The 104,747-nt window shown below is 42.4% G+C and overlaps 1 protein-coding gene and 1 pseudogene across 3 annotated transcripts; both read right to left on the bottom strand.

Moving 5' to 3' along the window:
* Nucleotides 1-13,847: 13,847 nt before the first annotated feature.
* On the bottom strand, nt 13,848-19,824 carry LOC121140828 (annotated as a pseudogene).
* A 259-nt stretch (nt 19,825-20,083) lies between these two features.
* Klhl5 (kelch like family member 5) lies at nt 20,084-88,549 on the bottom strand. Of its 3 annotated transcripts, none has more exons than XM_013116569.3 (11): nt 88,479-88,549; nt 53,349-53,531; nt 51,459-51,595; nt 50,006-50,202; nt 44,068-44,280; nt 35,744-35,930; nt 31,345-31,569; nt 27,154-27,316; nt 25,300-25,512; nt 23,200-23,371; nt 20,084-21,182 (listed from the first exon to the last, which is right to left on the bottom strand). In XM_013116569.3, the coding sequence occupies exons 2-11, from the start codon at nt 53,489-53,491 to the stop codon at nt 21,126-21,128; spliced, it is 1,707 nt and encodes a 568-aa protein (XP_012972023.1). In that variant the 5' UTR covers nt 53,492-53,531; nt 88,479-88,549; the 3' UTR covers nt 20,084-21,125. The 3 variants fall into 3 exon arrangements, with proteins under 3 accessions (XP_012972023.1, XP_005074436.1, XP_040603040.1); XM_005074379.4 differs by lacking the exon at nt 88,479-88,549 and adding an exon at nt 63,610-64,303; XM_040747106.1 differs by lacking the exon at nt 88,479-88,549 and adding an exon at nt 63,584-63,602.
* Between the last annotated feature and the right edge of the window lie 16,198 nt (nt 88,550-104,747).

The following is a 104,747-nucleotide window of genomic DNA, read 5'->3' as shown; positions in this document are numbered from 1 at the left end:
TCCAGATCAGTCCCATGCTGGCCTCCCCACTGTCAGTCTGGGGTCCAAGAGCTCTCCCCTGTTCAGATCAGCTGTCTCTGCTGGTTTTGCCAGCCCAATCTTTGCCAATTTTCTCATCACTCCTCTCTCTCTATCACTGGGTTCCTTGGGTTCAGTTCAGTGATTAATTGTGTGTTTGCCTCTGCTTCCATCAGTCACAGGATGAAGGCTCCCGGATGGTTATAGACATCGAGTTCATTATCAGGAATGGGCATTCGAGGTGGTCTCTCCACTATTGCTTAGCTTGCCAATTGGTGTTATCCCTTTAGATCACTCGAGGTCACTCTGGTGCCTGATCTGTCTTCTATCCTATGATTCCCTCTTCCCCCTATTCTACCCCCACCCACTCAACTTCCTGTTCCCCCATGACCAACTCTCTTCCTCTTCACCCCCTCTCTTCTTCCCAGCTCCCACTCCCCCCACCCCTCGCCGTGTTCCCCATCCATTCAGAGGATCTTGTCTCAATCCTCTTCTCTTGGGTACTATGCATATATGCATATCTTTTAGGTTCTTTCCTGTTTCCCAGACTCTCTATCAGTGGAAGTGCAGACTGGCACTATCCTGATCCATGTCTAAAATTCAAATATGAGTGAGTACATACCATGTTTGTCTTTTTGCGACTGGGTTACCTCACTCAGGATGGTTTCTTCCAGTGCTATCCATTTCCCTGCGAATTTCAAGATTCCATTGTTTTTTTTTCTGCTGAGTAATACTCCATTGTGTAAATGTACCACATTTTCTCTATCCACTCTTCAGTTGAGGGGCATCTAGGTTGCTTCCAGGTTCTGGCTATTACAAATAATGCTGCTATGAACATAGTGGAGCAGATGCCCTTGTTGTATGAACTTGCCTCATTTGGATATATGCCTAAGAGTGGAATTGCTGGGTCTAGTGGTAGATTAATTCCCAATTTCTTGAGGAATCTCCATACTGATTTCCAAAGAGGCTGTATGAGTCGGCATTCCCACCAGCAGTGGAGGAGTGTTCCCTTTTCTCCACGTTCTCTCCAGCATAAATTGCCTTCGGTGTTTTTGATTTTAGCCATTCTGACAGGAGTAAGATGGTATCTCAGAGTTGTTTTGATTTGCATTTCCCTGATGGTTAAGGATGTTGAGCATTTTCTTAAGTGTTTCTTGGCCATTTTAGCCTCCTCTATTGAGAATTCTCTATTTAGTTCTGTACCCCACCTTTTAATTGGATCCTTTGGTGTTTTGGAGACTTGTTTCTTGAGTTCTTTGTAAATTTTGGAGATTAGCCCTCTGTCAGATGTAGGGTTAGTGAATATCTTTTCCCATTCTGTGTCCTGCCTTTTTGTCTTTTTGACTGTGTCCTTTGCCTTACAGAAGCTTTTTAGTTTCAGAAGGTCCCATTTGTTAATTGCCTATCTCAGTGACTGTGCCACTGGTGTTATGTTTAGGAAGTGGTCTCCTGTGCCAACTCGTTGAGGAGTATCTCCCACTTTCTCTTCTAAAAGTTTCAGTGTGGCTGGATTTATGTTGAGATCTTTGATCCATTTGGACTTAAGTTTTGTACAAGGCGATAAACATGGATCTATCTGCAGTCTTCTGCATACCAGTACCCAGTTATGCCAGCACCATTTGTTGAAAATACTTTCTTTTTTCCATTGTACAGTTTTAGCTTCTTTGTCAAAAATCAAGTGTTCATAGGTGTGTGGGTTAAAATTAGGGCTTTCGATTCGGTTCCATTGGTCTACCTGCCTATTTTTGTGCCAATACCAAGCTGTTTTCATGACTATAGCTCTATAATAGAGCTTGATGTCAGGTATGGTGATGCCTCCTGAAGTTCCTTTATTGTATAGGGATGTTTTGGCTATCCTGGGCCTTTTGTTTTTCCATATAAAGTTGATTAATGTTCTTTCCAGGTCCTTGAAGAATTGTGATGGAATTTTGATAGGGATTGCATTGAATCTGTAGACTGCTTTTGGCAAGATTGCCATTTTTATTATGTTGATCCTACCAATCCAAGAGCATGGGAGATCTTTCCATTTTCTGGTATCTTCTTTGATTTCTTTCTTTAAGGACACAAAGTTCTTGATATACAGGTCTTTCACTTCCTTGGTTAACATTATCCCCAGATATTTGATGCTGTTTTTGGCTATTGTAAAGGGTGATGTTTCTCTGATTTCTTTCTCAGTCACTTCATCATCTGTATATAATAGGGCCACTGATTTTTTTGAGTTTACCTTGTATCCTGCCACATTGCTGAAGGTGTTTATCAGCTCTAGGAGTAGCCTTGCGGAGTTTTTTGGGTCACTTATGTAAACTATCATATCATCTGCAAATAGTGAAAGTTTGACTTCTTCTTTTCCTATTTGTATCCCCTTTATCTCCTTTTGTTGTCTTATTGCTGTAGCTAGAACTTCAAGTACAATATTGAAGAGATATGGAGAGAGTGGACAGCCTTGTCTTGTTCCTGATTTTAGAGGAATTGCTTTGAGTTTCTCTCCATTTAGTTTGATGTTAGCTGTTGGTTTACTGTATATTGCTTTTATTATATTCCGGTATGTTCCTGTTATCCCTGATCTCTCTAGGACCTTTATCATGAAGGGGTGCTGGATTTTGTTAAAGGCTTTTTCAGCATCTAGTGAGATGATCATGTGGTTTTTCTTTCACAGTTTGTGAATATGATGGATTACAGTGATAGATTTTCTAATGCTGAACCATCCCTGCATTCCTGGGATGAAGCCTCCTTGATCATGGTGGATGATTTTTCTGATGTGTTCTTGAATCTGGTTTGCGAGTATTTTATTGAGTATTTTTGCATCGATGTTCATGAGGGAAATTGGTCTATAGTTCTCTTTCTTAGTTGTGTCTTTGTGTGGCTTGGGTATCAAGGTAATTGTAGCCTCGTAGAAAGAGTTTGGCAGTGAGCCTCCTGCTTCTATTGTGTGGAATACTTTGAGGAGTATTGGAATTAGCTCTTTGAATTTCTGGTATAATTCTTCACTGAAGCCATCTGAGCCTGGGCTTTTTTTGTTTGGGAGACTTTTGATGACTGCTTCTATTTCATTAGGGGTTATAGGTCTGTTTAGATTGTTTATCTGTTCTTGATTTAGTTTTGGCAAGTGATATCTATCCAGGAAATTGTCCATTTCCTTTAAATTTTCAAATTTTGTGGAGTACAGATTTTCAAAGTATGCCCTGATGATTCTCTGGATTTCCTCAGAGTCCGTTGTTATGTCCCCTTTTTCATTCCTGATTTTGTTAATTAGCATGCTCTCTCTCTGTCTTTTGGTTAGTTGTTGATTTTCTCAAAGAACCAACTCTTTGTTTCATTGATTCTTCTCAGTGTTTTCTTGGTTTCTACTTGATTGATTTCAGCCCTCAATTTGATTATTTCCTGGCGTCTGCTCCTCCTGGGGGAGTTTGCTTCTTTTTGTTCTAGAACATTCAGCTGTGCTATTAATTCTCTAGTATGACTGTTCTCCAGTTTTTTCATGTGGGCACTTAGTGCTATGAACTTCCCCTGTAGCACTGCTTTCAAAGTGTCCCATAGGTTTGGGTATGTTGTGTCTTCATTCTCATTGAAATCGAGGAAGTCTTTAATTTCTTTTTTTATTTCTTCTTTGACCCAGGGATGGTGCAGTTGAGCATTATTCAATTTCCATGAGTTTGTAGGTTTTCTGCAATTTGTGTTGTTGTTGAATTCTAATTTTAAAGCATGGTGGTCAGATAAGATGCATGGAGTTATTCCAATTTTTTTGTAGCTGCTGAGGTTTGATATGTTGCCAAGTATGTGGTCGATTTTAGAGAAGGTTCCATGTGGTGCCGAGAAGAAGGTATATCCCTTTGCATTTGGGTGGAATGTTCTATAGATGTCTGTTAAACCCAGTTGGGTCATAACTTCTATTAGTTCTCTTGTTTCTTTGTTAAGTTTCTGTCTGGGGGTCCTGTCTAGCAGTGAGAGTGGAGTGTGAAGTCTCCTACTATTAGTGTGTGAGATTTTATGTGCATTTTGAGCTTTAGTAATGTTTCTTTCACGAATGTAGGTGCCTTTGTATTTGGGGCGTAGATGTTTAAAATTGAGACTTCGTCTTGATGTATTTTTCCTTTGATGAATATGAAGTGTCCTTCTTCATCTATTTTGATTGATTTTAATTTGAAGTCTAATTTGTTAGATATTAGGATTGCTACACCCGCTTGTTTCTTGGGACCGTTTGATTGGAAGATTTTTTCCCAACCCTTTACTCTGAGATAACGTCTGTCTTTGATGTTGAGATGTGTTTCTTGTATGCAGCAGAAGGAAGGGTTCTGTCTTCGTATCCATTCTGCTAGTCTGTGTCTTTTTATAGGCAAGTTGAGGCCATTGACATTGAGGGATATTAATGACCATTGATTGATGATCCTTGTTTGTGCTTGATTTATTGTTAGTGAAGTTATTTTGTGTAGTTTCTCCTCCCTTTTTCTTTTGGTGTTTTGTAAAGTGGGATTATATATTGCCTGTGTCTTTGTGAATGTATTTATCTTCCTTGGATCTAGGTTTTCCTTCTAGCATTTTCTGTAGAGCTGGATTCATGGATACGTATTGTTTAAATCTGGCTTTGTCATGGAATATTTTGTTTTCTCCATCTATGGTAATTGAGAGTTTTGCTGGATATAGTAGTCTGGATTGGCATCCTTGTTCCCTTAGCGTTTGTAGGACATCTGTCCAGGATCTTCTGGCTTTCATCGTTTCATCATTGAGAAGTCAGGTATAATTCGGATAGGTCTGCCTTTGTTTGTTACTTGGCCTTTTTCTTTAGCTGCTCTTAATATTTTCTCTTTACTCTGTAGGGTTGATGTTTTGATTATTATATGGCGAGGTGACTTCCTTTTCTGGTCGAGCCTTTTTGGTGTTCTGTAAGATTCTTGTATTTTCATAGGCATATCTTTCTTTAGGTTAGGGAAGTTTTCTTCTATGATTTTGTTGAATATGTTTTCTGTACCTTTGAGTTGTATTTCTTCGCCTTCTTCTATACCTGTTATTCTCAGGTTTGGCTTCTTCATGGTGTCCCATATTTCCTGGATATTTTGTGTTAAGGATTTGTTGGTTTTGAGATTTTCTTTGGTTGACGACTCTATATCCTCTAATGAGTCTTCAACACCTGAGATTCTCTCTTCTATCTCTTTTATTCTATTGGTGATACTTGCATCTGTAGTTCCTGATCGTTTACCCAGCTTTTGTATTTCCAGCATCCCTTCATCCTGTGTTTTCTTTATCGTTTCTATTTCAGCTTTCAATCCTTCAATTGTTTGAGATGTTTCCTTAATTTTTTTGGTTGTTTTTTCTTGGTGCTCTTTAGATTCTTTGAGAGATTTGTTTATTTCTTGAATTTTTCCCCCATTTCATGGATTTTTTTGTTTGTTTTTTCTTCTATTTCTTTAAGGGATTTCCTCGTTTCTTCTTTGAGGGTCTCCATCATCTTCATGAAATAATTTTTAAGGTCTGTCTCCTCTTCTTCGTGTATGTAGTGCTTTTCGGGTCTTGCTGGTGTTGGATCCCTAGATTCTGGTGGGGTCATGTTGGTGTTTCTATTGCTGAGTGAGCTCTTATTCTGTCTTCTTCCCATCTCTTCTTCCAGTGGGTGCTGGTGGGGTCTTTCCGTCTCCACTGGTCTCCTTCCTTCCTGCAGCTGAACCTGGGGATGCTGACATGGAGTTTGGGGTCTGGAAGGGCTGATGTCTTTCCTGAAGCTGGACTCGCTGGGGTTGGGGTCTTGGAAGGGCTGATGTCTTTCCTGTGTGGGCAGGTCTTCTGGATGCCAGGAGCGGCCCCGGAAGATCAAGGGGATGGGTGTTGGGCAGGGGGTCCTGCCGGAGACCCAATCTCACCTGAAGCTGGACTCGCTGGGGTTGGGGGCTTGAAAGGGCTGATGTCTTTCCTGTGTGGGCGGGTCTTCTGGATGCCATGAGCGGCCCTGGAAGATCAAGGGGCTGGGTGTTGGGCAGGGGGTCCTGCCGGAGACCCAATCTCACCTGAAGCTGGACTCGCTGGGGTTGGGGGCTTGAAAGGGCTGATGTCTTTCCTGTGTGGGCGAGTCTAATCCTGGCATTCTTTAGCTTCCTGGTCACATGACAACACAGTGGCTCTGTACAAGCTAACTTTTCTAAGAAAGAGAGGTCCTGACATCTCCTTCTTTTATCATCTTTCTACACCATCCTTTGTCCATCAATATAAGTCACTGTGTAGGGCAGAGGTAACTCCAGTTATCTAATTTTGTTGCTGGATATGCCATGTAATTCTCTGAGTGTATAGTGGGCAGAGACTTGTAATCTGATCTGTGGCCAACTCTTCTAGCCTACCCAATTGTGTTGTCCTTTTAAAGTTTATTTTGTTTTGATTATCTTGTTCCTGAGTAAGCATAGGGACAGATTTTTCAAGACTATCTCATGGCCTCATAAAGAGACCTCTGGCTTAATTATTTGTGTCACACCCTCTAAGGCATAAGGAAGACTTTCAAGTAGGTAAGGATATTTTTCTAAGCGTGGGAGAGGTAGTATGTTCCAGACTTCCCTGGGGGAAGCTTAGAAGCAGTACTCCTGGGAGAAGGCCCAAATGATTCATAAGAAATTCTCCATCAATCCACTATCCTCAAATTGTACAAATGTTAAAAGCCCCCAACCATGTAACATGGAGATCAAAAACAAAAGTGACACGTGGCCATCACGTGCCTCAGCTTTGCTGGGTCTTTGTCAAGCAGCTGTGCTGGCCTCATGACCATCAGATATGGTTGTGCTACACACACACACACACACACACACACACACACACACACTCACAAACACACACCTACTTACCCCAGATAGGGAGCCCAATTAAAATTAAACACCCCATTCTGACACAGAGTTTTCCCTTGTATCTTTCTTTATAAACTGACATTTGCCTATGGGCCATGTCTGTCTTCTCTCTACCCTTTGTCCATGTCACATTTAAAGTTTTACACTTCTCACTTCTTTCTCTGAATTCTTCCAACACCTAATAATTAATCTCATTTATTACTTACCTTCTTACATTGGAGTTATCCATATCTATCTATATGTCTTTTTTTCCTAAAATATTTCTCTTGTTTCTTTGTATTAAAAGTAAATCACAAATATAATAGCTGGATTTTTGTTGTATGGGGCCCTGGCTTGTTTTTTATTGTCAGCTTGATACAACCAGGGTTACCTGGAAAAGAGGGTCTTAACTGAGGGATTACCTGGGTCGGATCGGCCTGTGTCTGCGTTTGTGGGGATTGTCTTGATTGGTGATTGATATAGGAGGTCCTAGGCCATTGTGGGCAGTGCTGTCCCTGGAAGGTGATGTTGGGTTATATTAAAAACAAGCTGACCAGGAGCCAGAATTGCAAGCCAGTAAGCGGTATTACTTCACGGTCAGTGGAAATACCCCACAGATGTGTCCAGAGCTGTTTCCATAGTGATTTTAAGGCCAGTGGAGCTGAGAGTGAAGATTACTCATCGTAGTCAAGGACCATGGGTTTAGTTACTTTAGTGCAAACAATGGACTTATCTCTCTCTCACACCACACAGAGAAAGGTAGATGATGATAGACATTAGATACCAGATACTGATGTGTTAAAAAATTAGATCACTGCTTTTTCTTCTAGACTTTCAACAGTATCTCCACTCAGCTGCGCCCAGGCACTACTGACATTTTGTTGCTTCTTGTCTTCATTTCCACTCTTCATTATCTGCTGGTTGTGGATGGATATGGCCCTTTTATCCTTTGCCAGGTGGAACAGTTAGACATTGTCAACAGAGACCACTGGAGACATTGCTGGAGGAAGTGAAGATCCAGTCTGTTACAGGTCCAGCGCGTGTCCCTGACAATACTTGGGCTATTTATCAGGCATGAGCACACAGTGAGGAGCCTTGAGGACAAAGCACAGGACTGCTACCACTGTCTACAAAGGACCAGGTTTCCGAAGCACAGTGTATTTCTACCTGGGATCCTCGGCAGTGTGCCGGTGGGACTTGGAGCAAGAAGAATTGACCCACACATGATGCCCAGGCCCCTTTCTGCGTCATAGTAAACTCATCTTTCACTCACGGTGTCTTGTGCTAGCAACCATTAAACAACAGCAGGTCAATCTATCAAGTCAAGTAGGGCAAGGCAGATCTCAGACCCTGGCAACCAGCCACTGTGTTGGAGGACATCCTTCTGCGTGCCATGCAGTGTCTGTAGCAAACGCCCCCTGTTCAGCTGTGGGCTTTAGAGGCCTGATTGGCTTCCTATTGCTTCATCACGGAGGTGCAATTACTCCCACAGATAACTATACACTTTCCCTAGACTTGTGCGGCAGCAGTCCCCTTTACGTTATATTAAATTTCTAATAATAGATTCATGATTTCTTCCTTGAGTTCATCCCCTCATTTTCATTCATTACCGCTCTACTCTGCACCCCTGCTCTTTGCTCTATTAATAGCAACAATACTGCTCTCCCCCATGAAGCATGCCAGCCCTTCTAAAATGTCCTTCTTTTGTCCTTTCACTAGGGAAAGCATGTGCACGAGAGAGAGAGAGAGAGAGAGAGAGAGAGAGAGAGAGAGAGAGAGAGAGAGAGATTGTTCATGTACATAATAGGTTGAATTGTAGCCTACCCACAAAAAGTAAAAGCATGAAACATGTCCTTGTGATTAACCAAGACAGCATGAACCTACCTCCACACAGCATGCTGAAACAGCCTTTAAAACCCCCACAAATCTGGTTTGCTTTAGAATCTGGCTCTGCCATTTGCTGGAGTTTCTATATATCATCAATCTTGAATAATCCTATGCACTTCTCAGCACCATTGTGAAGATGTATGAGGTGGCACATATATGAAGTGTCACTGTGAAGGTGAAATGAGTGGCACATACATGAAATGATGGCACATACATGATCATGTCAACGCCCTGTATTACAGAAAACAAATGCCACATGCACCTATGATGATTAAATAAAACATGCATTCTAAAAATCTAATTTCTTCTAGATAAGACTCTATGCTTCAACAATACTTTATTCACAAAAAAAAACAAACACTGGACAAATTTGGCCAGAGAGCTGCTGCTTGTTATACTCAAAACCATAGTTCCCCTGAATTAAGCTTTTGAAAACTTTAATTTTAAAATATTTAATTAAAATGTAATTACATTCTTCTCCTCCCTTCAACCCCTCCCATGTGCCTCTACTTGGCTCAGATACACACACACACACACACACACACACACACACACACACACACACGTGAAGGAATATATAAAAGCATCCTGTTGAATCTGTACTTTTTAGGGGTGTTGATCACTTGGGATTGGATAACCATTTAAGGTTCTCATTTGGGGAAGATTAATAATTCTGTCTCAGGAGTTGTTAACTGCCTGCAGGGATTTCCCTCATCCACTCTGGCACGTCATCTGGTGGTGTCATTGTTCAGGTCTTGCTTAAGCTGCCATACTATTGAGATTCCACGGCTACAGCTCTCCTGTCTTATCTAGAACACACAGTCTTGCAGCTGACTTCAGATCCTCTGGTTCTTATAGCCTGTCTGTCCCTCTTTCATGATGTTCTCTGAGCCTTAGGTTGTGCTCTAGCTGCATTAGTTGTGACCGGGCACCCCACAGTCAGTTTTTTTCCTGCCCTTTGAGCAGGTGTGTCTTTCTGTGATGATTTCCACCTGATGTAAGAAGATGCTTCTTGGATGAGGGTTGGGAGCTACACTTACCTGTGGGTGTGAGGCTAAGTACTTAGAATGCAGTTAGGAATTGTGCTGGTTTAGGAAAGTGGCAGCGGTAGGTTCTCCTGGATGGTCTGTGACCTCACTAGCTACAGGAGATTGTCTAGCTTTACACTGCCAGGCTTGATTCCCCTCCTGTAGATCAGGCCTGAAATCTCACCAGACAGCTGTGGGTTACGCCCAAGATATGGTGCCACTACTACACTTTAGGGATGTGCTGCCTGGATCACTGTTGTGGTCATGGTGTCAAAGCTGGGTAGGACTTTGAACGCAACCCTCTCGTGGCAATTTGCACAGCATCTTCTGGTATTATGAAAGCGAGCCCTCAGGGAGGAGGCCTTTGGGTCAGATTAGCTCAAATCCTCTAAACGCAGTGTCTGAAGCACGTGGTGTCTTCAGTAACAGAAATTTGCCTTTAACTTCTGAGAGGCGACTGAAGGCAGCAGCAATAGCCTACACTGTTTGGGGAGCCTCTTGGACTCCCCTGACCAACATCTTGAAAGGAAGTTTTTTTCCATGCCTGGTTCTGAGTTTTAAATTTTATTTAAATGGGTCTTACAGGGAGCATTATCACCCCAACTGGCCCAGTTTCCTTTAAATTATGTACGTGTGTGTGTGTGTGTGTGTGTGTGTGTGTTATAATTTTAGGTAACTATGAAATAGTATGATCCCTTATAGACTTTTTGAGCATCATTAGTGTTATTTATCTTTCCTCCCTTCTTCTCCTTTTGTATTGGCCCTCATGATTACTTTTATACAAGGTCTCATGCAGCCCAGGCTGGCCTCCACTTCCTTTCATAGCAAAGGATAACCCTGAATTTGGGATCCTCTGCCTCTACCTCCCAAGTGCAGGAATTCCAGGGGGTGACTCACTATACTCTGTTCATGCGATGGGGTTCCAATCCAGGCCTGCATGCTTGTGAGACAAGCATTCTACCCACTGAGCTACATTGTCAGATCAAGAGTCCTGAGGTATAATCTTGTACCAGGTATTTTTATCTATCTTGAGTCTTCAAAAAGGCCTCGTGCAAATATTTTATTCACCTGAAACTTTACTATAATACAGATTTAAAATATGAATTTAAAATACATTCCAATAGCACTTGCTGCTTTTTATTATAGACCTTCACTGATAGACCACCAGACTCCCAGAAACTCTGTATTATTTCTCTGTAGTCCGGCTGGCTTTGGTTTTGATCTGTCTGTCTCTGCCTCCCATGTACTGGGATCATACGCATGTACCACCATGCCCAACTCTTTAGCTCAACTTTTAAAGCACACTGTAATTGATGGAAAAGAGAACAATGAACTAGATGGCACTAACTACACAGAATGAGGAGTCACTGTGATTTGTGAATGTCCTCACAATGGGGACCCATGTCCCCTTGCCCGACCCTCACCTTAGGGGTGGTAATTGCACTGTCATTCTGCTGTGGTCTCCTCACCTCAGGCGTGCCCTACATTCCCCCTCTCTGTCCTGTTTCCTGGGTGGCCAACCAAACCAAAGAGCCAGTTTGTGAGCTTAGCAAACAGTCTTGGGTAAAACAGTCTGGTGCCCTGCTCATTGTTCTAGGTTCTACTGACATGTAGATTTTTATCCTCCTAAGCCTCAATGTTCTGACTGCCCTTCGGTGTTCTAAAGAAAACATATTTCATATTTTTCAGATACTTTTTCTTGAGAGAGGGCTTCTCTGTGCAGCCCTGGCTGTCTTGGAACTCACTGTATAGATCAGGTTGGCCTTGAACTCAGAGATCCGCCTGCCTCTGCCTCCGGAGTGCTGGGATTAAAGGCGTTCGCCATCACTGCCCACCTACTTTGGTTATTTTAAGTAGGGCTCTTCATCTAATTATTTACCTAAGTCTTACCCCAAACCAGTGTCTGCTGTGAGTTCCTTCTATTTTTGAATTTAATTTTTTACTTTAGACTGTGACAAATACCTTCTTAAGGAGCTTTTATAAAAACTGCTGTTGTTGAAGAACCCAGTTTTGTGCAGGTAGTGTCAGATTCTGTGAATTCATGAACTGCAGTGACCATGCCATGCCTGGAAGATGGCGTTCCTCAACACCCTGCCTCTAGCTCTTACATTAATTTTTTAAACACATGTGTATGTGTTTACTGTGTGTGTGCATGCACATATGCACATACATATGCATGTCCCAGTGCACATGTAGAGGACAAATTTGGGGAGTTGGTTTCTCCGTCCACAATGTGGGTTCTGGGGATCAAACTCAGGCCCTTAGGCTTGGTGGCAAGCGCCTTTACCTGCTGAGCCAGCTCGTTATCCTCCTATCATACTCTTCCTGTCTCCTCTTCTACACTGTCCCCTGAACCTTGCAGGGGTGACGCTAATATCCTATTTAAGACTGAGCATTCAACAGCCACTTATTTTCACTTACGAATCCCTACAATAGCCACTGCCCCCTACAAAAGGAAGTTTCTCTGGCCAAAGGCCAGTGAGTACAGCACTAACTTATGGGGTAAATAAATGTGTGGAAGGCAGTATGTGACAGGCGCAATGGCCACGTAGAGAAATAACAATAGATTTCTCACTAGGTCTTATGACATCCCCAGCCGCTGGCTTTGATGAGGTTTACAGTACCAGCCATGGATTCCCTTTCCTGGATCAGCCTTTAAATTCAATGAGGGAGAAGCTGTTAGCTCTATAATAGCCACCACTATTGCTCTCACACGTACATCCTGCCTGGCCTGTTAGTAGTGTAGCATGCAGGGCCCACGGCTGGGTTAAGACTTGATGATTTTTCTCTCCCAACAGCCTGCACAGTACCTTTCAGCACCGTGGAAGCTAGCCAGCCCCTACTCCATTTTCCTATGTCCTGTAATGACTAGTTCTTATTTTGACTCTTTTGTATTCCATGTATGACATAAGGAGAATAAGTGTCCCACCACCCAATATTGAATAAAATGTTAATACGTTTGAGGTTTGAGATTTTGTGAGGAAAGAAACCAGACCTCTGTGAATATTCTTGTTGAAAGTGGTTTATTTGACTCTTTTGTTTGTTTGCTTTTGAGACAGGGTTTCTCTGTGTAGCCCTGACTTTCTGGGAACTCACTTTGTAGACCAGGCTGGCCTCAAACTCATAGAGATCCACCTGCCTCTGCCTCCACACTCCCATTTAACTCAATAGGTTGAGAGGAAGAGCTGTCGGGGGCGGGGGGGGGCGCTTGCAGATTGCATCTGGCAGTTACTGTAACCATTGGCAGAGCCTCCATGTGTTTTGAAGTCATGTAATGATTGGTGCCAGCCATGGTGGTATATACACTTTTGACTCTAGCACTCAGGAGGCAGGGCAGGCAGATCTCTGTGAGTTACACTACATGGCATCTATGTAGGAATATAGGGCTACATAGCGAGACTGTTTTGGTTTTACTTCATTTTTTTAAAGATTGCTGTCCTTAATTCTACTTTAAAAGGATATTTTTAAGTTATGCATATACGTGTGAATGTGTGTATGGGGGATTGTACATGCTTGCACATGCTTGCACATGCTTGTGAATGCAGATACCTGCAGAGGCTAAGAAGGGGGCTCAGCATCCCATGGGACTGGAGGAGGTTGTGAACTGACTGCTGTGGCTGCTGGGCCCTGAACTCAGTTCTTCTGCAAGGCAGGATGTGCTCTTAACCACTGAGTCATCTTTCCAGCTCCCTACCCTTATTTTTAAAAGTAATTCCAGATGTATTTAACAATATGATTGCTCTCTAAAATAACAAATGACTCAGGATGTAGAAGCAGGCAGATTCTGAGTTCGAGGCCAACCTGGTCTACAAAGCAAGTTCCAGAACAGCCAGGGCTACACAGAGAAACCCTGTCTTGAAAAACAAACAAACAAACAAACACCAAGCCCCTCCCCCAAACGAATGAGCTGACAGCTCTCTCCATCCCTCAGCATATGTACAATGCTGCCACCTCCCCTGACCATTCCTTACTTTCTGGTGATGTCTAGCTTCCTCACCCCCCTACACACACTTTGCAGCCATCTCCCTAGCAGGAGAAGAGTGGAACCACAGGGATTCTCTTAGTTATCCCTACTCTGACTTGGGTGTGATTCAGCCCAAACATCAAATCTCCTTCATATCTATGTTCATAGAAAGCGAGTGGGAGCTTATCGTGAGAAGGCATAACAGGCACATGCTAATTATAAATATATTTAAATATAAATATATGAATACATGCTAAATAAATATAAAACATACTCTTGTAAGCTCTGAGGGAACTAACGTGGTCCCCTCCTTTTCTTTTAGGATCTATTTGTGTGTAAGATGTTAGCCTCCTAGCTTTTTGGGCAGAGTTTGCCGTAGTTATGGTTTCTATTGCTGTGAACGAGAACACCATGACCAAAACGTAAGTTGGGGAGGACAGGGTTTATTAGGCTTACACCTCAGCATTGCTGTTCATCACTGAAAGACAGGAACTCAAACGTGGCAGGATCCTGGAGGCAGGGGCTGATGCAGAGGCCGTGGAGGATGCGGCTTACTGACTAGCTTACCATGGCTCGCTCAGCCTGCTTTCTTCCTTTGTTTCTTTGTTTCTTTCTCTTTTAAGTGGGCAACAGACAAAAGCTTGTTTTATTTTAATGACTGATCCACCTGAGGCCACAGGCAGCTCACTATGTACAGACATGAGGGAAGCTTTATTTCTTGGTCCCTTCCTCCTTGGACAGTCTTGATGATCTCCTCCTTCTTGGCTGGAGGCGCTCCTTCCGGCGCTTTCGTGCTTCCTTGGTCCTAGATCTGTGAGCCATAGCCTGGTCAGCCAGGAGCTTTTTGCGGGCCTTGTCTGCCTTCAGCTTGAGAATCCGCTTGTTTTTGAAGACATTCCCTTTGACCTTAAGGTATAGGCTGTGGTACATATGGCGTTCAATCTTCTTGGATTCACGGTATCTCCTGAGAAGTCGACGCAGGATCCGCATCCTTCGCATGCAGGTCACCTTCTCGGGCATTCTGGCTTTGGCAGTACCCTTCTGCTTCCCCATGCCCATAGCCTGCCCTTCTTCCCACGAGCTAAAGTGTTTTTCCGGCACCGGCCTGGGAATGGACAGTAACGGGCTTCCGAATGATCAACCCATTTTTGATCAGCTTCCTATCTGCTGACAGGAGTTGGCATTGGCTATTTCGTTGGTCTCATTGCGGTCCAGCCAGACCTTCTTTTTACCACAGCGGAGGATGCTAGAGGCAAGCCTCTTTGGTAGCCTGAGGAAACTCATGGCTGCGGACGCAGCAGGGAAAGGATCAGCCTGCTTTCTTAAAGAACCCAGGACCCCCACCATGGGCGGGGCCCCTCTCCCATTAGTCACTAAATGAGAACATGCCTTACAGCTGGATCTCGTGGATACATTTCCTCAACTGATGCTCCTTCCTCTGATGACTCTAGCCTGTGTCAAGTTGACACACAAAAGCAGTCCCATCGATCAGAAAGTTTCTGAGCTACAGGACTTCTCTGTTGATTAGTCCCTTCCCTCATGTCCTCTGCAGCTTTGTCGCTGAGCTTCTGATACACAGTCAAGTAAGTAGGTCAGCTTTGCCAAACCTATTACCTGGTGTTTTTCTCTCTGACATCCTCAACGCCGCAGCTGTTCTTGTGTTGCCCAGAGACAGCTCTCTGCGAGGCAGCTTCCCCCTAACCTCGTCACTCCAGCTGCCTCGGAGAAAGGATGTGGATGTCTGTAAACCCGACTCCACCCACACCTTTGCTGGGCTCAGTTTATTATATATTTACAAAAATGTGTCACTTTAAAGAGAACCATTTACACATTTTAGCTGAGGTCTTAATTTCAAACAGTCCCTTAGTTGAATTCTTTTTTCCCACCTGAGAAATGGTTTCCTTGGAACTCTGTCTGTCGACCAGGCTGGCCTTGAACTCAGAGATCCGCCTATCTCTGCCTCCGGCTCTGAGTTGAGATTTTAATGTCATCTTCTTACTATCTTAAAAAGTGGCAGTAGCACTACAGATGGCACAGTTGGTAAGTGCTGGCTATCTAGCCATAAGGACCTGGGTTCGGATCCTCAGTGCCCACAAGAAAAGCCAGGCACCGCAGTTAGCTGAGGAGGCGGAGGCAGGAGGGTCCCCAGAGCTTGCTGGCTAGACAGTCCAGACACATTGTTGAGTCCACGGCTCAGTGAGAGACTAGGATGGGGAGTAAGTGAGGAAGACATCAGCCTTCAACCTCTGGCCTCTGTGTGTGCATGGGCGCATCTGGGCGTGTGCATGCACACAGGCACACATGCACACAGGCACACACGCACACAGGCACACGGGCACACACGCACACATGCACACGGGCACACACGCACACACGCACACACATGCTACCGCTCTCTCACAATGGCAGTAGACCTCTGCAGAGTAGTTTATCATAAACTAGAAACACCAAGCCACCCGGCCTGCTTTCGAGCAGTGTACTGAGATTAACTGCTCCATGCCAGAACTGAACAGCCTGCATGTTATGTTTTGGGCACAAACTTATTGTAACAAGCAATACTACCACAATAATCTAAAAACCACTTAAAATAACACAAGTATAGTTTAGTCTCCACAAAACAAAGCAATCAGAAGTATCCAGTGTTTCCCATACTCCCCTCCAGGCTGGTCTCAAACTCACAGACCAACGTATGCCTCATTAGTCCAGAGGAAGTTATCGGCCTGGGGCAGGGGGACAGAAGGCAGGGGCCAAGTGGTCAAAGATGTCCCCAGTTAAACCTCTACCTTGTTCTCTTCTTGGACTAAAGAGATAAACAGCTAAAGAGTTTTCCTGTCAGCGTTCTAAAATTCATTTATTTAAAAACTGTATTTGAAATAATTCACTTTGGGATGCGTATATATCCATAATTTTAATCCTAGTAATGTGTACTGTTATGACAGTTCAAAAAGCGGTGTTTTAGTAAATCCATTTATTTGTTGTTTCAGACAGGGTCTCACGGTGTGGCCCTGACTGTCATAGACCTCACTGCTCACATCAGGCTGGTCTTGAATTCACAGATCCTGGGCTTCCTGAGTGCTGGGATTAATAGCATATATGCAGGCTTTCTAATAAAGCTTTTAAAAAAGAATTGTGGTAGACGTGCATACTGTTTATCACCAGTGACACTTTGTACCTTCACCATTGTGAAACTACCACCAGAAAGTAGTCCCAGAATGCTCATCCCCAAAGGAATCACCAGTGACACTTTGTACCTTCACCATTGTGAAACTACCACCAGAAAGTAGTCCCAGAACGCTCATCCCCAAAGGAAACTCCTTACTCGTCAAGCATGCATATCCCATTGTCCCACAGTGTCTGATCACACATTTGTCTTTTTCATGCGTTTGTCAATCTCAGACATCTCATCCACCGCGCAGGCTCTCCCGTCTGGCGTCTTCCACTCAGCGCGGTGCCTGGCGGTTCATCTGAGTTGTAGCGTGCATGAGCACTCCGTTTCCCTCTGGCTGGATGCCTCCCCTTGTATGTGCGCAGTGTCCAACTTGGTGGACACTTGGGCCGTCTCCACCTTTCGGTTGTTACGATCGATGTGAATATTTCTGTATGCAAGCTTTTGTTTGAACAGGTTTTCAGTTTTTTTGGTGTACAGCCAGGAGCAGGAGTGCCGGGTCACGCAGCAAGTCGCACAGCAAGCTGTCTCCGCAGCTGCACCATTTTACAGGCCCACGGTGAGCGATTTCTCCATGTCTGCTCCAACACTCATTTTCTGCCTTTAAAATTAGTCATTCTAGTGGGAGTGAAGCGATATCTCACAGCACTGCGGATTTGCATAATGACCAGTGATGATAATCGTCTTCTTATGCGCTTGTCATTTGTATCGCTTTCTTGGACCTCTACTTACATCCTTTGCACATTTCTGACTGGATCGTCTTTTTGGTATTGACTGTCTGAATTCCTTTTATAGCCTGATTCTCGTCCCTTACCCGATATGTAATTTGCAATGATTTTCTCTCATCCTGAGTTGCCTTTTCACTTTGTGTGCAATTGCGGGCGTGTCTGAGCTGGGCATCGGGTGTTTTCCTCTCTGCCCTATTCTCTTGAGACAGGGTCTCCCACTTGACTGGAAGCTTGCTTTGTGCTTGCTTGGCTCTTGGGTAGAGATGTCTTGGACTCCGCCTGTATCTGCTCTCTATTTGCTGGGGTTGCAGCCATGTCTGCTCATGAAAACGTGACTCCTGGGGACTGAAACTCAGGTCCAATTTATTTTTATTGCTTGTGGTTTTAGTGTCATATCCAGGAAACAATACCTAAGTCCAAGGTCACCAAGGGTATATGTTTCCTTCTCTGCACTATGGTTTTAATTCCTGCGTCCAGATTTTGATCTACATTGCATTAATTTTCACACAGTGCGAGGGGATGGACTCTATTCTTTTCCATATGGATGTTTTTCCCAAATGCTATGGCGTCCTTGCTGGAAATCAGCCCGTCTAGTGCACTTTCCAAAGTTACTTCTGGATGCTTTATTCCATCCTATGGTCTGAGTGTTTATTTATGTACCAGTACCACACTGTTTTGCTTAATGTAACCTTGAAAAAAAATCGGGGAATCTGAGACCTCCCCCACTTTCCCATCATTATTATTATTAGTAGTAGTAGGAGTAGGAGTAGGAGTAGTATTAGTAGTAGTATTTTGAGTTTTTCAAAACATGCTTTCTCTGTGTAGACCAGGCTGGCCTCAAACCCACAGTGATTCATCTGCCTCTGCCTCCCCAGTGCTGGGATTAAAGGTGTGCACCACCACCACCCCGCTACTCACTTTCCAATATTAAACATGCTTGTTTTATGGGTCCTTTGGGGTCTCTTACAATTCCATATGCATTTTGGGACTAACTTTCTCAATCCTGCAAAAAGTTCATTCGGGGTCTTGTAGGGAGTATGCCTGCTCTGTAGACGGTGATGGGGCTGGCATGATCTCCACACATTTTCCAACCCATGAACACAGGATACCTTTGGAGTATTTACATCTCCTCCATTTCAGCAACATACAGATAAGAGCATCTGCATATATCACCTCCTTGGTAAATGGATTTTAAGAGTTCCATTTTCCCCCATGTCATAGATGGCATCGCCTCCTTAGTCCCCTCTCACTTCCCTTCGCTAGTGTATAGAAACATAGCTCTGTGATCTTACACACAGCAACATTTCTGAAACTTTAGTTAGCTAGTGCCTTTTTGCTTTGTGGTGGATTCTTCAGTCTTTTTAAAGTGTAGGATTATGTTGTCTGTTAATATAGGTTTTCCTAAGAGCCGAATTCTCCATTTCTCTCTCTTTTTCTAATTTCTCTGGCTGGAACTCTAGTTTGGTGTTGGACAGCTCCACAGACAGCCATTTCCTTCACCACACAGGTGAAGGTCACACTCTCTCATTGTGCTGTCAGCTGTGGGTTTTCAGCCACCATGTGGTTGTTGGGAATTGAACTCAGGACCTCTGGAAGAGCAGCTGGTGCTCTTAACCACCCAGCCATCTCTCCAGCCCCATTAACTGTGGGTTTTCAGACAAGCCTTTCAGCAGGTTAAGGGAAGTCACCACGTCTTATTTTTTAAACCTGGAAAGACTAGTGTACTTTATTAAATATTTTAAAAATCAATTAAAACAATCATTTCCCCTCCTACTACTCTAGAAGATGACACTGCTTTTCTTAGGAATTTTTTTGATTATTGACTTGAGCTCTTGTTACAGATCTGCATAGATTTTTCTCTTTTTGAGTCAGTTTTTATAATTTGTATGTAGCTAGGAATTTACCCATCTAGTCTGGTTATATAATTTTTTGGAATTAATGCTTATTTTTAATACACTTGTTTACAGTTCAGTCAAGATATGATGCAATTCTATATTAAGACATTTGAGATAATACACTTTACACATTTACTTTCCTAAAGTTAAATGTATACCCAATTCTAGGAGTGATTCAAATAAACTTTTCCTTCAGTATTAAGGAACCAGGTGGGCATGGAGGTGTATGCCTTTAATCCCAGCACTCAGGAGGCAGAAGCAGGGGATCTCTATGAGTTCAAGGCCAATCTGGTCTGTATAGTGAGTTCTAGGCCAGCCAGGGTTACATGGTGAAACTCTGTCTCAGAGAACAAAAACAAAAACAAAAAACCAAAGTCATTTCAATAAAAAGGGGCTATGTTTCACTTTTTAAAGAAAAAAACAAAATAAAGCCTATCCTAATATAAATAAGAATATATTAAGCATAACATTGTACTTTGAGAGAGTGGACTTTAGTTTACATCCATTTTATATTAAGGTAATGATTTCTACTTTAAAGAAAATTTCATACAATATTATTGCCCAGGGCATTTACAAACAATAAACAATTCACTGAGAGTATTAACATTCACATATGTAATTAGAACTTACAAATGTATAAAATTTTGAGTAACAAACACTTTAAACTTATTTTTCAAATATCCAATTAGCACCTCCCCCCCAATTTTTTTTATTACAAAGAAGCACAATAGGTTCCTAACACAATGGGTCAAAATGTGAGACACAGGGCAGCAGCAGACAGAATGTAAGAACAGCCAAACAATTGCATCAGTATCAAAAAGACAAACTCAAACAATCTTTTGTAGTATAAAAGCAATAAACCCACATAATTAAATACTAGTTAGGTGGAAGAACATTATAGTCTACAGTATTTGTTTTCTCTACATAAACTTGCATATCTCAGTGTAAAGCATCCTGCCTTAATTTCAGTCATAGCCTATCACAGACAGTTCTTGGTGGATCTAGATGGGATGGAATGGCTATTTAAATAGGACCTAGAGATCCTATCAAGTTTTTATTTGGTCAGTCTTATTTTTTGATGCTTTAAGTGTTTTTCTTTATTCTTGGGTTAAACAAACTTTAGTAATAAAATTCATAACTAGAGCATATTTAAAATCATTGTACCTGAAAAAACCAGACAGCATAGTCTTTAGTATGTCATTTAAAATAGCGGCTTGATTAAACAATAAGAAGTATGGAAGCTCATGTACGACAAACTTATAAAGTAGTATTTTAGAAGTTTTTATGCTTGTACTGTAATAACTCTGGACAATGTGAATAAAATGTGCCTGACTAAAAACAGATGGAGTTCCCAGTTAGTGCTGGATTGTTCTGGAGCAGTGCCCTTGCCTTCATATTGTATTTCAGACAGGTATGATCCCAGTCTGCTAGCTGCAGCTTTAGTTTCTAAGAGATGAAGCATCTCATCCTGGTCCATCCATTCCTTCCTCCATTGTCTCAACACCTTCATTTTGAAATGAGTCACTTTGAGCCTAGGAATGTGGCATTCATCGCATATTCATTAAAAATGAATCCACTGATAGGACTGTCCCTATGTTAATAAAGGGAGAGGGCATCGTCATTTAGAGAACAAAGCATAAAGTTATATCTTCACAGTCACAACGCACGCTCCAGCTCTTCCTAGGCACAGCGGAGCAACCTGGAAAAGAAACAAGAGACACAGATGTTGGGTCTGGAGGAAGACGGATCATCCAAGTGTCCAGTGTGAAAGGTGAGTGACATGACAACAGACAGACAGTCTAGCTTAGACAACCTGGTAAGCATGTAACCACTTCCCGCTTTGGGACAACGCTGGCAGTGGGGTGGACAGTGACTGTGTATTTTGTGATCTCATTTCAGCCCCTCTATAAATGTATTTTTATCCATTTGCTAATGTGCTAAAATGAAAGCAGCTATTTTTCAGGTACTACAAGGCTAAGCTCATATTTTAAGTGCTTAAAACAGCAACAGAACTAGTAGTATCTAAACAAGACAGCTATGTGGCTACAGATTACTGATTTATAGTAAAGGCAAGCTAGGTTCATTAGGATTAAATCTCTATTTCTCAGGGATTTGCCTATGCCCCAGCTCCATCTTAACTATAGATGGTTCCAGGAAATGGCAACCATGTCTTTGTCTCAGGAGGTTGTTATGATCACCTCACAACTATACCTTTGTTTCAGAAAGTTATGACCACCCTGTTATGATCACCTTCAACCATGTCTTTGTTTCAGGAGACTGTTGTGAGTAATTTGTGATGCTTCTGTTCTGCGGTTGTAGCTCTGCCTATTTGCTGGCCAAACCCCCACACTTTACTATAAAAACACTTATCTTACATATGTCCAAAGTTTATGTCTTGAACCCCACCTTAGGGAGAGACAGCCTGTGTACACAAATAAAAAAGCTTGCTTTTATTAATCTGGTCATGATTTGGGTCGGTGGTCTTTCTCCTGGCACCTAGGATTGGACCCACCCTGAACATGGGAGGGCTCACTCCATAGGCGTGGGGCCTGGACTGAATTAAAAAGGAGAAAGAGTGGAGCACTGAATAAGAGTGTCCCCTCACACATTTGCATGCATGGTCCCTCTCCCTCCCTCCCTCCCTCCCTCCCTCCCTCCCTCCCTCCCTCCCTCCCTTTCTCCCTCCCTCCCTCCCTCTCTCTCTGCTGCCTATAGCTCTCAGCTCCAGGACCATGCCTGCCTGCATGCTGCCACACTTTCCATCATGATGATAATGGACTAGTCCTCTGAAACTGTAAGGAAGCCTCCAATTAAATGCTTTATTTCATAAGTTTGCCTTGGAAATGGTGTCTCTTCACAGCAATAGAACACTGACTAAAACAGGCATGGGTATTTATTGCTCTATACTTCCTGATTGCAGACACAATGTGACCAGCTGCTTAATGCTTCTGACACCATGCTTTTCCTAAAGGATGTGGCTTTTCCAGAATGAGATGTGATTAACAAGAAGTATTTTATTAGTGAGCTCACCACATTGAGTTTCTAACATGTTAACATAATTTAGGTTTGTCATGTTTATTAGACTATAATCAGAAACTTAATATGTTCCCAAAATATTGAGTATTTAAAAATTATTACTCACATATAGGTAAGCTGTTCAAATATGTCTGACTACTACCCTTGTTTATTTCCTCCAGTATCCTCTTCCCTTAGGTACAGCCCTCCTGCAGTCCTGTCAGCTCTACTGCTGCTAGAACATTTCTTCAAACAGTGGTTAGTAATTTATCTGAATATTAATTTATACTTCAAAGGAATTTGGATTTTGTTATAAAACAAGATACTGCCTCTTGTTTTTCATTTTTAATCAAGAGGCAACTTTATTTGATTAAAAAGATAGCTTTATTTTTATTTTATGTGTATGAGTGTTTGCCTGCATGTATGTGTACCATGTGTGTGCAGTTCTCACAGAATCCAGAAGAGGGCATCAGATCCCCTGGAACTGGAGTTAGAGGATGTTGTGAGCCTCCAGTCAAGGGCTGGGAATTAAAGTTGGGTCCTTTGCAATAGCAGCAAATGCTCTTTACAGCTGAGTCATCTCTCCAACCCCCACATTTGTGTGGTACATGTCAATGTTGGATAAAGTCGAGAGGGTCTTATCCATAGAGCTGTTTTCACAATACAAGAGAAGCGAGATAATGAGAAAAGAAATGGCATACCTGGGTCCATTCATTGGTTTGGGGGTCATAAGCCTCCACTATGTTCAGGTAGGTCTGTCCATCATAACCCCCAACAGCATACAGCTTGTCACCAAGTAAACAGACCCCCACTGCATCTCTGCTAATGCTCATGGATGCCACTGCAGTCCACACATCTGTCTTGGGATCATACCTGAAAGAAAATTTTACAACTGGAGCTGATATTGCTCTTGAAATATTTTGTGTAAAAACATTTGTCCTGACGGGTGTTGGTGGCACATGCCTTTAATCCCAGCACTCAGGCGGCAGAGGCAGGTGGATCTCTGTGAGTTCGAGACCAGCCTGCTCTACAGAGTGGGTTCCAGGACAGGCTCCAAAACAACACAGAGAAACCCTGTATTGAAAAACCAAAAAAAAATTGTCTTTCAAGTCTATCTTCTGCCTGTGATATAAATATGTTGAACACATTTTAGAGAAAGATCAGTACTTTTCTAAAAACTTGCAGTGTTCAGTGCTATAGATTCATTTAGTAGATATAGCAGACTTAAGAATTCAATGTGAATATAATAGTAAAATTGCTTCAAGACTTCAGTGTCCCTGTTGGAAATGTGGACAAAGTAAGACATTAAGCTCTGTGCAAGATGACTTGTACTCTCAATTATGGTGGCCATCACTGTTTTAGTCTTTTTGTTCCTTTTATACTAGAACTGCTCAATGAGGTCATTTAAAAGGTAGATACTTCATGCTAACAAGCTATATTGCTTCTGATGTTTCTGGCGTCAACACTCGTCTTTTCCTTGGTGGACCAAACCACATAAAAGACTTCTGGATCCCCTTTCTGGATGATTACATGGAATGAACAGAGTCGGAGTCACCCTCTCTCCACTACAGATGAGATGCAGCTATAACAACCTCCTTCCGCAACAATACCAGGTTTGCTTGGTATTTGAGACTGTTTGGTATCACCAGCAAGCCTGTACTTTAAGACTGGCCAGCCCTCTTGTCATTTACAGTTTACTAAGTGAATAATTCTAACCTTTAAAGAGTGGATCCGTTCGCCCTTTCTGGCACTCACTGATGTCATATTCTTCTTTAAAGCTTTATTTATTTATGTATTTGTGTATATGCGTATTTGTCTGCATGTATGTCTGCATACCAGAAAAGGATATCGGATTACAAGGGACTGCAATTATAGATAATTATGAGCTGCCATGTGGGTGCTGGGAATTGAACTGGACTCTGGAAGAGAAGCTGGTGTTCTTAACCATTAAGCTATCTCTCCAGCCCCTCATATTCCTCCTCCCTTCCTTCCTTCCTTCTTCCCTCCCTCCCCCTCTCTTTCTTTTTTGTTTTTTTTTTTTTTTGAGACAAGTTTTCTCTGTGTAGCCTTGACTGCCCTGGAACTCACTCTGATGACCAGGCTGGCCTCAAACTCACAGAGATCCACCTGTCTCTGTTTCTGGAGTGCTGGGATTAAAGACGTGTACCTCCACGCCTGGCTCCTACTCCCCTTTAAAACCTAAAATTCTTACTAATCCCCCAGTACTGGTGACTCTTCCTCTACAATGCATCCAATTCTCTCTTATCTTTAAACTAAATAAAAATTATTATATGAAGACCCAGTCTGCCACCCAAATCTTCACTGTTAGTAGTTTCTCTACCTGACCTAAAAGCTGAGTTTCTTACAACCACTAGGATGACATGGGGAAGCCCTTAAGATCTTTTCATTTTACTTTATCATTTTCAGTTATTTCATTGTACATCTAAATGGGCCAGATAGGTCCCTTTCCTTTCTACTCTTATGTTCTTCCAGCACCTAACTCATTCTTTCTGAGAGTCATCAAACTCCTTTGCTTTAGTGGTAAGGTTCAGAGTCCAGGACAAAACAGCTGCACTAATTGCTTGTCTCAATGGACGCATTGTGTGTGCGATCCCAATCCAAGTAGGCGGACGGGAGGCAGGTGGAGAGACGGCCAGAGCAGAGAGCCCAGTGTCTGTAGAACTGCATAGAGACCACACTGCACCAGCTGGATACTCAGCACAGACTTGTCACTTTGCCTGGAGGTGTGAGAAACTTATTTTTTGTTTGTTTGTTCTTAGCTTTCCTTTACAGGACATTACCTCTCAACACAGTCTGAAAGTCTGGAAGTCAAGTTGGATGTGGGAGCATCGTGTCCTCCAATAGCATACAGCAGTCCGTTCCAGGTTGTCACGCCTACACCGCCTCTCCTTTTTGACATCTGGGCACATGGTGTCCATTTATTAGTGTGAGGATCAAAGCATTCTACCGACTTGAGACAAGAACTCCCATCGCGACCACCAACTGCATAAAGTCTGTAAGAAAAGAACAGATGGGATGACAACTAGGAAACAGAGCTGTGGTCAGGCTTACCACAAAAGGCTATTTCTATGGTAGCTCATTGAATTTAAGGTGCCATGGGTGACGCAGCATGTTGAAGTTATGCAACGTTAAGAAAGAAGATATGCAGCCGGGTGGTGGTGGCACACGCCTTTAATCCCAGCACTCGGGAGGCAGAGGCAGGCGGATCTCTGTGAGTTCGAGGCTGGGCTGCACCGATAGCCTCCAAAACAATACAGAGAAACCCTGTCTTGAAAAACCAAAAAAAAAAAAGAAAAAAAGAAAGAAGATATGCTACCAACTAGATGATATCCATCTAAAAAACGGATTTCCATTTCTCTGACCACGAGGAACTTACAACAATATACCACAAAACAAATGGGTCCTGAGGAAATAAGAGCTTAGGCATAAATATAAAATATTTATTAATATTTTCTGATTTTTCTTGTTTTGGTTTTTTGAGCAAGGGTCTTAGAGGTCTGCAGTCTTGGCTGGTCTAGAGCCCATTATGTAGATCAAACCTGCAACTTCAAAGTTGCTTCAAACTCAAGAGTTCTTCCTCTGCCTCCCGAGGGCTGGAATTAAGGTGTGTGCTGCTCTACCCATCATCTTATTTTTCTTATACCACAATTCCACAAGTGCCTTTACGGTCTATTTTAACCTTCCCTCTTCCCTTCCTCTGTAAGTGTTATCACAAAAGCGACGAAACAAAGAAACTAATTAAAAACCATCAAGAAATTCGTTTTATGGAGGTTAAAAAGGTTTGTGTTTAGTCCTCATGTAATTGAGAGCTCTGAGACCCTGTAAAAATCTGTTTATTTGCAGCAGGCAAAGGGCAAGCACCTTTCCTTAAATCCATGCCTAGGTCACCAGGATAATCAAGACGAGGCGCAAAAGTAAAGATCATGAAGTGAAAATGATGGAGAGAACTTTTTAGGGAAGCATCGAGAGGTCAGAGCATTTTCATTTTTAAATGTATACGTCAGTTTTTCATATATGTGGATATGCATGTTTTTCGTACATGTGTATGTGGACACACAGGTTTGTGGGTGCACACGTATGTGCATGTGGGGCCTGAGGTTGATGCCAGGTATCATCCTCCTCCATGGCTCTTCTACCTTATCCACCAAGGCAGGTCTCTCAGTCAAACCCAGAGCTCCTGGATATGGCCAGCCTTAAGGCCCCTTACTCTGGTGATGCTCTGTCTCTGCCTTTCCAGGCTGGAATGACAGGTGGGCTGCCACACCCATCCTTACTTGCGTGGGTTTTAGGGACCCAACTCTTGTCCTCATGCTTATTCAGCAAGCACTTTAACTGCAACCATCTTCTCAACCCACTGGAGTCCTTTAAAAAGAGTATTCATTTCAAAGGTACTTAAGCCACCAGATTGTTGCTGTGCAGTTTAATATGGGACATTTTTACAAGACTTATTCACCCCAGATTAGAAATGTGTGGTCCCTACACATTAGAATGAAAGCTCAACTTAGCAACAAGCTATTAGGGCTAGTATGGACAGAAGTTATGAGCAAGGTTTCGTTAGCTTGCTCCAAGCACTCCCCGATACAGTAATAAATGTGTTCACTGTGACTGAAACAGAACTTTGAATATCTCCTTACTTCCCACTTAGTACTGCCACACCCACTGTGCTCCTGGGGGTGGACATAGTGGCAACAAAATTCCACTGGCGAGCCTGAGGGTCCCATCGCTCCACTGTATTCAGATAGCTCCAGCCGTCATGCCCTCCTACTGCGTACATGGGACCTTCCAATACAGCCACACCTACGAGCGGACAGAAAGAGGAAGGACTGAGATGTGTTCAACACTCGTATTTTAATTAAGATGTAAGCACAGTAAGTCTCAAACATGCAAATGCAACCGGTCTTAGGCGGATGGGCTGAAACAGCACTTAAATTCTTTTCCTGAAATTTTGAGACAGTATTCTGGGGCACAAGAGTGGAAAGTTATCTTAAAACCCTTCCATACTGGCACACACTGCTCTCACTAAAGCATCCTTCAACACTCAGACTCCAGGTTTTCCTGTAGCTGTATCTGTTCATTACCATAGCCTATTGGTGTCACCGTCAGGGAACAGAGTCAGAGTCCTTTGTTAATTGATTCAGCAAGCTCCATTATAGGCACTCAATAGAACACAGAGGAAAGGGCTGTGCTCTAGGGGGTCAGTACTGTGCTTTAACCAGGACACAGATACGACATTCACATAAGGTACATGCCAATTGAAACAATCGAGCAATGAAGGCAAGGGTGGAGAGAGCCAGGAAGACCCGCATGATGAGATGACGCGTGAGTAGGAGCATGAATGCAATTACAAGACCATGTGCAGGGGAAGAGGTAACAGAGTGAAGGTCTGAGGGGTGCTTGACGTGGCTGGGGTACCCGCGTTGTCTATTTGGCTGAGCGGGTGACTGAAGGGGAGAGGACAGAAGACGAGGGAGTCAGAAAACGCATCTGACCTTATCCCTTATTAGGACTTGAGATTTCATTTTGAATGTGTGAGGATTCAGTCAAGGATTTCTTGTTTGTGTTTCCTTGGTTTTTGAGACAGGATCTCATTATGTAAACTAGGCTGTTCTCAAGCTAATGATCCTGCTTCCTTTGCTTCCCAAGTGTTGGAATTACAGGTGTGCATCACCACATCTGGGTAAGTAGAAGATCTTGAGGGGGTATGACACAATCAAAGCTAAAAACACCTCTGTAATTCAAAGCCAGCAGTCATAGCCAATTCAGATAACACAGCCAACACTCATGTGTGACTCAAAACAACTCTTATCTCACACACACTATATACATATATATATACATATTTAAGCTTGTACCCATTACCAATTTTACTGAATATGTCCAGTTTTACTTATATAAAATATCATTCACCAAGGGCCTAGAAGAAGGGTTCATTTTGCATTGTCTCTTGAATATTGGCTCTGAAAATATAGTTTAGCAGTGAAAACCCTTAATTAAATTAAATCTTCATGTAATTCCCACACATGAAGATATTTAAAAATTTCTTCATTAAGTTTATCTTTAAATTCAGATATATAAAATTTGTCTACCAGGTGTTGGTGGCACGTGGTTTTAATCCCAGTACTTGGGAGGCAGAGGCAGGTGGTACTCTGTGAGTTCAAGGTCAGTCTGGTCTACAAAGCTACACAGAGGACCCCTGTCTTGAAAAACCAAAACCAAACCAAAAACAATAACAACAACAAAAATGTATTAAGCAAATGTAGTTTGGGGAAAACACTGGTGGAGCAATTAACTTCAATGTGCTATAAGGATTTACCCTAAATTAGAACTGTTTCTTTCCCTGTGGTGGTGATGAAATATATACATGAATTACAATGACAGATTTCACTCATTATTAAAATATATGTTCTACAATAGAAGTATACCCATTTGATCCCCAGAATGGTTGTTTGTTTTTTTGAAATAGGGTTTCTCTATTTAGCTTTAACTGTCCTGGAACTCGCTCTGTAGACCAGGCTGCCCTTGAACTCACAGAGATGTGCCTGCCCCTGCTGAAGTGCTGGGATTAAAGGCCTGTGCCACCACTGCCAGGTTGGAATAGTGATTTTATAAAAAGGTCTTGTGATGGGATAAAAGCTCATCTTGTGGAACTCTGGTATTTTTTTTTTTTGTATCTTCCAGCATGCTGAACGATCTCTGTTCTCAGCCAGTTTTCATTTCTGGGTGCTAGCTTTGGGGACAGCCTTTACTCTACATCTTTTATTTTGACCTATCAGGTTCTTTATGGTAGCAATTTCAGACCTTTTCCAAGCTGTGATAAGGTGAGTGTATGGCCGTGAACTCTGACTTTATGCTTTTACAGCATTGCCCTGCAGCTCCTCTTGGAAAGAGGGAGGGATGCATTGCCTCCTTTGGGAGTCTGGGCTTGACGGTGGCTTCTTTTGGCTGGTGACACATCAGTAAACATGATGCAAGCAGAGGTGTGAGAACCTGCTCCGGGGCTCACATTCCCTCACTGCTTTTGATACTCAGTGATGCTGCCATGCTAGACATGTAGGTGAGACAGCCCTACACCATCCAGCCGACACAGATGAAAACCAACAAGACTATTCAAAGTGCCGGAACCCATCCACAGCAGTCAAAGCCAAACTGACCAGGTGAGTCTCAAGCCCACAGGCTACACTAACAAGACTCTGCTTTATGCTTCTACGTTTTAGTCGGATGTGGAAGCATGGGCTTGCAGTTTCAGCACTGAAGAGATGGAGGCAGGAGGATTAATAATGTAAGGTCAGCTTTAGCTACATAGTGAACTTGAGGCCAGCCTGGACTCTATGAGATCCTGTCTCAAAACAAAACTACAACAAAAGGCTTCTAAGTTTTGGAGTAGTTTGTTCTGTAGCAAAGACTGGTGATACACATGCACTTCAAACCCCAATTTTATTTCTACCCTCCTCCAACTCTTATCTAATAATTCTTTCTCTTCTTTCACTAAAGAAAATAGAGTTCCCTAAATTCACTTGTCCTTGTTCATGCACCATCAGTTCCTTCAGGATGAAGAAAGCGTCTTTCTTCTTTGCATTTCTGGGTGTTAGTCTAGTGGCAGCCCCTACTCTGGTTCTCCATAGCTCTAAGCTGAGCACAGCACAAACTACACGAGCTAAACTCAACTTGCTCTCACCACTCTTCATCTATCTTTTGCAACGACCTATCAAGTTCTCTACTGCAGCTGTTTCAAACCTTTTCCAGACTGTGATAAGTTGACAAAACAGCCATAGACTCTTTCTTTTTCGCACTCTGCAGACCCTGTGAATCTACAGGACAAAGGACATGCACGATAGGCAGCACTGTCTGCTCACTGAGGGATCTGACACAAGGGTAAAAGGGAGGCTGGAGAGATGGTTCAGCAGCTAGGAGCACTGGCTGCCCTTCTACAGGCTGAGGTTTAATTCCCAGGACCCATCTGACAGCTCACAACCATTTGTAACTCCAGTTCCTGGAGATCTGCTACCCTGTCCTGCATACAAGTGGTATACATGCACACACACGTGCACATGTGCATGCGTGTACACACACATTCATGCACACACACACGCAGGCAAATACCTAGACACACACACACATGCACGCATGCACACACGCAGGCAAATACCCAGACACACACACACACACACACACACACACACACATGCACGCACGCAGGCAAATACCCAGACACACACACACACACACACACGCACACACGCACGCGCACACGCAAATACCCAGACACACACACACACACACACACACACGCAGGCAAATACCCAGACACACACACACACACACACACACACATACACACACAGGCAAATACCCAGACCACACACACACACACACACACGCAGGCAAATACCCAGACACACACACACAAAATAAAGTGAAAAGAAATGTCTGTACTATATTCAGTTTTGGTGTGTGTGTGAATTCACTCACTTCTGCTTAAAAACCACAATACATATACATTTGCCATTACTGTTTTTCATATACATGTGGATCTTATGAATGCTAGCTTTAATGAGGATTTTAACTAGGCTACATAACATCAATTGCTAACACAAAGCACAAATGTAGGAGCATGGTTTGTCAGTCCATCATGCTTTGCCAACTCCCTTAGGCCCTGTGCTTTCTGTGTACCAGCTGTTGGCACATTGATGTAAGGGCTGTGTTCTGGTTTTCAGGTATGAGGGACGTTTGGCAACGGATGTTGGCTGAGCCCACACATTGGTCTCCTGCCTGGTACAGATGGTAAGAATACAGTGTCAGCTAAGGGGATCTGCAGATACACTTACCAAGACCATGCCTGTGTGTGGACATAGGTGGCATCACACTCCAGGTTTTTGTTTTGGGGTTGTAGCACTCTACAGTGTTCAAAGTCTTCAGTCCGTCGCGCCCTCCAACCACGTACAGTTTGTCATCTAACACTGCAACACCGAACTGCAGCCTCCTCCCATTCATGTTTGCTACAGGAGTCCACATATTTGTACGGAGATCATACTTCTCAATGCTTGTTGCTCCTTAATAGTAAGAAAGAGTTAAGTAACTGTGTTACACAGAGAGAAGTAGAGTTTTATCTTCTGTCCTCTGTGTGTGGAGTCAATAGATACTCCTGTGTGCGCACACACACATGCTTGTGCGCACGTGTGAATGTGCATATGAAGCCAGAGGTTGATGTGTGGTGTCTTCCTCTATCACTCTCCACCTAGTTTCTCCAGAGGTGTCTCACTGAATCTGGAACTCACTGTTATGGTTAGGCTGGCCGAACCTGGAACTGGAACTCACTGTTTTGGCTAAGTTGATCCACCTGTCTGGCTCCCTACATGGGGACACGTGTGCCAGCTCTGTATACAATTTCTGGGGGATCTGAACTCAGGTCCTCATGCTTACAAGGAGAAGCACTTTACCAGCAGAGTCATCTCCCTAGCCCCAAAGCATATAGGTTTTTATTAGCATTGATAGCAACACTTTTATTCTATCCCATGAAGCCTCATCAGTATGGCTGCTGCCTACCCCCATGGCCTTTTCTCCTACTGTTCTCCCAGGCATACTCCTGTATTAAAAGGTCTACCAGGAAAGGCTCTCTGTTCAAAGAGGCTGAGAAGACACTCAGAAGTGGGAGGAAAGGCAGAGGAGCTTAAAGTCAGAAACACAAAAGTTTATAGCAGCTAGTTCTGCTAGCAATATCAAACTCACTGAGAGGAACAAATAAAAAGTAAAAATCACAGGGTTCAGCTGCATGGAGGTCACTGGCAGTTTTGGGGAGAGTTTCTTAGGCTGATGAGGAAATGCACACAGGGAGCTCCACAGGGGACTGTTCTTTGTGAAATTGTGCAGACAAGGGTTCCTAAGTAGAGGGGAGAAGGCTTTGTCTCCCTGTTAATCTGGGACTGTGGGGTTGGTTTATAGGCGCAATGGACAGGGTCTGGTTGAGAGGAAGGATGACTCGAGAGATAAAGGAAACAATTATTATGCGCTGTTCTGCAGGAAGGGGAAAGAGTGCTAACAATAAAACAGACCGGCTGACTCCCATGGAAGGGAGGGGCACCATCCCCACAAAGGTCATTTGGGAGCTGGACTGTGAAGCCAAGGGAGTTACTGTCCATAGGGTTTACCTCTGGAAAATTCTAGAACTCTTTTGTTCTCTTCAAGATGTGGGACCAGTGGGGATTTAGGAAAACAAGTAAAAGAAAGCATTACCCTTAACAAACAAACAAACAAAAACCAAACCCTCCCAATTGTGTAGACTTTGAATCCTTTTCTCTCTTTAAGTTGCTAATTCAGCAGCAAGTACTAGCTTTATACAGGACCCCATCACAGTGAACACTTACTCCACAGGTTGTAGCAATAGACTATTGGAGCCACTATTACTGAAGACCTCCCCAAACCAGAAACAGTTTTGTTCTATACACGGACACTGTATTTTCTTATAATTACTGTGTAGATTTACCCAGCGCAATTCTGAGTTATTTGAGATTGACACCAAGTCTTTCTCCATCTTTGTATTCTTTTCTTTTTTTGAGACAGGATTTCTCTATGTAGACCTGACAGTCCTGGAACTCGCTCTGTAGACCAGGCTGGCCTCATACTCATAGAGATGCATCTGCCTCTGCCTCCCGAGTGCTGGGATTAAAGCTGTGTGCTACTACTGCTGAGATCATCTTTGTGTTCTTACACCACCAAACAGAGTTGCTTCTAAACACTAGGTGGTTAAAAATATTTTTGGATTTGCGGTATCTCCTCTATCCTTCCCCGACTCAACCTTCCTGCTCCCCCATGTCCCTCTCCCCTCCTCTTCTCCCCCTCTCTTTCTCCCAGCTCCCTCTCCCCTCCCTCCATGCTTGCAATCCACTCAGGAGATCCCATCCCATTACCCTTCTCTGGGGTACCATGCATATCTCTCTTAGGGTCCTCCCTGTTTCCCAGACTCTTTGGCAGTGGTATTGTAGTCTTTCTTTGTAAAAATTGGTAATAATGATACTTTATTCATATACTTAGATTATGCTTGGTGTAAATTATTGAGATTATATCCACTTGATTCTTCACTCCAACTATTAAAATATTTCACCAAATAAATAAAAATAAGATGAAAATTGCCTTCCATCAAATAAAAATTTGTCTTCACTGATGAATTTTCAAACTATTTTTCCTCTTGAATCTTGTCTTCTTTTATAGCTAGTTTATGAAGTAGTAGGATTTTGTTATAAACTGGAAACTCAAATTTTAAACATCTAAAATAATAAAACAAATATATATCTTTAAGCTTGTATGTGTGTTGGGTGGCTGGAGAGATGGTAGAGGGGTTAAGAGCACTCACTGGCTGATCTTCCAGAGGACATGGATTTAATACCTAAGGTTCACATGGTGGTTCACAGCTGTCTGTAACTTTAGCTCGGGGCGGGGGATCTACTGCCCTCGTCTGGCTTCCACAGGTACTGCATACATATGGTGCACAGCTGTAGGCTGACAAAACACCCATACACATAAAAACGTGTGTGTGTGTGTGTGTGTGTGTGTGTGTGTGTGTGTGTGTGTGTGTGTGTGGTGTATTTCTGCTGAACCCAGGGGCTTTCATTCACGTATTGGCCAAACACTCTGACACTGACCTATACCCTCCTGGCTCAGTATAGACCTTACAGTCTTTCATCCATGAACCTAAAGTTAAGTAGCAATCTGGCATATTACTCATAATTATATATTCCTTAAAGTTACTATATATGGGAGAAATATTAAAATGTGACTAGTGCACCACAAGCCTTAGTCATACAAGTAATTTAAGAGATGGCAGAGGCATTTGAAAAATACTTAGGGGCACTGTCGATCAGCAAAATATTATTCCAGGCTCTGTGGATGCATTAACATGAATATTAATATGGATGGATTAGTGATAAAAATCCCCATGCTTTTCTACTTACTGGGGGTAGGAAGAGGTAGAGAAATCATAAATAAATGTATCAGATACTGTGAAGAACTGCAATGCAGAATAATGAGATTAAAAAAAAAAGGTGGGAAAAGGGTTTGAAGGTGGTAGGCAAGAGACTGCTACCCAAGAGTCATGGAAACTGACATTTGAGAGCACATCTGAGTGAATGTCACAGTCACTATCGGACGGAAGTGATGGGAGCGTCTAATGCAGCATCCTTGGTATGCACAAATACGCTTTGGCATGCTAGATGACAAGGTGGCCAATGGGGTTGGAAGAGGGATGAGAGAAGGACCATGATGGGCCAAGACTGAGAAGTCTATGGAAGTCAGAGAGCTTTTTGCCAGGAGCTGCAGGCACTGCCTAGCTCTAGGGTTTTGGGCAGACATGTATGAGCTTTCAAACACACAGCAAGCTCCCATAACAACCGACACCAATGGCACTGTGTGTGGTCTTCAACCATTAGTAACAACGAATGCCAGAATGGTCCAAAGAATTGCCAGCCACCTTCACCAAGGTTCCCAAATGTGTGTGTTTAGCTTTCTTTTCTATGTATGAACGTATGCATGCATGCATGAATCTTTTCTATATTATTTAAGAGTAAATTACAGAAACGATAACCCTGTAGCCCTAAATATTTCAGCATATCTTCTTTGGAACAAAAAAAATGCTCTTTAAAAACTGTAATTTAACCACCAACATCTGGAAATTAACATTTATTTAGCATTTTGTCATCAGTCTCAATCATGACCTTTGCGGCAAAACAAGGCAACAATAATAAACAAGATAAAATACTAGAACAGTTGATTTTTTCAAGTTGAATCCTTTTCTTTAGATGAAAAAATTATATGTATGTATGTATGTGTCACTCTGTGTACACACATGCACACTTGTGTGGATGCCTTCGGAGGCTGGAAGGCTTCTGATGCTCTGAAGCTTGAGTTACAGGTTGTTGTGGCACTCCACTAAAAGAAATAGCTTTCTTTTGTTTGTGTCACTGTGAACTTGTGGAGACTTAAGAGTTTGCATTTACTACAATTACTTACTTTGGCTCTCAAATGACTTTAAACTCAATGGAACCTACCAACAAGATTCTTCCTCCATCTTTTGACTTGCCTCCTACCATTCTTTGAATACTTTCTGGCACTAAAATTGTTTTCCACACTCATGTTTTTCCTGTCCTTGTCCCTGAACTAGTCATTTCTCCACGGGGCCTCTTGGTAATAGTATGTGTTAACCTCTGTTCCACCAGATCAAAGATTATCCAATACCTTTTGTTGAATCCATTCCTCCAACTGCAAATAATGTCCCAACAGTCGACTTCCGAGGTTTTGTCCGGGGACTCTGTAACATGGGTCGCCTCTCGGGTAATAAATGATACTTCATTGCTTCCATAATGAGTTTCTGACATTCTATGTCATCCCGGAAAAGTGCATTGTTTTCCAAGTCTGCCAGGAACTATAAAAGAACAGAGTGTATGTATGATACAGACATGTAAGATACATTTCTTAACTCATTGCTTTGTACTGTTAATCTGCTTGTTTCTAGGAGTTTTATTTAGTTTTGAGATAGGGCCTTATTATGTGGCCCTGGTTGGCCTGGAATTCATGATGTAGACCAGGCTAGTCTTAAAATCCAAGTTCTCCTGTCTCAGCCTCTCACATATTGAAATTATAGGCAGGGGCCACCACTGTGATTTATGAGTGCCTCTATCTCTTGAGTGCCGGAATTAAAGGTGTACATCACCCTCCCCTCCCCTGTTTGGGTTGTTTCTGAGGCAGGAACTCACATGGACTGGCCCTGAACTGGTCCTCCTGCCTCAACCTTCCAGGTGCTGAGATTATAGGCAGGAGCTGCCACAATCAGATTATTACTGCCTTTTTAACAGCACACTCTGAAATCTGAGATTTTTCAACCTCCCCTCATCAAGTCTCAGGTTTTCCTTGAATACCTGAGGTTTACTTTTCCATGTCAATTTAAAAGTCATCCAGTTCTCTTTTATTCTCTTGATTCTCTTGGCATCTAAGTGTGAACTGCACCAACATTCTTTTATTACTTAGGGATAATATACACTTTATGGTATTAGGTCTTTCTGTTCAAGAGGCCTTTTCACTTGTATGATTTTCTTTACTGTCTTTGCCTTCATTTTATAAATTTATTCTTACATACATAATTTTATAAATGTATTCTTACATACATAACTATTTTTATTACCATTTTACTGTTAAACTTTCAGTTTTTATATGTTTTGTTAGAGAAGGAAAAAAAACCTACTGATTATTGTAACTTAGATTTTAGCCTGGTATTTTACTCACTAAGTTCTAGCTATGACATATCTAATCATCGAATAGGAAGAGTTTGGCATCTTTTTCTGGATGAACACCAATTATTTCAGTTTATGGGTTTATCATATCACCCAAAACTTCAATGTAACGGTAAGTAATTGGATAAAATGGGACCTCTTGGCTTCTGGTTGACATTAGTTCAGGAGGTGTTAGTGCTCTATTATTTCAGACAATAAACAGATAATGTTGCTATGCAATGTGCAGCCCATTTTTATTTAGGCTGCCTCCTTTTTAGTGTTTCAAATTAAGAACTGCTACCAATTTTTCCTCAGATATCTTTCACACATCTATTGATAAGATCATATAGATTCCCTGATAATTGTTCTTTTGTTGTTTATCTTGGAAAACATTTTCCCTGGCCACAGTGTATTGCCCTTTAAAACACAGTGTAACCATAGTCTATGAGTTAGCTGTAGGCCTAAGGGACAGATCATCCTTAAGCCAATGAGTTGACTTTTAGTAAATGTGCCAAGTGGACAGGTTTGTGCATTTCTTTCACTTCAGGGAGACCCAGAGCCCAGTTCCTGTTAACTACCATGCCCATCTGCCACCTCCTGTCCCAAACATTAATCTGTCCATATAGATTTGCCTTGTCTGCATATTTCATATAAACAAAACCATACATGTCCTTTACACCTTGTTTATTTTATCCAGCATATTCTTTAGGTTTGTTGCAGCATGTATCAGTTTTGCTTTTTTGCTGTTAAATAATATTCTACTGACTGGCTCTACTTCATTTGATCCATCCAGCAACTGATGGACACTTGGGTTGTTTCCTGTATGGAGCGATTATAAACAAAGCTGCCAAGAAAATAATGTGCACATCATTGTGTGGACACATTCTGATTTCTCTTGGGTAGATTGTTGGTATCCTGGCATTATGCTGATCCAGCCCCCTGACAACAGGCAGGGTACACACACTGGCATTCTGGCAGATACTTAGACAGCTCAAAGGGCCCTGTGTAGTGTGGCTACCTCATGTGTTACAGGGTTGCATAAGGACTCTATGCATGTGCAAGCCTTCCCTTTAAGCAAGTGCCTCCTGTCTGTCCTCTCTCTTTCCATTTCTGCTCCGGGTCAGCTGACACCAACCCCTCCCTTGGTTTCCTTTCCCAATAAACCCCACGTGGGCTTTGTTGAGTTTGTGGTTCGTGTTTCATCGCCTGAAGCTGCAGCAAACAACATAGATAACTAGCTAAAATTATCCATAACTTTAAAGAACCTCAAAACTGCTTTTTAAAGAGTCTGCACCACACTCCTGTCCCGCTAGTACCTTGTGAGGTTTCTGTGCCCTCCCAACATGCCATTTTAGCTAGCTGGATAAGTAGAAAAGGGGGTTTTACTTTGCATTTCCTTAATGGCTAACAATGCTGAGAATATGTTCAGGTTTTAATAACTGAAGACAGACAAAATCTCCAACATAGGTTATCATAAAAAAGCCTGTGGTGCAAGTAACCAATGGACTAAGCTCCTGAAGTACAATTGAAGTGAGGGAGGAGCAAAAATATGAACAAAGGAATCAAGACCATGATGGGGAAACCCACAGAAACAGCTGCCCCGAGCTAGTGAGAGATCACTGACTCAGGTCTAACAAATGGGGAATCTGCATAAGACCGAGCTAGACTTCCTTAATATAGGCGACAATTGTGTGAGTGGGTCCAAGATCTAACACTAATGCACAAACAGACTTAGTGGAGCCCAGCCTAGTCACAGGAGTGTGTGGGGTGGAGAGGTGCCTTGGTCCTGACTCAGCGAGATGATGGGGCAGACTTAGTTGACTTCCTAGGGGAGGACTTACCCTCTCTGAGGAGAGATGGGAGGCGGGGAGGGGTAGTGGGAAGAGTGGGAGGAGAGGAGGGGGGGGAACCGGGATTGCAATGTAAAAAAATAAATTAATTAAAAAAAAGACTAGGAAAAAAAGCCTGTGGTGCTGGGTGGTGGTGGTGGTGCATGTCTTAGGAGGCAGAGGCAGGCAGATCTCTGTGAGTTTGAGGCCAGCCTGGTCTACAGAGTGAGTTCCAGGACAGCCAAGACTACACAGAGAAACCCTGTTTTGAAAAACAAACAAAAAACCCCATAAAATGAACAAACAAACCAAAGCCTGTCACATTTGCAAGCACACATCATAAGCCAAAAGCAAAATAATCTCAGTAAGACACAAGTCGTGTGACCTGGGCCACCTTTTTCCATACACACAAAACTTAAACCCAGCACAGAAGCCATTAGTGGATATGCATTGAGTTGGATCATTTGGAGTAATGTTAGTGCTAGTATTACTTCTGACATAATTACCTTAATGCTTTATAAATAAAAATGTGGACTAAAACATGGGCAGGAAAGTCTCAGGAGAGTCTATAGTAACTGCAATTTGAAGTAAGACATATTTCTTAGCATGTTGATAAATTCTGTAGTTTATTAGAACAAGATTAGTTATATTATTTAAGTAAAGAAGTGAGAATAGAAAAATTACAAAGCAATTAATTCAAGAACAACAGTAATCAAGTATTAGTGTAGTAGGTAAGCTATTGTTCAGGAAATTATTCATTATGATTGGCTAAACTATAATATACTGATTCTAACACACTCTCACTTTTTTTTTAAAGAAATGAATTCCAAATGCCTGTCTGCCATAAACAATGGCAGACCATTAAAATACAAGTCTCTTGGAAACCAGACATTTTGATTGTGTAGATTCTCCCCTGTTGTCTCCTTGTGTTTTTTGTTTTGTTTTGTCTTTGAGACAGGGTTTCTCTGTAGCCAGGATGGCCTCAAATGCAGAGATTCACCTGCCTCTGCCTCTCAAATGCTGGGACTAAAGGCATGCACCATCACAACCCAGTTTATCTTCACTCTTGAATTTGTTTGTCATGACCATTTTTCTAAGTGTCCCCTCAAAACACATGTAGAAAGAGAACGACTTATACACATTGCATAAAACTTGATCAACTCTACAGGTTATCTTCCCTGTAGCATCAATAATCGTAGTACTTCTTCTTTCTTGAATTTGAGTCCATTTTTAGTAGAACTCCATGCAAGGGTAAAACAAAATGACCACAAACACGTCCTTTTCCCGATTATTCACTTTCTTTTAAAAGCCATGTAAAATGATCACTTGGGAGACCGGGAGATGGCTCAGTTGGTAAAATGTCTGCCACACAAGCACGGGCTTGAATTCAGAACTCCAGCTCCCACACAAGCGCCCAGCGCCGGGTACCAGGTAACATCAGCATTGGGTGGGCCGGAGACAGGTTGATCCCTGGAGCTCACTGGCCAGCCAGTCTAGCCACAGTGATGAGCTCCAGATACAGTGAGAGACCCTGTCTCAAAAAATATGGTGAGGAGTGGTCAAGGAAGATACTTGGTGTTGGCCCCTGGCCTCTGCAGGCACTCACGTTCATGCATGTGCCCCTACAGAGACCTGTGCATACACACAAATAAGTATATAGTATGTGTGTGTGTGTGGTTGCACACAAATAAGTATACATAGCATATACGATTGCGCGCGCGCACACACACACACACACACACACGCGCGCGCGCGCGCGGAATTTTTTTTTTAAACATCATTTGGGGAGCTGATGAGATGGCTCTGTGAGTAAAATTCTTGCTGTACAAGTGTGATGAGCCAAATTCCAACCATGAAACCTACCTAACAGTAGGCAAGAACACTGTGAAATGTGTGCCCCTCCCCCATCACACACACATGTACACAATACACAAATCCACATACAAATAATAAATAAAAAAATTTAAAAAAGATCATTTGGGTAACATGTTATAATTATACATATTATTTCTCCCATCATTTACAATATCTACTGTTGGTGACACTATAATAAAAATTAATATTTGGAAGCTGGTGATAAAATCTTATTTACTTGGTATCACTGAGAAAACACTATTTCACAAATGTAAATTCTCTAGGTTACTATACCTAATCACAGTTTTAAAAAGTCATTAATTATTCAATAGTCACTTGACAGTTTTAACAATTGCTATTTTTCCCTACCTTTTAAAGTAAAACATACAGAATCTAACTTCAGAATTCTACTTGATAACTAATTCTGTAATTTTGGTTTTCGTTTTTATCACCAAAACCCAAATCCAAACCATAAAATCCCACAGGTACTCAGTCCTACAGACAGACAGACAGACTCCTTGGAAATCTATTAGCTCCTCTCCCACCATGAGTCAAGGAATATTGTGGAAGGGGACAGAAATATTATAAAAGCCAAAGGTCAGGGAGGACAGAGGACTGTCCAAATAGCTCTGGACATGGCAGGACTAACAGTGGCTGTGGTTGCCTGCCTAAGACCTGTACAAGGTCAAGCCCACCAATACTCCAGTGTGGGTGGATGCAGGAGGGGCTCACAAGGCTGAGGGGCTTTTGGCAGGTGATAGTCACCAAGGTAGGTACAGTTTACTACAGCCAGGTAGTTTCTAATAGAGTGGCCATGTGCCAGTGGATAGTCCTATACTCAAGCACAGATGGCAGCACCAACTGCGCTCAGTGGGTTATAGTGTGTGTGTGTGTGTGTGTGTGTGTGTGTATGTGTGTGTGTGTGTGTGTAACAGAGTAACTCTATGTGTTGCAATCCTGTAACTTAGTATTATCATTGTAGGAAAGAAAACCATAGCTCAGAGAGGTGAAATAACTGTTGACATTGTGCAGGACACTATAGACAACTCAATCACATTTGCTCTTCCATTACTACCACTCATCATGGGCAGAGGTTCTCCAACCTGAGTGTGCACCCAAATTAGCACAGGGCTTATCAAATCACCTTCTAGGGCCCATCTCAAAAGTTCACAAGTCCTCAAGAAACCTTTGGCTAACCCACTGAGTCCCCTCCTCATCTGTCTTCTCTGAGCATCTGATGACATAATACTTGCTCCTCCTCAGTCATGGGATCAAGGTCTAGTAACTCTCCAGCCACTTGGCTAGGTTGGTAATGGACACTAAATCTTAGTGTTTCCAGGGTTCCATCCCTAACACTTTGCATTCTCCATGGCCAGTATCATCTTTTGTGTTGGGTTCCAACATGCTGATGAGTTTTCCCCTCTTAATATTCTAAGGATTTATGATTTAAGGTGCCAAGCAATTTAGGGGAAACAATTCTCCCATTCCCTTTCTCCATGCTATGTGTTACCCTACATCCTTTGTCTCAAATGACACCACTTCCACTAACCTCCTTCTACAAATGGATCATGTCGGGCCCTTCTTCTAACAGTCATTAAGCTTTGTCAATTTCTGGTAATTTCCCTCTGACACTGTCTGAATGTCTTCTTCACCTGGCTGAATTCTGACAGCCTTTCTAATGGGTTTCTAGTGATGACCCTGATTTATTCTCTGTAGCGCATTTATAATTGTTGCCCCCAAACAGAAGCATGTTATGCCATTCCTATTATAAAATCCTTCTATCCTTTCTTATTGCTTTTAAGATAAAAGTCCAAACTCCTTGGCATACTAAAGGTTCTTCATGGTCTGGTTTAAGTCTCTATGTTCACCTCTTGACATCACCCCTCTTTATTTTTGGGTTCCAGCCAAGTAAGTGTTCTTCAAATCCCAGAATGTATGCCTCACACTAGCGCAGAATCTGGTTTCTTTCCTGGACATGTTCCCCACACCCTACCACGCTTTTGTGGCTAACACAAGATGTAGATCATAGACATTTAAGGAAGCTCACTCTGGTTCTCTGCCATCTTTTTTGTATGTGTGTGTGTGTGGGGGGGTATTCATTATTTCCATGTCATGTTTATTTACCTATCTCCTCAGAGCCTCTTTTTACTACATTATAACCATACTTAGCTTGTATTCTGTTTCCTCCTTAACCCAAACCCTGAAATTTTACTCACAGTGTGTTTAATAGACAGAGCCATACTTGGGTTCAAATCCTAGCTCTGATTCTCAGGAGCTCCACGTTAATCAAGAAACACAGACAAGCAGAGCCACAGTTGGGAAGGACAAGAATGCACGAGGTACCCTGTGGCTGTGAACATCTGGTTTTATTTGCTTGGGCCTGATGATGTGCTTGTGCCCCAGGTGTTGGACTTAATGATCTCCTGTCTTTCTAAGGACTCAGGAAAATGTTCTGTCCCTAAGATCACGGGAACAGGAGTTTTAAAGGTTGGTGAGAGGCCTGTTACGAGAAGTGTCCTTCAAACTGCAGAACTGAACCACATTTCTAGGTTATGTGGTTATACAGGATCTCCCCAACGTCTAATAAGATTTTCCATATTTTATATTCTTTCATTCAGAAAAGAATAGGAAGGAATATCAGTCAGGAAGCAAGAAAACTTTAAGGGCCCTCTTTAAATCTGATTTCAAGAGAAATCCTTTATTATGTTATTTTTCCTGAATTGCCATCCATTCATGCATTTCCGATTGTGAATAGCGTGAGGCCTTGGCAGCGACTTTTGTTTTTGCTAGGTAGAATGCAAACAGTAACTTTCCACTCACAGTAGCCAGAAATAATGCATTATTTGCAAAAATAATACAAACAAAGAAGCATTTGTAGCATATTAAATAATGAGAAAAAGAAAAAAGACCAAGCCTGAATCAGCAAGAGCTCTCACCTTCTCTGGGTTCAAGGCCTTTCTCTATCCAATGCCTGAGAATAAGCAGGAAAGAAAAATGCTCGGGAAATTCCTATATATTCCAGTGAAAACTGTACAAAGGGGAAATTGTGAAAGTATGTAATGACTGACAACTTTGAACACACTGCCAGAGGCCTCTTTATTCTGCAACTATGGCATTATTTATAGCACATCTTGTTTTGCAGAAAGCATTTCTCTCATCATAATCCTTTGACAGTCAGACAAGAGGTATCTCTACGTGATCACAATCGATGTCATCTTTGCCTCATAGATGGGGAGGCTGTGACATGTGAATACACTGAGTGACAAGTCAAAGCTCCAAGTGTCAGAGCATTTACTGCAGGAACCAGGAGTCAATGGGTACTTAACCAACGTGTGACAATGAGTTGATCTAACATTTCTGGCTCTTATACTGTTTCCTCTAATTAGTAGGTTAGGTTGATAGTAGAATCCAACAAAATTGCTAACTCAAAATCGAGAGTGTGTCTTAATCAATGCAACTTAGATAGCTGGATCCTCTCAACTGCAAACAGAAGCGGCATTTTGTTACTTCAATATCTCTTAATTGATATATTACACAGGAATACATGCATAAATTACTTTGACAGACTAGCAAAAGAAAAACACCCGTAGACGAGTGCCAATTAAATTACCTGTGGTGCAAGGAGAGGTAGCCTAATATAAGCCAAAAGTTTACTGAGATCTTTCCGCCTCTGCTCCAAATCGTGGCGGACCCAAGTAAGAAGTGCGTTCAGTATTGTCTCCTCATTAGGAATGTTCATGTCGTCACTGGCCAAGAGCTTTGCAATTTCATTGGCTGGGAGTAATACAAATTCCTGGTTTCTGATCACTTCCATGAAATGTTCCTAGAGGGGGGAAAGAGGCAAATGTTCCGTTAGACCATCACTATTTATATGAAAGAAGCTAAATCTTTTATATTGGAATAATCTGTACTTTAGTCACCCATTAGGAAAGAAAGTCACTAACCTGTGTTGCTCTTAAGTGCGTTAGTGGAAACAGTGTCAGCTAGCTACATTGTGAAGTGGACCTCCTAGGACATTTATTTACTGCATTGCTCAAGTCAGAAAATTGTTTTGATGAGGCTTCTGAAGGAAGGTTGAGAAAAGAAGTAAACACCAAGGAGGAGGACTAATATCAGGCTTCAGTTCCTAACGAATTTAGGCAGCAGCGGAGGTGCCTCTGGCCCGGGAATTGCCTCCAGGCTGGTCAGGGTTCCTAAGAGTCTAGATCAAAGCCCTATAACCTTCCATGGCAGAACACCTGTCTTTAAGCTTATTCTACAACTAAAGAAGCCATTAACATTTTGTTCCGATCTGTTTTGTTTTAAAGACTGGGTTTGCCCACGTAGTGCAGGCTGGTCTTGAACTCCAGGTTCTTTACTTCTGGGGTCATAGATGTGTGCCACCATGCACACCTAAAAAGCATTCCTTCGCCTTTTAGAAGACCACCCAGGATTTCAGATCTACTTAGAAAACTCCAATCTCTTCTAATCTGATTTATGCAGAGTTAGTTTGCTTTCAGCAAAAAGAACCAAAGCAAAACTGTTAACATAGCATGAAGTAGGAGCAGGACCTGGGGCTGTGCACAATGGGATCCTGACCGCATGCTAGAATCAAGCCCTCTGCGAGTTGAAATGAGACACTAGACATGCCCTCAGGAGTGAAATAACTGGTTTCTAATTATCATAGTAAGTAATCTGGAGAGACAGACAGACAGACAGACAGACAGACAGAGAGACAGAGAGAGAGAGAGAGAGAGAGAGAGAGAGAGAGAGAGAGAGAGAGAGAGAGAGATCGTCTCTAAAATCTTTTATTTTTATCAACGGTGTGCATGGATGTGTGTCTGGGTGTAGGTGCAGTGCCTGCAGAGGCCAGAAGCCAGTCACGGGTAGTCGTGAGCCATCTAAATACGGGTCCTCTGCAAGAGCAGTACACGACTGCTGATCCATCTCTCCACCTTAGAGAAAGAAACCTCATTCTCTCTGCTCTGAAGTCTGTAAGTCTTAATGAATAATGGATATAAATACAAACTCCAGACGTGTGATCTTGTAATGTTTCTCTTACACTTCCTCGTGTACTGTCTGCCTCGGCATACGGGGTTTTAGTAAAATAGCTGATGCTGCTTAAATTAGAGTTAGAGATAAGGCCTATCAATAACTATTTTCCATGTTAAAATGAGAATCATATTTTCCATTTAGCCTGTGGTAACCCGTGAGATACTGATCTGAAATCTGTCTTGGGCTGGCATTCCTTCCAGCAGAATCTTAGGAGGAAAACCATTCATGAATAATTAACTAAATTCAATTGCTCCAATTCATCATGATTTGTTAAAAGATACCAAAGTGAACCTACTTTCTGTGATTGATTATCATCTTCCGGAACATATTTTAATAAAATCTCGGTGCTGGAATGGCTTCAAGCAAACTGTTCTACTCAACTGCAGGCTGACATTGTAAGATGGTTTGGGAACGCACAGCAAGAAGCAAGAATTATCAAAACTAGGCCGGGGCTGTAGCTTGGTAGTGAAACGTTTGCCTGGCATGAGTGAGACCTGGGGTTCAACTCCCATCACTGTGAAACCGTCTGCCCATTTATCTCACTTGCCATTTTAATCCTTAATAAATACTTTGCACAATGGGGAACAAAGCCAAATACCTACTGATGCTTTTTATCATTATTTTTCAAAGTAAAATAGATCAAATGTCCAACTATACAAAGTTATAACTCAATAATTATTAAGTAGGCAGTATGAATTTGGAGGAAGATCACATAGTTGTATGCAAAGATATTTAATATATAAATATAAAGATGAGAATCTTGAGAAGTAATTATGCAATTCTGATCATTTAACAATATGGCATGGACAGGCATCGTGGCACACATCTGCAATCCCAGCTCTGAGGAGCATGAGGCAGGAGGACTATGAATTTGAGGCCAGCCTGGGTGTAAGTATGGTACATTGGTTAAGCAACACATTTGCACAACCCTAATGTGATGTAGGATGTCCTCCTGAGTGCTGTGAATATGTGTTGCTTTTACTGGTTTAATGAATAAAGCTGATTTGGCCAATGGCCAGGCAGAATAGAGCCAGGCAGGAAATACAAATAAAGAAGGCAGAGTCAGGAAGATGCCATGTAGCCGCCAGAAAAGCAAGATGTGAGGTGACAAGTCATGAGCCTCATGGTAAAACATAAACTAATAGAAATGGATTACTTTAACTATGACAGCTAGTCAGGAATATGCCTGGGCCATTGGTCAAACAATTATAATTAACATTAAGCCTCTGAGTGTTTATTCCAGGACTGGTGAATGGGAATCGAACCTCCATTTATGCTAATGTGACTGTTGTTCTACTTCCCAAAGGTATCAGCTGCACGTCATCAGTAAGAGGAGGCTACTTGACAAACTGTTACTGTATCTGGTTCAGAGAAAAGCCCTTTTCACTCTATAATAATTTATATTACCCCCAAATCGAACTTTTCAATAGATTATACAATACTATTGGAGCAAGTCTAAACACAAAGTTCTTTTGAAAAGCATGAGTTAGCTTAAAAGTAGCTATTTTAGAAGAATTCAAAGATTTTTTAAAAAATAAATCTTCTAGACTGAAAAACCACATTAGAATTGTAAAAGCAAATGTTCGTGTTTTCTTCATAAAAACTCTAATGACATTAAGTAGTTGTAATGATCAACTAATCTAGAATGTTCTTTTTAGAAGTTAAATGGAATGTTCCAGGTCATGTTCAGTGGCAATGGAGAAACGGGAACAGAAGCTGTAAGGATTCAGGCATTAAGCTGGCCTGCCCCCTGTCACCTGGCAGAATGCACTCAGGCAGTACCCTGGTCAGCCCAGGGTTCCATGGCTGCAAAGTCACTATGTAGTCTGCACGCAGGTGCAAAGGACCCTTTAAAAGAAAAACTCCACCCACTCTCCTCCCTTCTCTTTCTGAGGAGGCAGCTCTGTCTCTGTCTCTGCGTCTCTCTACCTCTTTTCTCTTTCCTTCACTTATTTCCTCCCCCGCCCCTCAGTAAAGCTTCCCATATGAGCCACGTCTGTCTGCAGGTCTCTGTTTCCCCTCCACCCACCCCGCGGTCCCATCTGCTGCAGGACTACCCTTGTCCCTCACCCGCTGCATTCGCTTCATTCTGTATTCCTAACAGAAGCTTCCAGACTCTGGCAGCACCCCGAGGAGCTTGTACCCGCTCCTGCCCATGCTTACATCTGAGCAAGCCCTGTACCTCACCATGTACCAACAGAATTCACCCTCCGAGCATTAGGCTTGTCTCAGACTTACAATCTGTTCTATGAAACAAGCAGGCATCATGCTACCAGACACTTGCTAGAGTTGCCCTTTCCCCCTTCAGAATCGTTTTTTAAGCAAATGAAATTACTGAGAGATTTATTTAAACTGAAGATTGGATTTTGCTTTCCATTCTTATTCAGTTCCCATAGCAACATTCAAATCAGACAATCTGCTTCTAAATTACTTTATTGTTATTAGAGTTCCATCGCCTTTCTCTATTGGAACTAAGTAATGTCAAGTAATGACCTTGGCATAAAAAAAAAAAAACCCACTGCAACTAATTGGCTATGAAAATAGCTCTAAAAGCACCCAGCTAATTCCAATAGAATTTGCATCTAACCCTTAAAGCAGCAATCATGCCTGTACTGTAAACAACAGGAGTGACCTAAATGCATACAAATGTTTTCACATGTATGAAAGTCCTTCATAAGAAAGAGACCCAGGGCCTGGAGAGATGGCTCAGGGGAAGGCTTGCCAATAACCCTGACCACCTGAGTTTGATCCTGGGTCCCCCAGGGTGGAAGGAGAGAACTGACCCCTGCAAGGTCATCGTCTGATCCTCACGTGGGCACTTGCTCACACATAAATATATGTAATAAAAATAGGATATTAACAAAAAGAAAGAGATACTAAGTTATAAGCTTATCCACACATAAATCTATGTAATAAAAATAGGATATTAACAAAAAGAAAGAGATACTAAGTTATAAGCTTATCAGGCAGAAGGCAAACCTAGATCTACTTTATTTACTTACACTTATCCTATTCCAGAAGGTGTTCGAAACTGCAGATATAAAGTTACAATAAAAAAATGAGGGGCTGGAGAGATGACTCAGCAGTTAAGAGCATGGACTGCTCTTCCAGAGGACCCAGGTTTCAATTCCTAGCACCCCCATGGCAGCTCAAAATCGTCTGTAACTCCAGTTCCAGGAAACTGAATCTCTGACTTTCACAGGCACCAGGGATGCAAGTGGTACACAGATATCCACGCGGGCAATTCGGTCACACACAGTAGAAAAAGAAACGGGAATCCACAAAGAAGTGTGGCGAAGCGGCTAGATTCAAAGGACTTGAAAACCAGTTAGCTCACACTGCATATTGCTGTGCTGCGGTGTTTCCACCAAACGCCCGGTGATAATCATAAAGAAGACACACTCCCGGGAAGGGAAGACACCAGGGAGGAAAAGGTTTTGTATGTGTGCTTCTGTTCAGAGAGATCTTTATAGTTTTTTCCAAAACTGCTAAGGCACCATGAATCTCTTCCAAGGCAAAGCAACTTAACTGAAGTGTGGAAGTTGCAGGAGGAGGAAGACCAAGTAACAGTTCTTCAGTCATGGTAAAGTTACAGTTCCTCAATCTTGATACAGTTGTGTATTTGAGTAACTAAGTTGATGTGCACAGATGCTCATATTCTTTCTTGACAGCTATGCTGCCCTAGTTGAAGCGTTTAAGGCAACACACTTTAGTCACCACCCTTGTGTCAAGATGGGCCATTCATTCTCTTCTCTTCTACTGTTGAAACTGGAGGCTGGTCCTAACAAGCCACCTTCCATATACCCTAATCCCTTGCTATCCTACAGCAATCCATGTTCTGTTATCTCACAGGCTGCTGAATCAGAACCTCCTCTGATTTATTTTGAATACATAATTCATCGCACTTAATAAGAATATTGTTCTACCCAGTGGCAAGCACTCCTTGCATGTAATCAGAGGCATCTGAAATAGGAGGTCTTCCACTCATCTTTTTTTTTTTAAGATTTTATTTATTATGTATACAGTGTTCTACCTACATGTTTGCCTGCATGCCAGAAGAGGGCACCAGATCTCGTTATAGATGGTTGTGAGCCACCATGTGGTTGCTGGGAATTGAACTCATGACCTCTGGAAGAGCAGCCAGTGCTCTTAACCTCTGAGCCATCTCTCCAGCCCCTCCCATTCATCTTCTTATCGTTCATTTTAGCGCTGTACCAAACAGTACAACCACTGCCACCAGTTTCCACCAGTGACTATGAGATGGATCTGAAATTCACCCACGTGCAGCAGTGGGATGTTTAGGAAACGATGCTCTTCAGCGACACACCTGCCATTAGGATTGTCCATGAGGAGACACCCTGCTTGCTTCCCTTTCCCAACTTAGTCCTACATCATGAACTTGAACCTCAAAACTTGTGGCAAAACCACGTGAAACCAGCAGCATGCAGACACGCTTTCCAAGGTAAGAAACGGGCAAGGAAGCCATAACTTTCTGATTTTCAGGAAATACATACCATAGTGTAATTGTGGGCCACTTTATGCAAATCTGTGCAGCCTTGGGCATCAGCAAAAGAACGGATCCCAAGGCAATTGGATGGGTGGAGCTGCTTCATTAGGAATTTGCAACATGCTTCCACAACCTGGGAAAGCTGGAGGAGGCATGCCGCAGACAGCAGACACTCGATGCTATCTTCTTTTAGTTCCAGCCGGCCTTAGGAGGAGGAAATCCCATCAATGAGGGAACGGCACGAATCTCGTTTTCATACAATGACTGTTGTTGACAACAGGATTTCTAAACAAAAAGCTCATCACACACATTATAGACCCAGAAGGCTTAAGATTCCAAAAAGAAAAAAATAATATTAGATGTAATTTTATCCCTTTGTGACCTCTACTTAAAAAAGAATGGCTGCTGGCATGGTGGCGCATGCTTTGAATCCCAGCACTCTGGAGGCAGAGGCAGGTGGATCTCTGTGAGTTCAAGGACAGCCTGGTCTACAAGTTACACAGAGAAACCCTGTGTTGAAAAAATGTAAACAAAACCAACAAACCAACCAAACAAACAAACAAATAAAACCAAAGCAACAACAAAAAAAGGAAGAATGGCTTATTTTCAGAATTTTTAAATGTTACATTGATTAGTAACTAATATCTAGGATTATGTAACTATAAAATTTTAAATAAAAAATTGACTATATTACATAACACACAGAGATTTTGTGTGTGTGTGTGTGTGTGTGTGTGTGTGTGTGTGTGTGTGTATGTGTGTACTGGAGTGCAGAGGAGGGAATTCAGTACCTTGTTTTATCATTCTTTGCTTGATTTCTGAGACAGGGTATCTCACTGAACATGGCACTCAGTTGTTTTTTTTTGGGGGGGGGTTACCTTGGTAGGCCAGCCAGCAATATCCTTGTCTCTACCCTCCAGTACTGGGGTTACAGGTACCTACACCCTTATCCAGTTTTTATGTGGGTGCTGGGGATCTGAATTTCAGGTCTTCATGTTTGCAAAACAACTGCTCTTATCCACCGAGTCATTTTTCCCAAACCCAATTCATGTTATTTTTATATAACGTTTTTATGTCTGTGGTCTCCATAGTCACCTGCTACACTCACATGTACATGTATATACATACACACACAATTAAAGAAATCTTTAAAAACGTATTCACAAGCTTCATCCTGATGATCATTTTAAAGGTTTTTAACAGAGATGCATCAGAGGTAGTGAAAATTAACTGAACTACAGATTGCTTTATTCAAAGCAGAAATCTGAAATCTAGGAGAAGACAGAGAACCAGGAGCTGTTGGAGGCCATCCGTGGCTACATAGTGAGTTCAGTGTCAGCTTGGATATACGAGACCCCTTTGAGAAACATGAACAGGAGAGAAAGGAAAATAAGTCAAACCTGAAATCAAGTGACACAGCACAAATCTAAAGGGTCTTAGTTTATCTCCTGACTTGTTACCTGTGTATGCGTACTGAATTAAGGACCACAACGAATTCGGCTCTACACCTTCCATCTTTATTTCTTCTTGCCTTGCCTCCCTGACATCATTAGTAAACATAGCAGCGAAATAATCTGAGACGGAGGACAGCACCAGCCTGCGAATACATTAGAAAAGCAATCAATGAGCAGAGTAAGGCTGGGTCTTCATTAATAAATGCATTCTCTTCCTTTTGGCACTCACAGGAGTCCACGGTACTGGGAAATGAATGCAGCCTACATTTGACAAACCCTTTTATGCTCCACTTCCTTCTTTTGAATAATAAATTACCATTACTGAAAATCTCCTGCTGAGGTAAACAGTTTTACTATGCAAACACCATTTTATGACATCTTAAAAAAAAGCTGTAAGTACTTGGTAGTAAGTTGACTAGGTACAAGAAAAGAAAAACGTAAAGGTTATCTCCTCTTTGTCAGTCTTGAAAATAACCTAAGCCATTTGGGGCAGAAGTAACTATGGAGAAGGTACTTGAAAATGGTGTTAGCAAATTTTATGATATTTCAAACTCTTAAGTCTCTTGCTCTCTTGTCACTGTCTAGTATAGTTAATAAAAGGTGGTAAGTACTACAGGCTAAAAAGTAGGCCAAAGATGTATGGTGTCACTCGGGCAAAGGCAAAGACCTGTTGCTTAAAATGATTATTATTGAGGGAGGTGAAGACTTTAGTCCTGGAGGTGCCTGGGATAGCACAGGCAGAGGAGTAGTCAGAGCCTCAGTCCCTGGCGGAAGGAGCTCACAGTAGTGTACTAGTGCCTATGTGGGCTCTGTGAGGCTCCTGGTGGCTGAGTGAGGAGACTGGGAAGACAGAATACCAGAGGGACAATGGCAAGAGGGTTGCACAGGTCACCAAATGCACTTTGGCTTTGAACTCAGTGACCTGGGGAGTCGCTGAAAGCTTTTCAGTGCGGGGAGGAGGGAGCAGAGAGCCCGTGGGGTCATCCGTGTGAGTGGTGTTGTCAGCACATGCCTTGGCTGAGCGGATGAGCTCAGTTTCAGAGCCACTATGAGACAGATGCCTTTGGGAAATTCATGTTGAGATCTCTTCTCTAAGAAACCATGCTCGTAACACAGGCTTTCCGTCACAGGAGTTTGTCAGTAAATGTGTGCTGACAGCTATAAACCCAAGCTCCTTCTTTCTAATGGTTCTATTTCTACTTTGAAGGGTTTTACAAAAACTTCTGGACAATGTTAAATATCATAGTGGTGATTAACAGCGAGTAACTGAATGGATATAAAATTATCAGAAGAAAATGAATTACTTTTCTTTCTTAAAAGTTTTTCTTTCCTTTTACCTTAAGAAATATGTCATTTGTGTTAAAGGATCCCCACCATCACCATCATTTTTCATAGTTCATAGAAGTCAGCAAACAAAAATTAGGGAATACATGGGTGTTTTGAAACTTGCTAAGGGGCAGGACTGTACCTAAATGGTGAGGATATATGCAGGCCTGGGATCAGTCCACAGCATTATAAAAAGAGAAAAAAAAACTGTAAAGATTTTGTGAACTCTATTCTGTGAGATGTTTTGCTTTTGGCTATCCACAGACTCTAATTTCCATTAAGTTTATTTGAAGCATTTAATGAGCTTTTAATGTGCAGGGAAACTGTTTACTGTAGCTGATATCTACAGCAAACAATATTGATTGATGTGAGGCTAATGTCTGTGTTCCCGCAAAAGAAAACGGGGGGCATCTGTGTTTAGGAATCTCACATGAGGTGCTCTTTAGAGACACTGTATAAGTAGGACCCCCTCCCTGAAGCCTAAGGGCTAACCGGGGTACGACATCTCACCACGTGTAATAAGTTACCTAGGGATTATTTCACATGGTCAGAAATTTACAAAACAATTACCTGTGAGCTGGAATCCTACGATCGCCAGCGACTAAAATGACATCACACAGTTGCTTATGTCTCAAGTAGTTTTCCATTTTTTTAAATGTTTGCTCCGCATGGTTAAGGGCTTGAAAGAATTCATCTGATGGACATGGCTCCATAGTATGGCAGGATGACAGTGTCTGACTGCTATTGGAAGTCCTGAGAAAAAGAAGACACACATTTTAAACAATCACCATGTCTTGAAAGTTTTTCCCTCACTCAGAACCTTTAAAGCCTTCACGTGCAATATAGGAAGCAATGCTACCCGTCAGTATTAGAGGATAACTACTCATTCATTGTCTTAAAGACTTTTTTTTGTTTCTGTACAGGGTGGCACAGTATAATCCAGGCTCACCCCAAACTCTAGCCATCTTTGCCTCAGTGTACCAAGTCTGGGATTGCAGGCATAGTATGTATGGTTTACTACTTTTGTGTTTTAACATCAATGATGCTTGGGTGTGTGTGTCTTGTAAACACAAGAATGAAGGTGCTGCCACAGCTATAGCTCTGCATATTCTTTGTATTGTAATTTTTGAGTTCTCTCCAGTAAACTTGGGACTCTGCTGAAAAAGAAACAAGCTATATTCATACTGATGGATGCTATCTCCTAATATATTTAATGGTGTCATTACTATTTTGTTTGAGAAACAAATTATCCTTTACTTAAAAAATGGGTTATTTTCATAGGTTATCTATGAAATGCAGTCATAAAATAATTGTAAATAATTCTCTCAAAAACTCAGATAACCAATAACATGTACTTAAAAAGTCAAATTAGTGTAAAGTAACCTGGAGGCTAGAATCCAGGGCATATGTGCCGGAATGGACCACAGCATCTAATTGTCTAGGACCATTTGAGTCAGTCAATACCCAGGCAACATTTAACTGAGTTCTTATTTCCCAGCAGCTCTGTGGAGTGCTTTATTGAATGATGCTTCAGCATACTGGAAGAAAATTTTCTTAAATAACTAATAACCTTATCAAAAAATTATCAGATCTCTTACTTCTTAAAGTAAGATCATCTGAAATCAAGGATGTTCCTTGCCAAGAGTTGAGAGTTTGCTCATGATTGTGGAGACAGTTGTTTGATAAGGGCCCTTTCCTCCTGGGAGGCAGCTAGACGGCATTCCCTGCCTGTCTTACACGTGGGTGTGTTCTGAGGGGGAGGGGGGTTAACGCATGCACTGGTATCTTAAGAGTGGGAGAAAAATCGCATCATCTCCTATTTGTAAAGCTCAAATTCTCCCAAAAACAAAGTAAAGGAAGTCCTTCTTTCCTAGGCCTCTGAGGTTGGTGTAAGGACTCAGGCATTATGCTGGCCTGCCCTGTCACCTGGCAGAGTGCACTCAGGCAGTAGGTCAGCCCAGGGTTCCATGATGTCCTAGTCTGCACGCAGGTGCAAAGGACCCCTTTAAAAGACAGACCCACCCACTTATGTTCTCTTCTCTTTCTGCTCTCTCTTTCCTGCTCTCTTCCCACGGTTCCCCTGGGGCAGACAGGACTTTTCCTGCCTCCCTCTCCTCTTCTGTCCTCTCTCTCTTTGTCTTTGTCTCTTTACCTCTTTTCTGTTTCCTCCCCCCCTATCTTTTCTAATAAAATGCCTTATAAGCTGTCTGCCTGGCATGTTAGTCCCTCGCCTCGGACACCCTCGCCTGCCATGGAATCCACCAGGGTCTCCCAGGCGAGGTCCCCACAAGCTTTATCATATCAGTTGGTGTCCAATTTCTTGTGTTTCATCTTACATTAGCAGTAATGACTAACCAATGAATAAGCTGGAAGGTTTGAATCATCATCCAATCATAAACACTAAGCAATATTCAACTTTAAAAGAACACTCATCGTTTAACACTGTCATCACTTAGGTATTGTAGTCTAACTTTGGTATTGAGAGAAACCCAATCCACTAGGAGATCATCTCATTTCCAGTCAGGAATTTTCAGGGAACTGTGTGTGGTTCAGATCCCCAGACAAACCCAACATCATGGGGATCACTCACACTCGGGGCATCTCACTTGGTCTGAGGTGAGACCCAGACCAAAGTCATGAGGTGCTCCTAATATTTCTATGGCTGAGGACCACTGGTGTACACTTTAGTGAGGGGGTGATGTATCAGAAAGCTGAGTGTATGACGGACCTACAGTTCAAGACACTGATTTGCAAAATGGAATCTTTGCTTCCAATATATGGAAACTGAATTTCATAGACTAAAATATTTAAATGAACTAGTATAACTTAAATGGAATATTTGTTATCTTAAAAATGAGCATATAGGCAAAATATTTTAACTGTTTTTACATTTTAGTTATTTATTTTATGTGTGTCTGTGTGCCTGAATGTATGTAAGTGTACCATGAGTGTGTGCAGGTCAGAAAAGGGTTCCAGATTCCCCTGAAACTGGCCTTACAGACAATTGTGAGCTGTCATATCGGTGCTGTGAACCAAACCTGAATTCCAGGGAAGAAAAAACTGCCGAGTTACTTCTCCTGCCCCAACACTGTACACATAGGCACTAACTACAACGCCTTGTGTTTCTAAAATGACACTAAATGGAACTTCTTTATCTGCCATCAAGTCTTCAGCTGCTGCCATCTTAGTGAACATTATTTCAGTGTGACAATCACAGGTTCCTGGAGACAGAAATCATGTCCACTGCTTCAAACGAAGGATGGAATGAAATGGTTTGTAGTCCATGGAAAAGTACAGCTGTGTTCACAAAGTAGGCTTGAACAGCAAGAAGCACACCTCCTCAACAGACTTAAGGCTGCACAACTCCCCCGCAAGCCTTGCTTTTATCTTTTAAAGGCATTTGGGACTTCATAATACAATTCTAACAAGTACTTTCTTAAAAAATAATTTACTATACGTTCATTCAACTACAGGGAATTAAACTATACACATTCAAATTACTACATAAAATTTTTTACAACTAAAAAAACTATTCTGTCATTTAATTCATATGTCCTATCTTGCAAACGAGAAAATTTGAGGTCCCAAATGGTTACCATGACCACCCAGAATTAGGAATTTCAGAGAAATGCACTACTGTATGACAGCTGGGGAGCTAGGAAAGGGGAAGCAATGCTTCTGAGGTTCCCACGGCATGGAGACAGCATCCTGTCCATGGCTTTAAGGAACTGACAATGTGAGCATTTCCTGACTGCCTTTAGTTTTGAGGGCTGAGTTGGAGAGTACTAGAGAGTGATGAAAAGCATTTTAGGAAGTTTCCAGAGTTGTTACCCAATACAACAGTAACTGGCTGTTGGGGGAAGTCCTGTGCATTTGTCAATAAAGACTGTCTGGCCAATTGGAATCTAGATAGGTGGGGCTAGGAGTCCAGGAGGATTCTGGGAAGGAGATACACAAGAGAGTTCGAGATGTAACCGCCATTGGGGTAGGAAGCCTGGAACCTCCCCGGTAAGAAACATACTTAGATTAACAATTATGGGGTAATTACTTAAGGCAGAGCTAGCCAGTAAGAGACAAACAAGGCCAACAGCTTCATAATTAATATAGCCTCCTGTGTGTTTATTTGGGACTAATGCGGCTCTGGAACCAGGCTGGCAGGACGGCTTCACTCAAGGAAAGCTTCTCGTAACAACTGGCCATTTTGAATCCATTTCAATTAAAAAAAAGACAAAGTTTTAATTTGATAAAATAAAATTCAATTATTTTAGTAGTTGGAGTAGTCACACCTTAAATAAATATCCAATATAGTCCCATGGGATTAGTGGGTATCAAACCAGATGATACACGTGTACCATTTTCATCAATGCATGGAGTCCTATTGCACAGTTCTGATCCAGAATCCTACAGATCTGGCTCAACTCCTATTCAGTCTTTCTCTTTGCATCTGTCTCTGTATCTATTACTGAGGACATTATTTTATTTCTCTAACCCTTACCTTCTTCACCATCAAAACAGGAGTAATGCACAGTATTTTCTTTTAGAGGATTCCTTGTAGGGGATTATGAAATGAATCAATTCGTGCGCAGTCCACACAGGTAAATACACAATCAGGATAAGTCACTGGTGGGAGAGGTCACTTTGCAGTGAGAATGAAAGGCCTGCCGTCTCAACCTTTTGTTGACATAATGCTGTGTGTCCAGTTGTCTTTTAAAAGATGATCCCCATTATTACCAATTTGGGTAACTTAATTTCATACTTCCTCTTTACAATGGCCTTTAGTAAACCAAGCAGGCATCCTAACTCACAACAGAAACATCTGGGAACAGGTCATTTGTGGGGCATTTAAAATACGCTTCTCTCTGTTCTGCTTGACCATGATGACAGAGGAACTCTGTCTAGCATCTCTGCTTGGTTCTGTTTACAGGGCATTGTAAGATGGTAAATCACATTTCAAAGAACTGCATGAGATTATTCAAATCATATGTGGGAGACCTTTACTGCAATGAGCTACACACTGATGAAGATTTCCTAGCTATATAGAAATGCTTAATTTTTAGGTTATGCCTAGGAAATTAATTTAAGTCAGAAAATGGCGGAACACACACACACACACACACACACACACACACACACACACACACACACACAAAAGAACCAGAAAGGTTCGGATCACCAACTGTTTACCCCGTAATTCCCAAGGTGTGGCACTGTGCCATCAAGATACCAAGGGGATGCTTAGGAAGAACCCTGAGCGAAAGTGTCTGGAATTCGACCTTAAGTTTTATAAGATGGACAATACCTAACTGGCAGCGTGGCCCAGCACCTGTGATTCTCCAGGTTTCTCAGGTACCTACCTGTGTATATACCTACAATATGCGCATGACACACCTCTCCATACCCCTCTCTTTCTCTGGGATAGGATCTCACCATGTTGCCATGGCTGGCCTGGAATTCATTATGTAGACCAGGCTGGCCTTAAAAATAGAGAATGAAAGGTATGTGCCACCATGTCTAGTACAGTAGAATTTTTAAATGAAGTAATATTTTTATTTTAAAATTAAAATTTAAAAATTAACTTCTAAGAATTATACTTGACTCTGAGTAGGTAAAAAGCTGCTTTCAAGTGTGATTAGTCTGCCAGGCTCTCTCTGTATAAGTGATGCTTGGCACCTGCGCTATAGTATGTGACATCTAGAGTCTATGCCTTTGCAAAAGTGCAATTAATGGACAGTGAGTCTTTTGGCATCTTTCACAACTACTCATAATCACAAGTATAAAGTAAAATGCTATTTTATTAGTGCAGGCTATCAGTCTTTAATTTTTGTATGTATACTGTTCAGCATACTTAAAGAATGCCCTAAATGTATTTAATAATTCACAAAGGATGTAGAGATAGTGCCATCCAATTTTTATTTATAAACTACAGACAAAAGCTGGAGTGATGGTGCATGCCTGTAATTCCAGCATTTAAGAGGTAGAGGGAGGACTGGGAGTTCAGTGCCAGCCTGGGCTACATGACACCCTACCTCAAATGTCTAAAACAAAAATAGAAGTGTAAAATAAAATAGAGAGAATTAAAATGGCAATAATCTTTGTGAAATGACTTTGAGAATACAAATCAAGAACCTCGGAAACATGAGGTAGCACCAAGTCTCTGTCCCGAGGAAATAATGATCTATGGATACAGAGACTGAGCCACAGGGGAGATATATTAAAGACTGCTTAGGGGGAAATAGAGCAATAATCTAAATACCTGTTAAACAAAAGGGCTAAGGAGAGGGCTGAGTGAGGGAAGTGCTCACTACTCAATCATGAGTTTGGATCTCCAGCATTCCCACCAAAGAATGCCTCCGTAACTGCAATCTTTACTTGTTGCACTTCTTACCTTTTGGTTTTGTGAGACAGGGTTTCTCTGTGTGTCCTGGAACTCGCTCTCTAGACCAGGCTGTCCTCGAAATCACAGAGATCCACCTGCCTCTGCCTCCCGAGTGCTGGGATTAAAGACGTGCCCCAGCACTGGCCTAGAGCGCTTTTTATTATAACTTCAAATCTTTTATGTCCACAGTAATGACTTTCAGCTGGACACATGGCTACACTCAGGTAGAGAGTACATTCAAAGCCTCTCTTCCAACTAGTGGCGGCCACATGACTGAGTTTTCAATGGTATCCGAGACACACGACTTGTGTCCTTTGTTTCACGCCCAGCCTTTTCCTTGGCCTTTCCCTCGGATGAGAATGGAGAGGGTTGCTGGGTGAGCTTTGTGAACCCCGAAAGGATATGCCCTACATTGTGGAGAAAGATATGCCTCTGCACAGGGGCCTCTGAATGAACCTGTGAGGCAGAGGTCTATCTGCCCTTGGCCGCTGGCCCACCTATCACCTGTGCTTCTGACAGTCTCTGACAAATCATTTCAGTCTATGACCTATGGCACACTCATTCCTAAAGTTCTACAACCAAATTGTGTGGTTATGGGTCAATGTGTGTTGTGTGTGTGTACAGGCACATGTGTGTCATTATTTTCATGGCTGATTCCAAAACCTTAAAAACCTCACTGTCCAGATTCAAATTGATTTCAAGTAAAATATACATAATCCATAAGGATCACGCATAGGTTCTTTTCCTTTAAAAGCCTGGAGCTTAAAAGGCCAATTGTAGGTGGGAATAGTGGGCATATGCCTGTAATCTCCACACTTGGGAGGTTAAGGCAGGAGGACTGAGTTCAAGGCCAATCTGAACTATATCTTAAGATGCCATCTTAATGTGGGGCTGGAGAAATAGCTCAGCAGTTAAGAGCACTGACTGCTCCTGCAGAAGGCCCAGGTTCAATTCCCAGCACCCATGTGGCAGCTCACAACTGTCTGTGACACCAGTTCCAGGTGATTTGATGCCCTCTTCCAATTCCCGCAGGCTCTTGCCAACATGTGGTGCGTATATGTACCCTCAGGTGCAGGTTATATTTAAGAACATATACTTATATAAAGACACATATATGTACGCAATTAATGAAAAAGTAGGCCATGAAATTGAGGAAGAGCAAGGAGGGGTACATGGGAGGATTTGGAGGGAGGAATGGGAAGGGGAAAATGTAATTATATTATAATCTCAAAAAAGGAATTAATAAAGAAATTAATATATATTTTAAAAGATATTATATTTAGAAAGGTGAGAGGATGCATAAGGAGTCTAGGATATCTAGAGTTGAAACACAGAATTGAGTTCTAGGGATTCAGGTGCCTTCTCCTGGCCTCTGTGGGTACCAGGCACACGTATGGTGTGCGCGCATGCACACACACACACACACACACACACACGCAGGAAAATATTCACATAAAATAAAATTAAAATTAAATCCTTAAAAATAGCACTGCAAAAACTAAATGGGTTAACATATTGAATGGCTTAGAACAGTGCCTCATAGTTAAGTGATGCCAAGGGAACTTCAGCTATGATTTCTTAAAAAAGAATTTAACATGCAATAACATTTTGTATAAAATTGACTTTAAAAGCTTTATAAATAAAATTTAATCTCTTTGTTTAAAAGGTGTCAAAAGTTACCTAATTTTACAGTAAGCCTAGTGATTTGTAAGCCACTTGTGCTATGATCACATGGTAGTAGTTATGGTCACCTTGCTGACCCTGGTAAGAACCAGTCTGGAATTAAGATCTTAGAAATGTATCACACACAGAAATGAAAATTCTATTTTTAAAGTATGAAACTCCTCATGGTATATTAAAACAAAGTTTCTATTTCAGTACTAAAGTTGACCCCCACAGAGAAAGTACAACTAGGCTACACAGCCAATATGAAAGCTAAAAGGTGAGAAATGTTTAAATGGTTTAGAGCAGAGAAAGTGGTCAGAGGCCTTTCAGCCAGAACACAGCTGACAAAGCACACTCCTTGCACAGGAGACTTGCAGCCATTGCCTTCAGCTGTCTACAACCATGATGAGGGTTAGGATTCTGATTATGCAACACCACTCAGCTGTCCCTCCCCACTCTAAAATCCCAAAGTTCTATTTCAGTTCTGATATCTCTATTGATGACTGTTCAAAGAAGAAATTACTTTGTTACATGGGCATCCTCATTGTATTTTTAATGTTTTCAGATTTCAACTTATAATATCGTCGAAGGTTTCCTAGTTCACCATTTGCAAATATATACAAATATAATGGCTCCAAGTTACAAAGAATCCGATGTCACTGCAACTTCTTTGACAAGAGTAGCAATGGGCCTTGATTTGCTTATAGTAGAAGGACAACCACTTCAAGAATTTTGGTCATTAAAAAGTTGAGGAAAACAAATGTATTCCTGTGACAAAGGTTAAAGACTCAAGCAGAGGACAGACAGAAGGCATAAAAATTGGATACATTTAACCTGGGAGTAAGGCAGATGAGAAGCACAAAGCACACTCTAAACTCTAGACCTTTTTTTGTAATAAGATTGAAACGTTAAACCAATGAGAATATGTGTCTGCTCGTACATGTCCCCCTAAGATCTAAAAATCAGACATATTCTCTTATTATATCTTATTGTATAGGTATTTTTTTAAGTTAGGTCTCTGAAGATGTGAAATGTCTACTTCCATCTTTCACCATGTTCTTGATTGATTAGCATTTTATTTTTATATTGCTATAAATAAAAATCAATTTAAGATTCTTGAAGAATACACAATAGCTATCTCTGGGTCAAAACAAAAATCTTTTCTTTCTTTCATAACTAACTCTTCACCAGAATAACTCAATGTGCATACAAAAAAGAGGATTAAATTTTAGTATTCACTGGTTAAATAAACTACCTGTGATATAAGGGCATGTATGTAAATTTTCCCAATATTACACATGTGCATAAATCTTGTGCTCACATAATTTCCCTGGGTAGTAGATAGATGTTAATAGTTTTATAACCTAAGCTGGTAAAGAAATGAATATTTTGTGTTTAAAAATTGTTTAAATATTAGTAATATATTGATTTTTCAAACTGAACGATTGTTTACTTACATGCAAAAATTGGTAAAAATCTTAAAATTAAAATATAATATAATATAATAGAATCAAGTTTGTTCAGTTAATCTCAATATTAAAATTATTCATGGCTCCTCTTCCCTTAGGATAAAGCCAAGTCATGAAGTAACCAAAAAATTTTAATTAAATACACTATTTGCCCAAGTAAAGGCTTCCCTCTCTCCATTATACAGACAACTGGTCTATGTTTTTATCTTCTCACACGTCAGAATTTCATGTTTTGAGGGTTAGAGGAGAAGGTGGTGACTATTCCCAAGCATAAGACACTTGAATGTATGAGTGCATTTGGATCTCAATTCTTCAGAATGCCTACACTGACAACAACTGACTCAGAGATTATAATAATCAAGACCTGCAAAGACATTTTAAAGGAAAAAAGTAATCAATGCCAGTGAGAAGCTATTTGTGCCTTTAAATATTTTAGAGTGAAGATGAACCAGATGGACAACTTTAACTTGTTACACGGCATATTAAACTGATCAAGAAAATCCATCTCAAAGATAAGAAGGATTCAAGAAGAATAAAATAATCAATTTATCAATTTTTCTTTATTGTATTTCTTCTAATTCACTTTCCTTATTTCTGTTTTTGTCAGTTGGCCACATTGAGCACCAACACCCCTCCACCCCCCCATATTCCCTTAAACTTCCCTAAAAAATTAGCTTTCCTTTCCTTAAACAGCATGGATTGCAGGGAAAAGTGAGGGCCATGGGAATTAGTAGGTGTTAGCTTTGAAAGAGACATGTATTAGAATTCTCTGTCTTAGTCCAGAGAGCTGCAACATACACAGGACAAAGAGAAATACCAACAGAAAAATAGTATTGACAACTAAAATGGTGTCAAAATTGGTAACTATGATGTATATCTCTGTGTAAAACCTTTCATTTTCATCCAATTAAAAATGACTCCATAATCTATTAAAACCCAACATATCACAAAGATTTACGCTGTAGAAATGTCATATAGTTTTACTATAATGTAGAAGGCAAATGAAAAAAGCCAGGCAATGATGTCTAAAACTGCTGCCATACATTACTTTCAAAGCAGAGCCCAGACCTACACATGAAACACAAGGTGTTTCAAAATGAAAGCTATGTGTTGTCTTTAAATTTCTCAGGATTAATGTGGAGACGTTTCCCAAATCCTAGCAAAACGTCCATGTCCTTACTAAGAAGCTATTCATGTAGCCTGTACACAGGAAGCAGGTGTACGTACAACCACAGAGCCCAGCCAGTAAATATTCAGTTATTCTCAAATAACAGAGAATATACCCCACGCCCCACCTCTTGACGGTAAGAAAACAATCAACCTGCTCGAGCTGGAATCAGACTCATTTTCCTCTTCACTAGTGCCATCATCCACTTCTGGTCTATCCAGCCAGTGTGCACCAGCAGCACAGTCTTCTGCGGTAAACTCAAAGGCAGGGACTTCAGAGGTCGATGCCATTGGCCAAGAAGGTGAATTCTGAAAATCCAGTTGGCTGGACCTTCGGTAACCAATTGAAGCCAAAGGCAATTGTAGGTTACATGGATCTAAAAACTTTCTCCCACCGTTTGCTCCAGTCTGCCCTCGGTTCCAAAATTCTCCCTGCTGGCTGTCAGCTGAAGAATTAGATGACGCTTGATGGCCAAACCACCTCCATCTGATTTTCAAAATCTGTTTCACATCAAACTCTTTACGAGAACCAGACATCCTCAGAGAAACCAAGTGATCGTCTAGGCAACGGGCAAAAAGCACGGTGCACAGATTTGTGCATCCAACCAAGACAAGAGAAGTCTATTTCCCGCTGGATACAACAAACAGCTCCAAAGGAAAATAAATCGTTCATATATATCTCTACATTTACTTTCATCCCAGTATATCAGACTATAAAGAACAAAGGATAATGAATAAAGATGAACCGCGGTGGAACATTCCGTTCAATCAGAGCAAACTCCGATCCACCTATCCTGAAGCAGCCACAGCACTTTCTCAGCTCCCCTTTCCCATACAGACCCTGGGTCTCACAAACACTGACGGCATTCATTAAAGTCCTTTCAAATGCAGAACACCACCCCCTTTTCTAAACCACAAATGACAGAGACTGAGAGCACTATCCCGCTGCAGAACTGCAGCCTCCACTGCTCTGTGTATTAACTCTTTTATTGCTGAAACAAGAACCGTATCCCAGTATTTTCCTTTGTACTTCAAAACCACGTTAGTTCCTGCCTTTAGACCATGCTCCTAGGTGAGACAACACAAAAGAAGTTCCTAAAAACGCGTTTGCAGAGAGCCCAGTTTAAGGATTCTTGAGCTGCGTTGGGTGGGGATGAGGAGGAGAGAGTCCAAGGTGGGGCTCTGGACCACTTTCCTCCTCTGTCTCTTCCCATCAGAAGAAATGTACAGTGACATCGTGGGTAGGAGTTCATTTGAGCAAAGGATAATGAGGAAAAACTAGAAGAAAAAGTTTGAAAACTACAAAGGACCGAAATTTGTCAACTCTTACTCTTTTTGAAAGAGTACCCTGACACCAATACCGCTGTCTAATTGAAACAAGGCTGCATTCATTCAGTTTAACACTGAGATTTCCTATTTAGAAAAGGCAAAGTGAAGCTCAAGAAGGCCATCAAGGAGAAGGAGTCCTTGGCTGCAGGAGTGCCCTGGACAGTGCTCTCTATGGTTAACAAGACAAAGCAGTGGTGTGAACATGGTCACCAGAAAGAGATAAGGAAAAAAAAATCAAAATGTAAAATACTAAGTAGATGCTTTGGCTATTCTACTAGGCATGGTGAGACAGAAATACACACATACTGACATTTCACCTCCAAAATGAGTAAATACAGCTACCAAAGCACATGAAAAATATTTGATTGGTTAAAATATAAAACATTATAATGCTGCAATAGTAAAAACTTGCCATCTATAAACACAGAACAGAATTTAAGTTTTCAGGGAGCTCAGTACTGATTCCCTGTCAAATACTTTGACACACAGCTGACACTGGCTGACCAAAAGACAAAAGCCTGCTTTGGAGGCACAAAAATATCGTGAGGCCCGCACCTCACATAGCCCCTAAGAATAAACACTGCTCAGAAAAGCAGGCTAGGAAGCCTGAGAAGTCACGTCCAGTCTTCACTGAGCACTGTAGGGAAACCTCCAAATCAGTCCCACTAGCCTCTGAGTAGGAGTGGTTTAGGCTGAATGAAGCTGGGTCTACATACACTGAAAACATACTCAGGAAAACACGAAGTAAGTATACTGACAAGGAGGGGCTCAGCCAGCCAGCCATACCTAGTTAACTTTAAGAACTGGAAAGAAAGTTAGATGGATCAACGAGATACAATGCTCTGAGCACAAAGTCAAGGTGATTTTAAGTGGACCGTTGGAGAGAGTGAAGTTTTTGAAAGTTAGTTTGCTGGTAGTAGACAGCAAGCATCAGGCAGCGAAATGACACCCGTAGGTTTCTCTCACCCATGTCAGACAACCTCCAGCAGTCCTCCACTAACTCCACCCTACCTAAATTCATTACTAGCTACAGCTCTGGCACACCACTCCATCAGCCAGTCTATATGACGTCATGACGCCACTCCCTCCTTAACCACGCTGTTTGGATTCCAATTCCCCTGGCTTTAAAACCCTACTCCTTTCTCAAGGCCATATATCTTGGGCATTGCCACCCTTGTAAATAATTCCTTGATCACTCTGGGCTTGCGGTTCCTAATGGTGGTAGCAAATCTCCTCCCCAACAAAAGTTTCTGCACACTGGGGAAGTAGTTTTCAATGACTGGGATGATAGGGAGTGCTATTGCCTTGAGAGGGCAGGTGCCAAAGATGACAACATCTTACAAAGCACACTGTACTCTGATACAATGGAAAATAATGATGAAATCTGCATAAATGTCCTTACCATCTTCCTCTTCATTCAAAAAGAAACTGTCAACTACTTCTATGTGCAAAAAAAAAAAAAAAAGATCCCTGACATCATAGAGCTTTGACGTGCTTACACTTATATGCTGACAAAGGAAAGGATCGTGAAATATCACAAAAAGAATAATTTATGTGTCGTGGTGTGTGCGTGCGTGCGTGCGTGCGTGCGTGCGTGCGTGCGTGCGTGTGTGTGTGTGTGTGTGTGTGTGTGTGTGTGTCCCCGTGCAGGCCAGGGCCAGGCATCAGGTGTCTATCTCTATCAAGCTCTGCATTATTGCCCAAAGGCAGGGTCTCTCACTGACCCAGAAGCAGGCTGTTTTGGCTAGCTGGCTGGCCAGTGAGCTCCTGGGATCTGTGCCTCTTCTCATGCTCAGCACCAAGGTTACAGGTATAAACAATCATGCTCAGCTTTTCCCATGGGTGCTGGGGACACCAAGTCCTCGTGCTTACAGAGCAAGCATTCTTACCACTGACCCATCTCTCCAGTCCCACAAAATAAAGTTACATACATATGATTTTATGTAAGTGAAATTTTAAATGAGATTGAATCAATGTGAGAACATTTGCCAGTGTTCTGAATTCCAGGAAACGCTATTTTTTTAATAGTTAGAAGTGGTTGGATTGTTATCTTGCTTGGTGAGTCATTGAAGCCTGAACTCAACAGTGCCTTTCATCAAGAACCACTGAGATGGGATGCACGTCTCAACAGCAATTCTCCAGCAGAAGAAACTCAGACTTAGGAGCCAATGATGCTAAACTGCAGGGCCACCCTCCTACTGCTGAAAGGGTCCAAAGAACCTTTAATCAAAATAACTGGGCTATACATTGACTGTATACCTACATAAACTAGCAGCTGTTCTGAGTCAGCTGCCAGCCAGTGAGACAGGTTCCACAGTTCTAAAGGGACACCAGGACTTGGATTGCAGAAGGACAAACAGCATTTAACTGCTGCCATCGTGACCAGGATCTAATTCCAGCCCCACCCCCACACAAGTGTTAGTTAGTGGATTATTGCTAGAAGAGAGATCATACTGAATGTACAATCTGAACATTTTTCTTTTCTTTTGGAAATTTTTAGATTAAGCGTAGGTGTATGTGTTTGGATGTGGATATGCACACATGAACACAGATGCCCTCAGTGGCCAGAAGTGTAGGATGGCCTGGAGCTGGAGTTACCACCCTGCCTGGGTCTGGGAACCAAACTCAGTCCTCTGGAAGAGCAGCAAGTGCTCTTAACCACGAGCCATCTCTCCAGCCCTACATGTTGCTTTTCTTATATAATTTCATATCCACATGGAGATACTAATCTTTTTTAACAGTTTCATGACATTTCATACTTGCAAAACACTTCATTACTGTCTTTTTGAGGTAAACATGGTGCCTCATCCTTCAAATTTCAGAACTAAGGAGGTTGAAGCAGGAGCATTGCCATGAATCTGAGGCCAGCTTGGGCTCTATAAGTTCCAAGCCAGTCTTATCTACATCATCAGACCCTGTCTCAAATACAACTAAAACAAACCAAAATAAAAAATCTCCTTCAAGATAATAGGCCTGAAGTTGATTTCGAGTTTTTGTTTACTGTTAAGGCAACACTAAGTGTCCTGTGAGACTTTTATGTCTATGCAACCTATTCCCAGGAGAACTGCTGCCTTGAAGGAATACTCATTTCAACTCTGAGTAGCTTAACTTTACTCAATTCACGCTGCAGATGGAAAGAACTGGGCTTCTCTCATCTCTTTCGCAGGCCTGACATTGGCAATGAGTGGTACAATTCTTTTAACTCTAGATGACTACTGGCCTTGAGCACATTTTTATAGGTTCACTGGCCATTTCTGAACTAGGTAGATCTATTTTTTTCCTAGGCTATTTGTCTTTATTTTTCCACCAAGTAGAGACTTGTCATATATTATATACTTTCAGACTGTATTGTTCTTGCTTTAGAATTGTTTTTTCTACTCTTTCCAGATGGACAGCAGCTAGCTTTTGTACCTTCAAAAGTATGGCAGAATAACAAGAGTTTAAAATCATAAGTGGAAAGCACAATGTATTTTCATGATATGAACAGATGATGTAATTTTCACTAAGGTTCAGGGACAACGACCAACACTCAAGCCGTCTTCATGCTCCTTCCCAAAGGTAACCACAACCCTTAGTATAGATTCCTTTTCTCAAATGTATTCTTCTGTTCATTATTGCCCTAAAATTTAATTCATAGACCGGGGCTGGAAGTATAGTGTATATGTAGTCCAATTTTTCCCACCACCAAAAACAATCTATTGTTTGTACCACTTGATGAATAATTTTATGACTATATGATATTATAAACACACATACATATATATGTACACACACACACACACACACATATGTGACTACTAAAATCTCTTCTATTGCTGACAAGACCCTTGGGTTGTTTCTAGTTTTAAACTTTTGCCAAAACTGCTGTTATGAACATTCTCGTATGTGTGGCCTGACACACACACACACACACACACACACACAAGCATTGTTATGTATGTGGGAGGCTACTATATTATGGGGTACACATGTGTTCTACTGTGATTGTTGCCCCCAATTTACGCTCTTAAAAGCACTGCATGAAAACTCCCACTACTCTATCATCATTGCTATGAAAAGACATCGTGACCTTGGCAACTCTTATAAAGAAAACATTTAATTGGGGTGGCTCACTTACAGTTTCAGTGGGTCAGTCCATTATCATCATGGTGGGGAGCATGGGAGCAAGAAAGCTGGCTACATCTTGGTTTGCAGGCAACAGGAAATGGACTAAAATACTGTGTGGTATAGGAAACCTCAAAGCCCACCACCACAGCGACACACTTCCTCCAACAAGGCCATACCCACTCCAACAAAGCCACACCTCCTAGTAGTGCCACTCCCTATGAGATTAAGGGGTCAATTACATTCATAGTGCCACATCTACCCAGCCAACATCGGAAATATCAGTCTTTTTAAAAAAGATTATTTTATTTTGAATTATGTGCGTATGTATGTGTGCAATACCTGCAGAGACCAGAAGAGGGTGTTGAATCCCTGGAGCAGGAGTTGGGTACTGGGAACTGAGCTCAGGTCCTCTGAAAGAGCAGTGGCACACTTAACCTCTGAGCCGCCCCTTCAACTCTCCAGCTGCCTTCTTACTGTTGGTCAGTTTGTTGGGTATGCTGTTTGGTTCTTCTTACATTTGATTATGACTGACAGTGAGCAGTTTTAATTCAATTTTCAGATATCAAAACGGATGCTTAAGGACTCTCTTCATTCTTATCATCGTATTTTCTCTGTTCTCTTTGTGGAAGGTGCTAAATCTCCCATATTCCCTTTATGATAGACTGAGCACTAACGTGGCTATGCCACGAAACTCAGAAACCCTTCCTTCCTTCCTTCCTTCCTTCCTTCCTTCCTTCCTTCCTTCCTCCCTCCCTCCCTCCCTTTCTCCCTCCCTCCCTCTCTCTGTCTGTTTCTGTCTCTCTCCTTTTCTTTCTTTCTGAGGCACAGTCTCACTATGTAGCCCTTGCTGGCCTGGGACTCAATATGTAGACCAGGCTGCCCTCTAACTCACAGAGCTCCACCTCCCTCTGAGTGTTGGGACTACAGGTGTGCACTGCCACCCACAGCTGACTAGCATTTCTTGTTTCAACCAAATATGCAGCTTGGACGAGAAGCACTCCCCAGGCTGGAGCAAGTGGTCAGTGTAGGGCACTTGCTTAGCATATAGAAGGCAATGGATTCAATCAGAAGTACTTCCCCCAATAGACCATATTAGTAAGTGATGAGGATAGGCATCACTAACTAATCTATGTGTGTAATTTCCAACCCTTATAACCCTCTATTCCACAACCTTCCTATTGTTTTCATGGTTCTCACCACTACCTGGCATCACTACAAGGTAACTCCCAGTAGAACCTTTTGTTTGGATTCATCATTGTAGTCCTAGCACTTGGTGGAGTCATGCCAATAAACAGATCTACAGTGAATGAACCCAGCAATCCTAGCAACAACAAAAGCATGCATCTATAGTGCATATTTCAACTATAGAATAAATTAACAACCTACTATTTTAAAAATATGAGAGAAACATTTACCTTTGGTGACAAGATCTTGTAAAAATCTGTTTTAGCTTGAGAGGAAAACCACAGCAAGATGCTCTAAAAATGTCTTTTCCTATTTCATTCTTGAGATATTACACTTTCATGAAACTGATTACACTTCATACCTCTTTCCTTTTATCTCAGTAGCCTTGTTTTAGTCCAAGTTAAACTCCAGATACAGAAGTTGGTGCATTGTTTAAAACAGATAATGTGTCTATTATGAGTACATTTTTCAAAAAGTAATTAAGAACCTGCCTGAAACATCTGCTTCAAAGCTGCTCAAATGCTGGACTGTGAATTTATGAGACGTCACTGCTCAGTATTAACAATAAAAGCATTACTAATAGAGGCGAGGCGGGGAACACACTTCTGAGGTGTGGCTTTTAAAGCCCTGATTTTGGAGTCTCACATGCCCAGTCCTTGGAGGTGTAACACATTTTGTATGTTCTTTTTCATTCTTGGTTGTCTTGTTTTTGGCTCTGATGTCACTCAACCATTTAAATCATGATACCTGATCATTGGCTTACATAGCAAATCATTATTATAAAAATCTCACTTTGCTGGGGCTAGAGAGATGGCTCAGAAGTTAAGAGCACTGGTTGCTCTTCCAGAGGTCCCGAGTTCAAGTCCCAGCACCCACATGATGCTCATAACCATCTGTAATGAGATCTGGCCTGCAGGCAGAATACTATATATATATATATTTTTATATAGTACATATGTATATATATTAAATAGATACATATTTTAAAAATAAAAATAGCATCTATGAATAATCAGTTTTAATGGCTCTATCCTAAAGATTTAAACACATAATAAAAAGCTTTAGGAGCTGGAGAGATGGCTCAGAGGTTAAGAGTCCTTTCTGCTCTTTCAGAAGAACCAAATTCAGACAGCTCACAACCACCTGTAACTCCAACTCCAGGGGATCCAGCCCTCTTCTCGCCATCATAGGTACCTGCACACGTGGCATTCACTTAACACAGACACACACAAGAACACAAGAACTAGCTTTGTGTGTGTGTGTGTGTGCGCGCGTGTGCATGTGAGTGTGTTGTTGTTGTTGTTGTTTGAGACAGGGCTTCTCTGTGTAGCTCTGGCTGTCCTGGAACTCACTCTGTAGGCCAGGCTGTCCTGGAACTCAGAGATTCACCTGCCTCTGGCTCCTGAGTGCTGGAATTAAAGACATGTGCCACCACTCCCGGCTATGGAGGAGGATCTTATGATGATGATTTAGAGACAGACCTCAAGATGAATTAGACTGGTGAGAAATGGTCTTCTAAGGGAAGGTGCTGTGAGGAGAGAAATCAGACAAAGACAGGAGAGAAGCACAGTTTTAACTCGGCTGCAGACAACAAGATTTGGAAGGGAGAGAGGCATGTTAAAAACATAGTATTGTTTTATTAGGATGTCAGCATGTTCAGGTCTATGTGGTTGGGAAAAAGGACAACAAAGACAAGGAAGTCAGGAGACAGGCTTGGAAGGACGCAGTGTCATTCCAAATGTTTTAATAACGTAGCAACTATATCAGTCAGGGTTCTCTAAAGGCTCAGAACCAATAGGATTACATGTATTAAAAGGGGGTTTATTAGAGTGGCTTGCAGGATGTGATCCGGAACAACTGAGAACCTAGAAGTTGGTCAATCTACAAGGCTGTCTGTCTTGGCAGTCTCTACCTGGTGCTGGAGTCCTGAAGACCTGCTGGTCTTCAGTCTCTGTTGGAATCCAGAAATAGGTTCTAATACCAGTGAAGGAATGCCAGAGCCAAGGGACAGATGGACGTGCCAGGGAAAGTGAGGGCAGGCACTCACAAAATAAACTTCCTCTCTTCTATGTCCTTCTAGCTAGGCTGCCTCCCAAAAGGTGCTTGCCCTCCTGCTTCAGATACTCTGATCAAAAAAAATCCTTCACAGCTGTGTCCAGGATAGTGATTACAGACATGGACAAGTTGACTGGCCCTGGCCTAGAAGTGTCAGAGAGCGCGTGTGCTGACGGCTGCAGTGGCCTGGAAGCATCAGCACAGGAGCTTCCAGAAACTATCTTAAGAGGTCCCTCTAGGAAAGAGAACCTGCATCCCAGCCAGTATCCAGAGCCATCGTCTGTACAAGACATCCCTCCACATCAGTGACTACCAGACACACACACACACACACACACACACACACACACACATGGCTGCACGCACACGCACACCTGTTTTCAACAAAAATACAATATACATGCTCATGTCAATTACAGTCCTCATTTCTGCATCTGGTGGTCACATGGCCTTAGCTAATATCTATAACTACCTTCCTCTATTGTCCATTCTGTATTTTCTCTATTCTCAGCAAGCACCTCAGCAGGTGTTGGATCTTTCTCAGGAGGAGAGACCCATACCTTCATCCCTGAAGGGTCTGTACGCTTTGTGTCCTGGCATGCCGTTGTAGTTCCCACTGACTTTAATCACAGGACATGGTAGCACCAAGAGATGCCCTAAAGGATCTCCTGCACTCCAGACATAATCCTCCTTATCTCCATTGTGCAGAAGCAATCCAATTCCCCCCTGGCTATCTGTATCTATCACCCCTCCTAACACTGCTATTCCTTTCTCAGCCTGTTGGCTTAAGGACATCAGAAGCCCAAAGTGACCAGTTCAATGGAATGTTTGTTTTGTCTCCAGGCAGAAGCACTCTTCTGTCTGGAACCAAACCTTCTAGGCCAGCAGAACTTAGGGTCACAGGAACAGGAAACAGAGTTTTCCCTAGTGGTCACTAGGAATGATATTGAGTGGGACCACCCCCATCTCCACGTCTTGGTTCCTAGACCTGGGAGTCCTGGCCATGGGAGAAACTGTACCATATACTGGATTTTAAAATATACACTAACTTCTGGAGAACCCTGCCCTCCCCCTTCAGGCTGCCACCACCTAATTGCCTCTGTAAATGTATCTTTAAAAGGTCATTCTGCCATTCTATCAAGACAGCTGTTTCACGGTGGTGGGGAACGTGGTAAGACCATGTTAAGAGCATGGTCAGATGATGCCGTGTGGAATACTATGACAGTGAATAAAACATTCTGTAAGTCCACGGATGGTAGCTTTGGCAGAAGCATTACATTGCAGGAAAGGCAAATCCATAACCAGAATAAGTATCTACTTCAGTAAGGACTAAACAAAAGGAGTTGTTCAATGTAGTAACATGCCACTAGGTTGCTGGCTGCTTACCCTGGGGAATGGTGACATTTTAGGGGCTCTGTGTTGGTCTTTGCTGCTGGCATATCTGGCACTCAACAGCAGCTACAACCAAGTCAGCTTGGTGAGCCGAAGTCCGTTTCTGCAAGCATTAGTGACTTTGTTCATGGCACATTGGGAATGAGAAGGGTGGCTGGAGAAGGAGGCTAACTACAGAACAGGGCATCCTAGCTACTTGATTACTGAACTTTCCCCTCTGTTAAAGTCATTTAGATGAGATACAAATATCTTCACATCCTTTGATCATTGGGCAAGAACTATCCACATACTTCTTCCCCAAATGTTTTTCTTACCAATTTCCTAAGCATGCTCTTTCCAAGACCAGCCAACCAAACCATGGCTATAGCCCCATGAATCAGTGTGAACAATCACACATCTGGCCATTTCTCCCCCTTTTTTGTCTTCAAGACATGGTTTCTCTGTGCAACAGCTCTGGCTGTCCTGGAACTCACTTTGTAGACTTGGCTGGGCTTGAACAGAGATCTTCCTGTTTCTATCCCCCAAGGGCTGGGACTAAAGGCATGCACCACCACCACTAGGCTCCATTTCTCCTTCTTAGAAAAATGTATGAACATGTACATTTGCCTGAAGTTTTACCCACCCTGAAGATTTCAGGGTTGTTCCAGAAAGGGATTGTAATGCTGTAGCTGTTCACATTTGTGTGGTGAATGTAAATTGTGCAGAACATCCAGGCTCCAGTCTCCTCTTCCTCAGTTAATCAACCATAGGGCATACTTCATGAGGCCATAGGTATATGCTTTGGAGCAGAAGATTGTAACAGGAATAGAATATGCACTTGGGCAACTTCTTCATGTAGCCTGCTGCCCCTGGGACTTGCCTTGATCAGATCATTTATATCACTTCCATTTGCTAATGGATTGCCACTGTGCACACCCTACTCTATGGCTTAGTTGATTAGCTAATACCTAGCTCATGGTGGGTAGCTTAGGTCACATTGTCAAATACTGTTCCTACTGAGGCCCATTAGAAGACCAAGAACTGTCTGTCAAAGGGAGAATAGTTGTCCACAGATGGTGGTAGAGAATTGTTCCAAAATCCCAAGTGTCTCTGCTATGATTAACCTATGGGGCCTTCTAGAGATTCTGAACAGCATCCCTACCTACCTCTAACATGTCAGGTACCAGTAGGTACCAATAGGTCCAAGTGGTAGAGCAGCCTGCATAGCAGCCTGGACCTGCAGAGGAACCATCTCCTGCTCCAGGCCCTACACAAAGCTTTCACTTGGTATATGGATTGGAGTAGCATACCCAAGTGAGGAATGCGCTGCCTCCAGAATCCAAATAGGCCCAGTAAATGTTATGCTTCTTCCTTGGTGGTGGAAGGGGCCAGGTGCAATAATTTATCCTTCACCTTAGAAGGAACATCTCTGCATGCCCCATACCACTGGCCCTCTAGAAATTTGACGGAGGTAGAAGACCCTTGAATTTTGGTTGGATTTCTTTCCCATCCTCTAATGGTCAACAAGTCAAAGTGGTTGCTACCTCCTGCTCAGTTGGTTCAACCAGCATGACGTCATCAATACAGAGGGCCAGTGTGATGCTTTTATGGAAGAGACAGACTATCAAGATCTCTTTGAACTAAGTCAGGACACAGAGACCGAGAGTTAATATACCCTTGAGGTACAACGGTAAAGGTGTACTGCCGGCCTTGCCAGATGAAAGCAAATTTGCTTCTGGTGGTCCTTATGGACACGTACTGAGAAAAAACCAAAACATTTGCTAGATCGGTAATAGCTGCACACCAGGGAGTGGAATGTGTGTGTGAATGAGAACTGTCCCCCTCAATCTCAGGCGTTCGAACCCTTGGCCCCTGGTCTGTGAATGCTTATGTGGAGCAGTCTTGCTGGAGGAAGCTCATCTACAGATGAGCTTTCAGATGGAAAAGGCTGCCTCATTTCAGTTCACTCCCCCAGCTTCTTGGGGTTCAAGATGTGAGCTCTCAGCTCTCTATTCCCACCACCACCCCTGCCACTCGGCTCCAGGCCACGATGAGTTCCTATCCCTCTGGAACCATAAGCCCCAAAACCTTTTTTGTTTTAAACGCACGTTGTTTTGTCATGGTATTTGTATCACAGCAAAGAAAAGAAACTAGCACGGCTACCAAATGGCTGGGTATAATAGGATCTAGAGCAGAACCTAGTTTGTTTTTAAAGATTAGTTTATGTAAGAAATAAAAGCTGCATCTGCACCTTTTGTTTTGTTGCAGTGCTGGGATGGAACTCAGGGCCTCCCATGTCCCAGGCGAGTCTTTTGCTAATGGTCTGCCTGCCAGTTTTTTGAGAAAAGACCTCACCATGTCCTTCAACTTTCTGTGTAGCCCAAGGAGACCTTGAACTTATAGCTGTCCTGCATCTTCTTACCAGGTGCTGGAATTACAGGCATATGTCCAGATGTCTGATTTAAAGATACACTTCAGTGAAATAAAGTTTAATCTTGAAACTAAAGTATGCCTTCTTGCAATATGATGCTATCATATTCCATAATAGTTATTCAATTATCAAAATTACTTATTTAAGCCAGGCGGTGGTGGCGCACGCCTTTAATCCCAGCACTCGGGAGGCAGAGGCAGGCGGATCTCTGTGAGTTCGAGGCTGGGCTGGACTGATAGCCTCCAAAACAATACAGAGAAACCCTGTCTCAAAAAACCAAAAAAAAATTACTTATTTAATACTTTTTCTATGACGACAGAAAGTACTATAGCTTTCAAGCCATCTATAATTCAGGAACTCATATTTCATTTAAAAGTTGCAATACAAGAGCTGGAGAAATGGCTCAGTGGTTCAGAGATCTCAATACTCTTCTAGAGGACCCGACTTGATTTACAGTGGCTCACAACCATCTGTCTGTAACTCCAGTTCTAGGGATCCAATGCCCTTTTCTGGCCTCTGTGGGCAGCAGGCATGCTCATGGTGCACAGATATGAATGCAGGCAAAATGTCCACACCCATAAAAATAGAAACAAACACTTCTCAAAAATTGCAATACAGTACAATAAGATACACAAAGCATTCACAGGATAGGCTAAGAGAGGCACGCTAAGATAGCTGCAGGGGTCAGTGGTGCATTTCTGGTCAACCTGGAGCTATTAGTAGAGTAAGAGCCCTCTTAGCCAATGAAGCTAATGCACAAATGAAAAAGTCAGTAACCATAAAACTACACTTATGTGCCATTAATGACATCATTTTAATTTGAATATGTAAATGCATACTCATTTACCACTCTTTGTATAGAGCTAGTGCCCTATATTCAATATTTATCTCCTACTGAGTGTGTGTCTTCTTATTGCATAAGCCATATATGATTCATTATATATGACTTTTACTTGTGGTTTCTATAATGGAGAGAACTCAAAAGCATTTCTGAAAGAGCATGAATGCAGAATAACCTGATCATTATGAAAAAAAATCTCATGTTAGACTATAAATTACACTGGTTGCCCCCCTTAAAGGAGGCAGTCTTAGGAAAAGCCAGCTAACCCAAACAGTGCACTTTGTGATGTGGTTCATCTGTATTCTTGTCGGAGATCTCCCTGTCTTTGACAGGGACATCTTAGGCCTTTGGTGACTTTTCTAGTCATCATTTATAATTATCCAGCCTTCATTAAACTTGACAGCAAACTTTAAATAGCTCATTTATACTGAAACATCTCAAAACGCTCAAGTTAATTTTTATGGAATTCTCTTTCCAGTCATTAATTTAGATATTTACTGATTTCTACCATTACTCTAACTTTGGTAGCTGCTAAAAACAAGCTTGTGAACAAGCTCAACCAAGTTTCAGTAGCCAACTGAACAGTTAAGGAGAGAAATAAGTGTGTACCCACTAGGGAGTAGCCACTGACTGTGGGTGATCGCTGGGCCTGTGGGATCAATGTCTACATTTCCCAGAGGGCATTAGGTTGCAGGGAAGAGTCAGTTCAGAAAGAGATGATTGAGAGTTCCATTGTTCTGTGTCATTATCACTTAATGGTAGACTAAGCTATATGGTAGACAGAGCCTGGGTCAATAGCTGAACCATTCAATTCTGGCAACTCACCCCCTTGATCCTTAGTGTTCTCTTTGACAAAATAGGACTCTGGATTTGTGACTGCAGCTATTTCCTAGGTACCTCAATGTGTAGAATATATGTGAAATGCTTTATAGTGAAGAGTGTATTGTGTGATGGGTAAGACATTTACTTGTCATAAAACCTAGCAGGCACCCCTCCCCCACCTCATAGATGAAGACACTGTCCAGGTGCTTTTGAACATAATTGGTGAGTACAGGGCTCCATACAGTTTCAAGTGTACTATGCTGCCACTTGCTTTCAAATAATGTCATCTGCTGCTCACGACTACTTTGTGGGCAGGTAGTTATAAACCCTACTATACCAATGAGGAAGTAGATTCAGAGCATCGCTGACCCATATAAGCTTTGTGTGCAGCAGACTGAACCGAAACTGTTTTCCAGTGTGATCAGGTTAAAAAGCTGGCAAACAGAGCACCGAATGCATGCTTGAGGAACCTGACCACTTCTCAGACAAAAGTACCCTGTGAAATTCATTACAGTTGCAATTAAACAGGAAAACAGCACCAATGGTCAAATACAAGTGCCTCAGTTTCTGCAGAGCACCAAATGCATGCTTGAGGAACCTGATCACTTCTCAGACAAAAGCACCCTATGAAATTCATTACAGTTGCAATTAAACAGGAAAACGGCAGCAATGGTCAAATACAAGTGCCTCAGTTTCTGCAAACTGGCTTCCTCCTAGTCTTAGCACTTGCCTATAAATCAGTGTTGACCCACACATCAAACTAATTTCCATTACCCAGCTGTACTGATTGATGTCTAGGAGCATTTTATAAAACTGGCTAACATTAGGTACCCCCTACCCCGCTTTAATTGAATCTAGAAAAGATCACAGTTGATACTATAATGTTTGATTATAATAAAACATTTGCTTTTGAAAATATTTTAAAGCCCTTTAAGCCAAGTGTGGCGACTTTCACCTATAATCTTAGCTGAGAGACTGAGGCAGAAGGACTGACATGTGCTATGTCACCTAGGGAATTGTAGGTTAGCCAGGTCTTGGACTGAGATCCTGTTTCAAAAACAAGTAAGCCTGTCAGTCAGGCATGGTGGCCACACCCTTAGTCCCTGCACTCTGAGGGCAGAGGCAGGCAGATCTCTGTGAGTCTGAGGCCACACTGGTCTGCATAGAGAGTTCATGACAGCCACCCAGAGAGACACACGAGCAGGCAAATAAAACACAGCCTTTTATGGCTGGGGGTGTAGCTAAGAGCTTATGCTTAGCTCCATCTTCCGCATTTAGAAGTCAGTGAACAGTCATTGATTAGATGGCTGGTTAAAGAGAAGGGTTTCCTTGTGCACACTTTTGGTAGTTTATGAGTACACACATTTGCTGGGCACAAGGATGGAAAATGAAAGACTATGCAGATGGAGGGAAACCATGGCTAACTTTTTGCCTGATTCATGATTTGGAGAATGTGTTGACACACCCAACGTCTTATGTGTCATACATAGCAACAGTGGGAATAACTGTGATTTTGATTTTACTGAACTGAACCAAATCTAGAAGTGTCTCTGTTCCCTGGTAGCTTTACAGTAATGGAGACAGAAAAAAAGGTAACCAGCCAGTGCTCTTTAGCCACAAATATCACCAATCAAAGCTGTCTGTGGTCTCTGAGCACATAATGGGGAAATCACAGACTAAGTTTATTCGCTGCAAGATCAATCAGATTTTCCAAGTGTTTATGTTAGAACAGTATACAGTTGGTACGGAAATGGTAATAAAGGGCAATTTAAGCAACAGAGGGAAGAAAACGTGATTATTGAGAGAGGAAGGAAGGGAGGGGGGAGGGACAGAGGGAGGGAGGAAGGGAAGAAAGGAGGGACACTGAGAACTATCATGAGTGTGAGAATGTTGACAGAACTCTCACCTAGAAGGCAAGAAGCCCTGGGTTGGATCCTCAGTCCATTCTTTAAAGAAGAGAGATAACAGTTTTCAATGGCTCATAATTTAGAAATGGGCTGAGTACTACAAATGTTAACTAAGCCAGTGCCATTCAAAAACTCCCTGGCTTGCCCTAAAATGAAACTTAAAAGAATAGTAATTTTTAAGAACCACCAATAAGCTGTTTTATAGCTCCAACAAAAGCAAAAAGGGACGATGTAGTGAGTAAAATAGCAAATGGAGGGACATAGCAGTGGCTAGAATGTCTTAGTGTTAAATGTACCTTAGGCTAAATCCACTGTTCTTAAGAGGCCCTTCAGGGAGGTTTTCTCAACCTCCAAAGGGTCCTGGCAGTGACAACAAATAACTTAGACAAGCTAGTGAATGCATTCACACTACACTGCCTCCCATCCAAGCACTAACCAGGCCCGATGCTGCTTAGCATCCAAGATCAGAGAAGATCGGGTGCATGCAGAGTGGTATGGCTGCAGACAATCACAATACATTTATTTGTGCATGGAACTGTCAAAAATGCTTAAAATGTTCTAAAGTAAAAACACTAGAAAAATAATTTTTTAAAAAATGGACAAGCTGGTTCTAGCCTCTCTGAGACTGTACTGAGACTGGCCATCAATTTTAATGTCCTGTAAGAACAGAATTGATTAATCCTTTTTCTCATAAATAACAGGTGGAAATGAAGTAACAACACAGTTCCAGTCTCCATCCTCTCCTGTGTAGTCTTCACAGGACAGTCCAGTAAACTTTCTAAAGGACAGCTCTTGACCACACTATCATACCTAAAATATTTCTTCATCTCCTACTAGGTCATAAAAGCCAAATCCTTTGGTAGGCAGTTCAGAGTTTTCAATGCCCTAGTGCTCCCACCTGCCCTGCCAGCCTCAACCTACTATCCTTCTATTTCACATTTCATCCATAATTAAAGCAATTAACATCATAAATTAAAACAAGGAAAATAAATACTATTGAATACTTCCAAATGAAGAAGCACTATGGATGAATGAACTAGTGTCTTAGTTAGAGTTTCTATTGCTGGGATAAAACACCAGGACCAAAAAGCAAGTTGAGGGGGAAAGGGTTTATTGGCTTACACTTCCACATTGCCGTTCACCACTGAAGGAAGTCAGGACAGAAACTCAAACAGGGTAGGTTCTCACAGGCAGGAGCTGATGCAGAGGCTGTGGAGGGGAGCTGCTTACTGGCTTGCCTCTCCTGGCCGGCTCAGCCCACCTTCTTATAAAACCCAGAACTACTAGCTCAGGGATGGCTCCACGCACCATGGGCTGGGTCCTCCCCCATTGACCACTAATTGAGAAAACACCATACAGCTGGATCTCATGGCGGCACTTCCTCAAGTGAGGCTCCTTCCTTTCTGATGACACTAGCTTGTATCAAGTTGATACCCAAAAGCAGCCAGTACAGTTAGGAAACCTTTCCCCTCTGCATTTAACATACGCTGTGGAATGCTACTTTAATGGTGTAAAGGTGTATTGCTTTTGTTTATTCTGTATTTATGTAAATGTGTGTTGTATCTGTTTCACTTTGCCTGCCTAAGGTACCTGATTGGTCTAATAAAGAGCTGAATGGCCAATAGCTAGGCAGATAAAGGATAGGTGGGGCAGGCAGGCAGGCAGGCAGAGAGAATAAATAGGAGAAGAAAAGGAGAAAGAAAGAGGAGGAGAGAACCAGGAACACGCCCAGGGTGAGAAGCCAGGCAGCCACCAGCCAGACATGTGATGCAGTGAAAGTAAGCTATACAGAAGTAAAGAAAAAGTAGAAAGTCCTGAGGCACTATTTGGTTGAGGGGCATCTAGGTTGTTTCCAGGTTCTGGCTATTATGAATAATACTGCTATGAACATAGTTGAGCAAATGTCCTTGTGACGTGAGTGTGCATCCTTTGAGTATATGCCCAAGAATGGTATTTCTAGGCTTTGAGGCAGATTGATTGCCAGTTTTCTGAGAAACTACCACACAGACTTCAGAAAATGTGGTACATTTATACAATGGAGTACTACTCAGCGGTAAAAACCAATGGTATCTTGAAATTTGCAGGCAAATGGATGGAACTAGAAAAAACCAACCTGAATGAGGTAACCTAGACTCAGAAAGACAAACACAGTATGTATTCACTCATAAGTAGATATCAGACATAAAACAAAGGACAACCAGCTTACAGTCCATAACCCCTGAGAAGCTAGGTAACAAGGAGGACCCAAAGAAAGACATAGATAGTTCCCCCTGGGAAGGGGAAATAGACAAGATCTCCTATCTCAAGATCAGGAGCATAATGGGGAGAGGGGAGGGGAGGAGGGGAGGAGGGGGAGGAGAAGGGGAAGAGGGAGAGGAGAAGAGGAGGGAGAGGAGAAGGGGAGTGGGAGGAGATCATGAGGAACAGGATGGTCTAGCTGGAGGAAGGATGAGGAGGGAGAGCAAGGAAAGAGATATCTTGATAGAGGGGGCCATGGGGTTATCGAGAAACCTGGCACTAAGGAAACGCCCAGGAATCCACAAGGATGACCCCAACTGAGACTATAAGCAATAGTGGAGAGGTTGCCTAAACTGGCCTTCTCCTGTAATCAGATTGGTGACTACACTAACTGTCATCACAGAGCCTTCATCAAGTAACTGATGGAAGCAGATGCAGAGATCCACAGCTAAGCACTGGGCTGAGCAAACAGAGTCTAGTTAAAGAGAGGGAGGAGCAATAATATGAACAAAGGGGTCACAACCATGATGGGGAAACCCACAGAAACAGCTGACCTGAGCTAGTTCGAGCTCACTAACTCCAGACTGACAGCTGGGGAACCTACATAAGACCAAACTAGGCCCTCTGGATGTGGGTAACAGTTGTGTGGCTTAGACAGTTTATGGGGCCACTGGCAGTGGGACCAGGATTTATCCCTAGTGCTTGAACTGGGTTTTTGGAGCCCATTCCCTATGGATACCTTGCTCAGCCTAGGTACAAGAGGAGGGCCTTGGTCCTGCCTCAACATGACGGACAGACTTTGTCAGCTCCCCATGGGAACCTCACACTCTCAGAGGAGTAGATGTGGGATGGAGGGTAGGTGTGGGGAGCAGGAGGAGGAGGAGGGGAAACTGTGACTGGTATGTAAAATCAAAAAAGATGGTTTTATTTAGAAGAAGAACAAGAAAAAGAAAAAGAACAAGAAGAAGAAGAGGAGGAGGAGGAGGAAGAAGAAGTAGTAGTAGTAGTAGTCGTCGTCGTCGTCGTCGTCCTGAGGCAAAAGGTAGCTAAAGAGTAACAGGCTAATTTGAGTTAAAAGAGCTAGCCAAAAGAAAAAGGCTGGGACAAACCTACCATTAACTCTCTTAGCTCTGTGACCCCAGCAACGGCAATCTGTAGACTTGGGTATGTCCTCTCCATTACTAGGCAACATTACTCTTAGTAAAAACTACTTCCTAGGCTACTCAGTTTGCATTAGGACTCATGTTAAGAAACTCTAGCTTTGAGGTCCGTAGGAGGGCTCTTAAAATTCATATCCTTTCCAAGATCCTGGAAGCCAAGTTCATGGAGCTGTTTAGAGACACTGCTAGAGGAGAAGAGCACACATAGCTAATAAGAAAGGAATGTTTGCTTACTGAACATAAAAATCAAACTGAAGAGATGTGGTGACAGAATGTTGAAAACCTAAAATGTTCAGATAAAAGTTGTCTTGGAGAGCAATTTGCATAGTAGGAACGTGCTGAACAGTCACATAGGAAAGGCTTCTTCCTTTCTGCAGTAATAGCTTTGAGGTGAAGCCAGGGAGCCTGGAGTCAGGGTTAAACCACTTGACAGTTAAGAATTGGACATTTCAGCCATTGTCTTAGTTTGGGTGTTTATTGTTGTGAAGAGACACTATGACAACTCTTACAAAGAAAAACATTTAGTTGAGGTGGTGGCTTACAGTTTTAGAGGTTCAGTCCATTATCATCATGGGGGGGGCAGGTAGCATGCAGGCAGACAAGATAGAGATTCCTCTAACTTGTAAACAACAGGAAGTTGACTGAGACACTGGGCAGTATCCTGAGTCTAGGGAACCTCAAAGTCTGCCCCCACAGTGATACATTTCCTCCAACAAAGACATACACAGTTCAACAAAGCCACACCTCCTATGAGATTATGGGGACCAATTACATTCTAACTACCACAGTCACCTATACCATGGAAGAGGAAGAAATGAATGAAAGGAATAGAATAAAGATGGCATTTGTCTGTGTTTGGAGAATAGATCTAAGTTTCCCTTCTCATCCTCATTATCATCATCAGTCTGTTTCAATAGAACTTACAAAATGTTGCTAATTGTGCAGCTTTTTTTTTAAAGATGGCATCTCAGGTTCCTTTAATCTCAGGCTTAGCAAGCAACTAGAACTGCCTCCTTTTCTACAAAGTTACCAGCTACCATGCTATATTTCTTAGGGTCAACTCTATTATTTCCAAACTGACAGTGGAGTCACTTAAGCCTTAAGTGGTTCTCAACCTTCCCGAGGCTGCTTAACCTATTACTTCCTAACCCTTTAATACAGTTCCTCATGTTGTGGTGACCCCCAACCATAAAATCTTTTTCATTGCTACTTCATAACTATAACATTGCTATGAATCAGAATGTAAACATCTGTGTTTTCTGATGGTCTTAGGTGATCCCTGTGAAGGGCTGTTCAACCCCCAAAGGGCTTGTGACCACTAATGGGGTTACACCTCCATGTTACAGTTACAGGTTTGCAGGACTGCAAAAAGGTGTAGTTTCAAGCATGTGAACTCTCAGGTCAAAGCACTGTTATAGGAGCAAAACAGAAGAAGGTTAGTCGACAGAGAAGCAGAACAATGGAATACATGTGTAGAGAGAGACTGGTTTACTGGTTTTTTTTTTTTTTTTTTTTTTTTGGTTTTACGAGACAGGGTTTCTCTGTTTCGGAGGCTGTCGGTCCAGCCTGGCCTTGAACTCACAGAGATCCGCCTGCCTCTGCCTCCCGAGTGCTGGGATTAAAGGCGTGCGCCACCAACGCCCGGCTTTTTTTTTTTTTTTTTTTTTTGGTTCTGGTTTACTGTTAGTGATACCAGTTGCCTCAAGGTCCAACTGCATTTCTGGTCTCTGACACAAAGCTACATTACTGCTAACAAAACACTCTGGTTGCTTAAACTAGTTTAAGTAATTTTGTTTAACTTGTTAGAAAATAAACTTTAAGAGAAAAACAAAGTATAGTGTGTGTGTGTGTGTGTGTGTGTGTGTGTGTGTGTGTTCAGTGTTATATCATACTACAATGTTTTGTTGATATTGCCTTCAAGAGAAAGAACTCAAATTAGAGCTATTTTCTCTTGGCATTATAAACGCCCATTCACTGTTTGATTCTCAGACGACCTAACAGTGCCTTATACACATTTAACAAATGTGTATTGAGTGGACATGCAATTCAAAATGAAACTCACTTGATCAAAATAGTACATCTAATTGTGGGGTTTTCAATAGTGTTTCATTTCAAATTAAGATGTTCTTTATAATTCTCATTACCATAATTCTGTCTAAATACAAATAAGAAATGCTGTTTTCTGTTTGTTAAACAGAAGACTGAAAACCATGGTGGTAAGGTTTTTTTCAGACCTTGTGTTCACTCCTAGGGTTAGGAAGCCTGCCCAGTGTAGCAGTCACTAAGATAGTTCAAGACTATGCCGGATCTCTTCCTTCTGCCCATATGGTAAAGTTGCACTTCCCTACTTCTTTGGTTAGGTACAGCTATAGAAGTTGTATGACCACTTCCAGGAGGAAGGCTTGAAGAGCCAATGCACTGTCATTATCTGGCACATTCTTTCCCCTCTCCCGCCTATAGTGAAAGAATGTACTGCGATGCAGTCTCTCACAGCCTGGGGGGGGGGTCTAGGTGACTACTGGAAATGGAGCTCTCATGCTGACCCTTATCAGACAGAAGCAAACCTTAGCTGATTTAAGCCACTAGGATGTGAGGATCTTTTGTGACCACAGCCTAACCTGTTTTCTTTGATACTCAACAAACATCTTTTTCATAAATAGGGTGACTAGAATACAGAGCATTAACTCTGAATTTTTCAGAATGGTAACATTTTGTATACCCGTTCAATTTTTTTATTTTAACTTTTGTATAGAAGTATTACACTTTCATGCATGGGTTCCAGATACATGTTCAAACCAATTCCTCATTCTCTCGACCTGACTTCTGAAGCCCAGGGTCCAACTACATCTGGATAAGACGCTATTCTTGCACTCTAGACTCTGGCCACCGGTCCTCCTTTGCATCCTTTCAGACTGTTTTACCACCAGTACCCAGTAGATCCTCAGCATTTACGGCATGAACAGGCTGTCTGCTACAACCATACTAGTCTCATAAACAGGAATACAGATACCAGGAGCTCATAAACTTGCTGGAAAGAGTCCCACACATTAATAAGTGCAAATATAGGTATGTGGTTCCAGATCTCTCTCCCTTTTGTTGTTGTTTTGAGACAGGGACTCACAATGTAGCCCTGGATAGTCTGGAACTTGCTATGTAGGCCAGGCTGGCTTCTAACTCATGGAGATCTTGATAACCTCTGGCTCCAGAGCGCTGGGATTAAAGACATGCCCCATCAAGCCAGCCTTTTTGCTCTTTCTACTTGTGGCGAGTTTTCTAAGATCTTTTATAGGTACAAAATGTAGACTAATGGTACAAATAATGTTTATGATAAGATGGCATGCAAATCACATATTAATATTAATAATAGAAAGCAATCCCTCAAAGACAGTAAACATTCCAGAGCATAAAAGGGAAGTCCCACAGGGCATCTGGTCTGACAGGCAACTTGCGGAAGATGCGTGGAGTGTTAGAGCAGCCTTTTCCTTTGATGTGTACTGGATTAAAACCCTAACTTCCGGATTAGCTTCATTTTGGTCCTTCCCGAATTCACTAACATCAAGCGTTTTGTTCTCCAGTTATCACATCTCAAGCTGTAAGAAACATTCATGAAGAACTGCCTTATTAAATGTGGAATCAGTCACAGCACATACTCTTCTTCAGTGAACTGATTTGTAGCAGCACTGTAAGAAACACTGCAGAAACTCTGGGTAAAAAGCACTGCAATTTGACTAATCTAGGCAACTCAAGTTCGTTTGAGCTAGGGGCTTTATTTTTTCTTCTCTTCGCTTGTTCTGGAGCTGGAACACAGCATCCTGCACAAGTAGACAAGAAAGTCCTGTGACTTCTTCCTGTAAACACTGAGCTACAACATACTGCCCCAGTTCTTGAGTTTAGTTAAAAACCTAAATTATTAACTTGCTATTCTTTAAAGCATGGCTTGGGAAATACTAGTCCAGACCAGCAGAACTAAGAATCCGCAGACCATATCCTTCTACTTTTATTATTGCCGTATAGTGAAAAACTTTTTTTTTGGTGTAAAATTTACATTTTTTTTTTTTTTTGGCTGGAATCTTTTAAAGATGTCAACTGCAGCCGGGCATTGGTGGCGCACGCCTTTAATTTCAGCACTCGGGAGGCAGAGGCAGGCGGATCTCTGTGAGTTCGAGGCCAGCCTGGTCTACAGAGTGAGTTCCAGGACAGCCTCCAAAACAATACAGAGAAACCCTGTCTCGAAAAACCAAAAAAAAAAAAAAAAAAAAAAAAAAAAAAGATGTCAACTGCTACCATCTCTCTCCCTTTTTTGGGGCCCATGAGAAACTGTTTCTCTCAGGCCTCATTACTAGAAAATGCCTTGCTTAAGCAGAAGAACTGGTTTGGTTAACTTTTTTTAAGCCCTGGAATTTGAAACATGCTCATTTTCTTCCTTTCCTGGCTCCAAGGAAGTTCAAAAGTCAAACTAAGACCCTGTGTTGTACAGGACCTGACATCATGCACTTCCTATTCCCCCCTCCTTCCCCATTTCTGCCCAATCCCAATATTCTCGTTCAGTTCGTTTTACTATATTATACACGTAGACACAAACTTACTTCAAATATCTTGATATACATATCATGTGTGTATATCTATCTACCATCTTTTTCTTAAAATTTTGTATGTATTTATCTCTCCTTATTACAAAATTATTGGTGTGTTCGCTTTTATCTGAAAGTTTTTACACAAATCCCTATACACAAACATTCACTATAGTAGTCAAACCTGCAAATACTGAAAATAAGGGGGAAAAAAGTTGTGAGTGTTCCTAACAGCGATCTAATAATAAAAGGCCTTATTAAACTGTTTCTTAACAGGAGGATTTATTAAACTCCTTCCTGTTAACATTCATTGTGCATTAATAAAACTGCTAGACATATGGTAACAGCAGTTCCATTTTCAAAACAAAGTTGGAGGGCATCTGCCAGTGCATAATCCCTGAACCATGCGGAAAAAAATTGACCTTTCATGGCGGTGGAAGGCGGGGTGGGGGCACCCTCTGTACATCCCTTTAAGTCGGTCTCAAATCAGATGAGAATCGCAATGGCAATAATATATACTCTCTGGCAGCCAAGTTCTCCCAGCAGCGTCTGATTCCGGAACATGCACTGAAGCAACTGTCTAAACGCCGAAGTTTCGACCAGTCAAAAACCAAACACAGGAAACTACAATCTTATTCTTCACCTTTGAGGATAAGGCCATTGCTTAAAAACTTTAACAAGGGGATCAGAACTAGTTTCCAGCTTGTTTTATTCTTGGGAACAGTTGTGGAAAGCAGCACTCGCTCCTCACCCGCCCGGCTATCCGCGTGGAGAACTTTGAGCAACTCCAATGCCCGCGTTCCGGAGCTAGGGAGGTGAGGGGAGACTCAGGTTCGAGTCCCGGTTGCAACTCGAGAGCCCCTACCCTGGGCTGGCTCGTCTGGAGGGCAGGTCACCCCGGCCAGCGAGTCCTCAGCACACGGAGACCCCGAGGACCAGGGACGCGATCGCGCCTACGCGGGGAGCGGGCCTTCGTCCTCCGCGCCGAGGAGGAAGTCGCACTTACCGCGCGGGGCCGGGAGGGAGGCCCGGGGTCACCGTGGCGCGGGGCGGCGGGCGGGGTGGCTGCGCGGGGCGCGGGCGGGCGTGCACCGCGGAGGGATGCTCGGGCCCGCGCGCGCCCCCAATCCCTTCCCCGCAGCGGCGCCCCGCGCAGCAGCCCTCCCGGGCCGAGCCACTCCTCTCCGTCAGGCGACGCCAGGCCAGGAGTCAAACTTGTCCCGCAGCCCCTGAGGGGGCGGACGGGCACGCGCCGCTGCGAGTGGGGGGTCGAGCACCCGCTCGCCGGTCAGTCCCGGAGCGGCCGCCCCGCCCCACGACGGCTGACCCCGCCCACCGCCGGGTCCCCGCCCGCACCGCCCAGGGTGCTAAGCCCCGCCCCCTCCCGACCCGGCCCAAAGATTGGCAGTTTCTCCTCGGTGACCGCGGGAGCTAGCGGAGGGGCAGAGGGAGGCCGAATCGGGGCACGGAAGGGTGCAGGTCCCGGCTTGGTGAACTGGGGCGCCGGGTACATCATACTGGGCGGGGCTCTGGCGAGGAGTGGGCGGGCAGAGCGTACTCTGTGGATCTCAGGATGTGCCAACCCCCAGAAAATGGGAGCAGGGGAATTCCTGGGGTTGGAAAATGAGGGAGAGTTCCCTCTGCAGAACCGGAAGGCGACCAGAGAGAGATGGCCTGTGTGCGTCTCGTCTCAGCTAAAGTCTGCCTTGGCCAGCACCCGCCACCTTTCTGAACAGAGAGCTAGCTCTAAGTAGTGGGTCTGTGCCATCGAAGTTATGATGTGCAACTCTTGTCCTTGTCTTTGTCTTACAATGGTGGGATATAATTTACTCTTGTATAAAACATGTAGCTCCTCTATGCACAGTGCTGAGAAAAACTATAATCTATCCAGCACCTGTATGTCAACACTAATCCGAAACACTTTTGTTACCCTATCAGTAAATGTAAGAAACAGTTATGATCCCTGGGCAGAAGAAAGGAAGGAGGGAATTATCTGTGAGTTACTCATATGTGGATGGAGTCCCTGGTCGTACTTGGTTCTTAAAGTAATTCATATATCCAGTGTGTGTGTGTACTTGGTACTTGCTGCTATGATCTGGCTGCCCCTCTTCCGTGGTGGCTGTGACTATTGCCCAAAAATTACATTTGCCCACGAGGTCTTCAAAATGTCTCCCTAATAAAAGCTTAGTGCAAAGCTGTAGTTCTGCCGACTAATACTGGAAGAGCATAACCTAATTGTGTAGGAGCCTGGGGGTGGTTGGGAGAGCCGTTGGAGGATGTTTTCTGAACTGGGAAAAAGGTTAGAAAAAGCAACAATGTGAAACACTGAAGCATTGACAAGGGCTGCTAATTCAAAGGGGGGAAGCGGAATCTTTTAATGCTGTTACAATCAGGAAATAGATACATCAAGTACCCTAGGAAAGCGGGTAAGCACAAAGCACAAGACAGTTTTTATCAGAGTCAGTGAAAAGGCACTCTCTATGTAGGGGCACCTACACACAACTTCAGTAGCATTGTCTGTAATTACACAATGCAGTGCATAAACCCACAGTCTGCATTTGTGGAATTTAGAACTACTTTGAGGCTTGGTTTGATTTTTCAGTGTTAATGTTTGTGCACTTTTAACAGAAAGCGACATTCTTTTCATTTGTTCCTCCCTGCTCATAATTACTTCGTGTTTACTTTTGCAGTATTAACTTCATATTTTTCTTTGGAGTTACAGTGAGAAAAACTAGAAAAGTGTGGCAACCAAATGAGACACAAAGCGGGTCCTAATTTAAAACAGGGATTCTCATAAACCATTTCTTCTCCTTTCTACTAATACATTGCTTGTTCTGTGCCAGAATCATTTCCATTAGATTTACTAATCAATTCTGATTTTCAAGTGATTTCTTCCTTCACCCCAGCAGAAGCAATCAAAACATCCTTTGTAACCAGGATCACTAATGCTAACCAGTGTTGCTGTCACTTGTTCTTTTGAGCTGTCCCCTACACTGGATTACTCTCTCTGTGTGTACACACCAAAGGTCCCTAATGTGGCATGCTGTTAGCCTGTCCCACAGCTGGCTCCCTCCTCGTCACCTTTCCTAACTATCCTATGGGAACCTCCAGTCCTCACCCGGTTCCTCACTTTCATCACTAAGCACCCAGCACCTGCCATTTCGGATCCCCTCCCCTCGTTTAAACGTAAGCCTCATGAGATATAGCATTGTTTATTTAGATCACTGCTGCTTCTCAGTGTCTGATACTTAGTGTCCATCACAGATAGGGTATGCAGTAACAACTATGTTTTTGGTAGGTAAACGACATGGTTTATATTCCCTTTTGTAACTGCCAAAGACTTTCATGTAATTTTTCTTTTTGAGCTGTATGATTTAGACATATTAATAGAGTATAAAACTTAGTCTGATTTGACTCAGTTTAAGTCTAGAATTGGTTTTGACCTCCTACTGTAGCAATACTAAGCAACCGTGTTTGAAGAAGCAGTTACAGTTAAGCTTCTCTGATGAGATCTTATAACCTGTTCAGCAAGGACATCCACAGAATCAAAAAGTAGTGATCAATAAGAGTCTCAATATTTGTCCCTGAAATAAAACAATATAACAATGATCACAAGCGGAATAATTGACTCTTATTGCTGATAACCGACAGATGGTGTTAATACAGTGTTCTTTGTAAGTGTTCAAATAAATTTAGTCAATAATATAAAATTGAGGTTAATTGTTGGGTGATGGGGGAAGTCATTCTGTATATGGTTCTCTTATTGGTTAATGAATAAAACACTGTTGGCCAGTAAGGCTGGGAGATAGGTGGGACTAGGAGAAGAGGAGAATTCTGGGATGTGTAGGCAGAGAGAGGAATGCCATGTAGCCCGCCAAAGGAGTAGCATGTCTGGACCCTTCTCCAGTAAGCCAAGACCATGTGGAAATACATAGATTGATAGAAATGGGTTAATAATTAAGACAGAACTAGCCAATAAGAATCTCTAGTCATCGACCAACATTTCATAATATAAGTCTCCAACAGTTGGGGCTCAAAAAATACTCCATAATGAGAACCCCAAAAGTAATCTCAGAGATGGAGATGTGTTTTCTAGTACTATATCTGCTATCTGTGTTTTGACATGAACAGTTCTAGTTCAAACAATCTCATGGAGATACAGAGATGTTAAGACACACAGATACAGAGATGTCCCAAACCTGGGAGGAAGAAATGTCTCCAGAGCCAGACTTCCACAGGCACACACACCAAACAAATAAAAATAAATAAACATTAATATAATAATAATAATACAGCTCGGAAAGCAGAAACAGGTGGATCTCTGAGTTTGAGGCCAGCATGGTCTGCATATAGAGTTCGAGGTCAGCCTTGCTGGAGGAAGTATGTCACTTGGGGCAGACTTTGAGAATTTAAAATCCTTACCCCACTTCAACTTTGCTCTCTGCCAGCTGTGTTTTCTTAGATTCTTGCTCCAGCTGCCTGCCACCATGCTTCCCTTGCCATTATGGACTCTCCCTCTGTAATGTAAGACAACATAAACCCTTCTTCCTATAGGTTGCTTTGGTCTTGGTAGTTTCCCATAGCAACAGAAAAGTAACTGAAATGACCTGGCAAGATCATTTTCCTGCCATGAAGCTTACCCCCGGCATGGGCAAAGCTAAAGGCCCCTTGTTCTCTAGACCACAGTGTTAGACAGATAGGGCATAGTCCCTGTCAAATCCCAGACCATGAGCTCAGTTTCCTGGGAAGCCTCATTCTTTACAATGGAAGGAAGGTGATTTTCTCTCCCTGTAGCCTGCAGAACATTTACCTCACAACTGGAGACATGGGGAGGAATATACATTCTCTTATAATTCCATTCACCCAGCCATAAGTAGATTTTTCTACAAGACCACACTTTCTGACTTGGAGGTGGGGCTATGGGGCCCTGTTTAATACACTTTTGACTATTTTGTGACAACATTGCCTTCATGCTGCTCCCCATGGCATGGCATAAGGCTCCTTGTGGTTTAACTAACCCTATTTGTCACTCCAGCTCTGTACCCATTCTGAATAATTTGCTTTGCTTATACCACATTATTTCTCCCACATTTAGACCTTTAAATCTGCTGCCCCCATTATCCCCCCAATATCTGCTGGCCCTGAAGACCTCTCTTTGCTGGTGAACTTTATCTAGACCATTCCAAGCTTGCTGGATTCTTCCTACACGCTCCAGTAGTACCCAGGGTGCCTCACTCTCTGCTGTGGTATTTACTGGCTGTGAATGTGAGTTTACTTGCCTGTCTCTCTGAGTAGTGGAAAGTGTCTGCTATAGGAACTACTATAAATATTTTATAAATGAATGAATGAAAAATATCCTTGACCTATAAAACAGCAACTCACTAGAATAGGAAAGATGTTTCCCCCTGAGCATTGCAACACAGACAGAAACTTTCTTCTAATTTGCAGTATTATACCACAAGTTTCATGAAATTCTAGGAGGCTTTAACTGTATTATTCCACCATCCTACATGGATGAGGGATGAACACAAAGGGCTTGTGTTTATTTTCATGTATTAAAATAGCCATTCTAACTTCTCAATGTGCTTGTTATACACTGTGGAAAAAAAATGACAGTCGCAAGGCTACTGATTAGTTCTGCTGTCTCATGAGTTAAAGACTGTTCCAGAACATTGCTCTGTGTTTGATATATCATTTTGTGGTGATCATCTAACAGACAGAAACAACCTGCTTTGCTTTCTGCTTTCATGTTCTCCAAGAGAAAGTTCACAGCTACTATTTAGGTGTTTACAGATTTGCGTTTGTAGCTGTGTGTGCCAATGGTCTACCTGTAACGTACTCATCCATCCACACCTATGAAGCCCATGAAGAGACCCACAGCCCAGGCAGCACAGTGCTGCTCATTAGGGAAGAGAGAACAAACAACGCTGAATCAGAGCCATATAACCCAAAACCCGCCCGTTGGTCTTCGAGTTCCCCCTTTCACCTCCATCTTGTTCATCTCCAAAGCACAGGCCCACACCTTCTGCCTTCACACTTGCGCTCTGGATTTAGTGTCTATACTTAGCCCGGAGTTCCTGGAGAAAGATTCCGGCTGTGTGATAAGCAGCTGACCCTGAGATACAAAAACATCGGGGGAGTGGAAGGTGGCATCCTGCACACATCTGAAGGCAATCAGGCGGAAGTCGGCATGACACCAAGGAGAGGCAAAACAATGCCTTTCATACTCTGGCTCCATCCCCAAGAAAATCAGGAAATGCTGTAAATAAGATTCAGAAAGCCTCTCTTGTTGCATGCCAAGTTTGTGTTTCTGTTGCTTTTAAATCTGAGCCCACAACTATTGAATCTGATATTTGCAGACTGAGCCATTGATTCTTTTTTTTTTTTTTTTTTTACTTTATCAAGCAGTTGAAGATTGTTACATTGTTCTAACATTGCTAGGAATGTTTTGATCGTGTATTTCCACTTCTGTTACATACACACCTAAGATAAGGCACTTAAGTATCAAAGGAGTTGTTCAAAGCTTTTCAAAAGCCTCAGAGACTTGGGCACTCATACAGGCTGGCTGTCCCTTCTAAGGGTACTAGCTGAGCAGGCAAGAAATGGGCTCCAACAGGTTCTTTCCTGCATAGGCTGCTACTACAGTAGGGTTTGTTAATAAAAACAAGCCCTTCCTTCCAGCTGCAGGTGACTTAGGTGGGGACGGTGTCCACTAAGCAGTCGGTGGTGTGTGGACTGGATATCAATCCCTGAGGAAGCTTAAACACGAAGCCCTGGGGTAGCTGCCTAGATCTGAGCGTTATCAGTGTAGCCATGGCCGATCAAGCCAGATTTCCCTCTCTGAGTAAGAAATGAACAGAGAAATTCACAGCCCGAGATCTGAGATGGGCCCAGCACCTTTTCCTGGTTCTCGGAGAAGCTGGCTCTTGGAGCTGTTTCCTAGGCCGGCCTGCTGACCCTCCCCACCACTGGAGGGTGCTGTCCAGTGTGCCTTTATGCTCTGATACAATCTGCCATGACCTCACTGTAGCCACGGCAGATGATGAAAGAGGAAGATGTCTGTCATCACTTGTGAGTCTATGAATTTCCAGTCAGTGATGTTTAAACTCCTGTCCGGGGAATATGTGCTAGCCTTGGGAACAACATTATAACTCCTTTCTCAATGTTTAAAACAACAAAAAGGATACGAGGGAAGGGAAAAATTAGGGAGGAGAATGTTGTTACAATTTACAGATAGTAAAAAAAAATTTACTCTTTCTAGTGTATAGTTCCAGAATTTTAGCTAATATACAGTTGCCACAAACACCAACATAGTCATGGAACATTTCTATGATATAACGATTCCCTTGTGTCTCTATGTGTCTATCTCCAGCCTATGGCAACCACTGATCTGGTTTCTCTCCCTGTGGCTTAAATCTTGTCCCAGGTGGCATGTGAACGGAATCATACAAGGCCTGTACACATTACAGCTCAATGGGGAGGTATCCTGGCAGTCGGGAGCCAAGGGATACCACAAAGTCACTGTAAGCATAGCAGCTTACAGTCCTGCTCCAGGGAAAGGTTTCCCTAAAGGCAAGTTTAACAACTCTGCTCAGGCAGGGGAGGGTTTTCCCAGCAAAGTTGTTACAGCTCTGCTAGACTCTGCTCTACTAGAGGATAGTTTCCCCAGCAACAATGTTACAGTTCTGTCCCACTCCAGCTCCAGCAATAGTTGTTACAGCTGGGCTCCCCTCCACTCAGGCAAAAGTGTCACATGCACGACAAACCTCACTCAAGAGATTTATTGGGAAGGAAGAATACAGGAGGGTGACTGCCTATAGGGTGAGAAGCAGCAGCAAACTGAACAGGGTTATATAGGTTTTCTTGGGGGTGGGGTGGAGCTTTCCAGCGTGGTTTGGGATTGGTGGATTTTTGTGGTCTGATTCTGAGGGAAGCTCAGGGATTGGTGCTATTTCAAGCCCTGGTCCTGGGGTCAAGTCAGGGTCAGGGTGCTTTTATTTGTTTGTTTGTTTTGTTTTGTTTCCCTTGGTCCCTTTCACTGGATAAGGCCTCCTAAGTATCCTCATATAGCCAAGCTCCCACCCCATTCTCTACTACATCATTTACCCTTCATACATTGCCTGTTTTTTTTTTTAATGGAACATTGCCTGAAAATAAGTGATTTCTGTCATCTACTTGATTTCTGTCTTTCATTTGAGTATTCATTTGCATTAGGACGTAAAACAAGGATTTTGCCTGAGTCTGCCACTGAGTCTCCAAGGTTCACAAAGCAAACTGAGTGTTCAGTAAATATTTGTTGAATGAAGTGCAATATGGATAAAGAGAATGGAGGCTCCTGGAGCCCTCTCTGTACTCAGACAGACCTCGTTAGGAAGAGATTATTTTTCTTACAAAATGTGTTAATTGAAGCATTTGTCTGTTGCCAAAGTAACTGGTGTCTAAGAGTAATACAATTAGAAGACATCAGGATGATGGATTGCTTCTTTAGATTCACCTGGATGGTGAGATTAACCAGAATAGAACTGGCCTGAAGTGAGGACAACGGCAGTAACTCTTTCCTGGGGTTCTTATGGGCATTAGATGACTTCATGGGCATGAAGTGTTTACTGCAGCGGGTTTCAACTGGGAGTTGTTTTGTTTCCCCAGGGGCTATGCCAATGTCTGGAGAGATTTTTATTGTTAAAATTGGGACAGAGAGGACAGCTACTGGAGTCTGCTGAAGATCACAGAATATACAGTATGATTTTCCACAGCAGAGAATTATCAGTAGGGCCACTGGCCAGAAACCCTGGGTGAATGTGCAGTCAGTCTTGAAGTAAGGACTGCATTTGTGTATGTGTGTGTGTGTGTGTGTGTGTGTGTGTGTGTGAGTGTGTGTGTGAGTGTGTGTGTATGTGTGTGTGTGAGTGTGTGTGTGTGTGTGTGTGTGTGTGTAGTTAGTTGCTAATGTACAACAGAGCTGCTGGATTGGCCCCAAAGCTGGAGTTACTGGTGTTAGATTGAATCCTGCTTGATCCAGAAAACCCCATCTCTCTCTCTCTCTCTCTCTCTCTCTCTCTCTCTCTCTCTCTCTCTCTCTCTCTCTCTCTCTCTCTCTCTCTCTCTCTCTCAATCCTACCCACACAGAGAATCTCTGAACAAAGGGAAGGTACCAAAAAGTCCAGTTCTTCATTATTGATGACTATAACAGCTTCCTCCTTCCTCCTTCCTGAAGGTGTCAGTAGCCCAAGTCCCTGCCTAAAATGTTCAGCCTTGACCATACCTAGCTTGTGGTGATAACATTATAACTCCTCACGTACAAGCTATGTAATCTCCCTGCTTTAGTTTGGGAGCATGGCTTCTCTGGCTTTGATATCTAGGACTGGAGAACCCACCCAGGAGTTACTTTGTTCAAATAAACCTACTGTTATACTTCTTCAATTTGGATTGATCTAACTTACTGCATTGGCAGAGGAATCTATTATTGGGGGACAGAAAACTTATTAACAAGCAGTTGTGAGCTGCCTCATATAGGTGCTGGGGACCAAACTCTCAGTCTCTGGAGAAGGGGTATATGCTCTTAATGGCAGAAGCATCTTTCCAGCCCTGAGCTATTATTATTTTAGACGTAATCCTTCCTGACAAATGCTGTCACCCAGTCTGAGAATGAAGCTGTTCATTAAGTCTGGAGCTCAGCATGACCCTTAGCAGTGTGCCCTTGAGCGTGTTACTCGACTTCTCTATACCTCTCTTTCTATGAAAGGAGATTAATTATAGTAACTGCCTCGGGGAGTTGCCAGGAAGTTGAGTGCAGTAGGCCAGACAAAGCATGCAACACTGCGGTACTACATAGTAAATGCTCAATAAATGTCATTGGCTATTGTTGCTGATGCTAGAAAAGATCTTCCCACAGAATATAATGAAGAAATTGGGAATGGTTTCCACTAAGGGAAAGAAATGGAAAATATTGTTCATTTAAAGTATATACTGGCATTAATTTCACATAATGATAGATAAATACATAGAATTAAAATTCAAATAAAGCACCATAAGACTGTTCATTCTTTGCATGTGTAGGAATATCAAAACCAGAATACTCAGCTAGCAGTGTTCTTTACATCCAGCCTTGGGATGAATACTTCCATGTCATTGGCTCAGGAAAGGGAACACGCCCTCTTCCAGCTGCTTCCTCCACAGAGTACCTACTGCTGAGCAGAGCCATGTGTCTGGATTGGATGTCCCATAGAGAAGCCAGAGGAGGACAAAAATGAATGGTTCGGGATCAGTCTGAATCCTGAAAGTTAGTGCGAGGAAAGGACAAAGTATCTGTCTACCTCGGGGCTATAGGACCACACCTCAGGACCATTGTCCCCCAGTGTGACTGCTACCCACTGTGCTTCCTGACTCCTAGGCTGGGCACAGTGATGCCAAGGTTCTTGCACAATACTTAGCACACCTGTCCCTTAATCTCATGAGGACTCTGGTCTGGAGTTCCTTCTTCCTTTTGTATCTGCGTTAGAATGCTCTTTCCCTATTAAGATTTTCTGAGTTGTAGCTTTGTTTCAAAAACCCACAATCCTTATAAAATATGAAATGGTACGGATAAAAAAATTAACATGGGCTCCAAGACGCACAGTATGAGGTAGTCGACAGCATGGCTTACACATCACTTCGCCCTCAACCACAAGAAGCCACTGCAAGGCCCACCACAAGATTACACTGTCATTACATCTGACTATCAGGTTTGAAACAACAGCCCACACCAACACCAAGCTTGGCCTTCTCCCTAAAAGAAGTCCAACAATTTTGGCAGTAGAACTGAGTGCAAGGCAGACCCTGTTTTCCTTTGCAAGAGTTGCCATGGTTGTGGTGTCTCTTCACAGCTATAGCATTCTTAACTAAGACACAGGCTGTGCTAAGCTTTCATGAGGGCCTTCCAGGGCTCTGCTCCATCGTCTGCACTCATTCTTGTAAGCAAGGCATAGTGAAGCCACTGAAATTGACCATTCTGTGGGTGGAAAAGACAGCTTATTGGAGCATAAACTACTACTGGTCTGCCTCAGAGAGTAGAGACAGCACACTCAGCTGGGAAAACCTTGTCAGTTTTCGCTGAGAAGGTAGCAAGCCGGAGGTAGTTACAGCCTGGAAGTTAGCACGGGAACTTTGAACTGTTTCAGGCTTTTCCGACTAATCAGGAATTAGATGTCCCTTGCTCAAGGTAGTTGACCATTGGAGTAGATAAAGAGAAATAATAGCTATCCTGAAAAGCAGAAGCCCACCTCACACTGCTGAGGAATGCTTAGTCAGTCTTCTGTTTACCCAATAACAACCGTTCGGTTTACTCAGTAAGAACCCTGCCTAGCTTGTGCCCAGGCTGTCCTCTTAGGACACTGTCAGGAGCACTGCCATTTTGGGGGCCTGCTTTGGACCCAACAGTTCTGTTGCTTTGGCTGCTTCAGTTGCTGTTGAATTCAGAAATGTCTGAGCTGTTTGCAAACTCTTTAGAAGAGACAAGCCGGGAAACATGTCCTGCATTGCTTGTCAGTGGATCCCTGCCACCTGCCATGTGCTGGCTAGTTTTATGTCAATCTGACACAAGCTAAAGGAGAGAGCCTCACTGGACAAAATGCCTCCCTAAGATCTGGCTGCAGAGCATTTTCTTAATTAGTGATTGATGGGGGAGGGCCCAAACCATTGTGAGTGGTACCGTCGTCCCTGGATTGCTAGTCCTAGATTCTGTAAGAAAGCAGGCCAACTAAGCCATGATGAGCAGGCCAGTAACAGCATCTGTCCATGGCCTCTGCATCAGACCCAGTCTCCAGGTTCCTGCCCTGTTTGAGCTCCTGTCCTGACTTGCTTCAGTGATGGGCTGTGATGTGGAAGTGGAAGTCAAACAAGCCATTTCCTCCCGAACTTGTTTTTGTTCATGTTTTCAGCACAGCCATTGTAACCATCACTAAGACAAAAACTGGGACCAGGATAATGGGGCATTGCTGTGGCAGACGTGACTATATTATTTTGGGGGAGGATAGTAGAAGGACCTTGGAACTTTGGGCTGGAAAAGCCCTGGAGTGTTCAGAACTTGGTGAGCTGTTATGTGGGAATGTGGAAGATAAGGATTTTAAGGGAAATGCAGAGGGTGGAGGCCTGGCTTATGAAGTTCCAGAAGGAAGTTCGAGAGTCACTCAAAGGGGGCCATTGTGTATCTTGAGTTAGGAATCTGTGGTTCTGGTTAGCTGGGGCTGAATACTTGGCTGTGATTATCAAGATACCAGAACCACTGCAGTGAAGCCTTTGCTCTGCTGGGTTAATTGGTGCTGCTTAGCTGGAGCTGAGAAACTGGTGGTGATCAAGAAGAGACCAGCATCACTGAGATGAAATCTTCCGGGAAGTGTTTCCTGGGAGTCAACACACAGAAGCTGTGTTCCAGAGGTGGCCAAGTTTGTACCTCCATGCTGACAGCCAAATTTGGCAGTCTAAGAGTCACCCGGGAGTTGTTGAAAGCATGAAGGAAAGGTGGAGAGCAGCTGCAGCTTGTCACTGCTAGAGTCCATGGGAGGCCATTGGTGAAGGTCCAGTTAGAGCATTGGTTGAAGGCCCAGGTGAAGGCCCAGGATTGAAGAGGTCATGCAGAGAAGTTGAAACTTGTTACCATGAAAAGAGCCCAGGAGAGGCTATTGGTGAAAGTGCAGCCCAGTTGGAGCAGGAGATTTCAGAATTCTGGAGATGCCGGTACCTGTAGTGGTCTTGCCACAGGTACCAGGGGATGATCACTCAGATCAGCAGCAGCTGTAGAATGGAGGAAGTCTAGGCTCAGAAGAAAAACCCTATGTGCTATAGAGGGCTATCCAAGCCCATTTGGAGGACCCTGGGAGATCCCGAGTGGCCCCCAGGCATTAGATACTGAACTATTTACACAGTTGGAAGCTGGGTTTTGCTTTGATTTGTGTCCTGGTTTTTCCCTCTCCAATAGAGAAAAAGGAGTATAAATCAACAAAGATATGAATGCTTAAACAGGCAAATCATAAGAAATTAAAATTGCTAGCAAGTGTAAGAAATATTCAAGCCAGGCAGGTGAATCTTTGTGAGCTCCAAGACAGGAAAGGCTACACAGAGAAACCTTGCTTCGAAAAACCAAAAAGAAAAAAAGGGGTGGGGGAAGAAAAGAAATATTTAGAATCATTAGCAAATAGATGCAAATTAAAACATTTCTTTTTCAAATAGGCAAAATCTAGAAGAATAAGGTTCCCATTTTTGAAGCTTGATGTTGTATAATACTGTCATATACAGTTAGTAGAGTATATGTTATTGAAAATTTTCTGGGCAATCATTGACTGTATGAGTTAAGAACTTCAAAAACATTTATACTTTTTGTCTTAGATATTCTTCTACTCCTTAGTCAGACTCGTGAGATTTACAAGTTGTGAATTTTGACATTATGGTGCTATTTATAAAATTTTTAATAATATAATTAGACTATGGTGAAATAAATTATGACCTATCAATGGATCATTATAAATGAATTCCAGCTTTAAAAATGACTTCTTATAAGGGCTGGCACTAGAGAGATACACCTTTAATCCTAGCACTCAGGAGGTAGAGGCAGGTGGATGTCTGTAAATTCAAGGCCAGCCTGGTCTACGTAGGGAGTTTCAGGTCAGCCAGAGATCTAGAGATGGACACTGTCTCATAAAAACAAAAACAACAACAACAAAATCCACTTCTGTAGTATTTTCACTTTTAGGTGATTAAGAAGAAAGCATAGATATGAGAGTGTGTTTCACACATGTATGATAGGAGTTGCCCTTCTGTATATATATGTTTCTCTTATTGCTTAATGAATAAAACACTATTTGGCCAATGAGGCAGGGTGAGAAGTGGGACTAGGAGAAGAGAAGAATTCTGGGAAAGGTAGGCAAAAAGAGTTGCTATGTAGCTGCTGAAAGGAGAAACAGGCCCAGACATTCTCTGGTAAGCCAAGATCACATGTAAATACTTAGAATTATAGAAATGTGTTAGTAATTAAGACAGAGCTAGCCAATAAGAATCCCTAGTTATCAGCCAACAATTTCATAATTAATGTATGTCTCTCTGTGTTTATTTGGGGTTCAAGGGCAACTAAGTGGCTGAGGAAGATCATGAACTCTTGCCTCTACCTCTCAATTATTTTGGTTGCAGGCATGTAACAACCACCTTTGGCTTATTGCTTCAGTTTTATCTTTAAAATGTTGAATAGATTCAAAGTTGAGCATGACTTGCTTGCTTCTGAAGCCCTCTCACTTAAAATTGAATTAATTATAAGAAATTCTAGCTTAATTCTTAAATTTTAGGGATTTCTGGTATTAAATGCAAATGTATAATGATATACTTTATATATTTAGGAATTTTAGTTGTGAAACATTTTATTGGATGAATTATGGAAGCCAGAAGAAGCAAGACATTTTGACCCATTGTTTTTAACCCTTGCCATTGAACCTCTGAAAGATAACCGTAAGGAAAAAAATGTGTGTGTGTGTGTGTGTGTGTGTGTGTGTGTGTGTGTGTGTGTGTGTATTTTGGTCAAAAGTAGCTAGTCTGCCAAGGGCCAATATTCCATAAATTTCCTCCACCTTGTAAAACTTTTATGCAAATCTTTTACTCTCTATCACCTGGTAAAACATTGTTTACACAAAGACTAGGGTACATTCCCAGAACTTGATAGATTAAAGTGGCTAACTTCTCCCCCCTTTTCTTCCATTGCACCATTTTTTTTCTTTTTTAAATCATTATTCTTTCATTATTTTATGTGTGTAGGTGTTTTGCCTGTGTGTATGTTTGCATATCACATTTGTGCCTGATACCTGAGAAGGCCAGAAGAGGAACTTAAGATATTTGTGAGTTGTCATTTGGATGCTGGGAACTGAACCCAGGTCTTCTGCTAGAAAAGTCAGTGATCTTAACTGCTGAGCCATCTCTCCAGCTCTCTGCAATGATTCTTTTAAAGTCTGTCAATTGTAAAAGATTGTGAGGTTGAACCCCAGGCAATTCCAGCAGTGTGGGTGGGGCATAGTCACCACCTGCATTAGAATGAAAACCAAGTGAACTTCTTGCTCTGCTATGATAGCTATCTCTTTTTATGTCTTGCCACAGCTTTTTTACAAAAAGAAATTGCCTTGCTGTGGTGGTTTCAATGAGAATGGCCCCCATAGGCTCATGTATTTCAATGCTTGGTCTCCAGGGAGTGATTACAAGGATTCGTGGGTGTGGTTTTGTTGAGGTAGGCGTGGCCTTGCTGGAGGAAGTGTGCCACTGTGGGTGGGCTTTGTGGTTTCAAAAGACCATGCTAGGTCCAGTTTTTCTCTCTCTTTGTTTGCAGATCAGGACGTAGCTCTCCTCTACAGTTGTAGCACCATGGGTACCTGTCACCATGTTCCCCACCATGATAGTAGACTAAGCCTCTGAAACTGTAAGCAAGCCCCCAATTAAATGTTTTATTTTGTAAGAGTTGCCTTGGCCATGGTGTCTCCTCACAGCAGTAAAGAAGTGACCAAGACACTTGACAAGTTACTTTTGTTCATGTGTTGTTCCTTGTGTCACACTGAGATTTTCTTTGTTTCTAACATACGAACACCCACTAGATGTCTGGAATTTGCTTTTGGCTATTGTTCTGCGAACACTTCAAGCAGTTAGCAACTATAGACAGCGTGATCTAAAATATAGCAACTGAGCATGCCAAGAAAGAGCCCACCACTCCAACTGAAGTGTCTAAGCAAGGCAAACCTTTCTCTTGATCAACAGGGTGTGGTCAGAAGAGAAGATGAGTCACACAATGACAGAAAGTGTGCTTGGTTTTTATTCTAACTCAGGTGTGACTATGTCTCTTCCCATTGGCAGGCGTCTGACCTTGCAATCATATCTGATTGACTAGTCCGAAGAGCTGGTTCACAGGAAATGAAAGAAGGGGAAAAGGTGTCATTTCTCCAAGGAGAAAAGGCTCTCTGCTCCAAACCTTCAAATTCCTGGAATGCATCAGGAGCCTTTCTAAAACAAAGGTTTTCCTGGTGGAGGAGATGAAAACATTGACATAGAAGTCAATGTGGAGGAGATAAAAGATTTGAATTCCTTGTCCTAAACGCACGTTTTACAGTATTTGTTGGAAACAACTCATGTTTAATATTTCTTAAACCATCAAACATGATGGCCTGAGCTTGATCCCCAAGACCCACACTTGGTAAGGAGAGAACAGATTCCCTAAAGTTGTCCTTGTGTGTCTCCACAGGCCTGCCAAGGCACTGACACACATGCTCATTCTCTCTCTTACACACACACACACACACACACACACACACACACACACACACACACACAAATCAGTAAACATAAAAAGTTACAATTGGATTAGCAATCTAAGAGAATGACCATAGACAATGACATTAGTTTTCTTAAGATTTGCTAAGTCAGAGATGACACAAACATCTTACAGTCTGGTTGAAAGATTCTGCTCCCCTGTGTCCTCAGAGCCTGTGGTCTGGGATTTATGGTCCTTCTGTTGCTCTCCTGATAGCCACATCTGGACACCACCAGAGAAGCCAGGTGCAGAGCACAAGATTGCAGCCAGGACAAAGGACCTTTCAAGAAAATTGACTTTAAAGTGTCTAAAAATATGATAACCAGATTGAATATGAATGGTAGGGAGGAGGGTCGTGGTGGTGGCAGCAGTAGCAGTAGTGGTGTGTGTGTGTGTGCACACACACATGTGCACACATGCATGGGGATGTCATTATGCATTATGTCTGAATGGCTTGATTCAGATTCTAAAAATGTTTCATGAAGACTCATATGTTTAAGGTTTGGCTGCCAGCTGAAAGGTTTATGATAAATGAATGGACCACATAAGCTTTGATTTAATCAATAGATTAATCCATGGAGTTCTTACGGCATGGATTATTACGTGTGCTCTAGTAGGAAGCAGATTTCTGGGGGATGCTCTTAATGGTTCCATTCCTGTTCAGTCCCTTCTTCCTACACATCCTGCCCACCAGGAGGTGAGCTGCTTTGCTCTACCATGGTTTCCACCATGTTTTGCTCGCCATGCATAGACCCAGCAGCAATGGAGTCATAGAACCACGCACGGAAGCGTCTCAAAGCCCAGACAGTCTTTCTTCCCTTAAGTCATTTTGCTCAGATATTTTGACAGAGAAACAGAAAGTGCCTAATACAGACCTGGCAGAAATATTGCAACAAAGAAAACCAATCAATATTTATTTTATTTTTAATTTATTTATTTAATTTTGGTTTTTCGAGACAGGGTTTCTCT

Source organism: Mesocricetus auratus, unplaced genomic scaffold, assembly GCF_017639785.1.
Source record: "Mesocricetus auratus isolate SY011 unplaced genomic scaffold, BCM_Maur_2.0 Super-Scaffold_100006, whole genome shotgun sequence".
In the NCBI taxonomy this organism is placed as follows: Eukaryota; Metazoa; Chordata; class Mammalia; order Rodentia; family Cricetidae; genus Mesocricetus; species Mesocricetus auratus.
Note: the sequence above shows the minus strand (reverse complement) of the source record. Positions and strands in the feature narration are given on the sequence as shown.

Coding starts and splice junctions, on each gene's coding strand:
- Klhl5 (XM_005074379.4), bottom strand. CDS start 63,992: ATGTCTGGTTCTCGTAAAGAGTTTGATGTGAAACAGATTTTGAAAATC. Junction 25,513..27,153: donor GTGGCAGTACTAAGTGGGAA/GTAAGGAGATAT, acceptor CTTTTCTTACAG/ACTTTATGCAGTTGGTGGTC. Junction 23,372..25,299: donor CTTTCAGACTGTGTTGAGAG/GTAATGTCCTGT, acceptor ATTTTCTTTCAG/GTATGATCCCAAGACAGATG.